The sequence below is a fragment of the Pezoporus wallicus genome, unplaced genomic scaffold (genome assembly GCF_028554395.1).
Source record: "Pezoporus wallicus isolate ANWC-B61680 ecotype Strahan unplaced genomic scaffold, APGP_CSIRO_Pwel_v1 contig_13859, whole genome shotgun sequence".
Classification (NCBI taxonomy): domain Eukaryota; kingdom Metazoa; phylum Chordata; class Aves; order Psittaciformes; family Psittacidae; genus Pezoporus; species Pezoporus wallicus.
In genome coordinates, this window is record NW_026637614.1 from 470,641 (window position 1) to 612,385 (window position 141,745).

Here is a 141,745-nt window from a genome sequence, read left to right on the forward strand (position 1 = left end):
TGGCAGGGGGGTTGGAACTGGATGATCTTAAGGTGCTTTCCAACCCAAACTATTCTACGGTTCTATGATTCTGTGATGGTTGGGAGGAGGAAGAAGAGGTGAGAGAGAAAAATCAGAACCCTCTCAGGATCCCCCCAAAAGAATTAATGGGTTGATTCTACTCCTGCTCAAGGAGGACACAACTGGCCACAACTGTGTCTGGGGAGAAATGATCCTCACAGGTTTATTCCAATGCCTAAAGGGGCTACAAGAAACCTGGAGAGGGGCTTTGGACAAGGGCCTGTAGGGACAGGCCAAGGGGAATGGCTTTAACCTGCCAGAGGGGAGACTGAGATGAGCTCTTAGGCAGAAGCTCTTCCCTGTGAGGGTGCTGAGGCGCTGGCACAGGGTGCCCAGAGAAGCTGGGGCTGCCCCATCCCTGGCAGTGTTCAAGGCCAGGTTGGACACAGGGGCTTGGAGCACCCTGCTCTAGTGGAAGGTGTCCAAGGGTATTGGAACTGGATGAGCTTCAAGGTTCCTTCAACCCAAACCATTCCATGATTTTATGACTCAAGTGTGCACTTACAACACAGCTCAATTGACAGTTCCCACATCTGTCATTGGTTTTTGTCCACGGTCCAACCCTCCTGATCCTCTTTCACTGTATGAGCAGTCAACATGCAGGCACTGAAGTGGGACACACTCTGCCACATGTTTATACTGGTCCTGATCTTCCTTTGGCAACCTCAGGCTGCGATAGGCATTTGAACTGTGCCAATACAAACGCTTATGAAAGAACAATTGAAAGCTTTTCCATGGAAGATTTTAGGCAGACTCTCCAGGAAAAGTAGGTGACAGCTCCCACATTTGTCTTCACAACTGCCTCTGTGATCACTGTGGGGTTGTTGTGTTTGCTTTGGGGGGTTTCCTTGGATTGAACTTTCAGATCCTGGAGTTACACAGTGTTGTACACAGAGAGCAATCATCCGGACCTGCCAGGCCAGTGATACGTGGGAGAAACTCATCCACAACACAACAGTGGGAGGAGCTGGTCTTGTGGGAGCCTCTGCATCTGTCTGCAGGGACATCAAGGAAACCTTAGTCTACTTATCCATTTTGCTTCAGTAAGAAATAACATGTTCCGTATCTACCCACTGTAATAGGTGAACATGCACACACTGCCCTGAGAGGCAACAGTCATGGTATTCCATGTTGCTCTTTTTGGCTTTAATTTGCTTTAGGTTCTTGACTCATATTTTGTATTTCAGGCCTGGAAGTGATTCTCTGTGCTGAAATCCAATAGGTTGGGTGAAAGCTGAGAGTGAAATGAGGAAAGTACCTTTCTTTGTGTGTGGAGAAGCTGTGATGAGCTCCGTAAGCAACCCCTCTACTCTTCATTTATTTTAGGGGCTCTGGGTCTGACGTTTCACAAGAGGGTCCCAACTGAGCGTGGAAAAACTGAGCACATGCATGGGAAGATCAGGATTATAGAAACATAGAATGGTTTGGGTTGGAAAGGGCCTCAAGATCATCCAGTTCCAACCCCTGCCATGGGCAGGGACACCTCACACTAGACCATGTCACCCAAGGCTCTGTCCAACCTGGCCTTGAACACTGACAGGGATGGAGAATTCACCACTTCTCTGGGCACCCTGTGCCAGTGCCTCAGCACCCTCACAGTAAAGAACTTCTTCCTTATCTCCAACCTGAACTTCCCCTGTTTCACTTTGAACCCATCACCCCTTGTCCTATCACTACAGTTCCCTCTCCAGCATCCTTGTAGCCCCCTTCAGACACTGGAAGCTGCTCTGGTTTCCCTTCTGACCCACTCCTGCTGACCCATCCAGGTACAGCATCAAAACCCCATTGCACGTTGAGAACGAGAGCTTGGGCCATCCCCTCATTACATCTAGAAACTCGTCACACCTCAGGTAATAGCCATGCTGAAACCTCCACAACTGTGTCCAAGGAGAGCAGGGCTGTCCTGAAGGAGATCCCATGGGAGGCGGAGGAGCTATAGATCAAGGCAATATCCTGGCTGAAACCATCCCAGCCCCATGGGTGTGTTCAGCAGGGCAGAGACACAAACAGGATGATGCAGATATCATCGTATTCCTCACTGGGTGAGCAGGAGGGTATTTTCCCAGGAGGGTTAGCAAAAAAGTCAAGGCTGTTGTGTCGTTTGGGGTTTATTAGTATTAGAATCATAGAATCATACAATAATAAGGGTTGGAGAGGATATTAAGATTGTCAAGTTCCACACCCTGTATTATTATTATTATTGTTATTATATTATTTCAAAAATGCTCAAAAAAACCATGTAGATGAGCCCCTCAGTGATATGGTTTACGGTGGTCTTGGCAGTGCTGGGGTGATGGTTGGACTTGATCTTAAAGGTCTTTTTCAACCTAGTTGATTATATATGATTCTATATAGAATTGTATATCTATATATCTATATCTATATATATATATATGATTCTCTATATGGAAAAGACAGGCATGGCTTTCCTAGGTGCATTTGGTGAGGGAGCAGAAGGAGGGGAGGGCCCTCATCAAGAGCATCCCTGCACCCTACAGCTCGGCTTTGGCTTCTCCCCCCGCCATCCCCATCACTAATGGGATATAGTGAGAGCAGCTCCCACACCATGATGGATCCCGTCCACCTCGGAGCACCTCACCAGCAACTCAGAGCAAACAAGGGCTTGTAAACCTCATGGATGACAGCCTGGGAGGGGCATGGGAACCAAAAGCCACCCACGCTGATCCAGGGAACACCAAGGTGGAAGAGCCAAGGAAAGGGCACGGTAGGAACAATGTGTCCCCTTTGGTTTCACACACCAGGTACCAGGCTTTGACCCATGCCCACCTTGTTATAATGTCAGGAAAAGGACAACTACATCTTGAAGGAACTTTGCAAAGACTTCCAGAGCCTCAAAACTGAGCCTGAGCAAGGAGAGGCATGCCCAAAGGCATGGGAGAGCAGTGACTTTTGCTCCTCAGCCTGATGCCACTGCAATCACTGCTCCAGCTGCTTTGCTTTACAAACTGATAACCTCTGCAGGAGCAAGGCAAGGAAACAGGATCTCCGCTGGGAAAAGAGGCCCACGAAGCTTTCCTTCCTCTGAAAGCAAAGCCCAGGGATGTGCCTTCCCATTTGTGGGCTGTAAACACATTACTTGGCATCAGGCCCTGGTTTTGCTCACAGCTGCCTCCCTGCGTGGAGGAAAACCCGGTTTTGTTCATGCTGAAAGGGAAATAGGCTGAAGCAAGCACCAAGATAAACAAATCTGGGGTGGGTTTAGCACCAGGAGACCTGGTCTGCACCCAAAAACTCACCCCTGTCCTCCAAGCATGGCTTTCACAGCGGATACACGGGGTATGCCCTCTCCTCTGACACATCCACAGCTCCAGACAATGCCTCTGGGGTCACTTCATCTCCAGTGCCCTCACTGGCACATGGTCCTGATGGTGGGATGCATCCTGCCCACCCACTCCGATCCCACCTCATTTCCCCAGGGAAGGGAAGGATGCAACTCACCATCCTGAGTAAGCAATCCCTGCATGGAGTCAGGCATTGCTTCCTTTGGGTTTCTCATCCCAGTTGTGGTGGGGACCTGGCCAGGCCAGTGAAGTGCTCTGATAACAAGAAGCGTTGTGAGCCTACTTCTACAGTAGGAAATAAGCCAAGGACAGGCACATTTGCTCACTATAAACACTGACCCACGCCAAGAAACACCTTCCAGACCATGCCAAGGAGACAGCACAGGGCCAATGGGCCCTTTGGATGTGACTACCCTGTTTTGGGGATGGAAAGGGTGCCACAAGCATGCCATAACATGTGGCTTCATGACTGGAGGACCCTGCCTTGTGCTGTTTACATGGATGGATGGATGGATGGGTGGATGGACCGCAGCATTTAACCTCAGGAGCTTGGTTTCACCCACTTCTTCTTGCCACTCCCCAGTGCATCCAGAGCAGCATTCAGCATGGAGGGTCTGCAGTGGGAGGTGAGGTTATCAGTGGGGATGCTGCTGTGACAGATCCCTCTTGCTCCAAGTAAGAGGAAAGGGCCATGGAGGCAGGACCATTTCAGTTATGGTCATTTCATTGCCTGGGAGATGCTGAACATCGCTCCTGCTGGTTTCCTTGGAAGCAGGAATGCATCCATGGGAAGCGTTGGGTTTCTGTCACCAAACCTTAGAGACTGGGGCTATTCTGGGATATGAAATATGGTCAGACCTAAAAATTCATCAAACTCTGCTTCCTCTGAACCCTTCACACCACAGCAGGCAGCAAAGTATGGGGAGAGCATCTGTGTCCGGATCCATCGGGAAGGTCCATATTCCCAGGGAAAGCTTTGTGCCACTCCAGTCATGAGGAAAAGGGACACAGAGCAGCCTGGGGATGTTGTTCTGGAGCGGGCAGAGCATCACCCTGCCTCTCAGCACTGCTGACATCCAGCTGGGAGCTGGGGGATGAGCAGACAAGTCAGTCTCCCAGCTTTTGCAGGGTGAGGCTCATCCCCAAGCCTCCTCCTTGCTCTCCTGTCTGCTGTAGCATGGGTTGTGCTGGGCCCAGCTCTCCTCCTTGCCATTGCCAGTGCTGCCTGCTGAAGGGTCAGACAGCATGTAGCCCTTCTGCTGCCTTTCAAGTCTTCCTGAGGACTCAGGGCTCTGCATCTTATCCTGGCACTGGGCTCATTGCAGGGTCCAAGTTCTGGCCCTGGAGCTCCTCTCTTGGCACTGTCAGTTGAACAAGGACCTGTGGAGCCTCAGCCCATCGTGAGACCTGTCATTGTGCTGATGATAAATCATAGAATCACAGAATGGTTTGGGTTGAAAAGGATCTTAAGCTCATCCAGTTCCAACCCCCTGCCATGGCAGGGACACCTTCCACTAGAGCAGGTTGCTCCAAGGCTCTGTCCAACCTAGCCTTGAGCTCAGGGATGGAGCATTCACCGTCCCTTTGGGCAGCCTGTGCCAGTGCCTCAACACCCTATCATGCAGTGATCAAGCAACCAACCGATGCCCCAAACAATGCACACACCCTTGCCTTTCCCTCTGTGCCTCCATCCATCTACTGGAAACGCTCCGTGTGATGGGGATGCTGGGGAGCGAAGCCTTTTTGTGCTGTTTGCATGCCCAGCTCCTAAGAAAGCTCCTAACAAAAGCTCCTTGGTACCACAATGAGTCAAGGAACAGCATTTCTGGAGGAGTGAGCAACGTGGGAGCAGCCCCAGCTTTGCCATGACAGGTTTCTGCATTGCATTACGGAGAGGATGAGTGTTCACGCTGGTTAGGGGAGCGCAGCACTGCAGGGACAAGCTCTGAATGCAGATGTATGTGATGGGTGGTCCCAATGTAAGGACATCCATGGGTGAAGCATCACCAAGATGCTGGATGCTGACATCCAAAGAGCCCTCTAGGTCAGGGTGAGAAGCCTTGTATTGTTATCTCCATCTTACGCACCTGAATCAGAGACACTGAATGACTCTCCCAAGGTCAATGGGGAAGCAGTGGTAAAGCTTGTTCTGAAGTCTCGCCTTCTTCCCGCAGTCCTTCATGGGCTTCCCCTCTCTACTTCCATACAATTGCTGGAGGCATCAGGCAGTGAGTTGAAGACAGGGTTAAAACCCATGGGTGAGGAGAAAGAAGGTGGAATTCCCATTGTGTTCGTGCATGGTGGGTTGCAGGTGCTATTGTTGTGTTTTGGCTGTGACCATTTATGAAAGGCATGGAGGGAGATAGGGATAGCTTAGTATCATAGAGATAGTTTAGTATCAAAGGGGCAGGAAGATGTTCAAGGAGTCATTGCAAAGAGGAGAATCAGAAAGAGGGGACAGAATGATCCATAATGGGACAGAAATGCACAGCTCCACCTGATTTGATCCCCTCTTTACTCATAGGTACCAAGAAAATCAGGTTCCCTTCGTGCTGCCCAGGCCCAGCCTATAGGCCACACAGCCATAGCAGAGGGTTGCATCCCACTTCCAAGCATCCCATGGACACAAGCTTGGTACCAGCTTTGGGGTTTGGATGCAAACCCTTCCTTGAGATGATATTAGATGGACAGAATTACCCTCCACGGTCAAACCAAGGCATATCCCTCATTGCCATCAGTGTGGGTGCAAGCAGACACTGGAGGGTAGCCAGAACCTGCTGGCTTTGGTGTCAGGGACCCACATCCATCCTTCCCTGGGCAACTTCCATCTCATCCCATGCACAGTCGATGGTTTTCCCCGTGGATATCGCTCCAGGAAATAGGCTTTCAACAGGCAAACACCACTTTGTGGCCTGTCCAGTGCTGCACAGAGGCACCAGCTCCCTCTCGTGGGCTTAGCCTGGCTCTCTGCACTGGAAACCATCCAGAATTCCCCTTTCGTGGCTATTCCCCCACTTCAGAACATTCCTCAGTGCACAGACATGGATGTTTCATGGAAAGGTGCCAAATTCCATCAAGATTCCTCTCGGAGGCAGGGTTTTTATAGCTTTGTCACCTTTTTCTCTTCCCTTTCTCACTGAGGCTGGGATTCAAAGCAACCAATTTAGGCATGTACGAGGTTGGTCTCTATGATTCACTTGCTTGAGGCTTCTGAAGAGATTTGGGGGTCTCCACTGAGCCCTTCAAGCATCACCTTTGATGCCTGCCCTACTAAGGGGAGATCACCCTAGAGGTGCAACTGAGGCATTCAGCACTTAGATAAGTCAATGAAAGCCATGGCACGACTCCCCAAAGGCCATTTCAGTTTGCAGGGCTTGAAATCGAGTTTCATGAAGTCAAAGCCAAGAAGTGGAAGGAAAATAAAGATTAAAACAAGATTAAAACAACTTTTTTTTTGATTCATACCACAAAAATGGGTTTAACCTCAAAAAACTGCCTGGGAAATGCTGTGATCTCAGCTTTTAACTTTGGTTGGAAAACTGTTTACCCCAAAGAGCTGGAATTTCCCCCAAATCTGAATTTCCTGCAGCATTTCCACCCAATGCTCAGTATGAAGAGTCCAGAGAGGGCTTTGTCCATCCTGCAGCACACCCTGGTACCTGCTGGGCACAGTCAGGTCACTTCTTCCCTCTCCCTCCTCCCTAGGTTGAGTGATCCATCAGGTCCCACCAGTGTCCTGATGATGCTGGACACCCCACAAACCAAATGGGGACCTCATGCCCTTGCTCTGAGTTAGGCAACACATCAGGGGCTTCAGTGCTTCAGGAAGGTGGTTTGGTGTTTTCCTGCCTGGCGTGATGCTCATCTCAATGGCATGAGTGGAAGTGGGACGTATGGGGTGGCTGCTGGCCATAGAAAGGCTTGGATGCCCTCATCTGATGTCCCCTGCCTGGGGTACCACTGCTTGCCTTTTTGCAAGGCTTTATAGCTCCATCCTGCTTCCAGCACTGCTCCAGCCTTGCCCACACACACAGCTTGGTGCAGGGCTATATTTAACGCATGGCTTTGGTTGTGTGAGGCTGTAAGCTGGAGCTCCAATAGCAGAGGGGAAGGGTGACAACCACATACAGCAAGTCCAACTGTCTTAGAGGCTGGACCCGAAGGAACCACACCACAGGTACCCCTGACAACCATCCCATGAGGCCCTTAGGTATTTAATCTGCTGGTTATTATCTGCAACCTGGCATTTATGATGACGTTTGTGTTTGTTGCTTCATTTCAATGCTGCTTGTGCCAGCTCCAGCCACTGAAAGGACTCTGTGTTTGCTTTGTGCTGCCCTTCCAAGTGCCACACTTGGGCACTTCTCTCTCCGAGGACCTTTCTCCATGCCTTGCACTGGGGTCTGTTAGCCCCTTTGGAGGACAACAGCCCTCTCTCTGTCTCCATGTCTGCCTGGTTGGGTATCCCCTCTCCTGATGCCTGTGCTAACGCTGTGCCAAGTCTCTGTAATATATTCCTCCCACATCCTGGAGCATCTCCAGCTCTGCTTTTGCAGCGTGGGATGCCCCAAACCACTTGGATGTTGCACCTGAGGGGATGTTCCACTTGTGCTGGGGAGAGCAGAAGGGTTCCTTCATCTCTATCCTACCTCTCCCATCACCATCACATCTTTGAAGAGGGTCAGTGAAGCTCAGTGCAGTCTATGGTGATGGTAACAACTAGTTCCTTTCCACACAGTGCACAGCCCCTCACTGTTTAGGGTCCTCCAAGCAACTTTCAAACCCAAGGGGTGGATTCTGCCTTGCACAATAATGCAGCAAGGGGCACAGGTGATTTTCTGGACAGCCTCATCCATGTGTCAATGGCTTCCATTTCTCCATGGTTCCAATTTGCCCTGATTTCTGGTAAAAATCAGTAGTTAAGAATCACACCCACCTCTTCTTCCTCCCTGAGCATCTCGGATGTGTTGGAGAGGAGGAATGGCCACCAGAGCAGGGGAGGATGGCAGATTTCAATGCCCTTGTGCTGCAGTGCAAGGGGAATAGCTCTTCAACTATGCTCATGATGACTTACTTCCCCTTACATTAGCTATGACAAGAATGCTTTTCTGCAGCAAACCAAACCAAGCTAAAATAAAGCCATTTTTGCTTTAAAGTGGGAAAAATATACCCATTCCCAATTGTGTTTTCCTGCAGACTGTAGGGGGATTATGTCTCTGCTACAGCAGGACGTGTAAATCCAACACAATGAAATATTAATTATTAGAGTCTATCCAACTGGGATTCCTAACTGCTTTCATGAGCTGAATAATTCTGGCACACAGGAACCAAACCACACAAGTCCCCTTGGTTCTTTATATGAGGAAATATTGTGTGAGGAGTAAATGAGGGCTGAAGGAGAAGAGGGGGCTTGGATGGCTCCGGGGTGAAGAAGAGGGTATGGAAGAGATGGTGCTCTAATGAAGAGGTAAAGGGAGGTGCATCACCCATCGCGGCTCCTTCGGCATGGAGATGTGCCCTCGCAGCGTGGTGTAACTGTGAGAAGGAGGGTAAAGGAGAGTAGAAGTCGATTAATAAGTGAGCACACACATCTCTGAAGAGCCTTGTTATGCAGCACTTCAGAAGGAAGCATTCATCCAGCACAGCCCCGGGCACCAGCCCAAGGCAGACACGCTCAGCACAGCTCAAAGCCCCTTTTGTCCCCTCTCCTTGTTTACCAGCGTTGGGTTTGAAGCACAGCATAGAGTGTCATCCCGTGGCTAAGCAGATCTGGGAACTCAGGGTAACCCCAGTTTAAGCTTTTCCATGCTTTTTCTAGGGGAAAGTGCTGCTTGGGAGGAGGGAGAAGCATCCAGCAATGAGAATTCTCTGCATTCTCATCACCTTTTCATCTTCCTTTTACCCTGATTTCTCTGCAGCCTCTGGAAACTTGGACATGAAATATTTGGCCTCTCTGAAATCTGTATTCTTCTCTTATAAACGCCTCCACTGTTCCTCAGCAGCTCGACCCAAATGCTGCAAATGCTTCTCATCGTCCTTTGGGAGATGTTGGAGGAACAGGTAAATGGAGGGTTGGCTGGAAGACACGATTCCAAGTGGTAGGTCCAGGGCAAGTTCTGGCCCTGGGTAAGGTCACCTGGCTTGGAAAGAGTCACAGGCAAGCAAGGGGTGATGAAGGACAGCTGCTGGAAGTGGAGGTGGGGAGAAAGACTGCAGATGTGCACAGCTGTGCAGATGAGCACCAAGAGGAAGTGGTACATGGCTGATGTGGCTGACTCTTAGTGGGGCAGAGGGGGATGTCGCTGTCCCTAGTTGGGGCTGGGAAAAGGGAGGGATGGAGGGGGTAAGGGGTGCAAGGGAAGAGATTTGTGGTTAGCGCCCATTATAGGTGAGATATATAGACAGATATAGATACAGATATAGATGATATAGATATAAATGAGATGTAGATGTAGATGTAGATACAGATATAGATAGATAGATGATATAGATATAGATACAGAGATCTAGATATGTAAAAGCTCAAGTTTCTATATACAGGACAGCCTTTTCCCCTTCCCCAGCAGCAACCCTGTGAGTTTGCAGTTTCCCTTCTGAGCTGGTGCAGCAGGGTTGTTATTTTTGCCCACTTCTCTGTGTGACTCCCAAATGCACCCAAGATAAGGAAGATTCCAGGAGAAACCCCTACAGGGATCTGCAGGACAAGCAGAAGCAGCATCTCTCTCCCCCAGGCTGCAGGACATAGCATGGTCACTTCTCCATCAAGCTGCCAGGGCGACAGAGCTCAAGCATGAGAAGCAAGTGAGAAGCTACAGGTTGGGAAGCAGCACAGGGAAGAGGTGGTGACCATAATACTTTATCTATTCTGCAGTGTGTTTGATGTCCATACCCTCCTGGGGGGATCTGACCATGCTCTTCAAGCCTTCAGGAGCCACTTCGTTCCACCATCACTGAGCAGGTGAAGAAGGACACCCGCATGGGACACCAAACCACCTCAGTCCTTAGCTAGCCTGGGTCCTGGGCACGCACTCAGGTTGCACAAGAAGGACTGGCAGCAATAGGAGGTGTAGGTAGCCAGGCCCAGCTGGAAGTTGTGGCGTGGGCAGGTCTCGGAGCACTTCTTGGTGATCCTCTTCCATAGGGACAAAAAGCCTTGTCCAAAGAAAGGAGAGAGCAGTCTTAGCAACAAGAGTTTGTTGAGTGCTCCTCAATCTTGTACAAGAGGGAGATGGGGAGATGAGTCCCACTGTCCTCCCACAGCCCCAAGGACCAGCATGGCCAGTGAGACCCACCCCAATCCCACTGCAGCCCAGTAATTGCTGGTGCCCAGCTACACAAGGCATAGAATCATAGAATGGTTTGGGTTGGAAAGGACCTTATGATCATCCAGTTCCAACCCCCTGCCATGGGCAGGGACACTTTCTACTAGATCAGGTTACTCCAAGCCCTGGCCTTGAACACTGCCAGGGATGGGACATTCACCACTAAATATCCCTGCTCCGTTCAGTATCTCTGTTGGGCATCTTTCACCTCACAGCATGGACCCTCATGTCAAGGCTTTTTTAGTGTTATGATGGTACCCATGAGACAATGTCCATGCCTGGACTGAAAGCACATCTCAAGGCCCCTCTGCTTGAAGGAACTAATTTAATTCCCCTTTACATCTCTCTAGATAGATCTTCTTATCCTGGCTCCCTGCTTCTTTTCATCTCCTTGTCTAATCAAGATTCAAATTCATTCATTCTTCCTCTGGAGGATCCTCTCTTAGCCCTTCCTCTTCTCTCAATGTCCTCTGCCTTTCCATGCCATCATGAAATCAAAGCTAAAGAGAAGCTGTGATTGGGAGAAGGACTTCAAACAGTCCAAACTTCATCACTGTAAGCCTGGGCTAGCAAACGTTCCACCTCTGGCATGTGCTTCCCCATGACTCCTCCACCCCATCCATCACAAAAGGCAATCATCACAAACCCAGTCAACGCCCCACATCCCATTCCTGAGACCCCATCAGAGGATACATGCCCAGCACATACCAACTCCTACAGAGGCAACATTGGTCACACAGTACTCATCCTTGTCTGAGCACTTATTGGCCTTCAGACAGCTCCAGTTGCTTTGCTCCCACTCGCAGGTGTAGCAATACAGGCCAGTTGCTGCAGGAGGAGACACAAGGTACGAAAGATGGAGACAAAATGCAACCAGTCCCGGCAGCAAAAATTGCCTCCTTCTTTCTGTCAACTCTCAAATTCATGAGGTGCAGGTTTGCTGAAGGTGATGGGACTGCAAGAGCCCAGACCAAACCCACTCCCTCATCCACACACTTGAATTTTACACCCAACACATGCATTCAAGCACACATATCTGTGCAGACAGGCATTGATGATGCAAGTCTGTCCTTCCTGGCCTGCACTCAATAGCACAATCATAGAATCATAGAATCATGGAATGGTTCGGGTTGGAAAGGACCTTAAGATCATCCAGTTCCAACCCCCTGCCATGGGCAGGGACACCTCACACTAGACCATGGCACCCAAGGCTCTGTCCAACCTGGCCTTGAACACTGCCAGGGATGGAGCATTCACAACCTCCCTGAGCAGCCCATTCCAGTGCCTCACCACCCTCAGAGTAAAGAACTTCTTCCTTATCTCCAACCTGAACTTCCCCTGTTTCACTTTGAACCCATCACCCCTTGTCCTATCGCTACAGTCCCTGATGAAGAGTCCCTCTCCAGCATCCTTACAGCCCCCTTCAGACACTGGAAGCTGCTCTGAGGTCTCCACACAGCTTCTCTTCTCCAGGCTGCACAGCCCCAATGTTCTCAGCCTGGCTCCATACAGGAGGTGCTCCAGCCCCTGAGCATCCTCATGACCTCCTCTGGACATGTTCCAACAGCTCCACGTCCTTCTGATGTTGAGGACACCAGAACTGCACACAGTGCTGCAAGTGGGGTCTCACCAGAGCAGAGGGGCAGGATCACTTCCTCCAACACAATGGGCCAAGGGCACCTGGTTTGTTGTGATGCAGGAAGTGGGGAAGAGCAGGGTCTTTTGTAGGAGTCTATAAAGATGTCACGAGGGTAGATGTCCCCTTTCTAGCTGTTAGAGACTATTAGACTACTGCCTACTTGAGAAGTAAGAATTGGCAGTTGAATAGGGTTAATTGGGACCTCTACAGCCTAAGGAAGTCAGTCTCCCATGCCCACATCTTTGAGGGGGACTCCAATGCCCTCAAACATATATTCAGTACCTGGGTTAAAAGACCACAAAGGTGAGGAGAAGGGCTTTTAGGGTGTGAATTCAGCCCTAAGACACAAGGAGTCTAACCCTTCATTTCTACTGCTAGGTTACCTAATGCAAATTAGGGCAATCCTCATTTTGGCACTGAAGACAACCCCTCTGTCCCCTGGGTCTTGTTAACACTTGGGAATTGCTACTCTGGTAAGTGAGCCAAGCCAAAGAGCAGCAAGGTTTTCTTAGGCCACAATGAGGCAGAAATGACTATTCCAAGAATTCATTTTCCTGCACCAGACAATGTGGCAGATCTCTAAGTGCTGGCAAACCCTGTTTCTCTTTCCAAAATGAGGATAACATTCAGTTATGAACTGCCTTTCCTACAGAGACTACAAGAACATACATTTAGAAGGCTCTGATTTCATTTGCATTCTCTCTGTGAAATAAAAGACATAATCTATAATGCAAATAAGACGCAAATATACATCTTCACCCAATCTCCCATCATAAGGCTGCTTAACCCACTCAGTCCACAACCCAAATTATCCCAAATTCTCCAACTTTGACCCAAAATCTCTGAAATCAGGAAGTCGGGACTTTGAGTTGGGCAGAAATCAGGGATGATCAGTAGGGAGCTGTGCAAAGGGCAGATGCTATAGGTCTGGCCCTGTCCTATGGCTGCTGCTAGAAATGGACTGTGGTAGGAAGCAGATGCATAGAGTTGCTGATGCCTTGTGCTTTCATGGGCTGAAGCACTTCTGCATCAAGATTTAGAAACAGCCACAGTCTTGCATCACCTCAACAGACAAAAGCACTGGGAAGCAACTTCCTCCTTTTTGATTCCTTGTTTTCACAAAACCCAGTAATACATGTGTCCATAGGGAAATTTCCCTGCATAAAATAAACCTTTTACACATCCAGGCTGAGAACACAGATTAGAAACCCCAAAATGGAGCACCGTGTCCTTCATCTGCACCATTGCAAGAGCTAAGACGCCCTCTCCCATGCTTCATTCCGTGTCTACAAAGCCTCCCTGACTCTAAAACACACAATTATTCTTTATCTAATAGCAAACCATGATACCTCACCTTGACCTGCACATAGGATCAAAGCCAGCACAGCAAGGAGAGAGGCCTTCATCTTCTCTGAGTAGTGTCCAGAGCTCGGGAAAAGCACCCTCACCTGAGGACAGGATATTTATCTTCCCTGCCTTTGGATGGAGTGATGATGAAGACAATGATTTGGAAACAGTGGGCAGGGATCCCGCATTATTGAGAGGCGAGGAATGCACGCGGGTTGTTTTCTCACCATGGTATTGCCTTCAGGCTGCTCTGATGGGTCCAAAGAGGAGTGAAAGCACTAAAGCGATTCATTCCATTTATTGCTTTTAATACTTTAATTTACCTATGGTCAGGCTAGCAGTGCTCCTGATGTCTGAGTGGGGTTTTTGTACTGTTCAGCTCCAATCTGATCATCGCATCTGTGGCCAGGTAGTTCAGTGAAGGCAGCTATGCAAAGCAAAATGGTACCGAGTAAATTAATGGCTTCATCTATGTGGATTACTGCCAGGGTTAGACCTGGAGAAGTCCCAGTATCTACAGTCAGGTTAGATCTCGTTGTATATTCGTGGCTGGCAAGATAAACAGGAAATGCCTTAGAAATTCCTGATAGCCTATAAAAGCTGCTGGTTACCTACAAAGTCCTAAATGCTCCCTGTCCTGGTTTTCAGAGGTGCTGCTGCATGAGGGCAATGGCTTTAGTGTTCAAATGCAGAGGCTGGGACACTGGAGGTTGGTTTCTAGCTATGCAACAGCTTTTCTTTGCTCTATCTGAGGAAAGGATAGAAATGACTTTCTGCACGGAGCATCTGATTCCAAGTCCAATCAGATATAATGTTCTAAGCCTGTGTGATTTCTCTGCATGCTTATAGTTTAGGTGGAGCTGGAGCTGGCAATTTCAGCCCTTCTGGGGCCCCCGTTTAAGTGCCTGTCCTGCTTCTGCTTCCAAGGAAAGAGCTAGGAGGAGGTTTGGTGCTGGATATCAGCAGTCATCTCCATGACTCACCACTCAACAAGCCACCAAGGAGTGGAGAGGATGAAGTAGGATCAGCTTGGGCAATCAACTCTCTGCTTGCCCCTTCCTTCTCCACCCCGTACGACTTGGTCTGCTGGAAGAGAAGAGAGACCCAACTATAGCTACACTGCTTGGGGTTTAGAAGATGGAGAAGCAGAAGAAGAGGCAGAGGCTGGGAAAACATGTGGAAGAAAGAGATTAGATGGATGAGGGAAGGGCTAAAATGACTCGGGGACAACATTAGTTTTTAGGCAGGAGAACAGTCAGATGAGTAAGCAACCCTGAAGCAGGGGTCATGCTCCTAAAAGACATCTAAAGCATGTGATGGGACTGATTATTACACATCACAATGATGGCATACACAGAGAGAGGAAGTTCAAAGGGACACCGAAACCCAAAGCATCTTGCTTTTCAAGACAAAAAGAAGAGGGGGGAGATTATTTAAGTGAGCTTTTTTGGCTGATTTGCAGCTATTTTTGAGGTTCCCGACACCAGAATAGGTCTCCCAATACAGGTGACATAAAGCAGGATCAACCGGACAGTGAAGTCAGCCCTGATAACCCCACGAGCACTCACCATTCCTCTCCAACAGACATACAACTTCAGGGTGTGGAGAGGATAAGCCACATCTCTTGCCCAAGAGATGAAATCCTGCCAGAGCCAGGGACTGCATGCCACTGGGGATGCTGGAGAAGGTGTGTCAGTGCTCCCAGAAGTCACGAGGCAGGGGATGAAGATAGATCTATTCCAGAGAATAAGGATTGCCCGGTGTGATTCACTGCGTGGTGTCCTCCTGGAGGGGTGACACTTTGGGAATCAGCCTGGGAAGCCAAGGCTCAGTGTCCAGGAGCAGCCTGGCAAAGATTGTGCTGATAAAGCAGTTTGGCTTTAACCAGATTTGACTGCTTTTGGAGGAAGAATCATAGAATTATGGAATGGTTTGGGTTGGAAGGGACCTTAAAGCTCATCCAGCTCCAGCTCCCTGCCATGGGCAGGGACACCTTCCACTAGAGCAGGGTGCTCCAGGCCCCTGTGTCCAACCTGGCCTTGAACACTGCCAGGGATGGGGCAGCCACAGCTTCTCTGGGCACCCTGTGCCAGCACCTCAGCACCCTCACAGGGAAGAGCTTCTGCCTAAGAGCTCATCTCAGTCTCCCCTCTGGCAGGTTAAAGCCATTCTCCTTGGCCTGTCCCTACCTGCCCTTGTAAAAAGAAGGGGAAAACAATTGTGTTACTCTTCAGTATGATTATCAAGGTGCATTTTTTACTTCATTCCTTATTATTTAAACAAAGAAATGTGCCTGACTCACTTCACCCCTCACTTCCAAGGACTGATGGTGTGAACATCTCTCTGACATGGAGCTGAAGAGAAGTCACCTGGTCCAGGGATCCAAACCTCCTCACTGACAGCAGGAAGATGACCTGCAAGGCCACAGGATGTGGTCCCCCACTGGCAGGAGTGGTTTGATGGACAAGTGTGATGATGGATAAGGGTGCACAATGGGCTGCTTGGCATTTAGAGGGTTGCCGGTGGCCCATTGAGGCAGATAGTTGGGAAGTTACCATCCTGGCCTCAGGTATGGCTGATGCAGATGTGTGAGGTGTAGGACTGCCATGGCTGGCATTTCCTCAGAGGCATAGATGGGAGACTGAGGATGGTGGGGTCACCCTGGATGGCCAACACATGGAAGCAACATGACTGCAGCATGGAAAGCAGTGCTTGGGTAGGGCAAGGTGGAAAACGGCAGTAAAGGAGTCAAGTATCCAGCATTACAGAGTAGAAATGAAGCTACATCCATATCAGTATACTAAATGTGTCCAGCATTGTGTCCAGGACCATGTCCAGCATGGAGGCCACGAGGTGGACATCAACAGTGCCTGTTGTGAGTCCTTCCATTGTGCTATCTCCTCCGTTTTTCTTCCAGACATTGCATGGGGCAATGGTGGTTGCTCCATGTTAAAGCCTTGCCAGGTAACAGGCTAACAATGATTAGTGAAACGTGGATGACAGCATTCCAGACCAGGAATGTTCCCAGGAACTGTTTATTTCCCTAGGTTAGCTTCAGCCTTGGAGATAGAGCCTTGCAGGAACATGAATCACATCCTTCAGGATGACAGCTTGGTCCCTGATTTTACTCTTGGCTGTGCCATCCATACTGCATATACATACATACATAGTGTACTGCACAACTGTGTTGGAGCTGGAGAGTAAACACAGCTCTATTTGGTTGCCCTCTGCAGTGTTATGGCCATTGAGTCTTCCTGGATGTAGAACAGAGATCAGAAGTCAAAGAACAGGAGTAAGCCAAGGCTCTGCTCATCTTCTGAGAGCCTCATACTGAGCTCTTCTTACAGGGCAAGTGACCACATATGGAACCACAGCAGCAAAAAGGGACAAGCACTACAACTGGGTCTCATGGGGTCTTTTCCTTTTATATGCCCTGATGTTTTAAACTGTTCAGCTTCCTGTGGTCAGAGCATGATGTCTGCCTCATCACTTCTTAGGTGGCATCTCAGAAGGTTCCCAAATATTGCCATTTATCCCACTATCACCCCAATCTGTATGTATTCCCATTTCCCACCCACCTCCTAGTACACCAGGGTCTGCAGGACAGAACTGGTCCTCAGTACCATGCATGATTGCACCACCAGGGCTTTTCCAGCCTTAAGTAAAACCTATTGAAGCAATTGCAGAATGAAATCCGGTCTTGTTCCACATCCTTCATTTTGGATGGGGTTGGAGAGCAGGAAGATGCCAGGTTAACACGATAGAACTTGTTTTTGGCAGGGAAGACAACAGTCTGAAGCCTGCATTGCCCTGGGAGGAGAAGAGGCAGATCTGTGTGATGAGCAACCCCTGGTAAAGGCAAGATCCAGCTCTTCCCATCCTTGAGTCCAATGACAGTGGCTGAATAGTGATTTCCTTCTGGCTCTTTCTCTCCATCTTTCTCCTCCTCCCTTGGGCATTTACTTGTGCTTGGTCTAGCAAAGCCCATTCTTTGTATGGTTGTGACCTCCCCAAAAGCAGGACAAGTTGGGTTGACACCATCCTCCCCCTGACTCAGATCTGTCCCCATCTCAGACCTTCACAGATGTCCCAGTGCTTAACTCCCCATGAAAAGGGGAGCTTGGATCTAACCCTACCCATGGGAATACTGCAAAGTAACACGGTCTTAAACCCTGTGGTTTCTCCTGCCCAACTTCCCATGCAGTGGCCAGGAACTCATCATGGAAGTCCTGCTGTGGAACAGGAATACTCAGGTGCAAGAGCACAGCGCAGGCAGCCTGGGGCTAGGTTACACCGAGGTGTTGAAATGCTGATGAGAACCTGCCCCTTGGCTTCTTCTCTTTCAAGCAAGGCAGGGATATGATGCCCCAGGGCCATCCTAAATCTAATTACCAGTATTACTTGGTTTTATGGCATCTCTGGGACTCCTCTATTGCCCAAATCCCAGCTTAGTCTTGGTTGTTACATACAGGATCATACCTGTACGTGGGGCCATTAATAGGGATATCCAGCAGTGGTGTCCAGGTATACCAAGCTCCAGAGGAGGTCATCACCCTCCCAGCTGCCCTGGGGGTGGAACCACACTGCAACATAGCTGTAACAGAGGCAGCTAAGTCTATACAAGTAATACATGGAGAGCCCATGGACTTTCAAGGGCTGCCCCATGGCTGTCCACACTATTTAGCTGTTAGCATGGGTTTGGCCTGACCAACTAGGACCACCCCTGACAACGCCAGATCTGCTTTCCAATGTGTGTTTTGGATTCAGCCATCTTATTTTAGAGGGAGAGAGCTCAGTTATACACATGGGCACTAACTGAACCCAGGACCAGAAACCAACACAGGACATTTCATTTCCTTTATGCCTTCCCAACACTGTCCCAGACCTTGTCAAGACCAGAGTTTAGACAGGATACCAAAACAACACCATTGGAGGTGCAGATTCATTGTTCTTCCAGACCTTTCCCTATAAGCCTTTAGAAATATCTGCCTGGATGGAACAGTAAGAGACACAATCTGATCTGAGGCTGTGCTGATCAGGATTGTATCCTCCTCCTCCTCACCTCCATCTCTGTGTATCTGCACAAACCTGACCACATTGCTTGCAAACCCCAGCCCTGCTGTTATAAATAACTGAATAAAAAAGAATAAATAATAAACATCTTGGAAAGTTCTTGTTTCATGTTATTAATGGTGGCTGCAGAGCGCTGTTGCATGAGAAGCTATAAAAGAATAACTATAAAGCTATAAGAAGCTACAGAAGAGGGATCTCTATCAAGTCAAGCTAGCTTCAGACTGATCTTTCCATGCCTGAACATCAGATGCTCAGAAGACATTCACAGGAGCAGATGGGTAAAATGACTGCAGGTGTTGGAGGACCAAGATGGGTCAAGCAGCTTCAATAGGGACCTCATCAAAACTCCAGCCCAGAGAAGGGCCTTGGTAACACTGCTCAGAACTGCAGCCCCCAGCACTATTGCAGGAGGTCCCATCCCAGATGCCTCATTGCGATTGCAGTTGTCCTGACTGCAGCATTCAAAAGCGTTTTGAGACTCGCTGCAAGCTCAAGTGCAGGTTTTGTGGATCAGCTTCTGCTGGTGAGCACTCCAATAAAACCAACCCATGAACACTCCCAAGAGCAAATCCTGACCCTACTCCGCAAGCAGCACACGAGATCATAGAATGGTTTGGGTTGGAAAAGACCATAAGCTCATCCAGTTCCAACCCCCTGCCATGGGCAGGGACACCTCACACTAAACCATGGTACCCAAGGCTCTGTTCAACCTGGCCTTGAACACTGCCAGGGATGGGGCAGCCACAGCTTCTCTGGGCACCCTGTGCCAGCACCTCAGCACCCTCACAGTAAAGAACTTCTTCCTTATCTCCAACCTGAACTTCCCCTGTTTCAGTCTGAACCCATCACCCCTTGTCCTGTCACTCCAGTCCCTGATGAAGAGTCCCTCTCCAGCATCCTTGTAGCCCCCTTTACACACTGGAAGCTGCTCTGAGGTCTCCACACAGCTTCTCTTCTCCAGGCTCAACAGCCCCAATGTTCTCAGCCTGTCTCCATACAGGAGGTGCTCCAGCCCCTGAGCATCCTCGTGGCCTCCTCTGGACTTGTTCCAACAGCTCCATGTCCTTCTATATGGGTTATGGTGTTCATTTAACTACCCCTTACCTTACCTGATGTTCAATCAAAGAAATAATCAGGCTTGATCTTTAAGGTAACACTTTTCAAGTTCTCCCAAAGTCCTATGGAAGGAGAAGGTTCACTAACCCATGCAGTTCATGGCAGTGGGACTCGCCAGCACCTATCTTCTTCACTACAGTCTCACAGGCTGTCTCATTCTCAACACATGGGGAAGTCATCAGGCACTGCTCATCACTGGTCTGCTTGGTCCAGGTGTAGCACAACAGTGAGTTGGCTACAGAGGAGGAACTTCAGTGATTTTCATGAGCTCAAAGCAAGAATCCCCTTCCCAGTTGGACTTGTTCCCACCCTCATGCAGGCCACAGAATAACACATAGAGGATTTAGTTGAGATAGTTCTACCCTTCCCACACCCAAAGTTGCAGAGCACACACTTCCCTATAGAAAACCCCTCTTTCCAGCTGGGTGGGAAGCAGGAACTTCATGCAGACATTGATGTTTGACTACCCCGTTACAGCACTTAGCAACTGGTCACAGAGCCACAAAAGCACTGAAGGCTGCACTCAACTTTCAGCTCAAAAGCTGAATTTCACACCCATCCAAAGAACGTGGCATCATCTGCAGATCTCAAGATGCGGGTGGGTTTGCAGAGTAAACCCAAAGGGCCCTTTCTGGTGGCACATTGTGAGAACATAGAGACAGGGAAAGGGAAATCTAATCTATCGCTATCTTCTGGCTTCTGAAAGAGCACTGCAGCTGGCCTTTAAGACCAAAACACCAGCTCTTTTCCATCCCACCCCAAGGTTTGCCATACTCCGAGCAACTCATGACATCCATGCAGAAGACAGCAGCCACACACGCCATCAGGAGAGCCCTCATTCCTGTTTTCTCTGCCCAAATAGCCCTCGGGGGAAGCAGGTCGCAACCTTCTGTAGGGTCCTAGCTGGAAGGGTGGTCAATGCAAAGGCTGATACGGGTCAGCTCGTGTTGCACAAGCCAGACCTGCGGGCTGACATGGACTTGCAGAGCAGGACAGCAGCGGTTCCTCGTTGAAAGAGGGCAGGAGATGAAAGGTGGGTAGGATGTGGAGACCAGCTCAGGAGGAAGCAGGGCCAGATACGGGGCATGAGGAGTCAACTTGCACACTAGGCATTGGTGCTAGAGTAATGGGGATACACATGCTGGATCCAGGAAGGAGAAGACACTCTTTGAGAACAGATAAAGTTCAGGTTGCATGTACAGAAGAAATTCTTTACTGTGAGGGTGCTGAGACACTGGCACAGGGTGCCCAGAGAAGTGGTGAATGCTCCATCCCTGGCAGTGTTCAAGGCCAGGTTGGACAGAGCCTTGGGTGACATGGTCTAGTGTGAGGTGTCCCTGCCCATGGCAGGGGGTTGGAACTGGATGATCTTAAGGTCCTTTACAACCCAAACCATTCTATGATTCTATGACCTGGACCCCCATCTTTGGTTGGCCATTCAGGGTCAAGCCTGGAGCTTTGGGTTAGCACTGCACTGGGGGGCCCTTCTTCCCCCTGCATTTATGCCTACTTCTATCTCATGACTTAGTGCTGCTCTACCAGGTCTGTTATTCCAACCCTAAGCTTGGTGTGGTATCTGACAGATCAGGGAAGATTAAGAGACGCAGAGGAAGACAGGGATAAAGACGCAGTGCTACTGCTACAACCTCAAAAGCTCATATTATGGGTAAAGAACAAGCACCCCATGGATGTGAGCATATATATTATTAGCATCATTGTAGTCTTAACAGTCTGATCCAGGAATCATTGTTGGTCTAGATTTAACCACTATGAGAAACCAAAGAATAATCCTATATATAGAATATACATATATGTATATATAATACATATAATTATTATTAATATTACTATTACACACACAGTGGTTTCTACCCCTTTCCTTGGTGTTATGCTCTCCCTTCCCACTCTTGGGGGTTTCATGCTGGTGACATTATATCGAGTCGGCAGCATCTGGAGCCCTGCACCAGGAAAAAAACCATGTTAATGTTATGTTTGGTGGCTCCTTCTTCCTCTCCCCAGGTTCCAATCACTCATTTCAACGATGTTTGGTAACATTATTTCTTTTTACCTGCCTTTTTTCCTTGGCCTGCAGCCACATGCTACATCCCAATTTACTACAGGCAGTGCAGGGCCTGGAGCACAAGTGTGATGGGGAAGGGCTGAGGGACCTGGGGGGGTTCAGTGTGGAGAAGAGAAGGCTCAGGAGGGGACCTGATTGCTCCCTACAACTGCCTGAGAGGAGGATGGAGCCAGGAGGGGCTGGGCTCTGCTCCCAAGGAACAAGGGATGGGACAAGAGGAACCGGCCTCAAGCTGCACCAGGGCAGGTTTAGATGGAGCTGAGGAACAATTCCTTCCCCAGAGGGTGCTCAGGCATTGGAACAGGCTGCCCAGGGCAGGGCTGCAGTCACCAACCCTGCAAGTGTTCACACACTGTGTAGGTAAGGCCCTCAGTACCATGGGTTAGTGGTGGCCTTGGCAGTGCTGGGGACCGGTTGGACTGGATGAGCTTAAAGGGTTCTTCCAACCTGGTCGATTCCACGCTTCATCACCCTGTACCTGCACTCCTCTGCAGCACATCCCACATCTCCACTTCCCAAGATCTTTGCTGTCGTACCAAGCCTGCACTTCTCTACACTGTGCCCTTGGGTCAGAGTCATTAATACCTCATTCTGCACAGAATAATGGCTTATTGCTGCAGTCTATAGAAACCTACAGCCGCGCTATACAAAATACACAGGGAAGGAAAACAAATCAGTTGTAGCCACTTGATCAATGAGAAAAATTGCTCTTATCACTCAGCCAAGTTAATAAAGAAAAGCCTCAGGCAGGGCAAGACAAGCTCAGGCAGAGCCAACCTCACCAGCTCAACGCAGAGGTCTTGCAACCTCAGTACAAAGCTCCTGGCCCCATACTAGCAATGGCAACACCAAATGAAAGTGCTGAGGGATAACAAACCATCTTCTCTTAGAATCTCAATGGGGACAAACTGGACTGAGTTGTTCTCTGGTTTATTTATAGGATTGTATCTCCTGGGTTTGTGTTTTGGGGGTGGTAGTGGTTGTTTTTTCCCAGCACACGGGAAGGAACTATGAGAATAACCCAGCTCAGCCCCTTGGAGAAGCTCTTTCAAAGGTGACAATATAGGGAAAGGGGGGAAAGAAAGGAAGGGAAAAGGGGAAAGCAGAAGAAGGGAAAAGGGGAAAGCAAGAGAAGGAGAAACGGAAGGAAAGGAAAAGGAAACTTAGGGGCTCTGAAGCCACAGTCCAGGCACTTTGCTTGCTTAAGGGCCCACACTGCCAAGCCTGCCCAGCTGGCTGTAGGGAAAGTGGAACTAAGTCCATCACCACCAAGAGCAGTAAAAGACATCATGGAAGGAGTCCTGAGTGAATCACAGTCTCCCACAGCGCAGACCACACACCAGTTGTGGAGATGCTCAGCACTTTGCCAGCATGTCCAAGACCCCATTGTGTGCTCATGTAGCTGCAGTTCGTGATCCCCCTTGAATGACATGGGGATGAAGCAGAAAGGTGGATGATAGAGGAGGCTGTAGCTATCCAATACAGGATCCCACAGGAGAAGGAAGAGAAGCACAATACAAAGATAAAAGGGGATTGTGCCACTATCCTGGGCCAGGAAGAGCCACCAGAGGTGCTGGGTCCAGCTCTTCATCTCCCCCTCACCACCTCCAAATGTCATCCCCAGAAAGGCAGTATCAGAATTCACTTTTGCAGGCACTCTGATTCATCCCACGCCTAATTTTGTTGGGAATCATAGAATGGTTTGGGTTGGAAAGGACCTTAAGATCATCCAGTTCCAGCCCTCTGTCATGGGCAGGGACACCTCACACTAGACCATGGTACCCAAGGCTCTGTCCAACCTGGCCTTGAACACTGACAGAGATGGAGCATTCACAGCTTCCCTGGGCACCCTGTGACAGTGCCTCAGCACCCTCACAGTAAAGAACTTCTTCCTTATCTCCAACCTGAACTTCCCGTTTCACTTTGAACCCATCACCCCTTGTCCTATCACTCCAGTCCCTAATGAAGAGTCCCTCTCCAGCATCCTTGCAGCCCCCTTCAGACACTGGAAGCTGCTCTGAGGTCTCCACGCAGCTTCTCTTCTCCAGGCTGAACAGCCCCAATGTTCCACACAGGAGGTGCTCCAGCCCCTGATCAGCCCTTCCTGCATAAAGAAATGGGGACAGTGCTGGGTCCAAGAATGCCCAGGAGGAATGGACATTTAAACCCTTCGTGTCTTCCCTCTCATAGAAATGGTGTTTGCAGGACCAAGAATGAACTTTGGCAAGCCCGAGATCTGTTTCTGCCTTGGGGGACTACTAAGAATGAAACATGAGGCCCTAATTAAAAGCAGTTGTGATAATTGCCACCCTATTGTCTTCCACTTGGGCAAACTAAGCCTTCAGGAGTCAAAGAGTCCCGCTAGAGCTTGAGAAATAGATGGAAGAGATTACACAGAACAGCTCTAGAACAAGAAAAAACAAAGCCAAATTGCTCATCCAAGTACAGACAAGCTGTAGGAAAGGATCAGAGACTTCCTTGTCTGTCCCACCTTGGCAGGTAACTCATCAGCCCTGTTTACAAGGGAAAGGGCAGTCTGTATGCAACCCACCAAGCCCAAATCACAGCGTTCTTTTGAAAGGCATCAGCTCCCTGCCTCACCATCCCTCCTGCACCACAGGGCAATACCAGGACAATAGAAGGGAACTTCTGGAAGCTACCTGAGGCTGCAGAGGGCTCACATCAAGCTCTTCTCTGGCTCACAACAGAAGGAACTCATGAGCACTCGTGGAGCTGTGAAAGCAGTTATTCAAAGGCTTATTTCTGACTCGAGACAATCACCTTTAATTGCAGCTTAATCCAGACTCGAATGAAGACTATGAATAAAGCAATTTGTTGGAATTCCTCATGCCCCAGCTTGCAGGGGCTCAGGATTAAGGGCTTGAGAATCTGTTCTCAAAGCTTGGGGCAACCTCAGCTGAAATGAGGTTCTTTATTTCCCTTTTGAATAACACATCTGGCTGAAAACATCACTACTATAGCTAAAAAGAATGCATAGGAAGAACCAGCCTATGTCTTACCCATTTATTCCCTGTGGGACATCCACAATGGGCAGTCATCCCCCTTCTGCAGCTGCATAGAGTAAGTGCCAGTTCTCCTTCATCAGGGCATAAACCTGATATCCTCGAGTTTCACCCTTGCTTTTGAAGCCTTTCCTCTATTAAACTGCCCTTCATTTTATCACAGGGATCCCATTTCTCACAGGTCAAGGGTTTGCTTTCCTTGGCATCAGCAGTGCTGCGTTACAAACACATGGCAGAGGTTAATTTTGGTCCCATTTGAGCTTATTTTACAGCAGCCTGAGCTTGGCTGACTGCTGATGAACACAGAGTACACCTGTAAACCCAGGGAACTCCTTGAGCATGGTTTATTTATGCCAAACCACAGATGTGATCTCTCTCCTGTGTTGGAATGGGAAATGCCTCCATCCATTCCATTCGGAGAGAGAGGGGCCGAAGCACAGCAGCAACAGCCTCAAGTTAAATACTGCTCTACCCCTTTCTTCTTATACTGACAAAACATTCCCCTTTGAAGTTTCTGTTCCATTTTTCACCATTTTTTCCCCATTTTACATCAGACCTCAAGGGAAGAAGGAAAAGGAGGAAAAACCCTCTGGAAACCCTTCGCATCTTCTCACATCCCCACAGGGGTTTCCCACCTATCAGACTACAGCTCTTCTGTTTTCTCCTTAATCCGATCACTCACCAGGGAGAAGATGCAAAGCATAAGCAGCAGCTCAACAGCACGTGCTCCTTGCTGAAGGGTTTTCATCACACCCACCTCCCTCTTTGCACTGATTAAGATGAATCAGCCCAAAGCCCATCTCTCCAACCACCTACAGGTGAGCAAAGGCACCATCGTTAAGCAAATGAAAGAGCAACTAAAGCAGCTTCCATATCTGCTCATCCTCAAAGTGGTTGAGTCACCATCCCTGGAGGTGTTTAGATGACATGGAGATGTGCTTAGGGACATGGTTTAGTGGTGGACTTGGCAGTGCTGGGTTAATGGTTGGACTCTTGGAGCTTAAAGGTCTTTTCCAACCTAAAGTATTCTAGGATTCAAATAATGTGCCAGGACCCCCATTCCATCCCATGGGCTGCGAATCACAAATGCTATGGAAAGCAGCTTTGGGAAACAGGAGGTTGATGCGATTTTAAGGATCAAGAGGATCCCCATCAAGATGGGCACTCATCCTGAGCTTGACTCATTCCCAGGAGAAAGCATGTGGGAAGGTTTCCGATGAGCATAGCTTGGTCTAAGGACTTTAGAATCATAGAATAGTTAGGATTGGGAAAGACCTTAAACTCAATCCAGTTCAGTGCCATTGTGCCAGCTTTACGTTTCCATCCCTTTAGGATGCTGATGCAGAAGCAACAGGCAAGGACAGGGCTCTGTTGCAGCCTCTAACTTCTTATGCAGGAAGAGGTATTGCTTGTGCAACTTCAAGCTATAGATTTGAGCTGGTCCTACCTCCTTCTGCCACGTCCCCAACATGCTCATGAAGTTCGGTGAAGTCCCATACGTGGGGCTGAATGACCCCATGCAACACAGCAGGTTAGAGGAGAGCAGGCTAAGGTGAGGCAAAGTTGCTGCCTTCAGCTATTCAATGGAGGAAGTAGCTATAGAGACACCCCAGCTCAAAGGCACACAGAGAGAAGACAAGAAGATGGTTATGAGATGCATCAAGGGGAATTCAAACCAGGTATAAGCAAGGAAGAAGAGTTTTCCTCAATAACCTCAATATTTCTTGGAAGAGACTGAATACGGGCAGCAGATGCCAAAACAAGACAAGAGGAACTTCTCACCACCTCCTATCACCCAGAGGTGCCATCACATAACACAGGATGGCCCCACCACATAGGCAGGGAGACAAACCCCATCTCCCAGAAGGCTCTTTTAAAGCATCATTGTGTAACTAGAGCAGCCCTAAGCCCATCCCAGCATGAGCAGGCAGCTCTGTTTGTGGTGAATTCATCTTGAGGTCTCCTCCCAACCAATATGAACAACAGGCTTTTATGAAAAGCACATTAGTAACCCAAGGCGCTCTAGGGGAAGGTCCCACTTCTGGTTTTGCCTGAAACCAGATCTTCCCTTTTTGGATTCTTTTAAACTGAAAAGAGAAGGAAGCAATTGCAAAGGAAAAAAAAAAAAAGCTAATTTTTTGACTTATTTCACCAGTCAAATACTGGCAGAAATGGTAGTATCTTGACTTCAGGCTACCAAGTGTCTTAAGCATCAAAGCAGAGGCTTTTCTATGCCTATAGAAAGCACTTCTTTAGAGAAGCCAAGCTGGAAACAGCACTGGAAGAGCCAAGGCAGACAGGGTTCATCAGAATCATGGAATGGTTTGGGTTGGAAAGGACCTTAAGGTCATCCAGTTCCAACCCCCAGCCATGGGCAGGGACACTTCACACTAGACCAAAGCTCTGTCCAACCTGGCCTTGGACACTGCCAGGAATGGAGCATTCACCACTTCCCTGGGCAACCCATTCCAGTGCCTCAGCACCCTCGCAGGGAAGAGCTTCTTCCTTGTATTCAACCTGAACTTCCCCTGTTTCAGTTTGAACCCATCACCCCCTTGTCCTATCACTACAACCCTTGATGAAGGGTCCCTCTCCAGCATCCCTGTAGCCCCCTTCAGATACTATCAGTTGCTTGGAGTCACTGAATAAGCCCAAACTGTTGGGCTGGGAGAGGGATTCTACCCTCAGAGATGTCTGACTGGGGTGGGGGGGATGCTCTTCAGGGACCTGAGCAGTGCAAAACCTGTGTCATATGAGGCACCAGGCTACTGCTGCTTTGTGCCACTGTGATGTCAAGGATGAGCAGCTCAACTTCTCCAACCTGTATCTCACTTGCTTATGGCAAAAGGCCAGGAGGACACTGCCCAGACTTACCAGCCTCAAGCTTAGTTGTTCCAAGCACATTGTGTTACTCACCCCAGCATGAGCTCTTTGATACCTGGCACACACATGAACTCTCCACCTTGCTTTACTTCATACCTCCCACGCATTTAGGCTTCCAATCTTGATGCCACTGAGCTCTCTGACAGAAGTGATCAAGCCCCATAGGGAGATACAAGCCAGGGTGACACCCTTCTGGGGAAGGGACGCTTCATTTAAGCTCCTAATGAACAACCAACAGTTAGTGTTCTGCTGACACTGGCAGATCTTTGCAGCCCTGACATCCAGAGCATCCAAGCGTGGCCAAGCAGCCCTACAGTGCTGCACAGAGCCCATCTGCCAGCCTGGACCTCCTTGTCTGCTGCAGGACAAGAAGCAAACACAAGGCTCCTTAGCTGAGCTCTCATTGGAGTTGAACCATCTCAGTTTTGCTCCAAGCATGGCCTCTTGGAGGGAAGCGGGATGCTTCGATACAGACAAGGGAGATGTGGAGGAAAGAACAGCCACCTAGAGAGTCACAGAACAGTAAAGGTTGGAAAGAGCCTTAAGATCACCCCATTCCAACCCCCTGCCATGAGCAGGGACACCTTCCACTAGAGCAGCTTGCTCCAAGCCCCTGTGTCCAACCTGCCCTGGAACACTGCCAGGGATGGGGCAGCCACAGCTTCTCTGGGCACCCTGTGCCAGCGCCTCAGCACCCTCACAGTAAAGAACTTCTTCCTTATCTCCAACCTGAACTTCCCCTGTTTCAGTCTGAACCCATCACCCCTTGTCCCATCACCCCAGTCCCTGATGAAGAGTCCCTCTCCAGCATCCTTGTAGCCCCCTTTACACACTGGAAGCTGCTCTGAGGTCTCCACGCAGCTTCTCTTCTCTAGGCTCAACAGCCCCAGTGTTCTCAGTCTGACTTCATACAGGAGCTGCTCCAGCCCCTGATCATCCTCTTGGCCTCCTCTGGACTTGCTCCAGCAGCTCCATGTCCTCCTTATGTCGAGGACACCAGAAAGCATGAAGCACTGCATGCACCCCCTTTGTGGATCCACTGCCCCATCAACGACAGGGTGAGGAGGAACAGGGCTACGTGCTATGGCAATTACCCAGCTTTTCCACCCCATTAACTCAGCAGAGGATCACAGCACTGATGGGAACCTGCTGGAGGAGAGGCCAAGGACCATGTTATTCATTTCCCTTTCCTATGGTTCAATAGAAACACCAATAATGCTCATCCAATTGCATCTGACTCCTTTTTCCTGCTACTAGTAGTGAGGAGGACTCTTTCATTAGGGTCTTGGCTACAATTCCTCCTTTATTTGGGATGCAACAAACTTCCTACCACAGTTTGTGGCAAAATATTCACTTTAACCTCTTTCTGAAGGCCAGAAAGCATTTAAACAGGCTGGGCAGAAAACCATCTCCATCCATTCGGACCACACCGGTTACCTCTGTTACACCCAACACAGGTCAAGGCATCCTTGGCAGCTCCTGCCTGTTGCTTGTGCAGCTGGTAATTAGTCTATCTTTGCCAGAAACAGACCTTGCCAACATTCAGATTGATTTAGATCCCTGATTCAGGAGTCAATTGCCTGCATGAGCTCTTGAGGCTTGGGGAGACAATCATAGAATCATGTTAAGTCCAGTTAGGAGTGTCACAAGCTGTCACCCCTCAGCCAAGCAGAGGAACACATCCTGGTGCAGATGTTAGGACAGCACTGGCTTCACCCCTGCATCACCCCTTGTGTTTGCCACTCTGCTATCATGCAGCAGCTCAATTCTGGTAGCTCAGTTCTGTGCATGGGCCCTTAGGAACGAAGCACAACTGGGGTTTGAGACCTGCAAGCAAGCTCTTTGCTCGAGGACAAAGGATTTCCTATCAAGCCTCATCCCCTGTAGACAACTGAGCATACACAGACCCCAACAGAGAGGCTGGCTCGAATCTCTGCACATCAGCTCAGAGCAGAACCACATCTTGGCTGAGCTGCACAAAGCCTCCACTCACTGATACCCAGGGAAAGCAACACTTCCAGTTTTAATGAAATGCATTTCCAGGACCTGACTTCCAACCAAACCAGCAGGAGTTGAAACCCAAGAACAAGAGGCTTTAAATGAGTGCATGGGAAGCACCAAGAGCTTTGGATTAGAGTGACCTGAGAATCAGCCCCGAGACGCCAGAGAAGGCTGTGCTGCCAATGCAACAGGTTGCTTAACCTGGGATTCACTGGCTTGCAGGCTCACTGCTGCCAGGTACCTGCTGATATCCCTTATTGCTTTCCCCTTGAAAAGCAGCCAATTGAGCAGCAAGAACCAGTAGTTTGTGTATCAGACCCTGCCTGCTCCATGCCCATGGGGAGGATGCAGCCTGATGACAAAGCTCTCACCTCCAGCACGTTGGTACCACCCCCCAAGCTCATCCCATCAGAGCCTGGTCCAGCCCCACAACCAGCATCATCTTTTCCTCACTGTGGAAAGACAATTTAGTTTCTGCTATGGATACAATGAGCCGAACCAGAGCATCCTGAAGCAAGCAGGGGAAAGAATAGCCCCAAATGCAACATCTTCTCCCAGACCAAGGCTGAACTACACAGAGGTGGTTAAAGTGCACTTTGCTCTTGTCAAGGTGCATTTCATCCCTTCAACGTGAAACCTGCTTCTTAATCCATCATCTTCCCCTCCCTCTTCCTCCTCCTCCCTGACATTCACTCCCTCCCACAGCATTTTTCCCTTTTAATTCTGTTTGTGCAATGGCACCATTTTCTCCTGGAGGAGAAAAGTCACGAACCACCCTCGCATGTAAAACCCTTCTTCCCTTCTTCCCATTGCATCCCTGACCCAAGCCCAGGTCCTGTACTTGGTGCTGTCGTTGCCTTATATTTCCCCATTGAACTGATTCAGAGAGTCTGAAAAGGGCAGCACAGCTCCACTACATCAAGGAGATAGGATTAGATCTAATCTTGTTTATAAGCACAATTAAAGCTCTCATTCAAACTTCTTCCCATACTCTGGAGAAGGGAAAGAAAAGATCCAAAGCACTTGGCTACTCTGAAGAGGGATTAAAAGTTCACATCAAAGTCACTACAGGCGGGATGAGCGTCACAATGCAGCAATACCTGGTTCAACCAGAAACCTGGTGTTTGCTTTTGTATCCAAAGAAAGGCACAAAATACCCATCTCAAACTCCTTCATTAGGCAAACCCCAGCCCCATTGCCTGCAATGACCACGCAGAACATACAAAACCAACTTTCCAATAGCACCAAAGGAGCACGAGGTAACAGGAAGGGCATCATCTCAGAATTCAAAGTCCTCAGTGGTCATGTCGATCGCCCAGGCAAACTTTTCCCTCTGTGTCTTGTTGTAGATCTTCTCAATGGGCACACCAAACTTCTTACACCTATACAAAACATGGGATCACAGACTGGTTTGGGTTGGAAAGGACCTTAAGATCATCCAGTTTCAACCTCTGCCATGGGGAAGGACACCTCACACTAAACCACGTCACCCAAGGCTCTGTCCAACCTGTCCTTGAACACTGCCAGGGATGGAGCATTCACAACCTCCCTGGGCAACCCATTCCAGTGCCTCACCACTCTCACAGTAAAGAACTTCTTATCTCCAACCTGAACTTCCCCTGTTTCAGCCTGAACCCAAACGCATCAGTTGGAATGTGCTGCCCTCATCCCACCCTGCTCCCACCACAGTGGTCCTCGGCTCAGGGTGCAGCATCTTTCACCCAAACTCCTTCAGCCCCAAGCTCCTCAAGGAATTAGCTTTGTGTCAATGCCAATGAAGACATGCAAAGGGACCTCTTCTTGCCCTAAACCCAGAAGGAACATCCTGCAACCAGTTACTTGCAGCAAGGGAAGCCTTAGCTTTGGAATGCCCTATCCCTGGCAGTGTTCAAGGCAGGCTGGACACAGCCTGGGGCGACATGGTCTAGTGTGAGACATCCCTGCCCACTGGAACTGGATGATCTTAAGGTCCTTTCCAACCCAAATCATTCCATGATTGTATCTGCACATCCCTGAAGGAATGTTTACCCCATGGGATGCCCAACACTTACCAAGCTATACTAATCCTGGGGTCCAGGTAATTCAGCTTGGACGTGCCCAGAGCTATCTGCTTGTTCTCCTCTTTATCTGTGGCCTGGACATTCAACTTGGCGAGCTGCTCTTCCAGCTGCTTCAACTTCTTCTTCTTCTTCTCCACATTGCTAAGGGCAAAGGAAGAACACCACAGACAGCGTGGTAAAGGGGAAAAGAAACAGAGGTGAAACACAGAGTTCTCCTGGTCTGGTGCTGTGTGAACACATGATGGGAAGCCAATGAGCTTCAGTTTAGTCTCTACATTGACGTTATGTGCTGTAAGACCCGAACCTAGAAACACTCCAGAATGGCAGTTAAAGATGCCATTCAACACTAATCTGTTTCTCAAGTACTTTGACCTGATAAGACACCTTAATAAAGGCTATCACAATCAAGGCTGGGCAAGCACAAAGACCAGCATGCAAAGACCATCTTCCTCAAATCCAGGCTCCATGAGCAAGAGTTGCCTCTGATAACCTGCTCTGCAACTCACTAACACAGGGAAACAGGAAACCCCAACAGCAGAAGTCAACATACAAGCCTTGTTTCTCTCCTCCAGCCTCCTCCTATCTTCAGGAATTAAGTCACAGTTGGGTTTTGGAAGGTTGGGAGCAAATCTGGACAGACCCCATGCAATGAGCCAAAGAAGTGGTGAATGCTCCATCCCTGGCAGTGTACAAGGCCAGGCTGGACAGAGCCTTGGGTGACATGGTCTAGTGTGAGGTGTCCCTGCCCATGGCAGGGGGTTGGAACTGGATGATCTTAAGGTCCCTTCCGACCCAAACCATTCTGTGATTCCTGCAGAGATCAGGCTACAATCTCCCACTCAAGCATCCCTCAAGAAAACATGCATCAAGGCCAGTCTGCATATCCCCGGCTCCAATCTCATGCACCATGGCATTTGTAGGATAAGCCCAAGCCACTAACTTGGGTTGAAGTCACAGTATTCAGTGAGGTTGCCCTATCACAAAGGAATTCTCCTTGAAGAAGCTCTATACAATCCTATTGTTGAATCATCCACAAGACCTTGACCCATCTACCAGGCTGCCATGGGACAAGAGGTACCCAAGCTGCACATCGGGTGTATGACCACACCATCTCCATCTGAACTGAGATCCCTCTGCACAAGAGGGCTGTAAGGAAGAGTCACTCACGCTTCTGCTTTGGGATCTTTTGTGTCATTGAACTCATCTTCAGCTTTCTTCAGCTCTTCTTGGGCTTCCTCCACTTGCTGTTTCTTGGCATCGATCTGTGCAGGTAAACACAGTCAGCCCATGGTCTTCTCCCCCTCTTCTTTCGTTTGACACACAACTCCTCGCTTATGAGCCCTACTCTATCCCCAACAACTCACCCCTGCAGCACTTGGAGCTCAAGCATTTCTTAGCATCTTGCAAAACAGGGACAGAAAAAGAGGTGATGGGTTTAAACTGAAACAGGAGCAGTTCAGGTTGGATATAAGGAAGAAGCTCTTCCCTGTGAGGGTGCTGAGGCGCTGGCACAGGGTGCCCAGAGAAGCTGGGGCTGCCCCATCCCGGGCAGTGTTCAAGGCCAGGTTGGATGAGGCTTGGAACAACCTGCTCTAGTGGAAGGTGTCCCTGCCCATGGCAGGGGCTGGGACTGGATAAGCTTTAAGGTCCCTTTGCACCCAAACCATTCTATGATTCTATGAAAAACCACCCAAACCCTGTCCCAGGTTGCTTCATCCAGCACTTGAACTTACCCTACCCCTCTCTACCCCTGTGTTGCTGCTGTCTCTGCACTGATTAAAAAGGCCTCTATTCCTGGTTCATCCTCTGTCATGCTTGATAAATGTGATCTCCTTAGGCATCAGGTTATTCTCCCTCCCTCTCTCCATCCCCTGCCTCCTCTAACCCCCAAAAAGAACACATCAGAGGGAAGATCATGTTTGGGGCTCTTGTTTGGTCTGTCTCACCTTGGTCTGGAGGATTTGCATTGATTTCTCATAGGTTTTTGGTGTAGACCTCTGATGGTTGCACAGGATGGCCACCGCTCGGTTAGCTCGGTTGTAGGCGAGGAGCTTTGCTGCAACGCTGTCTTCAGCTGGAAGGAAATGGAAGCATCACCATGTCTCTGGGATATAGTTGGGAAGTCAGGAAAGGCAGGGAATAAACCAATAGCCAGTTGTTTGCCTTTCCCAAGGGAGAACAATACTGGCTGTGGAAAAGGACACTTGAGCATCACCGAGTGATGCATGAGAGATGAAGCACAATATCCAAGGCAGGCAAAGATAATGCCACCAACCAGCAATGCAAGGAAAGGGGGAAGGATCGTGGCTATCATGACCCTCCACGACTCCCATCGTGGCTATCATGACCCTCCACGACTCCCATCGTGGCTATCATGACCCTCCACGACTCCCATCGTGGCTATCATGACCCTCCACGACTCCCATCGTGGCTATCATGACCCTCCACGACTCCCATCGTGGCTATCATGACCCTCCACGACTCCCATCGTGGCTATCATGACCCTCCACGACTCCCATCGTGGCTATCATGACCCTCCACGACTCCCATCGTGGCTATCATGACCCTCCACGACTCCCATCGTGGCTATCATGACCCTCCACGACTCCCATCCCTATCATGACCCTCCACGACTCCCATCGTGGCTATCATGACCCTCCACGACTCCCATCGTGGCTATCATGACCCTCCACGACTCCCATCGTGGCTATCATGACCCTCCACGACTCCCATCGTGGCTATCATGACCCTCCACGACTCCCATCGTGGCTATCATGACCCTCCACGACTCCCATCGTGGCTATCATGACCCTCCACGACTCCCATCGTGGCTATCATGACCCTCCACGACTCCCATCGTGGCTATCATGACCCTCCACGACTCCCATCGTGGCTATCATGACCCTCCACGACTCCCATCGTGGCTATCATGACCCTCCACGACTCCCATCGTGGCTATCATGACCCTCCACGACTCCCATCGTGGCTATCATGACCCTCCACGACTCCCATCGTGGCTATCATGACCCTCCACGACTCCCATCGTGACTATCATGACCCTCCACGACTCCCATCGTGACTATTAGTCAGAGAAAGTAGCTATTTCTCACTTAGCACAGTTGCCAACCTTCTGTATGCTCCCTTAAGTTTTGTGGTACATAACTTACAATGCACCCTACAACGTGGAGCATCACCTACCAAGGAGAGGACCTAGGGACCCAAAGGGATGGACAGACATGGCTGAGCCCATTGGTCACACAAAGCAGTTGGTGATACCACACACACTGTTAGTAACTCACAGTTAGTAAGGGCCTTGAGCTGCTCCTGCAGGGTGATGGAGGCGTTGTAGGTCCTGAACACTTTGGCAGTCAAACCATCCATCAGATTCTGGAGGTGTTTGTTCAGGATGGATGTCTGGAGGGAGGAAAACAAGACAAGTGTGGGGGAAAGGAAGGAAGAGAACAAACAGAAGTTGTGACAATAAAACCTTCAGACCCCTTCAGACACTGGAAGCTGCTCTGAGGTCTCCACACAGCTTCTCTTCTCCAGGCTCAACAGCCCCAATGTTCTCAGCCTGGCTCCATACAGGAGGTGCTCCAGCCCCTGAGCATCCTCGTGGCCTCCTCTGGACCTGCTTCAACAGCTCCATGTCCTTCTGATGTTGAGGACACCAGAACTGCACACAATGCTTCAAGTGGGGTCTCACCAGAGTAGAGAGTCAACAATTTCTGCTCATCCATGTCCAAAAGGACACATCTCACATCTGACATACATCATATCTGATCTCTGTTCTATGGAGCACATGGGGCTGCATTAGGACTGGAAACAGGAGATGCTAAGTTATCTGTGGTTTGAATTACACCTTATTTGTACCAAGAAAGCCTGTCCCACATAAATGCTACGTAACCAGACAAGAGCAGGCTCTTCACTAGCAAGATGGGCAAGTAGCTTTGTAGGTGATGCAGGCAGAGTGATGGGTGGCAGCTTTCTATTTCCCATACTGAGGAAGAGGAGGGAGGAGGGTTTTGGAGGGGTGCAGCTTGTGCAGGAAGGCTGCAGCACCTCTCCCCAGCATCCCTGTGCTCCCGCAGCCTCTCACACTTCTGCTGAGCCCCAGCGAGGTGTAAAAGCAAAGAGCTGAGGTTTGACACCTCCAGCAATGCCCCGAGCAACGTATGTGTGGGCAAGTGCTCCCAGGGTAAAAATAGAGCCCAAGCAGATGAGTTAGAGGAGGGAAGGAGCAGAAAGCCACCTCCTCAGCAGGGACACAGGTAACTCGTGGGTGCAGAGAACCAGAGATGCTACCAGTGCAGAAAGAGGATGGAGAAAGATATCACAGCATCCCAACAGCCTGTTCCAACAGTTACAGTGATGCCTCTGGAGGGGAGATAGTTAAAACCAGGGTAAGGGGTGCCAGTGATGCAACACCACAGGCTGGACAAGGGCGTCATGGGTTTGTTTCTACTCCCTCTGGGCCATCAGTGCTGCTTTAAAAGCTTCCAACCCCAACTGTTCTATGATTCTATGTACCAACTCACTTTGAGCCTGTCAAAGAGCTCATCTGCAGGGCTCTTGTTCTTCATAAACAGCTTCAGGTTCTTGAACACCTAAAAGAAGAGGAAAGGATGGCTCTGGTCAGGGACAAGAGCAAACTACTCCCAGACATCTCATCTCCATCAGTGTCCTCATTCAGATAGTCCCTTATTCAGACTCATAATACACATCCTACCACACCTCCAACCTTCCCAACTTCATAGACCCCCAAAGTCACTGGTTTCACAGGCTGTTTTCCCCCATCTCTGCTATCCCTGGCACTCCAGTTGCCCCACAAACACCATTAAAGTCATCTACCCCAAGGGCAAAGCAAAAGAGCAAGATACCAATGAGGACAGTTCAAGTCCTAATGCCCACCAGTCAACTGAGGATGCTCCAGGAGGAGACAGGACTTCTCTGATGGTTTATGGGCTAGAAACCTTCAGCACCGTGAAAGCTGTACCCCTATGCTTGTCCAGGACAGGGTTAACAACTGTGTGTCCTCATCTTCAGGACAGGGTTAGTACCTGTGTGGCATCACCCAGCCCTGTTGCATGTCAAGCACACGCTGCCATCACGGTGTTAAGAGCCAGGAGGCATCTTTGGAAGAGGTTTCAATGCAGATTTGGGGCTGGTGATCCCTGAATGAACTGAGCCACCCATCTAACACTGCACTAAGTTGTGATGTTGGTCACTGCCTCCACTTCTGCCCCCCTCACCGGCTTCTCCACGGACACTTTGTTGTAGTAACGGATGGAGTCTTTCCCAAGGAAGTCGAACTCCACCACATGCTTCTGCCCATCCAGCTCGGGGTGCAGCCTGATGTGCTCCACACGCAGGGAGCAGCAGCCAACTGTGTCTGCGGTCTCACCTTCCTCCTTCTCATTGCCAGCTCGCAGGGCCAACTGGAAGGAGACCACAGGTTACCCAGCCCAGTTCCCCTTTCTGAGGTTATCTGGGGCTGGAGAAGAGAAGCTGCGTGGAGACCTCAGAGCAGCTTCCAGTGTCTGAAGGGGGCTGCAAGGATGCTGGAGAGGGACTCTTCATCAGGGACTGGAGCAATGGGGACCTGGAAGCCAGGTGAGACCATGGATACCTTATCAATGAAGTAAAGGGCCACTGCTCTTTGCCGCTCCTTCATCTCCTTGGACTTCCAATCGATTTGGTACTGAGCACGGATCTTGTGGACAACATCCTTTAAGCGCCGAGCTAACTCATACTTCTGCCAGTCCTTCTGCCCCTGGAAACACAGGCAGAGACTCCTTCACCAGTGCCCCATCTTCCTTCCACCCCAACCAGTCAAGCCCTGCTCTGGGAACACCTCCAAAACCTAAATACCGCCCAAATCCCATTGTGTTCCTAAGACCCATGAAGTGGCAAAATCAGAGCAGAAACAATTCCCATTGGGTTTCTGTGCCCTCTGCTGACTGGTTGGGTTTGGGATCCTGGACAAGTCTGAGCTGCTCATAGTCTGGTGTCCTCCATCAGCTAGCACAGAGCCAAATGGTCAAGCACTGCATGGCAATGACCACTGCTGCTTGGATACCACCATGGACTGACACAATGCACTTCAGCTGTGCTCAACTTCCATGCAGTGTCCTTGATTGCTTTGAGGACTGGAAATTGCTTTAAATCACCTTTCCCTCCCCAAAAAGCATTCACTCACTTCCATGGCACTATAGACTGATCCCACCTCCCCTACCACCCATTTAATAGCAGAAATGAATTCAACCCCATTGACTCTGGTCCTCTCAGCCCTTGTCTGGCCTTCAACATCCTTCCCTGGACACACAAGCAGTATGGCACAGGGATGGCTCTGCAAGTAGCAAGCCATCTCACTGAATAGGATTGATGCTTAACAGGCATCTCTGCCCTTTCCCCCCATCACCCAATGGCACACCAGTTTAGCTTAGCCCTTTTTGGGGTGGAAAAGTATGTTTTTGGTGACGTAGAACCCACTTCTCCACTTTCCCCTGATCTTTCCCCCTGACTAAAAGCCAGTGGTCCAAAAGGCACCAGCTCTGCCTGAACAGCAGCATCCCTCCAACCTTCAGCTTGGAGCTGGGGTTCAGCATGATGTACTTCAGTGTGTGCTGGATGTTCTCTGTCCACGAGGCCAGCCAGGTAACGGTGTTATCGCAGCGCACCTCCTTCCACTTGTGTCCTTGTGGGGGCTCAGGGATCTTGGAGTCCCTGTGGGCAGAGCAGGGTTACAGCCCTCAGACCAGGAAGAAACAGGTCATCAGCTCAACCCTTTCTTCACAGTCAGCCAAGGATGATCAAGATGTTGTAATACTGCTTACAGTAAACACACAGCCCAACCAGAACTGCTCCACAACATGAACTGGATGATCTTGAGGTCCTTTCCAACCCAAACCATTCTATGATCAGGTCTTTCTCATTTGGGTGCTGAGGAAGACAGGAGGACTTGCTGGGCTGGTGGGGAGGTGTTTTAAATCAAGGTCACAATGCCTTCATATGGATGGTTTAAGACCAAACCAACTCCAGTAACTTAGAGGGCAAACCCTCTTAAATCAGTCACTGCTGTCCCTCCCTCCAGTGAGTATCATGGTGCTTCCAGCCACCAAAAGGGACTCTTGTTTAGGAGGAAAGCCATTCCCAACGTGCTTCATCTGGGAGAGGAGCACAGAAGGAATACGCAGTTGTCCCTTCTTCAGAGAGACCACAGGAGCACTGCAGTGCTCGCAGTTAATGTTGGGTGAACAGTGTGGGCACCAGGGAGATGGGAGCTGCGCTAGCAGCTTCCTGCCCACCGTACACTGATAAAGAAACCAAAAGTCAGACCTAATTGCAAAGCACACCTGTGGAGGTGATAATAAGAGCACCATCGAGCACCAAGTTCAAACCTCAGGGTGTGCAAAGGAGTGACTGTAGGAGGTAGCAAAACCCCACGGGAGCCGTAGGTAGAGGTGCGGTGCTCACCCCGGTCCCAAAAGCAGCCCCACAGCTCTTCCCATAGCAACTCACTTGCTGCAGTTGATGACAACATCTTCTGGCATGATCCTTTTCTTCAGCATCCCCATCTTGGGGTGGTCACCACGGCCACGGAAGAGCCCCGGTGGCTCGGTTTTGAAGTTGCCTATCTTCTCCCGGTGCCCATCCAGGATGCAATACCCATATTCCTCCTGGATCTTATCCGCCTCCTCCTTCAGCTTCTGGAATGAGCATCACACCACAATCATCCTATGGGATGATGCCAAAACCCCATAACTTGCGACTACCTATCAGCATCCCTAGGGATGCTCGAAAGGCACAGAGCTCAAAGGGTTAGAGGAAACATGGGTCCAAATCCAATCCCCCAGCACAGCTCATCTCCACTTACTTTGCAAACACTCACAATGATGCCTTCCCAGTGCAATATGGTGATGGAACAAGCCTACGTGCCACCACCCTGTTAGCAAGTTCCACCATCTCTAGACCAAGCAGGACCCCAAACCATCGTCCAAGGATGAGGGGAACCCTACAAAACTACAGGACACTCAGGATCTACAGATGCAGTTTAATGAAGAGGGTGATGGTCATGGGGACAGAGAGAGTCCAAAGGGCAAACAGGACAGGGCGTAACACGAAGAAAGGAGAGAAGCAGGAGCCAAAATACCCCAGGCTGGTCCCAAACCTTATCAGCCAGTCCCAGATGCCATAGGAAACAGTGCTCACCTGCTTCTCCTCTTTGGGGAGCGCTTTCCGTGCCTCATTTTTGTCCACGAAGTACTTGTGGATCTCACTGAAGTCGCATTTGTCCAGGTCCTTGATGATCTTCTGCTCCGCTGAGGTCATCTCCTGAGCAAGAGGTGAGAGGGGATGGGCAAAGCCAGGAGGCAAAAGGGACTCCACACACAGCTGCTGCCTATGAGTCTCCTTCACACATAAGGAAGGAGACCTACATGGAACAGTCTGGGTTGGAAAGGACCTTAAGATCATCCAGTTCCAACCCCTGCCATGAGCAGGGACGCCTTCCACTAGAGCAGGGTGCTCCAAGCCCCTGTGTCCAACCTGGCCTTGAACACTGCCAGGGATGGAGCATTTACTGCTTCTTTGGAGACCCTGTGCCAGTGCCTCAGCATCCTCACTGAAGTGAGAACTTCTTCCTTATCTCCAACCTGAACTTCCCCTGTTTCAGTTTGAACCCATCATCCCTTGTCCTATCACTGCAGTCCCTGATGAAGAGTCCCTCTCCAGCATCCTTGTACCCCCCTTCACACACTGGAAGCTGCTCTGAGGTCTCCACACAGCTTCTCTTCTCCAGGCTCAACAGCCCCAGTGTTCTCAGCCTGGCTCCATACAGGAGGTGCTCCAGCCCCTGTTCAACCTCGTAGCCTCCTTTGGACTTGCTCCAACAGCTCCATGTCCTTCTTATGCTGAGGACACCAGAACTGCACACAGTGCTGCAAGTAGGGTCTCACAAGAGCAGAGCAGAGGGGCAGGATCACCTCCTTCAACCAGCTTTTGATGCAGCCCAGGACACAGGTTATCTCTGGGTTGTTAGAACGTGCCAGTTCCTCAGGAAGCCCAGCAGGAAGCAGCTATCACATCTATCCCACTCCATCCACCCTAAGGGCACACAGAGCTGCCATGGCAGGAGGGCAGGCTGCATGTGGACACTTGAGCTTGCACCCAGAGCAGCAGAACACAGCCAGGTCTGGAGCAGAGCAAACTCTAACCTCTGCTGTGGACACAGGTGGTCCCTAAGCATGACAGCAAGCAGCACCGAAGGTGTCTGGGGACATAAACTGGCCCTAGTAAGGTCCTGCTTTTATTTGGGGACTGAGCTTTGGGACCACGAGGTTAATCCTTTAGAGGAACATAGGGATGCTGGGGATGGACTCTTCATTAGGGACTGTAGTGACAGGACAAGGGGTAACGGGTTCAAACTGAAACAAGGGAAGTTTAGATTGGATATAAGGAAGAAATTCTTTCCTGTTAGGGTGGTGAGGCACTGGAATGGGTTGCCCAGGGAGGTTGTGAATGCTCCATCCCTGATGGTGTTCAAGGCCAAGTTGGACGAGGCCTTGGGTGATACGGTTTAGTGTGAGGTGTCCCTGCCCATGGCAGGGGGTTGGAACTGGATGATCTTAAGGTCCTTTCCAATCCAAACTATTCTATGATACTATGATTTGTGATGTTATCTGCAAGTCCCAGCAACAACTTTCTTATGTAGCATCACTAAACCTCAGAGGGAACACAGTGTGAAGCCCTCAAGGATGCTGCAGGCAGCAAGCCCTGGTCCAAACCCATAAGGAAATAAACCGTATCATTTAGAATCTTACCATTATAAGCCACAAAACTCATCCCCTCCATCCCACACTGTATTCTAAGATCTACCTGGGGACAACAGGTTTAATGCTGAGTGTTTAATGCAGAGGATAGACATTAAGGAGGGTAGGTACCTTCCTCCAGTCATTGAAGAAGTTGGTCTGGAAGATCTCTTTGGTTGTATATTCGTGATCAAGCATTTTGGCATAGAAAGTGGCAATTTCCTCCGTGGCCAGGCTCAGCTTCAGGGGTTTCCCTGGGAAGGGAGAGGACCTTTAGCATCAGTGATGGGGACAGCTCAACCCCACAGCTCCTCCAAGCAATTGGTTGATGAACCCTCATGCTCAACAGTGCCCAAACAGGGATGAGGGGTGAGAACAGACACTGGCAGGACTTCAGCATCCCCTGTGGGATGCTGCTGCAGCAAACCTGCAAACACACCCTTCATCTTCTCCAGAGGAGTGGAAATCATAGAATAGAATCATGGAATGGTTTGGGTTGGAAGGGACCTTAAGAGCATCCAGTTCCAACCCCTGCCATGGGCACGGACACCTTCCACTAGACCAGGTTGCTCCAAGCCCTGTCCAACCTGGCCTTGAACACTGCCAGGGATGGGGCAGCCCATTTGTTCCCCTGCAGAGCTCCAGGGAGTGGTTCCATTCTCTCCTGCACCACACACTGTGGGGTTTGGGGTTCCTGACCTCCACCTCAACTGCAGTGCACACTGGCTCACAGCCTTACAGGAGCCTCACAACTACCTCCATACACCAGCCCAGCCATGGTGCCTTCCTACTTTGCGTTGTTGCCTGTCCGCAACCAACCTTTTCCATCCAGGAATGGTGACACCTTTGGTGACCCATCACCACCCAATATCCCAGGCCAAAGCCACCAGCCTGCATGCACACAACACACAGATGGGTCTCCAGCAGCTCAGAATAAAGCGCAAACCCCATGCAAGGACCACACAGAGCTGCCGGGGTTCCTCTTCATAGAGCCAAGTTCGACAACCACATCGATGTCCCAGCAGTGCCCTCTGGTGACAGCATTACCAGACGCTTAATTTTCCCAAATTGGCCTTTTTTTTCTTCCTTTTTCTGCTCTACAAAGTCCATAATGCACAGGAAGCCCATTGAGGGGGCTTAGGAGGACCAAGATCCTACGGGACTGAGGTTCCCTCCCATTTCTGGCATCCCTTGGTCAAGTCCTTTAGTCCTTTATGTGTTTTTCCCCTCCATTTGTTAGAAAACAGCTGAGGGATGAAGCTGAGAGAGGGAAGGAGAAAACAGCCCACGAGGAAACCAAGCACCTGTCCTGTTGATCTCAGCCCCTCACTGATGCACTAAGGTGCTGCAGTGTGATGCACAGGGACGTCAGGAACCATGACCAGGAGCTTGGAGCAGCCCAGCCAAACCCTGCAGCCTCTTGGTGGGCAAGTGATGCATTATCAGTCACTAAGGCCATGGGACAGGCAAACTGCATCTCAAAAGCTAAATCCCATTTTCCTGGCTTGTAGGGAAACCATCAGGAGCTGCCTTTAAGCTCAAACCCAAAAGGCATCTTAATGAGGAAATAAATGTGGTCTGGAGGAAATAAACATCTTCACAGCAGGTACATAAGGATTTCAAACAACAGCATCAAGATGCATTGCTTCTCCTCAGGCAACTTGGGGTCTAGACCCCCCATTGCATGTTCTGCATCCAGGAGAGGCTGTGAACAGAGGTGCACGTCCCAGATTCACACATGGCTGCATTACAACACCATAAAACCAGCTGCAAACAGCTGCATAGGAGCCCTCACCCTGCTTGGGGTGCTCTGCATGGGCTGGCATGCATGAAGCACCCTGCAGCCATCAGGGCTCATTAGCTCCCTGGTAACCCTATAACTGCTACTGTGTGCAAACCCCTCCAGCTTCAAGCCAGGGTTCTGGCTTTAAAGGGCCTAAATATCCCATTGGATAACAGTGTGTGGTCTGCAATACTTCCCCCCTTACAGAAGAGAAGACAGTGGCTCTTTGGGCAGGCAGAGGACAACTCCACATGCCCAGGTCCCATTAGAAGGTGGACGTACCATTATAATAGAACTGCACATCCTCAGGCAGCGGCTCATAGAGGGGGGCAAAGTAGGGTCCTCGGTGCTCCAGCTGGATCCATTTTATCCCATCTTCTTTCTTCTCCTCTTCCCACCTGGGACAAGTGCACAGGGACCCATGAGAGCATCCCAACCATGGAGTCTGGGATCTTCTCCCAAGAGAAGATGCTCTGAGCAGCGATGGTTGCCATAAAACCCGGGTAAAATGCTGTTGTCTCTGCTCCTGCCTCAGTTTCCCCATTCTTTCAAACAAGGAAGACTGCAATAGAACCTAGGGGAAGGGGTCTTGAAGGAGGAGACATACTTGGTGTGGTGACATAAAGGGATACATAGGGAGAATGAAGGGATGGCTCAGTCAACCAAACACTGGGCATAGGCAGAGACCCCATTGCTGACCACAAAGGCTGCTTAGTTTGCATAGGAGCTGCAAGCACTAAATCATACCTTCTCTTCCCTCCCTAACCCTCACTGCCTCCTTTTCTTATTAAGGAGCACCCAGACCCAGATAAAACAAGGTTCAGAGGTTCATGTGCATAGGCCAGAGATGAGCCACACACAAATTTAACATTATACCCATGATCTTAAAGCAAGTAAGATGTTCTTGCATCTCCCCCATCCAGAACAAGCAGGATTTTAATGTCACTGCAAACATTAGCTGCGAGATTAGGCTTTAAAAGGCATTTAAAATAACAAACATATAGTATATATATGTAACATATATATATGTACTATATATAACATGTAACACCCACTCTCAAGATCAGAATAGCATTAAAAGAGATAACCAGAGGTTAAAGTGCTGCTGACACCAGTGCACAGGATCCCTATCCTGGGGCTCTGCACCAGCCCCTTAACCCCAACATCCCTGGAAAAACACAAGGATTTCTGGGGAAAAAACACAAGGATTTCTGGAAAAAACAACACAAGGATTTCTGGAAAAACACCACAAGGCTTTCTGGAAAAAAACACAAGGATTTCTGGAAAAACACCACAAGGATTTCTGGAAAAAACAACACAAGGATTTCTGGAAAAACAACACAAGGATTTCTGGAAAAACAACACAAGGATTTCTGGAAAAAAAAAAACACAAGGATTTCTGGAAAAAAAAAAAACACAAGGATTTCACCCCAGGGAAGGAAACGCTCCCTGTTGGTGGCTGGACTTGACGATATCAAAGGTCTTTCCCAACTTATTTAAGGCCGAGTTTGCGTTTCTTGCTCAGCAGCGCCCCGGAAGCGCTTCTGACCGCTCTCCTCCCCATTAGGAACCGCGGAGGAATACACCGACTGCATCATCAAACAATGAAACGTGCCAGGAAAGCATAGGGAAAGATAAAGAAAACCCAACAAGCTACAGAAAATTTGGCTAAAAGCATCGTGGAGGCAGGCAGCCACAAAGGGGATGAGCAGGACGCTGCAGCAGTGATTGCAGGACACAGAATGGCTTCATTTCTCCTCCCAAACCTATTCAAACGCCCATCCCATCAGAGCATCACCTTCACTCACCTACCACAGCCCCCCGAGCCCAACCGCAGGCAAACTGGGGTGATGGACCCCGCGGCCAAGCAGCAAGGAGGCGAGATGCCGGTACATGGCACCAGTCACGCACAGAGCATCCGATGCGGGCGGATGGATGCTCGGGTCATCGCAAGCATCCTGCTACCCACCCGGGCACGGCGGCGGTGGGACCACCGGAGGCATCGCTATGAGAGGGCACCAACGTGCTCGAGCAGCGCAGGTTGTGGCACTTCCCATGTGGCATGGCAGTGCATTATGGGAAGTGTAGTCCTTGCATGTGTTTTGGGGTAAAACTGCCCCAAATTGGGCTGATGCCATGTACCAGCCTCTTGCCTCTGTGCCAGCCCCTCCAAGCAAGGCATTATATAGGAAGAGAAGCTGCTTAGTCTCATTTTTCATGCCATCCTGTGCCCCCCAAGAGCCATCCCATAGGTCTAGGCATCCACAGACACCCCTGGGCGAGGTAACAACCTAAAAGCTCCCCGCAGGTCGGGTTTGCAACCGGCTCTAAATCATCCAGCTCCCTAAATGCTCCTTTATCTTTAGGTATTGGGGTGCTCTGGGCGACAGTGACACCATGTGGCTAAAGCCACTGCTCCCAGCCACCTACAAAGGCAAATACAGCCCTTCCCAGTGCTCTCCTATCAGGAAAGCTTGCCTGGATCATCCAAAAACTGCTGCAAAAGGAGGCAAAAAGGTAAATGAAGCCTCTCTACACCTCCCTGTTATAGGTCCCACTGTCTTAGAAGTGGTTTTATTACAGGGGTGTGTGTAAATCATCTCTTTCACCAGCCACGAGCATCTCCCTTCCCTGGGTGGGCATCAGCAAAACCACTTTCAGGAGGAAAACATATTGTATGTGCTGTTATAAGGCTGAAGCATACTATTATACAAGTATTATTGTGGATGCAAACCCTTGTGTTCCCTTACCCTCTTCCTCCTGCCAAAAGCGCTGAGTTAGAGGGTTAAAACACAGCAGAGAAGTTAAAATACAGTTATATAAACATAAATAATTTATATAAAATTAATTTATATAAATATATTGTTACCAAGATATAGTAAGAAAAAAGCTGAAGCTTTACCCTAAGAAATAAAGCTAAACCCCCAATTGCATTAGGGTCAGACCTGCCCACAGGCACAAGGCATGCAGGACACTTACCATTTCCACTTGTTTTCAGTGGCTTCTTTTTCTTCCTCTTTCTTCTTTTTAGCCTTTTTATTCCTCTTTCCCCCTCCTTCTTCCTTAGATTCCCTCTTTGGCTTCTTCCTCGGGGTTTCCTCCTCTTCACTCTTCTCCCCCTTCTCCTCCATCTCCTTCTCTGCCTTTTTCACCTTCCTTTTCCGTGGCACATCTCCCTTCCCTTCCTCACCCTCCTCGTCCTTCACCTCCTCCTTGATACCTGCACTCTGTGTCTCACCCCATCCTTCATCCCCTTTCTCATCCTCCTCCTTCACCCCTTCCCTATTTTCACTTCCCTTTCCCACCCCATCTTTCTCCTCCAGTTCATCTCCCACTCCATTTTCTCCTTCCTCTTCATTTGCCTTCTCCAGCTCTTGCTCCTCTTCCAGCTTTTCCTTCTTTATTGTCTTCTTCCCCATCTTTCGCACCTTTTTAACCTCCTTGCGCTTCCCCTCTTGTCCCTTTTGCTTTTTCTTCATGCCACCCTGTTTCCGGGTGTTTTTGCTGCTCCCTTGCTTGGCTCTTCCCCTTCGCCTTGTCTTACTGCTGTCCCCATCAGCACTTTCCTCCTTGATGCTTTCCATCACATTCCCAAGGCTTTTATCCAGTTTATCCTCCTTCCTCCCTCTTTTTCTTTCCTCCACTTTATCCTTCCTCCCTCTTTCTCCCAGCAATCCCTTTTCCTTCTGCTTCCTTCTCTCTTGCTTCTCTTTTCTTGTCAGGCCTTGGGCATCCTCTTGTTGCTGTAGGACAGGGAGGTCCAGCTCCTTCTCCTCACCCGTCATAGCAGTGAGCCCCACATCCATCTCCAAAGGCTCTTCAGAGAGGGATGGAGCCTCACCAGCAACACCATCACTTGGCTTTGGGACCTGCAGGAAGCAGCCATAAGGGAAGAAATCACGGAATGGTTTGAGTTGGAAGGGACCTTAAAGCTCATCCAGTTCCAACCCCTGCCACAGGCAGGGACACCTTCCACTAGAGCAGCTTGCTCCAAGCCCCTGTGTCCAGCCTGGCCTTGAACACTGCCAGGGATGGGGCAGCCACAGCTTCTCTGGGCCTCAACACCCTCACAGGGAAGAGCTTCTGCCTAAGAGCTCATCTCAGTCTCCCCTCGGGCAGGTTAAAGCCATTCCCCTTGGCCTGTCCCTCCATCCCTTGTCCAAAGCCCCTCTCCAGGTTTCCTGCAGCCCCTTTAGGCACTGGAGCTGCTCTCAGGTCTCCCCTTCAGGAGCCTTCTCTTGTCCAGGCTGCCCCAGCCCAGCTCTCTCAGCTTGGCTCCAGGGCAGAGTAGAAGGGAAGAATCCCCTCCCTTGACACTGGGAATGGAGAGAGATTATCCCAAAGACCAGGTGAAAGGAGGAGGTACCAAGGGATGTGCCCGGTGCAGCACTGGGTTTAGGGAGTGACAGTCCCCCTGCCCCGCTTTCCTTACCCCAACTCTAGCCTTGGTCTCCAAGAGCTGTTGTCCTGCTGCAGGTCCTGCTCTCCCAGGTTTGCACTGGGATCTACAACAGAAGCACGGACACTTCTCACTGCATTGGTGAGCAGCAGCATCCACCGCTTCCATGCAAAATTAGGGGATGCTCCCAGTAAAGTCCTCATTTCCCGTCAAGCATGGCAGCACCCTGGTGCTGCAGCAGGTGGAGATACCCCAAAGCAGCAGCGACTGGCCCCAGGTTGCAGCTTATCATAGAATGGTTTGTGTTGGAAAGGACCATAAAGCTCATCCAGTTCCAACCCCTGCCACGGGCAGGGACACCTTCCACTAGAGCAGGGTGCTCCAAGCCCCTGTGTCCAACCTGGCCTTGAACACTGCCAGGGATGGGGCAGCCACAGCTTCTCTGGGCACCCTGTGCCAGCGCCTCAGCACCCTCACAGGGAAGAGCTTCTGCCTAAGAGCTCATCTCAGTCTCTCCTCTGTCAAAAAGGGAGGTGGGAAACTCATCTTTGAGTCGCTCATGTTCCAAAAAGCAAAGCAAGACGTGAATGGCAAAGCAGCAAACACAGCCTAAACCAAGCTTATGTCCTGCAGGTTGAGCCTACATCTCCACAGGGTTGAGGTGACAATGTCCCCTTGCACACATGGAAGCTTGGCGTGTCCCTGACGGGTCATTACCACCTCCCAACAGAGCAAGATGCCTGCCGGGATGCAGAGCATCCCATCTCCAGCTTGTGATCAGCACTACCACCAAAGTAAAAGCCCAACAAGTCAGCTTATCCAGACCAACCACAGCCACATTCCTCCAATCCATGCCAGGCAAGCTTAGGGCTGAGCTCAGGCCCTTACATCAGTCCATAATGGACTGGCCAGACCCAGGACCCATCTTTCACCCCTCCTGGCATCCCTTAGCAGGGCCAGTTTGGAAGCATGGCCTGATGCTACCCAGGAATGAGGTGGAAAGCCAGGTTTCCTCTCCCAGAGAGGATGTCAATGGTTCTCCTTCACATCCAGGTGACCACAAAGACCCACAGTTTCTTCTTTTAGCCAAACCATCCCATAGACATGGTTCTACAACACCAAGTGAGATTTTGGGCTCCTTCATAAGAATCCATTTAGGCTGATGCTAAGTTACCAGCCTGTGGGACATCAGAGCAACACAGGGCTCCGGAAAGCCTTTGAGCCTGCTTAGGATGGAGGCAACAAGTCCTCATAACCAAACCAGGCCCTGGATGTCTCCCTGCAGCCAGAACACATCTTACACAATCCCCACTGAACTCATTAGGGTGAATGTCCCAGCAAAACACACTCAGCCCCTCCAATCTCATTAGCACATCCATGACTCAGAAGGTCCTGCCACCACTTGGGATCGGCTCCTTCCCCACAAGGTCTTATTAGAGGCCTCTCACTGGACATGAAAGCCCCTGTCTCTAAGAGGCAAAGAGGATTAGCCTGCTAAAGACCAGCTTTATGAGCTCAGCTTCCTATCTCTGCCCAGATCTAGCATGGAGCAAAGGGAAGAAACAGCCTTTTCCCAGGTTTTGGGAGGCTGGTTGTCCCCACCAGCTTTTCCCCACCGCCTACCTCTGTATTTATGTAGGTATGTGCACCTGAGCAATCACAGCCTGCTGACTCCAGCAGCCTTGGGGAGGTTGGATGGGGACAGGAGCCTCCATTTCCATCCTCAAAGAGCTGAGCTTAGGACATTGCACTAGTCCGTGGTGGACCGGTCAGAACCATTGCCCATCTTTCACCCCTCCTGTGGCATCCCTCAATAGGGGCAGTTGGGAAGCATGGCCTCATGCTGGGAAGCCAGGTTCCTCTTCCCAGAGAGAATGAGAATGGCCCTTCTTCACATCCAGGTAAGCACAAAGCACAATCTGTGGCCCCAAATTCCACTTGTGATGGTTTTTGGTGGGCTTTAAAGTCATTGAAGACACCAGGACATGGCCAAGCTGCCCAACGAAGGCGTCAGCAACAGGGATACAGAAGGGATACATCAGCTCAGTGGTACAGGAAGGAAAAACAGGGATGTACAACCCCACAGCAAAAAGAGAAAGGACAAATTTAAAGTTCTCTGGCCAAAAAAAGCATTCAGGAAGTGGCCCAACTCACCTTGAAGAGTCTTCTGGCCCCACTGATGGCCCTTGGTGCAGGGTTGAATCAGTCTCCTCCTGAAAGGTATTAAGTGTTGATATGGGAGAGGTTAGCTGGCATGGGTACCCCAACAGCAGCATCACCCCAAGCAACCACCCATCCCCTGTGATAGCCAGCAAGGCAACAATACCCATGTCCCATTGACATCCCCCCTTCCTCATCCATCTTGGTGAGGAACCAGGAGCCCAAACCACCTTTTTCCAAGTGTTTTTCCAAGCACAAGGAGAACTTCGATGCTTTATGGGCTTAGGAAATCCCCTTCCGACTTCCAACAGCATTGAATAGGTATTTTACAGAGCAAATACATGTGAAGTCTCACTGCTCCTCAGGCACCTGCTCACTGGACGTGTTGCTGCTATAAGGGACAGAAGGGATGGGAGGGCTCCAAAACAAAGATGCATGAAACAGCAGCTTATGTGCATCCACACCAGCTTGGTCCTTAGAAGATTAAATGACCCTTACAGCAGATGGCAAGAGGGAAGGAGAGATGAGGGCAAAGCCACAAGGTGGGAAATACAACAAGGGTGACCAGAAGGCAAGGAAAAGCAGAAAGGAAAAGGAAAACATAGAGGAAACGGAGACAGGACCCGAGGAAAATGAGCTCAGAGGGGACTCCAACCAGAAGGGTTTGCACACTTGTTTTCAAAGCTGAAGCCAGGTTGTTCTGCATCTGACCATGCAGCACCCTGAAACCCATCCCAGCTTCACCCAGCACATCAAGGCTCTTGTTCTAAATCCCAACTTCCCCAAGTTTCTCTTCCAAAGGCTTTCAAGGGAGGCCAAAACCACACAGGGATTTGTTTGAAAGCCGCTGCTGAGAAGCTGCTGGGTTAAAACTCATTAAAGGGGGGGGAAAAACCTGACTTAATTACAGGTTGGTTACAGCAGCATAACCTTCTGTTCCCTGGGAATACGCCTGCTCTCGACTTCACAATCCTTCAGTGCTGTCAGCAATCGGGTTGGGAAGTTGAGGAGCAGACAGCCACGGTCTTCCAAAACATATCCTACATGCAAATGCCTGGAGCTTGCACTGGGAACACCAGGACATGGACCACAGGCACCCCTGAGGGGTTTCAATGCTGCAGCATTGATAGCATCCATGCAGGAGGGTTTGCTGACCTTACAGACCCTGTTTGCAAGAGGGATGGAGGCTCATGGTGGGCAGGAGAAAAAGCATCTCTGCTGGGTTTTGGGGTATAAGTGTAACATAGCGTGGGCAAAGCACAACGGAGAGGGAACTTGTGCTCCTAGCATCATCCAGGAGCAGCAGTGGAGACCAAATGCCTCAGAAAGGGGTGCTGTGAGGGTGAGTCTTATCCCAGCCTCATGCTTGGAAAGTGATATAGACACCCAGGTGCTCCCTATTAATGCCAGTTCATGCTCTTGTTCCAAGACTCCAATGACTGTTTCAACCCCAAAACCACCTGAATCTGAGCTTTGCTGTTTAACTTAGTCCAACATGCTCAAAGGATCCCTTTCAGATCCACAAGTCAGACAACACCATCCCCACAGCTCCCTTAACAGCAACCCACGAGTACTCCTTAACTCTTAGGCACAGAGACCACCACGTACCAACCCAGAAGCAGCTCCCTCCTCTGCTTGGATCCCATCCTGCAGGCTCAAACCGAGTCCTTCCCCTTCTTCAGCCTCTTGCGTTAGGGAGCTTCTTAGCCAAAAAAGGAGAAGAAGAACACAAGGTTTTCCCCAATTAAAAGCCACCTTTTTGATGCTCAAAGCAGACCAGGGAGAGCAGAGATGGACGCTGCACTCCCATGGATGGCTCTGGGGTGAACCCAGATGGGGAACCCTAGTATGGAGGAGGCAAACCCCTGCAGCTCCCACTTCCTCCTTGATTCCCACCATCCTAGCCCCATCCAACCAAGGAGTTACCTGCTGATGATGTTTTCCTGCAGCGGCTTCACCTTCATCTCTAGTGACTTCTTCTTCTTCCCTTTTACCACAGAGGGCTGTGCACCAGGATAATACAAAAGAGAAGGAAGCTCATGCACTGGGTTTGATGCCCACAAAACAATAAGGACAGACACAAGGGTCAGAGCATGGAAAGGACTGGCTAGTACCTCCACTGTGCATGGCATCTCCTCTGGTTCCTCCTTCATCACCTTTCTCCTGGGTGCCTTCAGCTCCCCGTCCTTATTCCCTGACTCTCTCTTTCGCTTCCTATGGACAAGGGCAAATATATCCCACTGAGGCCAAAGAGGCCATTCCTTCAGCAAACCCCTTGGGGGTGAGGATAAACCATGGTGTGATGCTACCTTATGTCCAAAAGCACCAAAATGGGCTCCCAAATGGAAGTTAAAGGGATTTCCCTGCTTATCACTTCAGGGCTGAGCTGCCCAACAGAGCCACCACCACTAAGTGTGGTAACATTATGGTGGCCCCCCAAAAATACCCTTCCATGCCCCATAGAACTCACCTGCTGCCGTTCTTTGCCCCACTGCCCCTTGAGACCCCCATGGCTCTGTCATCCACCAGCTCTTCAAGATGTGTTATGGGATTAAAGCAGCATCTCAAGGATGGTCACTGCAATGACACGAATCAACTCATGGCTGGTAGCACCCCAGTTCTGCTCTTGAAGTAAACCCCAACAGATGCTTACTCCACAGCTCAGTTTGCAACTATGGGATCAAGATCATTTTAACAAGGTTTTGGGGATCTCAGCATGGAGCAATGCCTTATTTTGCCCCCGAAATCCAACATTTTGGGGCACATTTTGCTGGGTATCATCCCCTTCCCCACAGCCTTATTCAAATGGAAAAGGCTCAAGTTCTGTCCCTGAGCTGCTGTTGGAGGTGGTAGAAGCAAAATTGCTGCTAAAACAGATAGCAAGTCCCCCCAGACTCACATATCCAGGTACAGGGGTGAATTTGCACCCTCAGAACTTGCTGGGTATCCAGCAAGAGTTATCCAGGCCTTAATTACACTCAGAAAGCAACCACGCTGGAACTATAATGAAACACAGCTGAAAGACAAGAGTAAAGATGAGATATTGAGTCCCCCACCAAAGCAGGCAGCTACCACCTCTCCTATCCTCACAGCTATAGCAACCAGATGCCCCCCCCCCCAAAATCACTGCTCCCCTAGAAGCTCAAGGCCTCAAAAAGCACAAAAGAAACTCAAACAGCACCAAGTTGGTCCCTATCTATGAAGGTTTCCCAGCAGTGGGGAGGAAAGGGGGCTTCTCAAAGAGAGAACAAGCTACAAAGCACCACGAGACATGCTGCAAGCTTCCCAAGGAGTAGAAAACACATTCAAACCCTCTATGTTTTACCACCTTTACCAAGCTGTGGGTACTTGGGGCTGCTGGTGGAACCACACTCACCCAGGACAAAGCATTGCTCCAACAAAGCATGGTACAAGATCTTACCCCAGCTGCCTCCCAAGGGAAATGCTCCCCCTACAAGTCTTATTTAAAGACTCCCTCAGCCCTGATTGGAGGCTCCCAGCTCAAGATGCACCCTGGGAAATGGAGTTTGAGCCCAAAAACTGGAACTGAGGGGAATCCCCTAACCAACATCTCAACAAGGAGAGCTGCTGGGAGGAGAGCGCATTGCACCACTCAGGTGTGGGATTGAGCCAAATGCTTTGCTTTAAAGCAGCTTAAGGAAAACCACCTTTCATGAGATAAACCCCTCTTCAATTAGTAAATTAGCCCCCAAATCCAGCCTTGCTCAGCTGCCTCTTACCCATTAAAGCCCCATGGTTGGGTTTAGAGAGGTCTTTGAGCCCAAACTTTGGAGGCAGAGATGCAGTCCTGCAGGGTACCATAAACTGGTACTTACAACCCTCATCCTGAAGCACTCACTCACCCATCCTGCCCCTCTCCAGCCCTGTTCATTGCTTTCACCTGCCCACTTTGCCATCAAGCAACTCATCGCAGCTGAGCTTCAATTGGCATCAGCCATTCCCAATCTGGTGCAAGCAGGGAAGAGAATGATGCAAAGGGACGTTGCATAGCAAAGGTTGCCCCAAAATTCTGGGTTTTGAGGGCAAAAAAAAGGCATTGCTCCATGCTGAGGTCCCCAACGAGGGCACGTAGCGGGGCCACGCGTTCCCCTGGGAAGGTGCCACCTGGTTCTTCCCAATGATGCTCCCGGTTTGTGGCTGGGAGCGGAAAAGCCCAGAGGCAGGGCTGGCTCCGGGAAAACCTCTTTGATCTCCATTGCGCCATCCCAGGAAAAAGCATCCAAGCCACCTTTCTTGCTGGATGAGTAAAAGTTGTCAAGGGATGGGAGCCAGCCCCGGGGTAGGGAGCAGGAGAGGACGACTTCGTGCTGGGGCTTGCTCCCTCTTGGCTGCTTTCTGCCAAGCCAGGGACTCGTGTGTGTTTCGTTTTCTTCCCTTTTCCCCCATGGATCCCATCTAGATTTACGGAGCAGGTTTATCCCAAGATCTCCATGCCATTTGGGATGTTCATAATGGGAAGCAATGGGGTTTGCAGAGTGGGTAAGCTGGAATAAACCACTCCTAACTTAGACCAGCTCCAGTTATAGGTCCTAACCAAGCACAACCTGGGTTAGACCTCTTAATGACTGAGTTTTATGCCATTTCCCTTTGCAGATGGCCTTCGGGATGGGGGAGATGGAAGTGGGATGGCTCCATCCAGGGCTCTGCAACGGGGAAATGTGGACCACAAAAGGAATGTGGTTTATCCTTGGGGAAAACCAGGCTGCAAATGGGGTCTCTGCATGGTCCAGTGACACCACAGCGAGCTGTTGAGGGATGTATAGGTGCTAATATCCCATGAGCTGTCAATCACAGCTCCTTCATTAGCTTTAGTAGAGGAATAAATACCTCTTCCTGCACACCCTCTGCTGTGTAGACAGTTGCAGTCACACAATTAAAGCACTTTTCTTTGCAAACCGCTGCAATATTCATCCAGAAAAGCATTGCTGCTATTCCAGATTAATCAGTAATTCCACTTTGTTGGTCCAGCAGCTCCTTTAGGATTGGGAAATCCAGAAGGGAGAGAGAAATCCTTCCTAACACACTCCCTTCTGTGGAATCGCACAATCCTTGAAGCCCCAACAAGGAAAAGCTGGCTGGAAAAGGTGGAAATGGTTTCATATATTTAGCCAGCTCTAGGTTTATTCAGTATAAAGGGGTTAATGTACGCTGGGATAATTTGTTTGCCCTTCTTAAACAGCACAGAGTTCCCTGTATCCTGTTGACATGAGTAAATTCATCACACACAAGCGTGGTCTCATTAACTTCATTATGAAAACGAAGCTAGATCCTGATAAAGACTTAAGGGACCTTTTGGTGGTGACACACACAGGTGACAACCAGCTCAGCATCCCCATGCTGGGCACTGTATCCGTTACAACCCTGTATGCATCTTGGGAATGGGATTTTCCCAACTCTTGGATATTTTTCCATAATATTTTATCGGATTTAATACTGTTGCTTAGTCTGACTCATGATCCCGATTGAGAGTAAAACCCTTCTATGGTTCAACCATATGGCTCAGAGGAGGGAAAATGGGGTAGGGTTTGCTTATATCTGCCTGGAAATAGCAAGAAATTGGGGTTTACTTTATTTCATCATATATTTTTCTGTTATATTTTGTATTATATTGTGTTTTGTACTAGAGCAGCATCTTATAGCCATAGCAGGGCAAGGGCACAGCAGTCCAGGTGTTGCTCCAGCAGCTGTGCGAGCTGCAGTGCCCCCATCCAGATGTTTTGGGGTTTATTTGGGGGGTGGGAAATGATGCAGCCAGGGGACCACACAGAGGAGAGCACCTGGAGCATAGCATTGGGGCAGAAGGCTGAATGGAGGCGCCTGTGGGTGCTCCCTTATTGCACCCCACACCACAGCAGCCCAGATGTTGCGGGGGGGGGGTGTGAAGAAGCCGAAGAGGGAAGAGCGGGGATTAAGGGGGGGGGGCATCCAGATGTGTCCAGGATGGGGGGGATGCCGGCTGGAGGTGGGATCATCCAGATGTGGATGGGGTGGGAGCGGTCACGCACCCAGATGTGGGGCGGGCCCCCTGAGGGACGAGGCGAAGCCCCGCCTCCCCCCGTGACGTCACCGGCGTTCTAATTCCCACCGTTGCCACGGGCGACGGGCCCTCCGCCCCTCCCCTCCCCTCTCCGTTGCTCCCCCCACCCCTCTCCTTTCTCTCCATTGGCTATCACAGCCGTCACTCAACTCCATTCCCCTCTTCCATTGGCTAAAGCTGCTCTTAGCCCCGCCCCACCACCCTCCTTATGCCCCGCGCGGCCCCCGGGGCCGGCGTCGCGTTCGCTCCCGGTCGGCAGCGCCCGGCGGTGGGGCCGTGAGGGGCACCGAGGGGTGAGCGGGGCTCAGGGCAGCCGTGGTGTGGGGTTGCACCCCCTAAGGGGGGCGGCTGTGGGGCTTCACCTTGTCTGGGCTAGCTCTGTGACGGGGGGGGACTGTAGGGTTTGCCCCCCCCCTTCGGCTGAGGTAACGCTGCACGGGGGGGGGGGTGTCTGAGGGGATTTACTCCCTTTACCCATATAGGGCGGCTCTATAAGGGAGTTCTGTGGGGGTTTGCCCCTATTCCCTAGCTGGGGTAGCTCTATAAGGGGGTTCTATAGGGGTTTCCCCGCTATTTGGGGCAGCTCTGTAAGAGGAGGGTCTGTGGGGCACCCCCGTTTTGGGGTATATGAAGGGGGGGTGTCTGTAAGCTTTGCCCCCCCCATCTTAGCTCTGCAGGGAGGGTTTATGGGGCTTTGCCTCCCATATGGGGTATCTTTGTAAGGGGGTCTATAGCGTTTTGCTTCTCTTTTACCCCCACCCCATTTGGGTACCTCTGTAACTTGGAGGGGGTGGGGGGCTGTGTAGTTTCTTCTCCTCTATAGTAACTCTTTAAGGGAGGTCTGTGGGGTTTGCCCCCCAATCTGGGTTAACTGCAAGAGGGGTCTGTGGGGTTTGCCCTCCTTTACCCAGCCCCCCCAGCTGGTGTAGCTCTGCAAGGGGGCCTGTGGGGTTTGCCTCCCCCCTTATAGAGGGGTTTGTGGGCTTCCCCCCCTTCATACTGGGTGTCTCTTCAAGAGGGAGCTCAGGCTGTGGGCTTAGATCTAAGTAACTGTTATATGTATGGGGACTTGTAGCATAAGTGAGCAAGGGCTAGTGGGGGTTTAAGCCCCCCATATAGGGCAGGGCTGGGCTCTGAACCCCCTTCAAGGGGTTAGCAGGGTGTGGGGCTAACCAAGGAGAGAGCCTCGAGCCACCCAGTGAGGCCAGGCAGGAGCCCCCTCATTCAGCCTGTGGATGCTGCGCTCCTGGAGATGATGCCCCCTGAAGAGGAGAGCCCTGATGGGGAAGGGGACAGGGACAATGCCCTTGTCCTCCTGCAAGGTCTGAAGAGCAGCAGCACCCGGAAGGTGAGGCACCGCGGCGGGGTGCCATGGTGGGGGGTGCAGGATGGCAAAGCACCCAACTGATGCTATATGCGGCTGGGTATCCCTGTTTGGTCTATGGGGATGGTGGTCCCCATGGGTGGGAGTTCATCCTGGCTATCAAACCATGCTGGGAGGGTCAGGGTACAGTTTGATAGGTGACATAAATGTGGCCATGTGCTCATCCATAAGCAGATTTACACAGCTGTCTCTTAGCTCATTGTCTCTTAAACTCCACTCCTTTACCTCTTCTTCCTCCACTAATTCCGAGCTTCCTACTGACTACTTTTAACCAAATTCTCCTTTAGTTTGGCGTTTTCTCCTTCTTGCCCATAGGAAGATGGTCCAGCCCAGCACTGCCTGTCCCTCTTGCTGTTCGAGATGTATGGGGCAGTGTATTGTTCATGGACAAACTTCTCCCTTGGGAAGTTTGCTATACATGTGAGATGGGGCTGATAGCCTGTTGCCGTCACTTGTTTAATCAGTAACAGCATGGTGAAGCCAGTAAGTGTTGTCCTCAGCCTGTGACCAACCCCACTGATTGGCTTCCCTGTTGTCCCTTGGGTGTCAGTGCATGCTCCTGGGGTTGAGGAGGCATTAGGGTGTGTTTCTTGCAAGAAAAGGTGGGTAAATGCTCTCTTTTGGGGTGGTTTAAGCAGTTTTCCCGTTAGGTCTGCGCCCTGGGAGCCAACTTTATAAACCTGCACTGGATTTTCCCTGTAATCTGATCTCTCCATGCAAGTCTGTAATTTTCAGAACCCGTTCTTCAGCAGAGACCTGCACTTCTGCAGCCCTTTGGCAAAGAACAGAGCCCAAAAAACAAATAAGCAGAACTACAACCAGGCTCTGTAGAGGTGGTTTATTTTGTGCCTCTTTCCTGAGTGAGGGTTGAGATTGCAGCCAGGGCTGAACAAGGATCAATCTGATCTTCAGTCACTTGAGCCTGGACTCTCCAGATGCAGCTAAAGAGGTTGCAACCTTAAACCAGGTTGGAGTTTATGTAGGGCTTGTCTAAATAGGTAAGGAGAGATTAAGAGGACTTTGTTTTAACAGTTTATTCTGTGTATGGACAGGGTTTCCTTTATATGAGCAATTGGTTTACCCTGTTTGGATGGAGAGTAACATAGGAAACTATTACAGCTCTTTGGGGGGGGAACTGGCAGGGGATCTACAGCGTCTGTCATAACATGATTGCTTTTCTCATTAAAAAAACAAAGCCCCTGATTAGATTTCCTGTTAAAGATACCAACTTTTTGTTTCAAAGAAATGATCAATACAACCTCCTGTAGTTGTTTGGTTGTTATGGGGCCATTGCACATTTGCTCACTTGCAGGGGATCCTGCCCACTGCTGTGCTGGTGATTATTTGCTTTCTCTGCTAGGGCTCATGTACTGAGGCTGAAGATTTAATACATCTGTTTCCTGCTGGCACCCTGCCCCAGCTCTCACGATGCCCTGAGCCTCCCCCAGCTCTCTAAAGCAGCTTCACCCTCCTAAACTGAAGCTGAATACAGGTTTTGCTGTTTAAAGCCCCCCAGTTCTCCCATATCTTTATTTTTCTCCCTTCACCACTTTATTTTTCCTTCCTCTTCTGAGTGCATTAGCCAAGAGCGAGGCACTTTGTTGGGCAATGTAAAACCTTAATCCTCTCCTCATTTGTTAAAAGGCTGTGGTGATGTAACCATATTCTCAATAAAAGGTTTTAGAGGTTTTAGCTGGTAATGTCTCCCACAGAAACCCAGCTTGTAGCCAGAGTGCTTCATGAGATTAGGGTAGTGATAGGGACTTTTCTATATAAATACATGTTCAGGGAGCAAAAACTGCTTGTTGTGACTTAACTGTTGCTTATAGTAATAGCTCATGTTCTTCTCTGAAATTGGAGAAGAAAGAAATCATTGATAATCTTTTAAAAAGGAGGATTTTAAAGCCTGCTTTTGTATGTGGAGTGTGGCTTTTGTTTTGCTCTCTAGCCTATGGGCTAACAAAGCTAAACCAGGGTCACTTGGCCACTTGTCCTGTGCAGGCCTGCCATAAACTTGTGGGTTGCAAAGGGGAATAATAATCCCACTTGACAGCTCTGGCTCTATCAAAATAACTTATAAACCATCATAGTTCTGGAAATAAAGAGGTGCTGAGAGCTTGATGATCCAGTTACCCTGTTTCTACTACATGTTTTCCAGCTGCTGGATCATCTGTGTTCTAGGAAACATCCCTTTTTGGGGGTCAAAACTGAGTGTCAGGGAATATTATTGCCCCTGAGAGAGGAGGAGAATAAGTAACTGCATGTTTTATATTGAGTGGGGGGTGTTGTAAGCATTTACTGGGTAAAACCTGCAGGTTTGGGGTTGTTCTTAGACACCATATGCTCATGACCACAGGGTTGAGGCTTGTGGATCAAGGATACCTCTGTTAATGACACAGTGACTTGTAGTAGTGCTTCCCAGAGCTGTAGCACTTGGTGTCATAGAACCATAGGCTATTTTGGGTTGGAAAGGACCTTAAAGCTCACCCTGTCATGGGCAGGGACACCTTCCACTAGAGCAGGTTGCTGCAAGCCCCATCCAACCTGGCCTTGAACACTGCCAGGGATGGGGCAGCCACAGCTTCACCAGGCACTCTGTGCTAGCACCTCACCACCCTCACAGGGAAGAACTTTTCTTGCATACAACCTAAACTTCCCCTGTTTCAGGGAAACCCTGAAACCCATCACCCCTTTTCCTATCACTCCAGTCCCTGATGAAGAGTCCCCCTCCAGCATCCTTGTAGCCCCCTTCAGACACTGGAAGCTGTTCTGAGGTCTCCACACAGCTTCTCTTCTCCAGGCTGAACAGACCCAACTTTCTTAGGCCGTCATCTTTGACTGTACCTTGTCTCTGCACAGATATTTTACTCTAGTTTTAACTACAGAGCAAATGTCGATATTCTGGAGTTTGCCTTGATGCAAGCTATGTGGAGAGCAAACACAGCTTAGACTTGACCAAATGTCATGGAGTTGGTCATCACTGCTTGAATTGCACTTGATGGTTGTTGCTTGACCTGCCATGCTCTGATCTTTGGCTCTTCAGTAATCATTTCTGCTTGGGTTGAAGGCTTCCCGGGTGCAAGCCAAGTGATTTCCTTGTTCTTTAGCACCTCTGTGCTGTTTTAATTCCATCGTGAGTGCAGACTGGTAGTGCTGGAAAGGTTGGTTGGTCACTCAGTTGGTGGTGGTGAACGCTGGAGGAGCTCACCCACTTAACAGCTTTGAAGCCTGGGGACCTTAAGGGTTAGTAGCAAACCATCCCCAGCACTGGCATAGTTTTTCATTGCCCATGAATCCTGGTCCTACCTAAAGGAATTCTCCTTTGGATGAAAGAGCAGTTTGCAGATGGGATGATGCTTGGAGTCCAGTGGTTGTGGTAGCTCTGTCTGAAGTGTAGCCCTCATGGGTATTGGGTGTTAAACTGAAATATCTCAGGCTTGTTGTAGCCCTGCTTGGGTTTACCTTCAGAGTTCTAGGGTTTATTTACTGTATCCTGTCTGCCTGTTCTCTCCCTGTGTGTGTAGAAGGAGCACCTGCGGTGGCTCTTGTGGGAACTACTGGGGTAGGGATGAAGTGGAGGTGAGATGTGGATCCAGGCTCCAGAAGAGCTGCTGCCATTTCATCTGAGGGGTGTATTTGTGCCCTGAGCAACCAACCTCACCTATTGCTTAGTGAAGAGGGAACAAGGGAGCACTGAAGAGGTTAAAAGAGTGTAATCCCAATGGGTTGTCCAACAGGAAAGATGAACTATGTCCTCTTCCTTCAATGGGGAAGGGCTGAATAGTAACTCTTATAAAATCATAGAGTAGTTAGGGTTGGAAAAGACCTTAAGATCATCTAGTTGCAGCTCCCCTTTTGACTCCCTTCCCTTAAATAAAGCAATAAGCTGTCTATTCCCTGGGAGGGATAATTTATACAGTTAATCCAGAATAATCCTCAAGGATTTAGGGAACATATGCAGCACTTTGGGATAATTGAAATGCTGAAGGCAGTTGAGGCTTCAGGAGATGCAGCAGTGGAGCATCACTGGTACCTTTCCCAAATGCAGCTGGGTTATGCTTAACATCCTCATGATAACCACAGTCTCCTGAGTTGGTCTCAACAACAGAAGCTGAGGTGGACCTTGTTCTGCCTTTGGTCCTCAGCTATGTCCCTAAACTCTGGTTGTCTGATTATCAAACACATCAGCTTTGCATTATGAGACTAGGGGTAAGCTCATGTTGCTGGCCATGGGGTACTCGGCCTGCAGCGCAGATGTACCCATATGCAGTGCATGATTTTAATGACAAATCTCAGTGCAGATAACTTGATTTCCATCAATGTTTCCATCCCATATTGAAAAAAAGGGGCAGAAATGCCTGACTCTGAAGCAGCAGCTCATCCCTTACATGTTGCATTGCCTGGCACCAGGGTTCACTTTATCACTGCCATGTGGGCATGCAAACATAAGGGGTTGGCTGCTGCTGTGCCCCCCTTGCAGCTTTCTCCTTGAACTTCCCTGTCCTTGGGGATGTGAAGGTTGTCCAGTTGGAGGTGATGTCTGTAGGGCCTGTGTCAGCACAAGGTAATGACTCATGTCTCGCCACTGACATATTATGGATGTCACCAGACTATGTGCAAATTAAACTTGAGCTTCTCCTCCTATTCTGTGGGTGCTCTTCAGCTGTTCCAGTTTTTAGAAGCCTTGATGGTGACTTTTGTGACTAAAGCTGGTCTTGGAGATCATAGAATCCCAGACTGGGTTGGGTTGGAAGGGAACTTTAAGCTCATCCAGCTCCAACCCCTGCCACAGTCAGGGACACCTTCCACTAGAGCAGGTTGCTCCAAGCCCCTGTATCCAACCTGGCCTTGGGCATTGCCAGGGATGGGGCAGCCACAGCTTCTCTGGGCCTCAGTACCCTCACAGGGAAGAGCTTCTGCCTAAGAGCTCATCTCGGTCTCCCCTCTGGCAGGTTAAAGCCATTCCCCTTGGCCTGTCCCTCCATCCCTTGTCCCAAGCCCCTCTCCAGCTTTCCTGCAGCCCCTTCAGGCACTGGAGCTGCTCTCAGGTCTCCCCTTCAGGAGCCTTCTCTTGTCCAGGCTGCCCCAGCCCAGCTCTCTCAGCTTGGCTCCAGAGCAGAGCTGCTTCAGCCCGCACAGCATCTCTGTGGCCCCCTCTGGGCTTGCTCCAACAGCTCCACGTCCTTATGTTTGGAGCCCCAGAGCTGGATGCATTAGTCCAGGTGGTGTAGAGGGGGAGAATCCCCTCCCTTGACCTTCTGGTGGTACAGCCCAGGATAAAGTTGACTTTCTGGACTGTGAATGGATCTTGTTCAGGTCCCATGGATTTATACACCTCCTCTTGTTTATAACTTTAACAGCATGTCCTAGGCTTGTGTCTTACCTTCTCACAGGTGTCACAGTAAGGGCTTGTGGTTCTCCTTTGATCATAGTTACCCTTTGATCACTTCACATGCTGTTTTCAGTTTTGCTTTTACTCATTTGCTTCCAGCAATTGAGCTCCTGTTTTTCTATCAGAAAATAAAGAGCAGAAATGAGTCCCTTTGTGCACAGCTTTGCCCTTTGGACTTGCTGGCATCCACCTCTTCCTCCAGGTGATTAGTTTTATCTGTTATTAGTGCTGGGAAAGCTCTGAGGCAGTGGCCTTGTTTTGGAACCAGGGTCACAGGTAAGTGCTGTAGGTGTGCCTCATCACTCAAGACATCCAGGCTCCATCTCCTTGTGTTTACTGGAGTTGTGAAGTGCAAAGGTGATCATCTCTAAACAAACATTGCCTAAGGACTTGCTTATAGAAGGAAACCTAACCACATAATTGCTCTATTTAACACCCTAGATGGGTGCTTTTGAGCTGGAAGAGGTGTTGTGGTTGTGCTTCCTGCAAATATAGGGTTTGAGTTGGCTGCAGGCTTGACATCCCTCAAAGGGGACCCGTTTGTCTTGGCCTCCTCTGGAAAAGAGGTCTTTTGGCCTCTTTCTTGCCTTTTCTTCCTCATATGAAGGCATTGGTTGAGTACTTTCTGTAACACCGATGTCTTCCCATGCTGAGGGTTGAACACAATGTCACTTGGCAGATGTCTCCTGAGCATCAAATTGGCCTTTCTACAATTATACTGCCTCTAATCCTGCTTTGTCAGAGGCAATAATCCTCAGAGCTGCACACGACTATATAACTTAATGACCCACATTCATTTCATGGCTCTCTTAACAGGCACTGTTCTCTGTGTACATACAAGCTATGCAGTTCTTTGGCTCCTGCACAGTCTATGGGCTCTTCCAGTACAAGTTATGTCCTTGCCTCTCCTTTGTGAGAGCTTTAAACTAGGAAGGCTGAGAAATCTCATATTCAACCTGGCTGTTTCTTAAGCACCCAACTTTACCCTTCTATTCATGTCCCTAGGTGCAACCTAAAGCCCATGAAACTGGTTCAACCTTAAAGGGTTGACCTCAAAAAAGAATTAAGCAAGGACAAAACCATTTTATAACCAAATAGCACATTTTGGTGGTGGTTTTTGATTTTTCCCTTATGTGAGGCATGATCAAAACCATCACTGCTTACTTTAGGAACTCTGCTGTAGTTTTTAGCTTGGAGAGTATGGGCACAGGCAAAGCTTTGGGTTCCTTTGAACACAAGCTGTTGGAGGATGGGCTTTCCTCTTGTGTCTCCATCTTCCCTATCTACCTTTTGATTTAAATACGGCCTGTTTTGCTCATGATGGTATTTCCTTTCATATATATATATGGTAACCTGGCCTAAGCATAATGTTCTGAAGCTGAGTTTCCTTCATGCTCCTGTATACGTGAAATAGCGCCACTTGTGCTGTGCTCCAGGAGCAGCTGCAGACTGGGCTTGATTGTTCCCCATGGTGGCCTTGGCATAATGCTTATATTAGTCCCTGCCAGCCAAGAGTGATGCTTTGGGACCAGCAGATCTTCTGGAGGTGAGATGTGCTGTAATCCCATGGGTTACTGCGCTTACTCAACCTCATAAAGGGTGAGGAGGAAAACAACGTGTTGGGAGATCACATGAAGTCCCTAAGGACAGCAAGTCTCAAGATCCTTACTCAACATCTTCACAAGGCTTTGGTGTTACATCAGGTGCTCCAATAATACCAGACTTTCCAGTATGGTTTTGCTGTTGGCTTAGAAGCCTGGATAATTATCTTAGGAAATCCATTTGAGAAGGCATAATTTGGATGGGAGTGAGGAGAATGGGACTTTGCAGCTCTATGGATGGCTTAGTGTCTCTCAGAAGAAGTCTAGGTAAATTGTAGAATGGAATATTGGATGTTCTGGATGTTGTTGTGCTGTGTTTGGTCCCCAGCTGCATCAGGGCTTACAAGTGTTCCTGGAGGGCAGCTCCTTTGTGTTCTTGTGGAAAGATGAAGACATTAATGATCATCAGCTCTGATTATGCTTGAGGGGGTTCTTGTTCATCAGCTGTGACACTTTGACTTGAATTTTGCCTCTTGGTGTTCTCAGGCTGGGCATGGGAGAACTGGGGAGCTGCCTAGTCATTTAGTTAAACACCTTAATGCTTTTGCAGTGAAGAGGTTTTAACACTGTCATTCTACATCTTGTAGAGCCATCCTAGTGTCTTCTGATGCCCCTTTTCTTCTTTATTTTCTTCTTTCCTTGCCTCCAGACAAGGAGCTGTTCATGGACCTTCTCTGTGGTTTCAGATAGTCCTTCCACTTGTACCTTTTCCATCATATCTCACCTGCAGTTCCTCTGGCCTCCTGCCTATGTATTCAGGAGGTCTTTGCTCCTCCCTTAAAAACCCTTTAAAATTCTTTGACCACTTCTGAGCAAAGCTTTGCAAGAAGTGGAGATGCCTCAAAGGTGAATGAAAGCTCCTGTAGGTATTGCTGAAGGCAAAGAGATGCTTCCCACCTCCACCAATTGCTACTGGGGCTGTTGAGTTTTGGATGAGGCTTTCTGGCTCTGGAGGCAGGGAGAGTCCTGGTTCCTGCTCAGTTCCATGTATTTGTATATGTTTGTGTTTGTGGCTCTGGGAATGACAAGTGCCCCCCTGTAAACCTGAGGGGCTGCTGAAGTTTTAATATGCACCAACTTTTGTTTCTCCTTTTCCTTTCCCTTAAGCTTTAACTTTCATTTCTGGTTAATGTCTGTGAAGAAACATCATTGAAGGCACAATGCTTGTAATCACCCTTTAATAGAAGGAGTACTTGTGCAACATCCTGGCCTATGTCTGCATGAGAAGCTTCTTTCTAGAGAGGAGTTTGATGTCTCTTTTACTTTGAGGGCCTCTAGGGTGCTCAGTTTTGAGAAGTCCCTGTGTGGTTGGCTTCTAGTTTTCAAGGGCCATGTTTAATAACGACTCAAGCTTCTTGCTGGAGAGAACATGGTATTGTCCATTCTTGGGCTTCATGGTGTCTAATTCCTCATCCTTCCCTTTTCAATTTATGGATTTTTCCCAATGGAGCCAACAGTGTGTGCAGGATGTGTGAGTACCCCCAGGGCACTTTGAGATCAGCCTTTCATGTTATTTGCACCTGGTTGTCTCAGACCCAAGATTTGTACAGCTATGGGGGTGTTTTCCTTAACATCCCACTTAATTACTTTTGTAGAGTAATCCTGCTCCCCTGCTCCCAGCTTGTTCCATCAGTAATTTCAATGGATTACTGTAAAGCACTAAGCCTGCAGATTTATGGACCAGATGGAATGGCTCTGATTCCTCAGTTTCCAATTAGGAGCTCGAATCTTCCACTTCAATGAAAATGCCCATGTTAATCCAGCCTCTTTTCAAAGGGGACACCACTTAATGGCCTTCAAACACAAGAAACTAATGTTCAGAAGCTGAAGTCCATGAAAATGCCAAGTTTTCCATTCCCTACTTCATCAAAACTGGTCTCATACCTTTTTGAGCAAGAATTTCTCTTTTTTTCCTTTCCTATTTCTCTTAGGAAGATAATTTTAGAAGCAAATTCTCCCAGAGTAACATTTGGACCTACAATGTTTGTTGGAGGGATAACCAAGCATTGACCTGGCTTGTTGGATCTGAGACTGTTGTGACCCATCCTGGAGGATAAGACTTGAAGCCCAGAGACATGTCTACATGGAAGAAATTAGATGAGAAGGTGTATTGGGCTGGATGAGTGGGCACTCTTGGAGCTCTGTAGAGTCTTTTAAGTGGCAAAACCCCTTCATATGGAGACAAGGGGTCCACCAGCTCTGGTGGAAGAAGAGCAATGAGGAGCAGTGTAAGACTGATGTGCACAGCAAATAGAGATTTTATAAAGTAAGGCAGTTGGGGCTGTTCAGCCTGGAGAAGAGAAGCTGTGTGGAGACCTCAGAGCAGCTTCCAGTGTCTGAAGGGGGCTACAAGGATGCTGGAGAGGGACTCCTCATCAGGGACTGGAGTGATAGGACAAGGGGACATGGCTTCAAACTGAAACAGGGGAAGTTCAGGCTAGATTAAGGCAGAAGCTCTTCCCTGTGAGGGTGCTGAGGCACTGGCACAGGGTGCCCAGAGAAGTGGTGAATGCTCCATCCCTGGAAGTGTTCAAGGCCAGGTTGGATGGGGCTTGCAGCAACCTGGTCTAGTGCAAAGTGCCCCTGCCCATGGAGGGGGCTAGAACTGAATGATCTTAAGGTCCTTTCCAACCCAAGCCAGTCTGATTCTATGAAATAATGCCTTTGAGGAATTTATTTCAGTGCCTCAGTGGATCTTCATATGTTCTTGGAGGGATCTGCCCATGTTTTGCACTGATGTATGAAAAGCAGGAGGTCTCCATCCTCTCCTCTCCATCTCAACTGACCAACTATGTGCTCTCCCAAACAAGGTTGTTTTCCTGGGGGTTTTTGGTTGTTTGGGTGTATTTTGGGTTTGTTTTATCCAGGGGTCTTTTAGAGCCTCACTTCATCCATCTGAACTTCTCCTCAGACAATGGAAATCATTCGCTTGGGTAGAGCTTTTTGTGGCCGCTGGATTCAGAGACCCTCCTTGTTTCAACTGCACTGCCTGGGGCATCCCATAATAAACTTTTCCCTCCTGTGAGACAGAGGGATATTGCTGTCTGTCATTTCCTGAAGTCAGAGATTAAATGTGTTTCCCTGTCTGCAGAAAGAGCCAAAGCCAAGGAAGGAGGAAGGGATGGAATTCGTTTACTGCTTTGTGCAATTCATTTCTCCACCCCTGTGAACTCTTGACTTGCCATCTGCACTTGATCCCCTATAGCTGGAAGGAGATGAAAGCACTTATAGGCATGGGGTCACATCTGTTACAGAGCTTGAGGGTTATATAGAGCTCATCTGCAGCCCCCTGGGTCTTGTCTCATGTCTGGATGATAGGACATTAGGAAAGAGATGCTTAGTTCCTGTTCATGGTTGCATTTGGGAAGCATTTTGAGTAGCCTAGGAAATAAAACCCAACACATGGTGTTAAAGACTAAACCTTTTATTTCAAGTGCAATCCCAGGCTATCAAAGTGCCATTTCTAACCATAAAGTGGTGCTGGTTTTCTGGTGAGACCCTGCCCTTCTCTCTCAGCAGGGCTGTGACCCATTTGCGCAGACCCAACGCAGCAAACTGCAGCATCGCCGGGCCCGGATTAACCAGCAGATCAACAAGGAGATGAGGATGCGAGCGGGGGCAGAAAACCTCTTCAGGTGAGTGCTGGTCCCCAGAGCATCCCTCTGGCCCAGGAGGGATTTGCCAAGAGATAGAAATCCGTTATGTAGTGATGGTGGAATCCATAATTTCAGCATTAACTGCTTCCCTTGACGGTGGCTGATGCTGAAGCTGTGGCTGCCCCATCCCTGACAGTGTTCAAGGCTAGGTTGGATGGAGCTTGGAGCAGCCTGATGTAGTGGAGAGTATCACTGCCTGTGGCAGTGGGTTGTAACAGGATGAGCTTTCCAACCCAAACCATTTTATGATGCTGGCCCTTCCATGGCTATGGTTGAGGTTTGTTCAGTGTTCCCCAGGCCTTGCAGCATTCATCCTGGATATAGCTGCTTCATTCAATGCTAATGCTATGAATTTTAACAAAAGCGTCTAGTTTTAATGTCCTGCCAGACTGGTACAAAGCAGGGTGTGAGCAGATGGAATAATGGGAATAAAAGTTTAACTGGGTTTGAGCTTGGACTGCAGAGCTCCTGCCTGATAACCCCAGGGAGTGAGTCACATCCAGCTTGATTTCCAGAAAACCCATCCCAGTGCTTCCAGCAGAGCAGAACCTGAAAATTCAGGGATGTCTTTACATATGGGCATGGCCTTCACCTTCAACAGGCTCTTCACCCTGTCAGAAGATGCATTTATGGGATGGTGCAGCAGTTGGCACCTTTACATGGCTTTCAGATTGCAGCTGGACCAGCACAAGGAGAGCCTGTGCGTTACTGCCTTCTGCTGTATAATGTTCATGATACAAAGACACAAATTTTGCTGCTATTTTACCTTATTTTAACCCAAGGATGACCTTTTTTGTAGGTCTTCTGTATATCTCATGTTCCTGTAGGATATTGGACCACATGGAGGATGGTCATGTCCTTAAATATAAGGAAATATCATAAGGCTGCCCTATAATAGCCTTTTGGGGCATATTTTGCCAGTTTATTTTCTCCAATTAAATAACTGTTATATATGAGTATATATGACTATTCAGTATATATGACTATATATTGAATGATTTAACATCAGTGGCCTGGAATTGAAGGGAATATTGAATTCCATACTGAACCTGGAACAAGGGAATAATAGTTTTTCCACCAAACCATAGGAAGAAATGGTGCTTTACTGGTGGCTGACACCACTGGTGCTTCTCAGGGGAGGTGTGGATACAGTCCTTGCACACTACTGCTTCAAGCATGCTGCTATGCCTCATCTAATTAAACTGAGGCCATGAAATCTCATCATGTGCCTCTTCATGTGCCTCTTTTTCATTATTAAAAGCAAATAATACGTAGGGGCAAATGTGCTGGCTCAGCAGAAATGTGCCTGGCTGCGGTTTGGGTGCAAACAGTGGGAATCATCACTACATGCAGGGGAGTGAGCAAGAATGTGATGCAAAACACATCTTAATTACTCAGCCAGGGCAATGCAGTGATGGGGCTGCCCTCTTTTTGCTGGATCAGCACTTTGAATGTCCTTTGGGAGCAGCCACTTCTCCCTCCCTCCCACACGTCCACTTTGCGGCTGAGTGATAATGGGGGTTTCTGGGTGATGTGATGCCCAGAGCTTAGAAAATAGGGGAAATCTAGGGGGAAGAAGAATCAAGCTTGGGCCTGAAATTAAAGGCTGAGATGGGGGATATTATATTGTAATGTTTATTGCTTAAAACCTATAGACTCGAGTTGCAGGGAGAAACTTCCTTTGCATGTAAGTGCTAAATGGAAATGGATTAAAGCTGTGGATTGCCCAGCCTGAGTTTGCAGCTGAAACAAACCTAAACCAACCCTCAAATCTCAATGCTTTAAAGAAAATAACTTCCTGAACTGTTCTCTTGAGCATATCAGCCTCCTTTCCTGGGGAGGTTGCTATGAGTGTAGTGTTGGAACTAAAAGGTACATGTGGTGTTTGCTCGGTGTGTGTTAAGAGGGGTTGTTTGCTGGATAAATAAAGGGGAAGAGGCAGCAGAAAGCTTTTCTTTTCATGTTCTGGGATTGAGAGAAGCAATGGGGGAGATAAAAGTGTGGCAAATAAACCATTTCCATAATGAAATAAAGAATGAATCAGAAATCTTTGATGTTGGTTAAGCAAACAATGATTGTCTCCATCAACCTCCTCTATGAAGTTACATAGGCTCTGTGTGCTCATATAGAGCTCAGTGCTTGCGCTGGATGGAGACCATGAGGTGCATCAGCGTGGGTTTGCACACAGAAAGATCAAGTGCTCCCCTAAATTCTCTCTCTGATAGGTAACTGTGCTCTTTCTGCTTCATGTGGCCCTTGCAGAATGCAGACTGAAGTGCTCCAAAGTGATATTGGGCTTTCAAACCTGGTGCCAAGTCTTGGAAGAACTTGCATGTACATGTAAAATACTGCAGAGCAAAATTGGGCTTTGGAGGGTGGTGTGTCCTTTCTGCTTCAGAACAGGGGTGAAAGCACTGGTCAGAAATATATCATGGATATGTGTAAATGTTACTCTGGTGCTGCAAATCAGCTATTAGTAATGTAAGAAATGAATATATAGAGATATATAAAATGGGAAGTTCAGGTTGGAGATAAGGAAGAAGTTCTTTACTCTGGTGAGGTGCTGGCACAGGGTGCCCGGAGCAGCTGTAGCTGCCCCATCCATGGCAGTGTTCAAGGCCATGTTGGATGGAGCCATGGGCAACATGGTCTGGTGTGAGGCATCCCTGCCTATGGCAGGGGTTGGAACTGGAGGATCTTAAGGTCCTTTCCAACCCAAACCGTTCTATGGAATGCTGAAGGATGTTTAAATAGAAGTGGCCACAGAGATATTTGGACCTGTTATGATTTTGCTTGGTTTAGAATAAAGCAAATGCATTGATCTTGGGAAAATCCCAGCAAAGAGGAGTCAGGGGAGGAGACACTAAAGGACCAGCATCTTAAAACCAGCTTAATACCAAGTCAAATGCACCGTGTTCTGTAAAAGCTGGGGGAAAGCAGAGCTAGTGTTGTTTTTCCTGGAGCATGGTTTAGCACTAGCAGCCAGAGCCCCTCTGGGCTGAGGACTGCAGCTGTCAGCTCTGGCTTATCTCTCCCCACTTTCCTTTGGAGCAGATAAGGAAGGTGTAATCAGCCTGGGAGCAGGCAGCTGAAATCAGTCCTTGCTGTTTACATCTCCTAATGGGCACAAGTGGGGAAGGGAGAGCAGGGTCCAGCTCTGCTAATGGGTGAGTACTTTTCTTATAAAGAAGGGGGTTTTGCACCCAAAACTGAAATTTTTCTCCTCAAACCTCACGTTAATCACTATTATTTGATGTGGATGAGCAGCTTGAATGCTCATAGCCAAAGCTGAAGCTGCACTGGAGGTGGCAGTGTAGATGGGCAAGGGGAAGGTTGCAGAAAGAGCAGGTTCTCCCCCTGTGCTGGGCACTGGTGAGGCCGCACCTTGAATCCTGTGTGCAGTTCTGGGCACCTCACTACAAGAGAGACATTGAGGTGCTGGAGCGGGGCCAGAGAAGGGCAGCGGAGCTGGTGCAGGGCCTGGAGCACAAATGTGATGGGGAATGGCTGAGGGACCTGGGGGGGACCTGATCACTGCCTACAACTGCCTGAGAGGAGGATGGAGCCAGGAGGGGCTGGGCTCTGCTCCCAAGGAACAAGGGATGGGACAAGAGGAACCGGCCTCAAGCTGCACCAGGGCAGGTTTAGATGGAGCTGAGGAACAATTCCTTGCCCAGAGGGTGCTCAGGCATTGGAACAGGCTGCCCAGGGCAGGGCTGCAGTCACCGTCCCTGCCAAGTGTTCACACACTGTGGAGAGGAGGCCTCAGTGCCATGGGTTAGTGGTGGCCTTGGGAGTGCTGGGGCATGGTTGTACTGGATGAGCTTAAAGGTCTTTTCCAACCTGGTTAATTCCATGATTCATCTGAGCAGGGTGCAACAGTGTAAGGAATTTTGCCTGGCCTCAGAAATTCTTTATGCTGAGGTGGTGAGGCACTGGCACTGTTTGCCCAGAGAAGCTGTGGCTGCCCCATCCCTGGCAGTGTTCAAGACCAGGTTGGACACAGGGGCTTGGAGCAACCTGCTCTAGTGGAAGGTGTCCCTGCTCGTGGCATGGGATGTGGGACTAGATGAGCTTTACGGTTCCTTCCAGCCCAAACCATTCCATGATCATATGCAAGGCAAGAGGTTCTTCAGGTAGGTTTGGATGGATGCACTTGGAATCACACAATTGGATAACTTCATCTCTATTTCTGAGTGCAACCAAACGTTGACAAATAGAATCATAGAATAGTTAGGGTTGGAAAGAACCTTAACATCATCAAGTTCCAACTCCCTGCCACCGCCAGGGACACCTCACACTAAACCATGTCACCCAAGGCTCTGTCCAACCTAGCCTTGAGCACTGCCAAGGATGGAACATTCACAACTTCCTGGGCAAACCCATTCCAGTGCCTCACCACCCTTACAATAAAGAACTTCTTACTTATATCTTCCTCTGTTTAAGTTTTAACCCGTTGCTCCTTGTCCTATCACTACAGTCTCTAATGAAGAGTCCCTCTCCAGCATCCTTGTAGTCCCCTTCAGACACTGGAAGCTGCTCTGAGGTCTCCACGCAGCTTCTCTTCTCCAGGCTGAACAGCCCCAGTGTTCTCAGCCTGTCTTCATACGGGAGGTGCTCCAGCCCCTGAGCATCCTCATGGCCTCCTCTGGACTTGTTCCAACAGTTCCATGTCCTTTTTATGTTGAGGACACCAGAACTGCACGCAATGCTCCAGGTGAGGTCTCACAAGAGCAGAGTAGAGGGGCAGGATCACCTCCTTCGACCTGCTGGTCACGCTGCTTTTGATGCAGCCCAGGATACAGTTGCTTTCTGGTCTGTGAGCTCACACTGAAGCTGGCTCATGTTCATCAACCAACACCCCCAAGTCCTTCTCCATAGGGCTGCTCTGAATCTCTTCTCTGCCCAACCTGTAGCTGTGCCTGGGATTGCTCCGACCCAGGTTTAGGACCTTGCACTTGGCATGGTTAAACTCCATGAGGTTGGCATCAGCCCACCTCACAAGCCTGTTGAGGTCCCTCTGGATGGCATTCCTTCCCTCCAGGGTATCAACTGAACCACACAGCTTGGTGTCATCACGCGCACTCAATCCCACTGTCCATGTCAGTGACAAAGATGTTAAACAAGACCGGTCCCAACACCGATCCCTGAGGGACACCACTCATCACTGGTCTCCAGCCGGACATTGAGCCATTGACCACAGCTCTTTGTGTGCAGCCATCCAGCCAGTTCTTTATCCACCGAGTGGTCCATCCATCAAATTGATGTCTCTCCAATTTAGAGACAAGGATGTCATGCAGGACAGTGTCGAACGCTTTGCACAAGTCCAGGTAGATGACATCAACTGCTCTACCCCTGTCCATCAGTTCTGTAGCCCCATCATAGAGGGCTACCAAATTGGTCAGGCAGGATTTCCCCTTAGTGAAGCCATGCTGGCTGTCGCTAACCAAATGGGTGCAAATAGAGGCACTGATGAAATGGGGGAGGTTTGATCCATGTTGTGTTATCTTGCAGGGCCACCAGTAACCACAAGGTCAAAGAAACAGTTGCCCTGGAGCTGAGCTACGTGAACTCCAACCTGCAGCTGCTGAAGGAGGAGCTGGAGGAGCTGAACAGCAGCATGGATGTGTACCAGAATGACAGGTACAGAGCCTATGGAGTGCAAAGCGCAGCTTTTTCAGCTGGCATTGTATTATTACTGCTACTAGTAGCTGATTTTTGCTTTTCCTGGGAGCAGGTCAGCATCTTTCGTGTACCTATTGCTCTGCCTCCTGCTCTGTACAGGGTTTGGCCCTCTGGTAATGACCACTAAGTAGTGGCTGAAGGATAGGGGAGGACTTGGACATGAGCCTGGAAGCAGTTTTTTGTCCTGGGAACATCAGTGTTTCATTTATAGAGCTGTAAGGAGACCCAATTCAACCTCTTTTGCTAGTAGATACTTAGATGTTTGGGGATGTATGGTGCATAGAATCATAGAATGGTTTGGGTTGGAAAGGACCTTAAGATCATCCAGTTACAAACCCCTGTGGCAGGGACACCTCACACTAGACCACATCACTCAAGTCTCTGTCCAACCTGTCCTTGAACACTGCCAGGGATAGGACACACTGGTGTCCCAAAGCAGGAGGAATAGGTTAGAAATGACCATCTTTACTTGTATCATCCACTTTCCTGAGCAAGAGATTTTTCCACCATGTGAAATAAGGTTTTTAGCGGACGAAACTCCACCTGAGGCACTGGAATGGGTTGCCCAAGGAAGTTGTGAATGGTGAAACACTGGCACAGATTGCCCAGAGAGGCTGCAGATGCCCCATCCCTGGAGACACTCAGGGTGAGCTTGAGCAGGGCTCTAAGCAACCTGGTCTAGTTGAAGTTGTCCCTCCTTATTGCAGGGGGCTAAACTAGATGACTTTCAAAAGTCCCTTCCAACCCGAACCATTCAGTGGTTTTATGACTTTATGTCCATCCACATGCTTTTCCCAATGCTTGCTCCTTTCTCATGGGAGGATGGTTGTGGTAGTGGGAATAGAAAGAGGTGCAAAGACCAGGAGAGCATCAGTGACTTCATCTTGTAGGTTACTGCAATGACATTAAATGTGGGACCAGGATGATCTTGGGGCAGAAATGAGTTAGGTTCATGGGATCTCCTATGGGGAATAAAGCCAAGTGAGCCCCATACGTCTGCCACCCTTGGGTGTTTGTAGTCAGAGGGTCTGTAGCCTCTGAATGGAATCCTGGATGTTGATGCTTCTTCTGCACTAGAAGCAGGGATGCAACATCTGTGTTGCATGCATCCTCCCAGAGTTCTTCCTTATCAGGGCTCAGCTTTTCTTACCTGCCTCTGGTTTGCCCTGGTTTAAATAGAAACCAGCAACAGCAGCAACCCCAAACCCCTGCCCAGGCCGAACAAACACTCCTTTGTTTGCTGCAGGCATTGGATTCGAGCGGAAATCTTGGTAGGGACAAACAATAATGGCTTTTCTGCTCTAATTATAGCTCTTGAAGCTGTTTATTCAGTAGGAAGGGATGAGAATGTGGGTGCAGCCTCCCTGCCCTGCTCCCCTGGTTTCTACAGCTTTCTTTGCCTCTTTTCCTCCCTGGATTAATGAGTGATGTGCTCACAAGTTAGCAGCAGTTTCTGGAGGGAAGGAGAAAGAGTTGTGCAAATCTGGGTTGGGAAGAGCTTGATCCTGCCTGACCCAGCTCCCATCTCACCCTGTGCCAGACTTCCTTGTCTCTTTAAATTAGGCCAAGTGGCCAAGGATTCAGTAACGTGGCTCAGTGATAGTATTGGGGGCATCCCCAAGGGATAAATGGGTATGAGGGAAAGCATTTGTGGAGCAAATTTGAGCTGCAGGTGCCATGTTCTCTGTCTTTGTGTACAGGAATTGGGTGATGGGTCCAGCTTGTAGTGATAGGACAAGTGGTGATGGATTCAAACTGAAACAGGTTGGTGATAAGGAAGAAGTTCTTTACTGTGAGAGTGGTGAGGCACTGGAACAGGCCGTCCAAAGCAGTAGTAAGTGCTGCATCCCTGGCAGTGTTCAAGGCCAGGTTGGATGGGTCTTGGAGCAACCTGGTCGAGTGTGAAGCATCCCTGCCCATGGCAGGGGGTTGGAACTGGGTGATCTTAAGGTCCTTTCCAACCCAAACCATTCTATGATTCTTTGAAGGGCTGTGAATTGCATGCTGCAGGCTCTGCTCTTCATACACACAATTTCTTTACCTGTTGGCAGCAGAGAATCAGAATAGCTGCTAAATCCCCTGTCAGGGAGAAGATGGTCCTTTCTGGCTGTGGTTCTGCAGCTCTTCTTCCTCAGTGCTGTACACCTGCCCCGTTTTCATGCTGAAATACAAACCACTCCCTAACTGGGTGTTCCCAACGTCATCATCATCTTCAGGGCTTTACAATATCAACTGAGCTCTGTAATAAGAGCTATTAATAGACAATTTCTTTTAATAGAGGTAGAACATGTCAATATCAGGCACAGTGTGCAGCCTGAGCAAGGCTTTATCAGCACCAGAGCCCAGATTAGCACACAGGAGTGGGTGAGTCCATGACCTGTGCCTGGTTACCAAGGTATTAAAGCAGCTTCATTGCTGGAGCTGATTTTGTGGCTGTTACCTTTGTTAGGGAGTGACAAGGAGAAGCTGGAGGAATAAGGGTGGTAGGTTCAGGTTCTATTCTTCTCTTGTGCTGCCATTTCCATTGGGAAGAGCATCCTTCTGCTGTGCAGAATTGAGTCCTCTTCTAGTTTTAGCACAAACCCAGGGCAAAGAGCTGCTTTATTTTAGTCCCTGACACAAAAGGTCTCTCTAAGGCTTTTAAACCAACCACCAAATATGTTGCTGACTTCTTCCAGTGAGTCCATCAGCGTCCCCATGATCCCTTTGGGTCTGAAGGAGACGAAGGAGCTGGATTTGCTGACACCACTGAAGGTGAGCATCAGGGTTCCACACTCTTGACGTGATGGAAGATGATGGAAGGGAATGACTGTGCACTTTGGGAGATATTTCAGTACATGGGGATTGTTGGGTGCTGTAGAGGAGATGCTGCAGCAGCTCCAAAACAGTTTCTGTCTTGGAAGAGCTGCAAAACCCCAAGTTTATGTAGAGGAGCTGGACTTACAAAATGGGAAAATGGGAGGTGAGGGTCTAGAGATATTGAACACCAAGAGCCAAGCAGGGAGGAGTTGTTTTTCACTTGCGGGGAGAGCTGGCAAGTTGCTTATACAGAACAGCCCCAAATCAGCCTTTAAATCATGCAAATCTGTTTTAAAGGGTGACTCAAGGTTTTCTCTTCTCTTGTTTCCCCATCCAGGATTTCATCAGTGAACACTATGGAGAAGAGGGCATCTTGTTTGAGAAAGAAATCAAAGAGTTCATGGAGCTGAGACAGGTTGGTATCTTCAATTACAAAGTCTTGCTTTGACTTGTCCAGAAACACTTGTTGAAGGTGCCACATTTTGCTCCAGGGGTCTCCTCATCCTCTCTCCAAGCTGCATCCTTATCCTTCTGTCTTAGGGTACAGGATTCCTACACTAAGCACCAGTAATCATTTGTGACTGTTCACCCCAGTAAGGCCAAACAACTGCTCTCTCCCCAGTTAGCATCTGGAGAAGGGGAAATGTAAAGCAATCCAGTAAAGGTGGATTTGCTCCTCTCCTATATAACAGCTTTTGTAGGTTATTTCATGTTTTGCCTTTGGTTCAGGAGACTGGAAATAAAGAGACTGGATCAAGCCCTTATGAATGGGCCTGATCCTGCCTTTAGCCTGTGGGAGGGGAACCCTGCAAAGCCAGAAAATGGCAAAAGGCCTGTCTTTAACATTAGTTGTTAGGAGAGCTCTGACCCTCCTCGCCATGCCAGGTCAAAAGCTCAAGGGCTTTTATTAAAAGCATAAATCCTATTTCTTCCATGGCATTTATTTCATGAGACTTTGTATGACTTTCTTTTGAAAACAATAATAATCCCAGCCTGATTTAGATGAGCATCACATCCAGCACAGCTCTCAGGCTGCTGGCTCCAGGTTTGGGCGCCCCATCACCAAACTGGTACCTCCCCAAACTTTCTTGCAGCTGAATCTGTGCCGTGGGGCTGCCTCCCCCTGCTGCACAGCATCTTCACTGCATTTCCCCCTGTGCTGGGCACTGGTGAGGCCGCACCTTGAATCCTGTGTCCAGTTGTGGGCCCCTCACTACAAGAGAGACATTGAGGTGCTGAAGTGGGACCAGGGAAGGGCAGTGGAGCTGATGCAGAGCCTGGAGCACAAGTGTGATGGGGAACAGCTGAGGGACCTGGGGGGTTCAGTCTGGAGAAGAAAAGGCTCGGGGAGGAGCCTTATTGCTCCCTACAAGTGCCTGAGAAGAGGATGGAGCCAGGAGGGGCTGGGCTCTGCTCTCAAGGAACAAGGGATGGGACAAGAGGAACCGGCCTCAAGCTGCACCAGGGCAGGTTTAGATGGAGCTGAGGAACAATTCCTTCCCCAGAGGGTGCTCAGGCATTGAAACAGGCTGCCCAGGGCAGGCTGGAGTCACCATCCCTGCAAGTGTTCACACACCATGTAGCCAAGGCCTTCAGTGCCATGGGTTAGTGGTGGCCTTGGGAGTGCTGGGGAACGGTTGGACTGGATGAGCTTAAAGGTCTTTTCCCACCTGGTTGATTCCGTTGATCTAATCCTATTGATTGTATTGATCTGATCCATTTGATCGAATAACTCAGGTGGAGTTTTCCCCTCCCTGGCCTGACCAGCATGTGCAGCTCCATAAATCCATCATTTCCTTTCCCATTTTTCTCTCTCCCTTTCCCACCCTCATGTCTCCTCTCCCATCGTTGCAGGCGATGCGCACCCCAAGCCGCAATGAAGCTGGGCTCGAGCTCTTGATGGAGTATTACAACCAGCTCTACTTCCTTGACAGCCGTTTCTTCCCTCCCACCAAAAGCCTGGGTGTCTACTTCCACTGGTTGGTGCAGTTTTCCCCATCCCCCTTAGTGAACTGAGTGGGGGGGGGGAGCTGGGATCAAGCCTCCACGGTGGGATTGCAGCCTCTGCAGCAAAGCCAGGGCTGGTGGACATAAGGAGGTGGGTTTGCTGTTGCCATGGGTGAGTTGATTAGGGGATGCAGGGGAAAGAACACACCCTATGGGGATGAGCTGTGATGGGAACAGTGGCTTTGGGCCCATAAAGAACACTGAAAACCTTCCAGCCTCCTTCTCCGTGTGTAGTAATGGGCATCCAACTCTTCCCTTCCCCAGGTACGACTCCCTGACTGGGGTCCCATCCCACCAGCGAGCACTGGCCTTCGAGAAGGGCAGTGTGCTCTTCAACATTGGAGCTCTGCACACCCAGATTGGAGCACGGCAGGACCGTGCCTCCCTGCCAGGGCTCAACCAGGCCATCGATGCCTTCCAGAAGGCAGCAGGTACGTGGGTTCCCCCCTTTCCTGGCTCTCTGAGGGCAGCATTTCCCTGGGCTGGGAGTATTCCACACGTGTGCAAAGAGGGATGAGGACAGGGCATCTCCAAGGGACCACAAATCAAGTACAAGTTGGTACCATGCTGCTTCTGTGGGTGATGAAGAGAAGCTGGGATGACCCAAGAGCCACTCAATGTGGCTTCCACACAGCAGTAGGGATGTTCCAGCTGGGAACAGGAGAGATGCTGATTTGTCTGCAAGCAGCTGGGAATAAAAGAGGCCCAACAACTGTGGTTACCCAGGCCTTTGGAGAAGAAAGATGTGGGCACAAGGATGGTTTAGATAGCAAGGGAGGGACGCCCCATCTTTTTACCCACTGGTTATAGTGAGATGTTTCTTGGTTACTGGCTCTTCTCCTCCTGTGCTGCTGGTGGGGAAACCTCCGTGGTCCAATAGCCTGACCCTCCTGCTTATAAGCCCCGTGGCTACCAGGAGCTTCTCCTTTGTGCAGGTGCCTTTAACTACTTGAAGGAGAACTTCTCCAACGCTCCCAGCTTGGATATGAGCGCTGCCTCTCTGAACATGCTGGTGCGGCTGATGGTTGCCCAGGTCCAGGAGTGTGTCTTTGAGAAGATGACGCTGCTGCGTGCCCAGCACGACTTCCTCACACAGCTCCAGCTCGCCCAGGAGGCAGCAAGGGTGAGCACCATGGGGAGGAGAGGACTTGGTGGGGATGTTACCACTGGAGAGGTTCCTTCTGTGGCCTGCTGTCACTGTCTTTTGATGGATGTCCTACGTCTCAGCCCATGTTGTCCCTTCTACCCACAGGTAGAAGATGTCTACTCTCTGGTTCACCAGACGATGACGCAGGCCCACGTGAAGGATTATGTTCCCTTCTCTTGGACCACCATGGTCCATGTCAAATCGGAGCATTTCAAAGCCCTCTCTCACTACTTTGCTGCCATTGCCCTCTGTGACTGCCCTGGTGAGTGTTACATCTCAGAGGCAGCTGCCTGCTCAGCCAAGTGCTGGCTCCACGTGATAGCCTCTTGTTTAGGAGGAGGGGTTGCAAATAAAGAGGTGGAGACATGCACAGGGTAGATGGATACAAAACCTAAAGTTTTTGGGATGCTCTGCGCTGTTGATCTTGCCTATTGACTCAGGGATTCATGCATATGGCAGATTTCCCCCATACTTCTGGTTTGCACAATGCTTGCTAAGTCTTCCTAAGAAGGTGAGCAAAAGAGGTGCTGTCGAGATGTCATTTGCTGTCCCCTTTGGGACTGGGTGGGTAAATAGGGGGTCAGCTACCTGTTGACCATGTGTGTGCCCATGTTCTCAGCTGGGTATCCTCTGGGGCACCCATTACTTGTGCCAGGACAGCTGAGGGCTTCAGAAATGAAGATAAACCCAGAAGAACCTTGAATTTAATGGCTGGTTGTTCTGGGAATCCCATGGTGGTGAGTACTGGCAGTGGGGTACATGTGGCTGTGATGGAGCCAGGCTGATATGGCTTCATGGAGCCAGCTGGAGCATGGATATAGGATCCAACCCATGCTCTCCATTGCACGATCACCAACACCCTTACAAGCAATTTTGGGTCAGGCAGAGGATCTGGGGGCAAGCAGGTGATGCACACACTGTGACATGTGGAGCTGACCCATCACTTGATGAGGTGGCTGAGGCCGGGCTGGAGGGTTCTTGGGGGATGGCTGCCAAAGCAGAGCTGTGCCAGTCATGGGGAGAGCTGCCAGTGATGGTGACTGCTGCCAGACTTTCCCTGCATCCTCCCCCATTCCAGAGCCTGTCCAAACCTTGCTGCAAGGCTTGTGTCATGTGGGTGTTGCAGAAGCAGAATTGAGCTGCTGGGGCAGAGCTGGCAGACAGTGAGGTGCAACTTAAAGACAGAAATGGCAGAGAATGGTGATGGAGCTGGGTTTGATGTGGGGTTACAAGGGACAGGGCAAACCTCTCCCCTAACATTTGGAGGCTCCTGGTAACCTTAATGGTGAAGGAAACACAAATCTGGTGGAGATGCAGAATTTGTGTGTCTAGGGATTGCTTATTGCTGCATCCAGAGCAATGATGTTGAGATCTCAGCTGCTTCCTCACTGCCTTTCCCTGACCCCTTGTTCAGAATAACAGATCTTTAGCTCCCATAACCAGCTGGCAAGAAACTCCTTAAGCTGCAGTTTAATCCCCCAGGGGTGCTGCACAGGGAGAACCAGTTCCCAAGCTTTGTGCTCTTCCTTTTGGACCAGGAGATCCACAAAGGTCCTTGGGAGCCTTTTGAATGCACTTTGTGCCTGGGGAAGGAGGCTGCCATCCAACCCTGAGCTCCCTGTGAACCAAAGGGGATTAGGAACAGGTTTGGCTGGAAATAAGAGTGTAAAAAGGACACATACAGAGCCCAACATGGTGCTCAGAGCTCTGAATCCATCTCAGTTTCTCCATTGAAGGACCCCTTTGGTTGTACTGCAAGCTTTGTGCTCATGCAGGGGTCCCAGGTACAGCAAGGAGGGCTCAGCTCCCAGGTTATGCTTTGGTCTACCCTGCTGTTGTGCTTTAGTTGTTGCTTCCATGTCGCTAGCCTCCAGATGAGGAAAACCCAGGGCTCTTTATTTCCAATCCTGCTTCCAGATTGGAGCAAAGAAGGGAAGGGGTCAAAAGAACCAGATACTTGTGCTATGCCTTAAGTGTGATAACTCTTCCCTCTCCCCGTCAGTGATGCTGTGGCTGTCGCAGGCTGTGGTTGGAAGTTTGGCTGCTGCTGAAGTTTGGGGCCATGTGAACATGGATGTGGCTTCATTGTCCTCCTGTCCCCACTGTCTCAGGGGTCTGGGTGGTCAAGCGGTGCCTTGACCTCTCCAAACTCATCCCCTCCCATCTGTTTCACACAGTGGCATCTGATGCTGAACTGCCAGAGCAGGAGAAGGCTTTTATCCAGTTCCATGTCACCATGCCAGAGGGACCATCACTCCGTGTCCTGCTGCAGGACCCTGAGGAGAGGAGGAAGCTGGGTAAGCACATTGATGGGGGCAAAGCCCCCAGGGCTTGCAATGAAACCTTGATGTATGAGCAGTGAGCCCCACAGTAACCCTATTCATGGATGCATGGTCTTCACAAAGGTGTGTGATGAGCTGTTGTGGGGGGTTTCTCCATGAAAGTACATAATGTTGAGGCTTTCTTTGGGAAGAGCCTTTCCTGGGAAGGCAGGAAAGCATCATGGATCTCTATTAGGGTGCTGAGGACCAACTCACATTGCTTGCACCAACTTTTCCAGCCAAGTTTAACAGTAAAACCTCAGGCACAAAGATGTTCTAAGCAAGGTAACATCACCCAACACAGTGTGGAGAAATCCACAGGGACACAGAGATCCTGGAAGCTCCTTGCTGCTGACTTGGCTGGATTACAAGAAGACACAGCAGATGCCAGGGGGTGGCTTTTTTAGCTGCATCAAAAGGTTTGGGAAACAAAAACTTCCTCCCATGTGGATTTTCAGCTTGAGGGACAAAACCAGAGTGTTGCTTATTCAGCTTAAGTCATGATTTGGCAGCTCCTCCCCAAGGAGGCTGAAAGGAGAGCAAAGCTCAGCACCCTGGTTTTTGGGTATCATCTGTTTGCCTCCCCCATGAGCTGCCTCCTGGTGCTCTTTCCACTCATTGCACGTGTGTGAAAGGAGACAGGTCCCACCAGGAAGGAGTTTTTATCACATCACCAACCCTGGCTGCTTGGCCAGATTTACTGCTGGGGATCAGAGGTGAAGGACATACAACGAGAGACTCTTTATACCCCCAAACCAGAGTGTTATGGTAACACCACCCCAACACCCTCAGCTGCTGTCATCTGGTGTCTAGAATCATAGAAGGGTTTGGGTTGGAAAGGAACTTAAGATCATCCAGTTCCAAACCCCTCCCATGGGCAGGGATGTCTCACACCAGACTATGTCGCCCAAGCTCCGTCCAGCCTGGCCTTGAACACTGCCAGGGATGGGGCAGCCACAGCTTCTCTGGGCACCCTGTGCTAGCCCCTCAGCACCCTCACAGGGAAGAGCTTGTTCTTTATATCCAACCTGAACTTTCCCTGTGTCAGTTTAAACCCATCACCCCTTGTCCTATCACTACAATCCCTGATGTAGCCCCCTTCAGACACTGGAAACTGCTCTGAGGTCTCCATGCAGCTTCTCTTCTCCAGGCTGAACAGCCCCAGTGTTCTCAGCCTCTCTTCATGTATGATATACATCAGCCCAGCTTCAAGCTCTACCTGTGTTCTTGTTGAATGGAGCTCATTCCCCACATCTGCTGGTGAAAAATGAGCATGCAGCCACCAGCCTCAGCTCTGGGTTTGGTTTATAGTAAAGGAAGAAGCTTGTGGCACTAAAATCATCTCTCTGGAAGGATATTTCCCTCCCTCTTCCCTTGTCTCCTGGTCTTACAACATTATGTTTTCTCAAACATAATATATTCCCACATCTTAAGCAGGGTGGAGCCATGGACTTCCATGCCCAACCTCCGTTCCCTGTAATCTCTTGGAAATCCCAGGACAGTCACTAGATAGTCGTTAAAACCTAGTTGCTTTCTTGCTGGCAGTGGATGCTTTGATAAAATAGGATTGATGGATATGATACAGTTTTAGGGGGAATCTTCCTCTCTATGTTCTATTTAGCCTCAAAATGCTTCCTCGAATGCGACTTATGGAGAAAAGTGAAGGTCTTGAAGCCACTGCCTTTGGTCCACATAAACCTGGAGCAAACCCCATCATCTCCCTGGAGAAGAGAAGCTGCGTGGAGAACTCATAGCAGCCTTCCAGTATCTGAAGGGGGCCTATAGGGATGCTGGGGAGGGACTCTTCATTAGGGACTGTAGTGACAGGACAAGGGGTAACGGGTTAAAACTTAAACAGGGGAAGTTTAGATTGGATATAAGGAGGAAATTCTTTCCTGTTAGGGTGGTGAGGCCCTGGAATGGGTTGCCCAGGGAATTTGTGAATGGTCCATCCCTGGCAGTGTTCAAGACCAGGTTGGACGAGGCCTTGGGTGATATGGTTTAGTGTGAGGTGTCCCTTCCCATGGCAGGGGGGTTGTAACCGGATGATCTTAAGGTCTTTTCCAGCCCTAACTATTCTGTGATTCTATGTTGCCACCGTGTGTCCTAACCGAGAAACGCAACAGGCACCCGGGTTTCTATGATACGAGTGCGTAGACAGAGCTTTTTTGGTAGTTTAGCTTATATAGCTGTTTTCGTGGCTGCTTCGTTTCCATGAGGATAGAAAACGCATTGAAGGCAACTTAAGAGGAGCAAAGCAAGAGCAGATGCCGAAGAGGATGGCAAGCAGGACCTGTGGGGCAATGAGAAGGCTTTCCTTAGCCTAGAAAAGAGGGAGACGTGTTGCATCTTCCCGAAGCTGTCACCAGGAGGACAAGGCTTGATTGTCCTTCGTGTATTTGCCCTCCCGTGGGATGCAAGGTGCCGGAGAGAAGTTAATTTGCAGAGGAGATTGAGGTTAAAGCATTAGGAGGGACTTTGGGGGTGGCACAATGTGGTGGCAGCTCCTTTGCTGCTTGCTTTTTGGGAACATCTGCCAGCTCCGGCGCCGGGGGAGTGAAGTAGGTCACCCTTCAAGGTCCCTTCCCAGCCCTACATTGGGGGCTCGAGCTGACGGCTGGGACCTACTCCATTTAGCAGCACGTTGAACGCCTGGCAGGCTGCAAACGTGACTGGGCTGTCCCTGAGTCACGTCGGGGTGGCACAGCCCTGGGAGCTGCTGTCATCCGTAGGCAGCCGAGAGGGAACAGCTCCGCTCCGCTTGGGCTTAGATCTCTCTGCTCCTTTGCAGGCAAAGCGCATCTGAAGAAAGCCATCATGAAGCACGAGGAAGCCATGAGGATTCACGGCTTGTGTAAGATCCTCAGGAAGATGGATATCCTGCAGGAGGTCCTCTCCTTTGCCCACAAGCGTTCGTTGAGCAAATACTCTGAAATCGACCATGAGGAGGACTTCTTTGAAACTGGAGATGCTCCAGATATTCACCGTAAGTGAAGCTGAGGTTGCATGGGGTGGGCAAACTCCCATGGCGAGTTTGGGGCATGTTGCTGGGGACCAGAGCTCCCTGTCATCACAGGTAGGAGCCTGGCTCTGGGTTGCATGTCTGGCAGCTGCCTGAGCACGTTGCAGCTCTTATGAGTTGTAAAATCCCTCTTCAGGGAGCACAGTGTAGAGGCAGAAGCTGCCACAACTGCCTGACCACAGTGTATGTGCTTTCCTCTCCCTTCTGCCAGCCAAAACGCACCAGAAACCAGAGATCAAACCCCCCAACTTCTCCCAGGTGAAGGTGACCGACCTCTTCCACAGGCTGGTACGTACAGCTATGGGATGAAGGGTGCCTCATGGGAGCAGACATCTCCTCCTCCCCTGCATGCTCCGCTTGCCTGGTTTCCTTCCTCCCCTTTCTTTCTGTCTCTTCTCCCTCTCTGGTGCAGCCGTTGCACCCATGGGCAGCTTTCCAAGGAGGAAAAGAAGGCAGGGGCATGTGCAAGAGGAGGGTTAGGGTGCATGGATCTGTCTTTGTAAGACCTAAATGGGTCACAAAGCTCCACCAGTGCCCAGTGGAGCAGCACAGGCATTTAGGGTGGGTTTTGCCTGAGAAAGGACCAAAGGGACCCTTTAGAGGAAGCTTTCTGGGGGCAGGATGATGCCAGCTGAAAGGCACTAGGAATATCCCACTGGACCTTTATATCCCTCCCCTCTTTAGGTTTACAGGGTCCTGGGGAGCAGAGCTGAGCTTTGCGGCTGCTATGGGACCTGATTGTGCTGTCCCTGTGCCCCATGCACCCCAAGGGCTGTGCAGCACCCCAGGGAAAGGTTGGTTGAACAGCCCCAAGACAGGCAGGTATATCCTGCTCCTGTGGGAATAAAAAAGTGGGGGAAAGACAGGAAGATAGGATGGATTTGGCCGGATTTGACCACTACCTCACACCCTGCCACTGGTCCACCCTAGTTAGGCTGCATCCCCCAGAGCCAGGCAGCAGGGACAATCCTCACCACCCATCATGCCTCCTTGGGTACTGTTGTTTGTTCCTAAATAGGGGAGTTAATAAGCCAGGGAATTAAGCTCTTCCCATCAGAGCTTTATGTTTTCTTTGCTCCAGGATTATAGTGTCTAGATAGATACCAGCTCACTGCTATGCCTTGCAGGAGTGGGGCAGTGCTGGGAGAGATGTCCAGACCTTATCTCTGGGCAGAAACCTCTTAAGCTCCTTCCCAACCTGCACAAAGCTACTGCTGCTCGTAAAACCAACATCTGGCATGGGCTTTTAAGCACCTCTAGCTTTATAGTGCATAAATCTACCTTTTGGGTGTGCAGGAAGTGTAAAACTCCGGCCAGGGTCCAAATCACATCCTTTAAGAAAAGCAAAAGATGCGCTTTCTTGCTCTGCCTCCTCCCCATCAGTGGGTGTTTTGCAAGGTTGCACGTCCCCAGGGTGTTGTTCTTGCACCAAAATGTTCTTTCCATCTTTCCACCTCATCCCAGGGGCCCCTTTCAGTTTTCTCAGCCAAAAACAAGTGGTACCCAGTGCGGAGAGTCCATCTGATGAGAGGAGAGAATGGGTTTGGATTCACACTCCGAGGAGACTCCCCTGTCCTCATTGCTGGGGTTATCCCAGGGGGCTGTGCTTCTGTGAGTACCCCAGGATCTTCTTGTCCCCATGGGGATGCTGGGATTGAGATGTCAAAGGATACCTTGAGGGGTATTGGGGTGGTTTTAGGTCTTAACACTCAGTTGATAACTGCATTGGTGTGCTGAGGTGGAGACTCATCCCTGTCAGATCTCAGCCTGGGGCTTGCAGGTGGGTGTCAGGAAATAATTGAGTTGTTTTTAATTCCTTAGGAGACAGCTAAGGAAAAAAAACACAGAGATTAGCTCAGTTTGTAACTGCTGGCAGCTTCTCTTTGGCAAGCACCCAGCTCCCTTCTCCCCCATTTTGGGACGTGACAGTGGATGGAACAAGATGGCAAGTCTGAAACATGAGTTAGAGCAGTGAAAACTTATTTCTGGGCTTTCTGATGTATCAGGGGACGCTTTGTGTTCCAGCAGAAGCTTTCAGGAGCAGGCTGGTGGGATGTGCAAAAGGTCTCCCTCTTCCCTCAGCACTGTTCAGCATCAAGTCTGCCATCCAGAGCCCGGCATCTCTGTAACAACATGCTCTTGGCAGCAGGATTTCCCTTTTTCGGGAGACTAAATCTTCTCAAAGACCATATGTGGTCCATATCTTGTCTCATGGGCTTTATTGCACTTAGCTGGGGTGGGATTGGACTCCAGATAGACATCAAAATGTGGTTGTCCTGCATGGATAAGCTTCTAAACCTCCACTGCAGCTGGCCTGACATGTGCTGGCTAAGTTGCTTCTTGCTCTGATGCTGTCCCCACAGCCCTGAGCTGCCACGTCAAGAGCCTTGTTGATGCATTGATAGATGAAGGGTGTGCAGAACCTTGCTGAACCTGCTGTTTTCTGAAGGATCAAGGCTTGCAGGCAATATTTTTTTATATATATGTAATTTTTTCTGTCGACCTGCAGCATTTAACCTTTATGAGAGTCAGAGCTGGATGCTTTTTTTTGCAAGGCTGGATGTTGATTGTGGTCGTCTCCAGCAGCAGCAAAAGAGGTGCTTAGTCTCTAGAGCATCCCACACGCTGCAGAGCAGATGTAAAAGCTTTAGGATGATGAAGGCATTGTGTGTTTTATGCTGTAGGTGGAGGATGGACCCCAGCCCTCCTTGTGGTCCATATCTCTGTAGGACTGGCACCCATGGAATGGGGTGGATGTCAAGCAGACCACATGCAGTGACATCCATGAGCTCAAACATGTGCATCTTCTCTCTTTCCCTACAGGAAGCTGGGTTGAAGGAAGGAGACTACATCATCTCAGTGAATGGCAAGGATTGCAAGTGGTCCAAGCATGCTGAGGTGGTGCAGCTGCTAAAGAGCACTGGGGAGGAGGGAGTGGAGATCGGTGTGATAACCCTGCAGGGCTCGGAGGGACCGAAAGCTGTAAGTCACATCCCAAGCCTTAGGTGGGAAACACAAGAGGTTCCCCAGGCTCCTGCTGGCATCTTGTCTGCAGCTCATGTGCTGTGCTGTCTTCATATCCCTCTCTGCTTCCCAAACAGGCAGACAAGAAGGCAGCAGCAATGTCCTCGGGCAGTGGGGTGCTGAAGAGCAACAAGGAGAACAGCCGGAAGAGCCTGATGAACAGCAAGAGCGCCAGCACGCTGCTGGTGTGGAGCAAGAAGAGCAAGCGGAGCAAGAAGAGCACCTACGGCATCCCCTTCACCACGGTGGGAGACAACGAGGTCATGTACTGAAGCAGCTACAGGGTTAGTTTGTGTCCTACCACTCCAGGGCTAGCTGCCCATGAACCCTTGCAAGCACTGGGTGGCCTCCAGGCTGTGCTGGTGTCGGTGCTGCAAGGAACCCCCCTGTCCCAGGGATGTGCCGCTGGTCGGATCCTCTCCAAAGAGGCGAGTGATGCACAGCACCAGCTCCTCCATCTCCCTTCTCCTGTGTTAAACCATCCTCAGCCTAAACAATACGGGGAAACACTGATTTATCCTGGATTTTTAACTTTCATTTTGCTCTTAGGGGGGACCTGGGGGGGAGCTGTGCTTCAATATAAAGCAGGGACTGGTTTGTGTCTTCTGCTTGGTGCGAGGAGCAGCCAAACCAAGCCCCAGCCATTAAAGCAAAAGCTGTAACCTTCTTTAGCATCTCCTAGGCTTTCTCTGCAAGGTAGAAGGTGGCATCACTGCTCACCAGGAGCTGCTGGCAGAGCTGAATCCAGTTCCACCTTCAACTCCCCTTTTTCAGGAGAGAGGATAGTGTGGGACTTGTGATCCCATTGTGGGGTCCAGCACAGGCAGCAGCGGGCTGCGAATCTCTGCCATGATACCAGTTAGGGGACGTCCCAGTGGCATGGGTTGAAATTAGAATGGTTTTGACCATATTTTTAGTGCTTTTTTTGTTTGTGTTTTATTAATAACCACCCAGGTTGGTGCAGCAAATGCAGCTCAGCTGCTTCTTTGGAAGAAAAGGGAAAGACTTAAGGTGCATTTGTCTCGCTTCTTTTAATCAGTAGACGTGGATTGCCCTAAATATGTGAGTAGATTAATAGCTAAGAGTCTTGCTGGGTTTTTTTTTTTTTGCTTGGTATGAGATTAAAATTCCAGGAAGATAGCTCCTCCAGATTATTAAACTACTAAATTTGTGCTAGTATTGGATCTTGCACACGTTGCTAATACCCTAACACTGTGCTGTCAGCATTCATACCGGAGCTGGGCTGATGGATACATGCATCTTGGTAATTGTACTGGAAACGCTGGGAGACTCCGAATACGCTCTTAGATATATTGGCACCATTTTCTCCATCCCATTTCTGCCTCGTGCATTATTTTTCTGAAGGCTAAAGAGCTGTCTGCTCTTCAGTGCTTGGATGATCTTGGTAGGTATAAAATACCCTTCAGAGATGCAATTGTATTTTTGTACTTTTTAAGTGGTGACACATTTAGTTTAAAGGAGTGAACGTGCAAGGGATATCATCACGAGTGCATCCCCATGGGGTTGTATCATGACTTCTTGGTGGCACAATGCCCGAGTGCTGAGCTTTCAGCCCTGGTTTTAGTTAGGGAGAACTGAATAACGGAATCATGGAATGGTTTGGGTTGGAAAGGACCTTAAGATCATCTAGATCCAGCCTCCCTGCCGTGGGCAGGGATGCCTTACACTAGAGCAGGTTGCTCCAAGCTCTGTCCAGCCTGGCCTTGGAGCTTTCACCACTTCTTTGGGCAACCTGTTCCAGTGCCTCACCGCCCTCCCAGTAAAGAACTTCTTCCACAGGGCTTCTAGCTCTGTATTAACAACCAAGAAGCCTCTCTATAGACTGAGACATCATCAAACCGGATTAGAGATCCGGCTGCCACCATCTGGTGCAGGCAGATTTCCTGCGTCATCTTCCCAGCTGCTTGAGTGCCAAGGAAGGCGGTGGGTTCACAGGAAAGGCCACCTTCCTGCTAAAGCATCCCAGCAGCATCTTCCCTCTCATTCTAAATGTGTTGCCAACAGGGACATCTTGGAGCTGGGGATGTATTTATTTAGAAGCCTGCACGTCGCGTTTCCACCCGCATCACCCAACTCCTCCATTGGCATCAGCGGAGGGGTCGCGTGTTGTGTGAGTTGGATGATTTCCCTAACACCAGTGGTTTTGTTTTGGTTGATTTTGTACATGGACTCTCACCTTTTATGGATTAAAAAGCACTGATTCCAAAACACTTTGTAGTGTGCATCTCTGTTGTGAATTACTACGCAGGTGGGGATCGAGGTTGGGCTTCCAAATGGGTCATTTTTTCACCCATTTTCATTTGGATCACTTAAATCTGAAGCTGTTGAGGTTTGGTGAGATCATTTGGATCTCATACAGCCTGACCCAAAGCAAACCAAAGTCCTAAACACCCAGATTAACCCTTGGTGAGACATCGTCTTCATCTCCAGCATGGTGAAATGGGAGCTGGGGCTTTGTCCCGTGAGTTATTCCATGGAAGTAATGTGGAAGGTGAGAAGGCTGGGTCCACTGGGGGCTTTTCTCCTGGATAAAAGGAAGGAAACTGTTCAAGAAAGTCATGTTTGCTTCTCACAGCGGGGTTGTGTGAAGCAAACTTGGTGGGATTTGGGGTTTCTTTTGGTTTTGGGTTGCCAAAAAGGGTTTCCAAACCTCTTGTTTTTGGAAGAGCACATCAATGGGAACAAAGGCATCAATGGAAACAAAGGCATCACTGGTGCTGGAGGAGCTCATGGGTAGCTGACAAAGAGCAATGCCTTGACATGGGAGACCCCCCCACACCTTTTCCCTTTGGAGTCAAGTGTTTCAATGGAGCCCAACTCTCCACCATCCAGGGAGGATGACCAAGCCCATGGGGCTGTACCATGGGTCCTGGCAGCACACAAGTCCTTGGCTCAGCAATCATGCACCCCATGGGAGATAAAAGGACAGAGTAATTCCTCTTTGGAGGCACAGAGGTGCATTTAACCCCCCTTAGATGGGACTGAACCAGGGTGAGTGCTTTCAACATTGGGTTAATACACAAAAGGGTGGTGGGAGCCTCTTTCTCCTGTCTACCAAACCAGAGTTAAAGCATTATCTGCCTCTTTTATCACATCATCTTGTAACTGAAGGTGTTTTCCCTTCCACCAGCCCTCCTGTACCCAGCTCCAACCTCAAAGCCACCCACAGGGAGTCGTTCTGCTGCAGAACATCCTTTTCCCACCTACGCTCAGTGGCTGTGGGAAACCCGTGACTCCAGCGCCGGGATCACCTCCTCCTCTGGTGACGTATTTCAGATGAGATCTGTGTTCCATCAACAAGAGCCTGGTGTCTCCCTCCCTCTGTGCTGAGAGGGCACGGAGCTGGATCATTCCATGCTTTGTCTTCTTTTCCATCTTGATCAGGAGGTGAAAGGGTCCTGTAGGATCCTGGTGCTGGGGGTCAACAAGAACCACTGCAGAAATAGCTTTATTTAACCAGGGGGCTGTAGTGATAGGACAAGGGGTAATGGGTTAAAACTTAAACAGGGGAAGTTCAGATTGGATATAAGGAAGAACTTTACTGTAAGGGTGGTGAAGCACTGGAATGGGTTGCCCAGGGAGGTTGTGAATGCTCCATCCCTGGCAGTGTTCAAGACCAGGTTGGACAGAGCCTTGGGTGACATGGTCTAGTGTGAGGTATCCCTGCCCATGGCAGGGGGGTTGGAACTGGATGATCTTTTGGTCCTTTCCAACCCAAACCATTCCATGATTCTATGATTCTATGAATTTGAGGTTTCTCCAACCTCTGTCCATGCAGAGGGGAGCTCCAGGTAGGCTCAGGAGCTGAGGCAATGTGTAATGCTCCTCAGTCTGAGCATAGCATCATAGAATGGTTTGGGTTGGAGCGGACCTTAAGATCATCCAGTTCCATCCCCCTGCCATGGGCAGGGACACATTCTACTAGGCCAGGTTGCTCCAAGTCCCGTCAAGCCTGGCCCTGAACACTGCCAGGGATGGAGCATTTACCAGTTCTTTGGGCAGCCTGTGCCAGTGCCTCAGCATCCTTACAATGAAGAGCTTTTTCCTTATATCTGACTGGAGCTTCCCCTGGTCTGGGACCAATTAAAACAGCTTTTAGGAGCATCCTATGACCAGTTAAAGAAGCTTTTAGGGGCATCCTATGACCAGACAGGAGATGCAAAGAGGGGTTTGGGTTGTCTTTGTTATCCCTTGTTGATTTCTAGGGTCCTTGACACAGAGAACATTGGTTCCCACCATCCTGAAAACCCCATCACGAAGACCCCAGAAAATCCACAAGGTTTGAGCCGAGTTTCCTGCCTTTGAGGTTGAATTTTCCTCCTCTCAGAGCTTCACACTCAATGCTAGGAATCTCCCAGCCCATACATCAGCGTGGTGGGAAGGTGGTTTGATTTTCCCCTCCATTAAGTGCACAACATCTCTCTTAATAGTGGAGGAGAAGGTACCTGTGGTAGTGTCACGATGGCCTTGTGCCTGCTTCTTGCTTCATGGCTCGTTGGCCCCGTAACCCATAATGGCTCTTGTGGAGCTGTCACTGGCTGTGAATTAATGCTCCTACCTGGCCCTGGGGACAACAGTAGGGAAGCAGCTACTGAGTGGGATGTTAGTGGGATCAGGCCCTTCAGCAGCTGCAGGTGCTGCTTTCAAACAGGCCTGGGCCAGGAGCACATCACAGATCATCGCAGAAGAATGAGGCAGAGCAGGTTTGGTCCAGTAACCAGAAGGAGGAGTGATGCTGTGACCGCTTGGTCCCTTCCCAGTGCTCACTCCATCCCATGGAGGGTGTTATCCTCAGCCCCATCTCCCACCTTGGCCCTCTGAAGCACCCATGTGCTCAGTGCAGAGTGGGGTACCACTGCCGCATCCTTTCCAGCCTGAGCCCACTGGAGGGCAGCAGTACCTTGTCCAATGCAATTCCCGCAGTACAGGGACCCCACATCTGCCCAGAGCAGTGGCATCCCTTGACTTCCACCCAAGGGTGAATAGAGGTGTCCCTGGGATGCTTTGGAGACCAGTGCATTGTAAAACGTGGCAGAAAAAGTGTTTTTTTTAAGCCATGTATCACGGATTCATGCAGTGGTTTGGGTTGGAAAGGACCATAAAGCTCATCAGTTCCAAACCCTTTCCACTAGAGCAGCTTGCTCCAAGCCCCTGTGCCCAACCTGGTCTTGAACACTGCCAGGGATGGGGCAGCCACAGCTTGTCTGGGCACCCTGTGCCAGTGCCTCAGCACCCTCACAGGGAAGAGCTTCTGCCTAAGAGCTCATCTCAGTCTCCCCTCTGGCAGGTTAAAGCCATTCCCCTCGGTCTGTCCCTCCATCCCTTGTCCCAAGCCCCTCTCCAGTTTTCCTGCAGCCCCTTTAGGCACTGGAGCTGCTCTCAGGTCTCCCCTTCAGGAGCCTTCTCTTCTCCAAGCTGACCCAGCCCAGCTCTCTCAGCCTGGCTCCAGAGCAGAGCTGCTCCAGCCCTTGGATACATCCTGCAAAATCCTTATGGGGGAAGAGAGCAAGAAGCCGTGCACGGCAGAGCAGCGTCCTCCGGGATAGAGCTCCCTGAGCTCATGGCAAGCTCCATCCAGCCTCTAAAAGGAGGGGTGAAGTTCTCCTGAGAGCACCCATTCTGCTCCTTCAAGCTGTCCCTTGACTACACTGGGGCTGCAATAGGGGACTTCTCCCCTGGGCTGGTCCTAAAAGCTTTGCCAAGGTGCAGTCTGAGACTTCCCAGCAGCTTGGAGAAGCCAAAGCCCCCCTGCGTGGCCTTGCAGAGCAGCAAACAGCACTGGGAGGCTCATCAGCCGTAAGGCCACAAGAGAGGGGCTGTGCCGGAGGGATGGGTGGCCACCAGGGCAGCGGATCGTGGTGGGTCAAGGCTGGGCTTCACTGGGGCTACAGGGGCGAGATGAGGAGGAGCTGGTGGAGATGTGAGCTGCAGCGTGGCACTAGAGGGCAGAGTCGGAACATGCTCAACCGGAGAAGCACAGAATAACGGACCCATGGAATGGTTTGTGTTGAAGGGATGTTAAAGCTCATGCAGTTCCAACCCCTGCCATGGGCAGGGACACCTTCCACTAGAGCAGGGTGCTCCGACCCCCTGTGTCCAACCTGGCCTTGAACACTGCCAGGGATGGGGCAGCCACAGCTTCTCTGGGCACCCTGTGCCAGCGCCTCAGCACCCTCACAGGGAAGAGCTTCTGCCTAAGAGCTCATCTCAGTCTCCCCTCTGGCAGCTTAAAGCCATTCCCCTTGGCCTGTCCCTACAGGCCCTTGTCCAAAGCCCCTCTCCAGGTTTCCTGCAGCCCCTTTGGGCACTGGAGCTGCTCTCAGGTCTCCCCTTAAGGAGCCTTCTCTTCTCCAGGCTGCCCCAGCTCCAGAGCAGAGCTGCTCCAGCCCTCGCAGCAGCTCCGTAGCCTCCTCTGGAACTCTGCACCCCACAGCCCAGACACCCTTATCCACCCGGATACCAGGTGGAATGGTGCTGGAGTCCTGTATCGTCACATGCCCCCATGCATGTAGCTCCATGCACATGACTCTATACAAACCAATCTGCATCCCTCACACCAAGTCAGCTCCTGCTCTGGAAACTGCCTTCATGCTGCCCAGCAGCGAGTCCTCTTGCATCTGTGCAGCGAGCAAAGGAGAGGATGGAGGCCTAGCCACCATGAGCAGTGTTCTACCAGGCTCTTGCCTGTCCCTATACCCTACCACCCTCATTTGCTTCCTACCAGGGACATAAGCATTGGATGGGGATACCCCCCCATTGCTTTGTGGTCCCTGGGGAGTGCTCAACCACCTTGCATTGGAGCAAGTCAGACCTGGCCTAGGTGGTCCTGACAACGGTCAGGGAGGGAGAAGGGACCTCCTTTGGTCCTTTGTGCCCTGTTGTGTGTGAGATATGAGTGTTTGTGGAGGGTCTGTGCTCTGCAGTCCATAAGGATGAGGAAGATGCTGATCCTCTACTGGGTTTGTCCCCAGAACTTGTCCTCTACTGGCACAGGAGACAGGCAGACCAGAGATGTGGGACTTTCAGGATGCACTGGGATGAACTGGGATGCTGTCCTGCTCTTGGCTGGGATAGGGTTAAACCACCACAGGTGCACTGGGAGAACAGTCTCCGTCTATACCAAGCAATGAGGGCAAGAGGGCCACACTGTGGGGCAAGGAGATCATGGTGGGATGAAGGAAGGTCATGTTATGGAGCAAGGTGGACATGGTACAGGGCGTGGAGGTGATGTGTGATGGATTACATCATGCTGTGGAGGAGGGACATGGTGTGGAGCAAGAGAATCATGCTAAGAGGCGAGTGTGTCAGGGTATGGAGCGACAGGGCCATGCTCTTCGCCAAGAACATCATGCTACATCACAATGGGGTTATGCTATGGAGCAAGAGGGCCATGCTATGGGTCAAGGGGGTTGAACTATGGAGTGAGGTCGTGCTATGGAGCAAGGTAGACATGCCTCAGGGCAAGAGGGTCATGCAATGGGGGTCATGCTGTTTGCAAAGGGGGCTTCCAAGGTGCTGATACTCCATGGGGATCCCTCATGGCTTGGAGCATGTCTCACCTCACTCTGAACGGTTGGATTTGCCCCTGCGTGGAGCTGAACCAGCAGCATCCCTATGGGATCTGTGGGTCCTGCTTCTAGGAACCAAGGGCAAATAAACCCTGGAGAGGCCCCAGCATCACCCATGGCCAATAATGCAAAGCAAAGCAGTGCTGTGGAGCGCATCCCCTTGCCCTGCCTCTTCCCTCCTTCCCTCTCACCATGTCCCAGGGCTCTCCCAACAAACCCATCCCATCTTTTCCCTGTCTTTGGAGCATCCCTCCCCTTTTCCCCCTGCAGTCACGAGGAGCCTCCTTCAGCAGGGTCCAGTCTTTAATGGGAAGGCCAGAACTGAGCCGTTCGGAAATGGCTCCTGAATCTTTAATAAAGCAAACATTTCCTGGGCCATAAACATCTGATGACAGCAACAGAGGCTCTCAAGCTTATTGCCTGGCCGCTAGTTCTTTACTTAACTCTGCCATAATGGCTTTAATAGCCCGGGAGGGAGCTGAGGTGAAAGTCCTATTAAAAAATGTATTTCCGAATTTAATTGAGGCTCCATCTGTGGGGAAAGGCAGAGGAGAGGTCGCTCCACAGGAGAGCTATGAAAGGGAAGAAGAGCTCGCTTCGCCTTCCCCCATTCCTGCCTTGCAGTGCCCAGCAGCAAATCCCACCTCGACCAGTGGGACCTTCAGTGTTCCCTCCATGGGGACACCCCTGGGATTGTCCCTTGTATGAGAAGCGATGCATCTGGCTTTGCAAGGGTGTTCCTTTTATAGGGTCCACAAAGCCCATCGGCAAGTGCCCACAGCATCCCTGTCCATACTGGGATGCGCTGGTTGCCCATGCTCCATGGTGGCCTCATTGGAGGTATGGCCTGGGTTGTTTCCCCATCTATCTGACCTGTATGTGGCCCCTCAGTGATCTGTCAGTCTATTGCTATAGGTCCCATAGGCACCTGGTCCCATACATATACATGCACATGCATGTTGGTGTCATCAATCTATTTCCTTTTGCCCCATCAGTATCCATTCACCCGTTCATCCATCCATCAATTCCTTTACTTCTATCATTCTATCTAGCCACCTATCAACCTGTTTATCCATCTATCTATCCATCCATCTATCCATTCATCTATCCACCAGTCCACCTATCTACCCATCCACCTATCCATCTCTCCACCTATCAGTCTATCTATCCATATATCTAGCCACCTCTATCCTTCCATTGATCCATCTGCCCATCCATCTTTCTCCATCTATCCTGTCACCCAGCACTGAGCTTTTCTCCAGCCAGGTAAGCTTTGTACATTGAGACTTTAAAGAAGTTACCAGGGATAAGCTCAATGCCCCAGGCTGGGAGACATCCCCGTCTCCTGGATCACCACTATTTGGGGTTAGACACCTTGAGATAGGGTCATTTCTTCCCTGAGATGTGCCTGTGGGAAGATGGATGGGTGATGGAACAAATAGGCAGGAAGGTATCAGATAGGGAAAGGAGGAATCATGGAATGAGCCAGGTTGGAAAAGCCCTTTAAGCTCATCCAGTCCAACCATTCCCCAGCCCTGCCAAGGCCACCACTAACCCATGGCACTGAGGCCTCGTCTCCACGCTGTGTGAACACTTGCAGGGACGGTGACTGCAGCCCTGCCCTGGGCAGCCTGTTCCAATGCCTGAGCACCCTCTGGGGAAGGAATTGTTCCTCAGCTCCATCTAAACCTGCCCTGGTGCAGCTTGAGGCCGGTTCCTCTTGTCCCATCCCTTGTTCCTTGGGAGCAGAGCCCAGCCCCTCCTGGCTCCATCCTCCTCTCAGGCACTTGTAGGGAGCCATCAGGTCCCCCCTGAGCCTTCTCTTCTCCACACTGAACTCTCAGGTCCCTCAGCCCTTCCCCATCACACTTGTGCTCCAGGCCCTGCACCAGCTCCACTGCCCTTCTCTGGCCCCACTCCAGCACCTCAATGTCTCTCTTGGAGTGAGGAACCAGTTGGGATCAGGCTGGAACTCACCCCCGTGTGCTCAGTGCAGGCTCACAAACAGTGATGAAGAAGAGGGGTTGAGGAGAGGAGGAACTGGCTCCTTCCCACCTCCCCTCCTGGCGAGCATCACCCTGAGTCAGCAGATCTGCCGAGGTCGCACCACCCGCTCTATTAATTGGATTAATAAAGACGTACGTCACTGAGGTAATTACCCGCTAATTGGGGGTGACAAGGTTGTCAGGCTCTGTCCCTCCAAGGGACAATTTCCCGTCCCCGGCCCTCCCCTTTCCCAACGCGCACCGAGTCAATCGCATTAATTCAAACTCCCAGAGTCCATAACCTTGTGCTGCCGAGCCCTGGGGGAATCCAGGGAGTCACGGAATCAGGGAATGGTTTGGGTGGAAAAGGACCTTAAAGCTCATCCAGCTCCAACCCCTGCCACGGGGACCCCTTCCACTAGAGCAAGGTGCTCTAAGCCCCTGTGTCCAACCTGGCCTTGAACACTGCCAGGGATGGGGCAGCCACAGCTTCTCTGGGCACCCTGTGCCAGCACCTCAGCACCCTCCCAGTAAAGAACTTCTTCCTTATCTCCAACCTGAACTTCCCCTGTTTCAGTCTGAACCCATCACCCCTTGTCCTATCACTCCAGTCCCTGATGAAGCAAGAGTCCCTCTCCAGCATCCTTGTAGCCCCCTTCATACCTGGGGAGCATGGTCCAGGCTGCCAGCATCCAGGCAGCAAGTTGGTGGGGTCTCAAAGGTCCCTTCTGCCTCCCCTGTATCCCTTGATGATGCTGCAAGGTACCAAGAGGAGACGCACGGATGCTGCAACCAATGTTAATGAATACACTGATGTGTAGCACCTCTCGTGCACTAATATCATAGAATCAGAGAATGGTTTGGGATGGAAAGCACCTTAAGATCATCCAGTTCCAACCCCCTGCCATGGGCAGGGACACCTCACCTTAGACCATGTCACCCAAGGCTCTGGCCTTGAACACTGCCAGGGATGGGGCACTGCAGGTAACTCTTTCCTCACTGGAAAGAGGAAAGGCTCACTGGAAATGCCTTGTTAACAACACGTTCCCCGAGGAAAGCTCTCAGCCTGATGATAACTCCGTGATGAAACGTCTCCATTCTGCCAAAACAGTCCCTGCCCTTTCCCTGGAGCAAGCCCCCGCTGTCATCGCCTGGCTGTGAATTGTCTCTGCCTCTCCCTGGACTCCTCCCGCAGTGGAGATGTCCAATGTGTGTCCAAGCCCATTCCCACCATGGCCAGGATTCCCCAGGTGCTGAGCCCTGCACAGCTGGATGCTGGTCCTGCAAGCTCCGTGCAGTGCCCTGATGCTCTGCACAGCTGGATGCTGCACAGCTGGATGCTGAGCTGTGCTAGGGTAGTGATACAGGGATGAGGTGATCCAGCTGGATATGGCTCTGACATAGCTGGATGCTGAGGTCTGCACATCTGGATACGATGAGGCCTGATTCTGAGCTGAGTATGAGATGGTGCTGGGTCACAAGGAGCCTGGCCCAGCTGGATAGTGAATCTGGCACAGCTGGATGCTGAGCCTTGCACATCTGGTTGCTGCTCAGTCTGGTACTGAGCCCTGTGTGGGCTGGTGCTGAGTCTCGCACAGGCATGAGGAGCCTGGCACAGCTAGATAGTGAATCTAGCACATCTGGATACTGAGCCCTTCACATCTGGATGCTGCTCAGTCTGGTGCTGAGCCCTGTGTGGGCTGGTGCTGAGTCTCACACAGGCATGAGGAGCCTGGCACAGCTAGATAGTGAATCTAGCACATCTGGATACTGAGCCCTTCACATCTGGATGCTGCTCAGTCTGGTGCTGAGCCCTGTGTGGGCTGGTGCTGAGTCTCACACAGGCATGAGGAGCCTGGCACAGCTAGATAGTGAATCTAGCACATCTGGATACTGAGCCCTTCACATCTGGATGCTGCTCAGTCTGGTCCTGAGCTCTGCATGGGCTGGTACTGAGCCTCGGGTGGGGATGAGAAGCCTGGTACATCTGGATATCGAATCCACAACATCTGGGTGCTGAGCTCTTCACATCTGGAAGCTGCTAGGCTTGGTGCTGAGCTCTGCATGGGCTGGTGCTGAGTCTTACACTGGCATGAGGAGGCTGATGCAGCTGGATAGTGAGCTCAGCACAGCTGGATACTGAGCCCTGCACATCCATTTGGCCTGGTGCTGAGTCTTGCACAGGCATGGACAGCCTGGCACAGCTGGATAACAAACCCAGCACATCTGGATACTGAGCCCAGCACACCTGGATGCAAGGAAATCCAATGCAATGAGATTGTGGGGTCTCAGCACAGCTGCAGCCTCAAAGTGCTGAGCTTTGGGGATGGGATAATGACTGTGGGTTAACAGCGAGGTGGGGGGGCTGTTCCTATGGAACCAGCAACCAGGACAGCCGAGGGTCTCCACAAGGGATCAATCCTGCCAATCCCAACGTGTTTGCCACAGTTTCATGTTTACTGTTAGGACAGCAACAGGCTCAGCACCAGAGATCTAGTGGGATGTGAGTGAAACCTGTGAATCACTGCTTGGCAAAGCCCAAGAATGAATAGGATGCGGTGGGACTGGGAGGGTTGTGGGGTCCAGAGTCTGTCCCCACAGTGGGCATGGCTGGTTGGGATGGGAGGATGCTTCTGACCTCCATGAAAAACAAGAAGCAGCGTTATGTGGCTTCCAAAGGCTTGGGGCTGGGGGGGTGCTGCTTGGATTCAGTTCATCCCTATGTGAAAATATGGCTTTTCCTGTATGTAGTTGGCTTCATCCTTCAGTCAAGGCCCCCAAATCTCTCCTTCTGTTCCTTCCTTGGAGCAGCAAGTTCTACAGAGAGGGGAAACTGAGGCACATGTGGCCAGCTGGTTGGTCTGGATCTGCTGCTCCCCCTTATCTTCTCTAATCACCAGGTTGAGGGATGGGAGGTGGCATTTCCTCAGCTGCTTATGTGATATAACCAAAGCATTTAATCCTTGCTGAGCCCAAATCAGCCTCCCTGCCCAGGCCCTGTCTTGTGGAGAGCACAGATAATATTAAAGTGCTTGAACAGCCATTAAAAACTGCCATATATGTGTAATGCTTCTAAGCTAATGTCTCTACAGGGACTTGAGCATCTCAGTTACCCGTTTTGGGGCATGTTTGCTTCCTCCTGGCTTTATTTTTGTTCTTACATTTGAATCAAACTGAAGCCAAGGTGTTTCTTTCTGTATTTAGGAGCCAGCTGTAGCTGGAGGTGGCATCTTCACTATGGCTTTTCCCCTCCCATATCCACAGTGAAAGGCTGCAGGTGTTGGGATGCGCTGATGCTGTCTCCATCAAAACTCAACAGAAAGGGAAAGGAGAATGGGAAAGTCAATGAGCTCTATTTCTACCCTGGTACCAGGACAGGTAGAACACATAGAATCATAGAATGGCTTGGGTTGGAAAGGACCTTAAGATCATCCAGTTCCAACCCCCCTGCCATGGGCAGGGATGCCTCACACTAGACCATGCCACCCAAGGCTCTGTCCTACCTGATGTCCAACATGATGCATCAGAAGATGTGGAAGAAGGTTTTTGATCTGTCTGTCCAAAGGGAATCGGGTTTTTCTTTCTGTTTTCCTCCATGGAAAGAAAGACAGCAGCCTCAGGCAGCCGTTAAGGGAAGGCTCATCCCCAAACGGTACCCTGGAATAGTGAAGCACCAGCAGCACTGTGTTCCCCAAATCAAATCCCTTTGGGGGCACTTGCAGAGGACAAGGAGGTCGAAGAGATGTCACATAACGGCCTAAGACATGAAGACAGGCTGAGAACACTGGGGCTGTTGAGCCTGGAGAAGAGAAGCTGTGTGGAGACCTCAGAGCAGCTTCCAGTGTGTGAAGGGGGCTACAAGGATGCTGGAGAGGGACTCTTCATCAGGGACTGCAGTGATAGGACAAGGGGTGATGGGTTCAAACTGAAACAGGGGAAGTTCAGGTTGGAGATAAGGAAGAAGTTCTTTACTGTGAGGGTGCTGAGGCGCTGGAATGGGTTACCCAGGGAAGTTGTGAATGCTCCATCCCTGGCAGTGTTCAAGACCAGGTTGCACAGAGCCCTGAGTGACATGGTCTAGTGTGAGGCGTCCCTGCCCATGACAGAGGGCTGGAACTGGATGATCTTTTGGTCCTTTCCAACCCAAACCATTCCATGATTCTATGAGACTCTCCTTTTTAACCCAAAAGCTGCTTTTTTGAGAGCCCTGGTGTGAGTGAGGCAGGAGACACTGAGCTGAGGCCATTGGGTGAGGAAGGAGAGTGATTACCCAAGCAATAAATCACAGCATGGGGCTGATGATATAATAATGGTGATATGATGTCATCTCAATCTTGAACATCGATTTTTCCTTTTTTTCCCCTGTTTTTCCCTCTCAGTGAACTGGCTTTTCCCATCCATTATCCTGCCCACGCCGATGCTGCAGCTACTGCAGCTCTTCACATCCACAGCTATTGACTGAGCCCCGACACTATGGTGGCAAACAGAGATGCTGGTATGGATGCAGCACCTTGGGGGTCCCCTCACCAGCATGAGGCACTAGGATGCTCCTGGTGAGCTGTCAGAGCAGCTCAACTGGTCTCTTAAACCTCACCCATAGGGAGCAGGAGAGCCTTTGCTCACAGACAGGAACTTGTGCAACCCTTGGTCCATGAGCTGGAATCTTCCTTTTGTCCTATCCTTGCTCTTCCTTCTCTTCTGCTGCTGCAAGTGGGGTAGAAACAGCTCCCAGTCCTCTCAGGCAGCATCTGGATACAGGTATAGGGTGAAAGGAACTGATGGAAGTGAATCAGTGGATCCTCTTGGTGGAGGCATTTACAACCTCCTCAAGGCCTGGATTGGGGTCTGAGCATCCACACTTCAGCAGAACCTCACTTATTTCACATTGCTCTTAGCTGTGGCTGCAGGTTCTAACCTGCTGTCAACCCTCCCCATCCCTGTGAGCAACCATCCCCATCCAAATCCAGGTCAACATCCGCACTGCACTGGCATCCGTAGCTGCTGCCCCATGCATGGAGCCCCACCGCTTTCTCCATCGCCTTGCAGCATCCTCCAAGGGAGACTTCTCAATGTCCCAGCATCCAGGTTTCAGCAGGAAGAGGACCAGCAAGCAGCTGCTCCAGAGCAGACAGGTTTCCATCCGGAATGCAAGGACAAGCATTAATCCTCCACCTCTTTGGAATCTGGCTTTTCCAAGCACAAGCTTAAGGCAGGGAGCAGCAACCCCAGCATTATCCCCAGCCCCACTGTCCCTCTCTGCCACCCCATAGTCTGTCTCCCCTCTCCTTGCCATCCTGAGCTGACCCCCAACTCAGATCAGGCTCTCCAAGGGGACAAGACCCGTCACACAACCAGGTTGGTACCCAGTTAAGTCTCCGATTAAACATCTGGAATTCAAAATACAGATGTGAAGATGCCTTCTGCCTGGTTTTAAGCACTGAAATCCCATCCCAAGCCTTATGGAGTGAACCCCATGAGGATGATCCTGCTCTCTGGGACCCCAGCTCCTCCTGCCCTTATCCCCATCCCCATCCCAGGCTTTCTGAGCCTCGGGGACAGGCTCTGGCTCCCAGGCTCACCTGGGGGACTCCACAGCGGTGAGCAAGGGGCAGCTGATGGATCGTCCGAGCTGCTGCCAGCAATTTCATGCAGGATAAACCCATTTATCACCCCGGCCCGAGGAGAGGAGCCACCGGCAGCACGAGCCGCCGGCAGATGAACACATCTGTCACCAGCGGGCAGGGAGGAATCCAGGGCCTCCTCTGCATCAGAAAACCCTGGGAATTATCCTGATTCCCAGGAAGAGGTGTCTGTTTGGGAACGGAGATGCTAAGAAGGACGTGGGGGTGGTGGTTGATGAGGAGCTGAACATGAACTGGCTTCAGTGTGCGCTTGAGTCCAAAAAACAGCTCTGTCCTGGGCTGCATCTAAAGGAGCGTGAGCAGCAGGTTGAAGGAGATGGTCCTGCCCCTCTACTCTGCTCTGGTGAGACCTCACCTGGAGCATTGTGTGCAGTTCTGGTGTCCTCAGGACATGGAGCTGTTGGAGCAAGTCCAGAGGAGGCCACGAGGATGCTCAGGAGCTGGAGCACCTCCTGTATGGAGACGGGATGAGAACACTGGGGCTGTTCAGCCTGGAGAAGAGAAGCTGCATGGAGAGCTCAGAGCAGCTTCCAGTGTGTGAAGGGGGCTACAAGGATGCTGGAGAGGGACTCTTCATCAGGGACTGGAGCGATAGGACAAGGGGTGATGGGTTCAGACTGAAACAGGGGATGTTCAGATTGGATATAAGGAGGAAATTCTTCACTGTGAGGGTGTTGGGCACTGGCACAGGGTGCACAGAGAAGCTGTGGCTGCCCCATCCCTGTCAGTGCTCAAGGCCAGGTTAGATGGGGCTCGGAGCAAGCTGCTCTAGTGGAAGCCTCCAAGGGACACGTTCAGAGCCGGATGGGCACAGAATGAGCACATTGGAGCCCCCATCCAGGCAGCATCTGAGCAGCTCCATGTGTGTGCACGCATGCTGTAATGCCATGCTTCAGGCATGCAAGCGGGGCTGCCATCCATCTCCAAGCATACACAGGCACTCTATTTACACACAGGAAGATGCTGTGTGTGCAAACCCACATTCAGGTGCTCCTGTGGGCCTCTGGTGGGGTGTTTTGGGGGATGCCCCATGCGCTGGTGGGGCACAGGCTGTTCTGTTCTGTGGTGCTTTAAGAAGCAGCCGTGTTTCGCGGCGTTAGCACTTTGTAGCTGTAATGTTAAGGCTGCGGTGGGAATTGCTCTCTGATATTGAACAGGTAAATAAAGCAGGGCTTGGAAATGGGCTGCGTGCGAGGCAGCCTTCCCTAGGGTGTCCTTAACCCGCAGCCCTCCTCGCCACCCTGAGACCACGGTGAGGGGCTGCCAGCCCCACTGCAGGGAGCCCTGAGCGGCCTTCAATCCTATTAACCCTTTCCTCATCCCTCTGCATCCTGAGAACAGAAAATGCACTACGCACAGTCTTGCATAGACTCAGATGAGAAAGGGCAAAATGAGACAGGTTCAGCTCTATAGGGTGGTGATGACCAGGAATGGTCCCAGAGACCTGCACCCCGTGGGGATGCCTTGCTTTGGGAACAGCTTCCATGGGGGAAAATTCAGGATTATAGAGACAAGTGGCATCTGCAGAGCACTTCCAGAACAGTTCTGTGTCCTACAGCACTGCATCCACATGCCAGTGGCCTGAACCCCTTTCTTTAACCAGGGTGGGGATGAGCCCCATTTCCCAGAGCATCCATACCCAGAAAAGAGTCTTTTTCAGGGGTTTCCTGCTGGGAAATGAACCCTGGAATCCTGCCCTCTTCCCATCATCAGCCCCACTCACATTATCCCCCATCTGACCCTTCTTTATGGGGTCTTTACCTTGTCCTATCCATGCTTAAAGCAGGGCTCATTAGCGATAACCAGGAAGGATTTTAATGGCATGACCAAATTCGCATGGATTTAAGCCAGAAAGGGACTGGATGATGCTCCCCAACATCACCATGCAATTGCCATCTCTATATTCCTGCAACCCCAACATCCCATATCCTGGGCACCAGCCCCAGTCCTATATTGATGGAGTGGCCACACGCTCATCCCTTTCCTGTGTGATTCCCCCTTTCTCCACAGTCCTACTGGTTGTAAACGGTTACGTCTGCACTGAAAGGGATTCGCTGCCGATAGCACATCAGGATTTTCACCTCCCCTCAGGGATCCATTTGTGGCATTATTGCTGGAAGGTAGATGGCTGTTACCGCGCACCGAGCGGCCCTTACCGCTGCCGTTTGGACAGATTAACTGTAGTTTTCCTTCAGAAATATGAAATGAAAAGATTATTGTATTTTTTAAAAGAAAAAAAGAGGAAAAAGAAAGAAAAAAAACAAGATTCACATCCCTGAGAGCCTGCATAAACCTCCACCTGAAGGAGGAGGAGTTGGGAAGCGGAGTTTATTACTTACGAATGGATTCATAGACTCATAGAATGGTTTGGGGTGGAAGGGGCCTTAAGATCACCCGGTTCCAACCCCAGCCATGGATGGGAGGAAACAGCACTTGCAGTCAAAACACATGTTTTCAGGCCCTTATTACTGAACTACTTCACTAATGCACTGAAAGTGGCAGATCTGACCCACACTGGGCTTTGATGGGGTTAAAATCAACATGTTTTCCCTGTTTATGGTTGCACAGAGGGTGGGAGACACACTATACATGTGAGTGCATGTGTGTATTCACCCTGACAGAGCTGAGGGCTCGTATAGGTGGCTGTGGAAGTGATGGGTATCCAAAGAGTGAAGGGAATTCACTGTGGGTTTTTCCAGCCTAAACCCAAGGGAAGTGATGCACTCTTGTGTCTGAGCAGCGCGAGCACCTCCTGCTCATGTGAGCCTGCTGCTGTCCCTGCCAACACGCAGCTGCAAGTGCAACCAGCTCAGCAGAACAGGCACAAGCCCCACAGGGATGCTGGTGGTGGCAAGGAAGTGGGGGCACAGAGGGAGTGATGTCTCCAGGTTGCTCCAAGCCCCTGTGTCCAACCTGGCCTTGAACACTGCCAGGGATGGGGCAGCCACAGCTTCTCTGGGCACCCTGTGCCAGCGCCTCAGCACCCTCACAGGGAAGAGCTTCTGCCTAAGAGCTCATCTCAGTCTCCCCTCGGGCAGGTTAAAGCCATTCCCCTTGGCCTGTCCCTATATCCCTTGTCCAAAGCCCCTCTGCAGGTTTCCTGCAGCCCCTTTAGGCACTGGAGCTGCTCTCAGGTCTCCCCTTCAGGAGCCTTCTCTTCTCCAAGCTGCCCCAGCCCAGCTCTCTCAGCCTGGCTCCAGAGCAGAGCTCCAGCCCCATGTGTGTTTGCAGATGCCATAGGTGCATGGGTAGCTCTCAGGAAGGTTGCTGCTTCCTGAATCCTTGGGACCAGAGCAGTGGATATCTTGTCCTCAGATAGAAAACCCACTTACATAGTGGTCCAAGCTCCTCCATTTGGCACACCATGACCCTTACTAACTGTTCTCTATCACCCCACCTCCTGACTTGGTTGCGGCTGAACAGCTTCACAGCAAAGCTCATCCCAGACCCTCCAATCCCAAAGAGATGCAGGTTCAACCCATCCTCAGGGTTGGCGATGGAAAAGCAGCAGCTCCACGTCCTAAAACAGCCCTTTTTGAGAGCAAAAAAAGGCAACTTCTGTCCCTGGGGTGATGCACACGGAGGTGGGGTTACCGTAAAGGGCTGGAGTGATGGGGAGAGTTGGCTCTGGGCTTGGCCTCAGCGATCCATTGCTTAGTGGAGTCGGAGGAGGACTCGACGCGCACCGGGGCTGGTCAATACTCCTCGCTGCGATCAATGGGCAAGCAGCAGTAATTACATTTCCAAGATCAAATGGGCACATAAATGTTTCATCTGAGTAAACGTTTTGTTGGGTGTGTTTGGGTTTGTTGTTTGGTTGGTTTTATCTTTTGTTTCTCCTTTCAGCACATGCTGTGGGCACCGGAGTGGATCCCATTGACTCAAACACGGCCTCTCCGCTAAGGAAAGCTTTGCCTTGACATTTAGGGACTCCCACCCCAAAATCCCACTGCTCTTCACATGCTGTGGGGGGCAATCAGCTGCAATATACAGCAGAGAAGTGATCCAACAGGCAAGCGAAGGGCACGTCTACCCTGATGTATCTGCCAGCATTGCAGCATCACTCCGGTGTGCCTGGGCTGGCTCTAACCTTGCACAATTTCCTTCCTACCATCTCCCACCCCTCTAAAGGTGCTGGTAATGGGGCTGTGCCTATTTTTGCACCAGTCCAGGGCTGCTGGGCACTGCCTACACCGATACATCCCAAAGGGCCTAATGCATCTCAGCCTCTGACCATGATACCCACTCCTGCAGCTCCGTCGTGCCCCATGGGATGCTGGTGCCTCAAAGTCCCAGCGTGATGGGTTGGTTACTTCTGTCTCCATCCTGAAGGTCACATCTCTCTCTGCCTTTGCAAGAGCACCACTCTGAAACACGGGCTACCCTTTCTTATAGCCCCTTTAGGCGCTGGAGCTGCTCTAAGGGCTCTCCTTAAGGAACCTTCTCTTCTCCAGGCTGACCCAACCCAGCTCTCTCAGCCTGTCTTTAGAGGAGAAGTGCTCCAGCCCCATGTGTGTTTGCAGATGCCATTCATGCATGGATCATGCAGGGCTGATACAAGAACTCCTGCTTCAGAGACATCATAAAGGGTGTCCTGAACCACTCATTCCCTGACTAAGGCGGTCCTCAGCAGGAAGGCAAATGGTCTGATGGATCGATAACCCTGAAACACTTGCAGAGGGGATGTTTACACAGTGCCCACCTATCCCAGGTGTGCTCCTACACCAGCTTTGGGTTTGAGTCCCCCTTGAACTCCTTGCTTGCTTGTTTGTGGTGCAACCTGCCACGCACTGCTTACACCACCCTGCATGTGGCATCCCGGTGTCCTATCCCCATGTGGCCTCTGCAGGAGCATCGCCCTTGAGACGTCCTCCAGAAGCTGCTGAGGAGCCAGTTCCCGAGGTGCTGACTTGGTGCCTTGGCTGCGCTCACACACGGAGGCACTTTGGGGCCAGCTTCCCCACCTGGGCCCTGGAGCTGAAATCCAACACCAGGATGACCCTTGGAAGGAGGACAGGACCGTCCTGTCCCTGCCAGGGATGCTGCAGAGAGCAGGGATGCTGCTCCCAGAGCTCCGGTCTATAGAGTGATAGGAGCAGGCTTTCAAACCTTCCCACCTATTTTTCAGACCCAAGGAAGAGCAGAATAAGCCTCATTTGTATGAAAACCTTTTGGTTTTGATGCAGTGTAATTGACACTGCCCTCAGTGCATCTGCCAAGAGCATCTCCTTGTCCAATCACTAGAACAAGAAGATGTGTAAGGCCAGTAGAGATGGGCAAAGGCTTTACTCTGTTCTTTGGCCAAGGTGAGTCAATCATTTCACACACAGGGCTGAGAATGGTCCTCTCACTGCATGTAACTGATTCCAGAACATTCATGCCCAGGAGCAGCCTGCACACTCCATATAGGGCTGCTGCACAAGCAAGGAAGGGGACGTGTTATGGCAAGTGGTAGGATTCACGCAGTGAAGTAAAGCAAAGCTCCCACATGCTCCTCCATGAGACATCTTCTTGTAGCATCTCTAGGCTTAAAAGTGGGATAAGGAGAGAGGAGGATTCAGAATCTGCTGTATTGCACCTGACCCCATCAGCACATCCATCCCCTTTGGGCTGCTGGCCATGTTAGACCATCAAAAGCACTCAACTGCAGCACCCCTTCCCATGCCTTGTTCTTCTTCTCTCTGTCCTGTAGGTTTCCTTAAACACCATGAACCTACTATTTGCCTAATTTAGCCATATCTTCCTGAACAGGCCTACTAATTATGTTTCCTCCTCCTTCATGTAGGCATTTCATGCTTGCTCCAGTGACTTCTCTCTGTGGAGGAACCGACTGAAAGTGGAGCCTTTCCAGCTCTCATCCCCACCATCCTGCCACATGCTGGCATGAAGATCTCGTACAGAAAACTTTAAATGTCTTCATGACAAAAAACACATCAACTTTTGGGTTCCTTTTGTAGGAAACATCTCCAGTGACAGCTCCTTCTGGAGACCTGGAAACCTTCATCAAAAGCAGGCAGTTGCCAGCAATAGGATCTAGATGGCATTTTTCTGACCATCTCTGCTTGAAGGGAGCTTGGCACCATCCCTTATTTCTCTCTTTGCCATGTCAAAAAGCCCCCAGTGAAGTGGGATGCTAAGGAGGGATGCAGTAACAGACAAGCTCGATGGAGCTCATAAACCCACCAGCATTGCAGATGGTGCCAAGTCTCGGCAGCAGCATCTCCCATGTACCACCAAGTCCAGCGCATTTCACATCCCCAGCTCCCAATCTATTGACCTAATTGCAAGGGTTCTCTTTGCCAGTGAGAGGTGGAGAGTGGGAGACAGGGCTCCACAATCACCATCATTATAATGCAGAGCATCGTGCCAGCTCCTTCGCTCAAAACCCAGTTGCCATCACCCTATCCCCGTTAAAAGGACCATTTTAAAGGGCTTACCCAAACCAGGACCATCACCACATCTCAGAGCTGACGGACAGGATGCTGCTGCCTCTATCTATCCAAGACAGAAGAAATAAGTAGCCCTAACTCACAGCCTAATGGGGACAAGCAGGAAACGACCAAGTAAGAATGAAACCCCAGCAGCTGGCTTGATAACTTCCCCACTTACAAGGGAGTAAAAATTGCTCCCACCCTCCAGGCCCTTTCCCCACTTTCCTGCATTGAAATAATTAGTTTTTACTTCAAAATGATTTTTTTTTTTTATTTCCAAGGCTCAGAAGGTCAAAATTTGGTCCCTCCAAAAATAAAAAATAAAAATAATACCAGTGAGGAAAAAAAAAAAAAATCCTTTCTTTGCTTTGCTGGCAGAAAACAGCAGGGGCTGAGGGGTAGGGAAAGAAATCAATTTGAGCTTGGGTCAGCGGTGTGTGCGCGCCAGAGACCTTTGGAGCAATGGAGATTAATTTAGTAGGAGAGAGAAGGCAAAGTGGAAAAGGAAGGAGGGGGGAAGAGGAGAGGAGAGAGCCCAGCCCTGCTCCAGGGGAGTCAGGGACAGGTTCGGGATGTGCTTGCTCTCTCTTTGGTACGATCCCAGCGTGGCCTGGTGAAATTAATCACTGCTTCGTTAGGGCACAGATGTGAAAGTGCCACGTCAGTTGCTGCACTAGAGGAAAAATCCGAGTTGCTGCTGGCCTGATGCTGTATCTCAAAGCCACTGTCCCCAGGGATGGGGGATGCAGGTGCCTAGGTACTGATATACACATATATAGACCTAGATATGGTCCCTCCTGCTTGTCTCTGCTGGAAACCTTCCAGTCACACTAGAGACCCTTTCACAGGTATCAAAGGGGCTTCTTATCTCCAACTGAACATTAGGGAGATGCTCCAGCGGCTACAGGAGTGAAAAAAACCTTGAGGACCTCACCATAAGAAAGCTAAATCTAGGGCAGTGTTTGGGCAGCTGATGGTTATATCCCTGATGGATAATGGGGGGTCTGGACAGCTACGGAGCCATTGGAAGCGCCTTAGTGTCAGAAGGGATGGGTCCAGTCACTCATCTCCGCCTGTCAAAAGCATCATCCCTAGATTATGTGTTGCTATAACTGGGGGAGGATAATAAGCACCTAATCCAACGTCTGCCCAAGCCTCGGAGCATCCCAGTGGAAGATGAGCTCCTCTGAAAATCTGTCCTGCTCACCTCTTCGATCAGCGGTGGCTTCTGTGACGTGGGCATGGCCAGAGCTGCTTAAGAGCTTATGGAGCCCAGCTGGCTCGTTTAGAGGCACCTTCCAAGGTTTGGGATGGGGAATATGAATGTTTGAAGGGGAGGGGGTGAGGGGGATTGAGATAGGGATGAGGTGAGGCAAGAAAAAGGCAGAATTAATGTACCTACAACCTCACATGGCCATAGGATGCAGAAGGCCCAACTCACGCTTGTTGGGAATGAGTCATTCGCAGATTGATTTTTGCCTGTAATAACCACTGTAAATGATTCTGGGGTGAATTCTGACAATATTGACCCTGCCATCAAAACAGTATTGACAATGATGAGTATTGCTATGGGCAGCATCCTGGGCTGGCCGGGATGGAGTGGAGGTGGTGGAGGGGGAAAAAGCAAGCTTTGCTTTTCCTAAAGATGCTCCAAAAGTGCCAGAAGTGCAAGAAATGAGCCCGAGTGTGGAATACGATGCTGTGGAGAGGAAGTGAAGGTGAACTCAGGGCATCACCCCACCTCTTGGCAGTTGCTCAGTGACTGACCTACCCCAAGATGGGATGGAGCAACCTCACAGATTGGCAGGGATCTGGGGATACTTTCCCTTCCTATCCAGCCAAGGAGATGACTGGGCAGTCAAGAACCTCTTGGCTGCTGTGAGGACCTCAGCAGCACAAGCCATCACATAGAGCATCCCTTTACCTTCTTCAGTTTTGGGTTTGCATCAAGCCAAATGTTCAGCACATAGCGAAATACACATGATGCTGCAGGTGAGGACTGAACAGCCTGGAAGGAAAAGTGAAGCAGCCACTTGAAAGACCCATATTCAGCTACTGGAAGAGCCCTGACCATCTTTAGGGCTTTTAACTTCCCCTCTGCCATTAAGCAACATCTAAGACTTGTCCAAATCTGTCTTGTTTTCCCAAACAAGAGATGGAAACAGTGCTTGAAAAGAGAGCAAAATGCCCAGCAAGGAGAAACTGCTGTCACAACACCCTTGTGTGCCTTAGCTCTGTGCTGCTTCTCACAGGGAGAGATAAAGATATGCCTGACTTGATGTTGTGCTGATGACCTTAATGCTTGCTGCCCCAGCTTGAGACCAAAGGTGGGTCTGACTCCACCCGGCTCTCGGTGACAGCCAGATCTCACCCAGCTGGAGCAGAAAATACTGCTAACAAAGCTGATGTCCAGCAGGATTAATGGCTCACCGAATGACCCCAGGCTTTCAGCATCCTCGCTCTGCCAATCACACTGCGGGAAATGAATAAAGACTTTCTTATTGGTATTTAAAAGGCTTTTAGGAAACAAAGAAAAACAACCCAAAACGCAGCAACTCCCCCAAACCTTTTAATTGAGTCTGCAAAGTGTTTAAATGCTTGACTGGTCGGCAGCAAATTGCTTCAGGAGCCACAGGGACCTCCCTGCCTGGGGCCAGTGTCATTGAGTGGTTCTACCTCCTGACGCTCCCCAGATGTACTTTGTCATTGGAGGATGCTTGTCCTGTCTTGGAGACCAAGGTGCAAGGTGCGGAGCCAAGGTGCAAGGCAATGAGCTGAGCCATCAGGATCCCTCGTCATCGTAGAATCATAGGTTGGTTCAGGTTGGAAAGGACCTTAAGATCATCCCGTTCCAACCCCTTGCCATAGACAGGGATGCCTCCTCATAATGTGGGCATGGTTGGCGTGCCTCAGTTTCCCCATCTCTAAAGCAGATCAAAGGAATATTAAGATGGACACTAGAGGTGGGTCAGCTTAAATATTAATATCTGAACAAAGAAAAGCACTCTCTTAAGTATCTCTTTGCTCACACACATGCACGTAGATATATGTATGTATATGTATTTCCTCCTCATATTTGAGCACAGCATGAAAGCAGCCAAGGAGGAGCTCACTTTGCACTGGAGGACTTTGTTCATGGCTTCACTTTATGAGAACACCAAAATGCATTAAAATCTAAAGGGGAAAATCATCTTTAAGGGGAAGAAAAGGAAGAAAAAGGCCCAACTCCATTTGACTTTCATGAGACACCAGTTAGGTTTTCTTTATGCTTCCCCACAAAATGGCAAATCGTCTAAAATTAGATCTAGGGAATTATTTCATCTGCATGGGGAAAAGGGCTGTGTGATGATACCCGGTGGGTAATAGGGGACTTCAGCTTCCCGAACGCGCGAGGAAGATGCTTTTGATTTTTCCCCCTTTTCTCCTCTCCTCTTGTCTTGGCAAGCGCTCAAGTTGTTATTTAAAGGAGAATTAAGAGGTGTTCTCAGGCCTGGCTGAGCTCAACGTATGGATTTTGGTTTCAAATGGAAGGTTGGACTCGGTTTCATGTGTGCTTTAACACAGCAGAGGAGCGCTGTAAAAGCAATCCCATCAGTGATGCTGTTCCCAGTGCTGGTGCTCCCTGTCCACCTCTCCCAGCACAGCCGAGGGCAAGATGGTCAAAACTTGGCAATCAGCGAGTCCTTGGGTTCATAAAGAGCAGGAGAGGGAAACACCATAAAATAAAGAGGATCCTATGTCTGTTTGATGGGAAGGGAAGGGGAAAGGGAAGGAGAGGAGAGGAAAGGAGAGGAAAGGAAAGGAAAGGAAAGGAAAGGAAAGGAAAGGAAAGGAAAGGAAAGGAAAGGAAAGGAAAGGAAAGGAAAGGAAAGGAAAGGAAAGGAAAGGAAAGGAAAGGAAAGGAAAGGAAAGGAAAGGAAAGGAAAGGAAAGGAAAGGAAAGGAAAGGAAAGGAAAGGAAAGGAAAGGAAAGGAAAGGAAAGGAAAGGAAAAGGGAAGGGAAAAGGGAAGGGAAAAGGGAAGGGAAAAGGGAAGGGAAAAGGGAAGGGAAAAGGGAAGGGAAAAGGGAAGGGAAAAGGGAAGGGAAAAGGGAAGGGAAAAGGGAAGGGAAAAGGGAAGGGAAAAGGGAAGGGAAGGAGATTGGCCACTGTATGTGGGACAAGGCTGGGGGAGCTGCTGTAGGTAGCTCCACGTCACTGCAGATCCACTGCACGTAGCTCTGCAGGAGCCAGATCCCTGCCAGCCCCCTCAGGTCTGTGTCACCATGCATGGGACAGCTTGCGAGGCCAGGGCCTGGGCTTTGTGCAACATCAGGCACAGCTGGTGCCTGATTGTAGCAGGGGACTTGCATGAAGCAAGAAATAATGCTGACGGGGTAATAGGTTTTGAGGACACACAAAGTCTCCCCTGACCTTCTGCACAGCACTGGGGGGGTAAGGATGGCACAGAGGGACCAGAAATGCCCATCTACTGAGCTCCTTCATGCTTCCAGAGGGCTTCTTATATAGATAAAGATGGAAAAGGCAATGGAGTGAATAATGGCAACCCTTCCATCTTGTGTGACTGACACTGGGTGGACCAATGGCATAGAATCATAGTGTCATGGCATAATTTGGGTTGGAAAGGAACTTAAGATCATTCAGTTCCAAACTTTTCCATGGGCAGGAACACCTCACACTAGACCATGTCCCCCAAGGCCATGTCACTCAAGTCTAACCTGGACTTGAACACTGCCAAGAATGGGGTATTTACCACTGCTTTGGGCACCCTGTACCAGCACCTCAGCACCCTCACAGTAAAGAACTTCTTCCTTATATTCAGCCTGAACTTCCCCTGTTTCAGTCTGAACCCATCACCCCTTGTCCTAACACTCCAGCCCCTGATGAAGAGTCCTTCCTTTGGGGAGTCTGATTTTAACGGCAGTTTTTAACCCAACCTTTTAAACACAGCTCTGAAAGCAGGGAAATTAGGGAAGAAAGTGAGAAAGGGCAGTTCTGTCTTTCTTTTTTTATCTTTATTTTATTTTCCTTTGGAAGCTGCCGGGGGAATTAAGATCCACAGGATATACTCACCCACGATGCTGGACCTAAGCTCCTTACCTGTCAGCACTTCTAAATTAGAACCTGAGCCACATCCGCTTGTACCCCATGGAACTGACCTGCAAGTGGCCACGGTTGTGTTACGTGTGATGGATCGGAGTGTGAGGACCTGGCTGAGTCCCAGCCAGGCAGGAGGAGAGAGCATCACACCCAGCTCAGGCTGAAGGTCGGACATTGAGGCTGCAGCTGCAACCACCCAGCTGCATCATTGCCATCTCCTGGAAAAGGCCACCTCTGTGTTCACCTTGACAAGATCCCTGGCATCCGGTAACACCAGCAAGAACAAACTGGCTTCACCACTCATCTCTATGGAGGTTATTCTTGCTCGCTGGCAGGGAGGCACAGGGAACAGGTAGAATCACAGAGTCATAGAATGGTTTGGGTTGGGAAGGACCTTAACATCATCCAGTGCCCACCCCCTGCCATGTGCAGGGATGCCTCACACTAGACCAGGTTGCCCAAGGCTCTGTCCAACCTGGCCTTCAACACTGCCAGGAATGGGGCATTCACCACTTCTTTGGGCAGCCCATTCCAGTGCCTCACCACCCTCACAGTAAAGAACTTCTTCCTTATATCTAACCTGAACTTCCCCTCTTTCAGTTTAAACCCATCACCCTTTGTCCTATCACTACAGTCCCTGATGAAGAGGAAGCATCCTCTGCAGCCAGTTGTGTCATATTAATGGGAGCAGGATCATTTAAGCTTGGCTAAAACCCACAACTTAATCCATTTGTTTTTTGCCTTTTTGGTGGTGGCGGCGCTTGTCAGGGCTGCCTGTTCCAGATGATGAATGGTTCTGTTTCAGGCCGATCCGCTTCTTTGAGCACTGTGGTGGTTTCAAGTCTTCATGCAAAAGAGGAGCCTTGGCCATTTTTCACTCCGAGGGATGAGCGACACAGGAATAAATTTTCCTGCTTAAAATGTGCTGGGCCCAGGGTTTCTTGGTGAGGCAGCGTTGACAGCCGTCACTTTGCTGGATGTTTGGTGCTCGGAGTGTTCGGGGTCCTTTTATTGCTTTGTGAAAGATTTCAAGGAAACAAAACCCTGGTGCATTATGACACGGAGCGGGGTCGGTACGACTCTATGCAAGCATCACACCGGAACATGCTGGGTCCTGAGCCCACCCTTGCTCAACCCAGTGTAAAGCAGCAGTGGATCGGGTATAGGGATCCCTACAGCAAAGCGAGGTGAGATCAGAGCAGCACCAGATGCACAAGTCACCTCTGGCTCATAGACAAGCCAAGATTTAACACCCCGTGACAGTGGGAGGAAGAGATTTTTCCATGCCTGATAAAGAACTGCAACACACACGCGATACATACCCAGTGCATAGAGCTGGCTCTGGTATGCCAGCACACAACTAGAGCTGGAGGCATTTAATCCACTGACCTCTGAGGAGCCTCGTAACATGAGCAAAAGGTAAAATACAAGTGAGACCTCTCTCAAGGGAAATGGCTTCGTTTAGAGGCTGTAGATTCAGAGTCCCTCTTGCCTGACTTCATTTTGCCTAACTCTTGGATCCTCGGCTGCTCCGTGGTTCAGCTTTATGGGAAAAGCAGCATTCCCACTCCATTCCAGCCTGTTTTAAGGACATGCTGGCTAGTGGGGGCTGTTCATCCAACCCCCCCTCATGCTAAGCAATGGTCTCCTTACACAAGTTGTCTACTCAGGCACTTTGCAGAAGGAAGACATCTTCTCTTCCATCTCTGAGACTACTCAACACCCTGAAGCTACCATGACACACCACAGTGCTATGTATTGGCCCATTCCATGGACTTTCAATAATGGAGGAATGTTGTGAACCATTCTGTCAAGATGTATACTGCTCTCTGTTAAGGTCTCTTGAATATATAAAGGGGGAGTGTCACGAGGACGGAGCCAGGCTCTACTCAGTGGCAAACAATGATAGGACAAGGGGTAATGGGTACAAACTGGAACACAAGAGGTTCCACTTAAACTTGAGAAGAAACTTCTTCTCAGTGAGGGTGACGGAACACTGGAACAGGCTGCCCAGGGAGGTTGTGGAGTCTCCTTCCCTGGAGACATTCAAAACCCGCCTGGACGCATTCCTGTGTAACATTATCTAGGTGTTCCTGCTCCGGCAGGGGGATTGGACTAGATGATCTTTCGAGGTCCCTTCCAATCTCTAACATACTGTGATACTGTGATACTGTGATACTGTGTAACACCAGCTTCATGACGACTGGACTAACTGGGGTAGATAGAGGTAGACAGAGGTGTGGAACAGAGCAGGACAAAGAGTACACAACAACCCCCATATGCAGAAGCAAGGGGGAAAAAGGTAGAGGATGCTCTCCAAGAGATGTTGACCCATCAAACCAGATGTCACGTTGCTCATCTGGCTGAGAGCATGTACCTCATAAAGCTGAGAGATGGGGGACCCAGGCAGGAGATAACTGCACCTCCCCAGAGACATCCCCTCTCTCCATGGCTGGATGATGGTGGGCTGGGAGCAGGGTTAGTGTGAAGCATCCCTGCCCATGGCAGGGGGTTGGAACTGGATGATCCTAAGGTCCTTTCCAACCCAAACCATTCTGTGATATATGATTCTATAAGCAGTATTGCTACCGCTGGCACAGCTGGAGGGAGAGATTAAGTCAAGCACTAAGCCAAGACCTGGAAAGTGAAGAGGAGACACACTCAGCTGCAGGTCGGACCTCAAGAGAGCTATAAAGGGTGAAAGCCAGAGCTTAGGGAAGGATGGAAACCATCAGCTGTAAGCAGGGAGTCAGACCAATCCTCAACAGGGATTGTCCCATGGAGGGGGAGAAAAGGGAATGGAGGATCAATTCCTTCAGCCCAGAGGCCTGGCTGGCCCCGAGATGAGCACTGGGGGAACGTGGCTTATAAATGCTGCATGGAGTCCTGCAGGGACCGAGCTTGGTGTCACTTTAAAAAGTAAACATAGGCAGCCTAATGAATGAGTTATATCCCAGACACTCCATTCCAGGAGAGGTATTTAACAGGCACTATTGGATTCTGCGGTATCTCTCTATCTGTAACCAGTGCATTATGACCATTAATGGATTTTTGAGGCTGGATTGATTTTTCATTAATTTGGTAAAAATCTTTTCCCTCTCCCATATAATTCTGTCTTAAAACGCTCCCCCTGACAGACGGATAAGTCACTCACCTCATAATGCAAGTCTGGCTCATAAATCTCAGTGATCTGGTGAGGTGGGGTGTGGGGGAACAGACTGGGCTGGGGGAAGGAGGGAGGAAAGGGGGAACATCCATGGGTCTGGATGGAGCTGCCAGGCAGCTTTCATTGCATGTGGAATAGGGATGGTCCATCAGTGATGGAGTGAGGACAGAGGGTAGGGATACATGGATGTGGACATGCTGCGCTGTGGGAGCTGGTGGTCATCCAAGCATGGGCTCCAGAGCCCACCTTGTCTCCCCAAGCCCTGATCTTGTGTTTTCACTTAAACAGGGGAAGTTCAGGTTAGATATAAGGAAGAAGTTATTTATTATGAGGATGCTGAGGCGCTGGCACAGGGTGCCAAGAGGAGTGGTTCACAGAGCCTTGGGTGATATGGTCTAATTTGAGGTGTCCCTGTCCACGGCAGGGGGTTGAAACTGGATGATCTTAAGTTTCTTTCCCAACCATTCTATGATTTGTGTGTAGGACAGTGCTGTGATGCACTGTGTACTGGGACCCCCTCAGGGACGCCATGTGCCTAGAACAAGCAGTGAGCATGACCCACCTTGTCCCCAAACTTTACACCCTGTGGAAGGGGCTGTACAAAGCACATGGCACTACATTGTGTTTAGCCCAGGGCACCCTGGTTAAAGCCTCTATATGGCTGAGGGTCAAGGACTCGTTACTTTTCCCAGTGTGGTTTCAACTGCTTTGCAGAGGGGCAGCCTTCATCCAAGGTTTATTCCTTCCAAAAGTTGTATCCTACCCCCAGGCAGTCAGCCAAGCAGAGAAGCAGCAGCAGACCAGTTTCCCTTGAGGGTGTCTGGAAAACCATAGGACTCTGGGAGAGCCTGGATCCAGCCTGTGACAGATTCCAGGGTGCCCCAAAGTGAGGGCAGGATGGATTTGTTTCTATCCTGGTACACCCAGAAAGATGCCTTCTCTAGAAAGTGAATCACATCCTCCCACTAGACCCATGGACCACTTTGCTGTTGGGTTAGAGGAGCAAAGCCTTGCAGAACAAACACCCCTGAGGGATCTTCACCCAAGCAAGCAAAGATCTCTTCTCTGCACCACCAGGGAGGAAGATGGGGCAGAGAACAGCCTGATTGTGAGCACTAAGTAGCCATCAAGATGTCTCTGCTCTCATAGAAACAGCCATGACAAGGAGGAGTAAGGAGCAAAGACAGAGTTAGTAACCTTTGCTGTGCAGAGTGAGGGTGTTTTTGGAGCTAACTGGGGGTGGGAATCCCAGACCTGCCTCTGCTGAAGGACATCACCCACATCAGCGTTACACAGATGTGCACATGGACTCTCTTCCACCAAATGCATGCGCGCAACGGCATCATGCACTGGGGCAAGGAGGGAGCTGGCATCAGAGGCTACAGTGGGAAGCCAGGAGGTCTCAGAAGGAAGCAAAGCAGCTGATGCGCTCTTCTGAATCCACTGCCCCCTTCATGATCCCCCACAAATTACCATGGCTGCAGGAAGGTGTGAGAGGCCCGCTTGAACTCGTGCTATTGGATTTCGCTGCAGCTCTCGCTCCTGCTACGTAACCAGTGCATTATCACCATTAATGGATTTTTTGAGGCCGGATTGATTTCACATTAATTTGGCCCAAAAAAAGGGAAAATCTTTTCTTTCTCCCCCGCCCCTTCATAATTCTGTCTTTAAAAGCAGATTGAGACATCCCTCCTTACCTCTTCCAGGTAGAAAACCCTGCACAGCAATGCCCTGATGGGGGGGCCACAGCTCTGCTTGTAGCAGAATATTGTCAGTCATAGAATGGTTTGGGTTGAAGGGACCTTAAAGCTCACCCAGCTCCAACCCCTGCCACGGACAGGGACCCTTTCCACTAGAGCAGGGTGCTCCAAGCCCCTGTGTCCAACCTGGCATTGAGCACTGCCAGGGATGGGGCAGCCATGGATCTAACACGTGGTGCCCCATGTTTCTAAGCTAGGCCCAGAACACAAGAATCCAGGGCAGAAAAGGAAAGAGAGTTGCTGTGGAGAGGAAAGGCAGACCCAGGAGCTGAGTTCACCTCTCCCGAGCAACATCCAGCATCATCATTGCCTCTCTGTCCTGCAGGTTGAGGATGTGCTAGTCCAATCCCACCATCTGGTGACCAAGACAAGGGACAGAGGAGCTCTCTTGTTCTCCCAGGGCAGAGTTTTTTCTACATCCACTATGCCTACAACAACATCCTTGGAACAAAGGGCCTTGTTAGCACCAATAGCCTCTTAATCCTGGAGCAGAACTTGTTAGACACAGGGCGTCAGTGACTTTTGGTCACATCCAGCCTATCAGGGTCATGGATCACACTGAAAATGAGTTGTATTTTCTAAGAGGCTGCAAACTGTGATTCAGGTACCATTTCTGAGGATGTTTCCTCATTGGGAAACACTGTTGTAGGACACCCTAAAGCAGAAATAAGCCTGGGTGATAAAAAAGTCAGGAAATCAGGTGCAGGCTTCAGTTTTTCTCCCTTACAGAACTGCAAATGAACATGATTCTTTATTCAAATGGCCCATCTGAAGTAGGTGTGTGATGTTTCCCAAGAAAAGCTTTGGCTTGCTTCTTGATTATCTTCCAATTGCTTATTAAAACCCATACTTAATGAAAACCAACAAGCAAATAATCAATACCCAACGCAGGTCACCTAGGAATAGATAAGCCTCAAGAAGCCCTTGGGGACCAGTGTATTTACTAAGCAGACAATTACAGGGGTAATGACTATGGGGGCAATTTAACATTAATAAGATGCGATTGCATGCTGAGGAAGTGCAAAGTGATGAGCAGAATAACACACTGAGATGGGCAGGCATTTGGGAAACATGTTTTAGCCTGGGGTATACCCATGAAAGGCCAGTAATGAAGATCTTCATCAATGTGACAATTAAAAGATCACTTTGAATTTTCAGGGGGTTTGTTTGGAATCATAGAATCCAAAGATATGGGAAGCTGGAAGGGAACATCTGACAACCTCCTGTCCAAATCTCTGCTTAAAGCATGTTCAAGGCCAGTCTTGGGTGACATTGTCTAGTGGAAGGTGTCCCTGTCCATGGCAGGGTGTTGGAACTGGCTGATCTTAAGGTCCTTTCCAACCCAAACCATTCTATAATTCTGTATCAATGTTGAAGGGAGATTCATTTTCAGTGTTAGAGGAGGATCCTCAGGACTTTCTCCAGTTGAGGTCTGGATAGCTCCAAGGATGGAGATCCCACACCTTATCCAACTCCCTACGATAACATCCGATCATCCTCGTGCACAACTTTATCCCAGTATCCAGTTAAAATCTCCTCTACTGTAATGTCCACCTCTTGCCTCTCACCCTATCACTGTGCATCTCCAAGAAGAACCTGAATCCAGCTTCTCTGTAACCTCTCTTGACGGTTTATATTCATTTCTTTATGTTACTTGCAATGTTCAGTCCAAACCATTCTTTAGCTTTCCTTGTGTTTTACCTTGGCACGTTTATAGAAACCAGACGTAACTTCTGTTACATCACCCTTTGCTGACCAACCAAACCAAAATCTTCTTGCTTACTCCTTACAGTTGTGTTGCTCATTCCCCTGGCCCTGCCTCATCCGTCTGTCGCAGTTCTGTATCAGCACTGCCATAGATCTCAGCCAAAAGCATTCTTTATTGACTAATTCTAAGAAATATCCCTGCCATGGTATATATTACAGTCACGTTCACCTTTCTTCATGGTCACATGTAGTGAGATCTCATAGCATCAAGTGACTCATTCCAGCTTTCACTTTTTCCCTTTCTTTTCCCCAGGTTATAACAAAGAATCTTGTTATAAGCACATACATGCATCACCTTGTGCTTTGCATAACTACATTTCATCCTATTTCTCTTATTCCAATCTCTCAAGGTCATCCAGCACTTTCCTGGGCATGGGTTTTGCTTCCTAAACTCGTATTATCAGCAGATTTCACCGGTGGACTCTTCCTCTTTGGAATGGGGTCATGCATGAAATGATGAAATAAAGGTGGTTCCAAAGAAATCTTTAAGAATCTCTACTGGTTCACTTCCCTCCAGCCTGATACATCCTCTCTCAGCCACTGTTCTTTCACTGTCTGCAAGTTCTTTACCCATCTCGCGGTTCTCATACAGATCTTATCTCCCCTAGCTTCATCTCTAATTATCCATGAGGTGCCATATCACATGCTTTGCTAAATCCAGACAGATGAGACCTGCTTTCCCTGGAAAATCCGTTATCCAAGGAAGATCTCCAGAGAGAAGGACACTACCTGTCTTTAATAAATGTATTTCCTTTCATTTATCATTTGACTCAGGTCTTCAATAAGTGGCTCCTCACATGCCCCTGAGACCAGGCTAACAGCCCTGTAATTGCCCAATTTAGTGTATTCTTAAGCCAGCAACTACATCTGCCAGTCTCCAATCAAATGGTTCCACTCAGGCTCACAATCTTGCTACTCAGCTTGTGCTGTTTCCTATTTTCAGCTCTTCTAGGATTCTGGCTGGAGCGTAGTCGATCCCAATATGCTTTTGGTGTATAGGTGGAGTTTCACGTGGTATACCCTGGGTGGGTTTCTGGGAGTGGTGTCTCTCCTGGACTTAATGGAAGACACGACCTCAACTCCCAAACATATCTCCGTCCTTCCTGGACAGGGATTGGAATAGGAACTCTGGGTCCTGGGCTGGAAATCACTGTAAATATTGACGGATCTATGTACGTAGAGAGGCATATGGCATCTGCACGGATTGCTGCCACATCAGAGGAGAGATCTAGGCACGTTGTGGAGGAAACAGCCTTGGGACCTGCGGGCTGCCCCATCTGGAGAAGACCAGTGTAAGTAGAGAAGCTCCTTTTCGGTAGCTCTGCTATAATTGGCTGTGATGGTTGATGTCACCATCTCTGAGCATTTCTGCCTTCTCTGCCAGCCCTGCCATTGCTATTCATCTTCAGTGCCACCTGCCTGCGCTGAATGGAGGTGGATGGGTTGCAGACAAGGCCTTCTCGAGTGGGCTTCCTGCTGCATTTATCCTTGCTTCTTTGCTGGTGTGGCTTTGCATGGTTTCTGCTTCCATAGGGTGATACCGGTTGCTGTCACCGTGTCAAAGACTGATAATGATGAGGGGCAGGAAACACAAACCCCAAACAAACCCAGCTTCCCTGCAGCACATCCCCCAAGTAAGAGGCCATCAAAGGAGGCATCGGTGACATGTTTGTGTCACCTCAGTATGGCAGAGCACCTTCATGTCTCCCTTTTCCTCCTCACAGACAGCTCATTAAAGCTGAAAGCATTGAAGAGTGATCAGCCATGGAGTCAGTAAGCTCTCAATCAGTCCTCTGAGTCTGGCTTTGATCAGGAGAAACCAAAGGTCTGACTGTGTGAAGGCTGTTTTCTAGCTGGGTTCTGGTTACTTGGGAAAATAGCCTATAAACCCCAGAAAACAGGGCTGGGATGGGCACGATAAGGTCCTCAGGGTAGGAGTAGCAAGACCCATGTTGCTCTTGAGAGGTGTTTCGCCTGACCTGGTCCTGAACTCTTCCAGTGCTTGAGATCCTTCTCATACCCAGACATTGCTTCACTCTTCCCAGTTAGGGAGCTCTGCCTAATGTCTAAATCTTGCTGCTTCATCTTCTGAACCTGCCCACCAGGGACACAGGGAGTGAACTATTCCCTGCCTCTTGCTGCTTTGTTTGTTTGATTTGAACGCAGTCTTTCTTAGCAAGAAACAGCCCTAATTCTTGCAGTCTTTCCCTTTGGTTCCTGCCCTGGAACTCCCTGATCATCTTCTCTGCTCGTCCCCAAACTTAACTACTTTTGCCCCAAACTGGACACTCCGTCAGCATCCTCAGCAGTTGGGCATTTCCTACCAGTGTACCTACGTTATCAGAGAGGTGTTGGTTGATACTTGAGATACGGAGGCTTGTACCTGTGTGAGAGAGGTAAACTCGTATGTGGAGATATTAATCTAAAGCAGAAACACTTCTGCTTTATAGACTTTTCTTATCTCAGGTATAAATGTGCAGTTTCAACCTCCGTTCAGCAGATTTCATCCACTGCATCTCCTGATTAGCAGCTTTCCTTGGCATATGACAAGGATATGTTAGGTTTTGGGCTCCTGCTGCAAGACTGGGGTTAGAGAGTTCACTTTCTTCTACCCTGGATCTGCTGTCCTCAGATAGATTCAAAACCAGCTGTGAAAAACAGGGAAAACAAAACCCTTGGAAGAGAAGGGAGGAGATGTCTGCAACACTTGAAGTGGCCTGACAGCCAGGAAACCCACCCCATTGCTAGGAGGTGAAGTCACTGGGATACAAGCATGGAAGAGAAGGCCAAGAGCTAGTCATTTGGGAGCTGCACATTTCTTGAACACAAGAACAACCCACGTTTGGGAAACCAGCTGTGACCTGAGTCATCTCCTTATTCCATTTGTGGGTTACACTAAGTGATGCAAACGCTGGTCCATAACAAATGGAAATCGATAAATATGTCAGGTCTTATCTAGCAGAGGGATGAGAGAAATGCTTTCCAAAAACTTTCTATGTCCTTCCTTACACCTGCCCACCTCAGCTGGGTTCTTCAATAAGCAGCATTAGCATTGTGAGTGAAGATAACTGTGCTGGATGCAAAGCCAAGAGTCATCCTGACTCCAAAAACAAATGTTTGGAGATCTACCAGATTTGGTCCCTAAGCCTCACTGCAGTGCATTTATTGGAATATGAAGACAGTGACTGTGTTCATAGAATCACAGAATAGTTAAGGTTGGAAAGGACCTTAAGATCATCCAGTTCCAACCCCTGCCATGGGCAGGGGCACCTCACACTAGACCATGTCACCCAAGGCTCTGTCCAACCTGGCCTTGAACACTGCCAGGGATGGAGCATTCACAGCTTCCCTGGGCAAGCCATTCCAGTGCCTCACCACCCTCACAGTAAAGAACTTCTTCCTTATCTCCAACCTAAACTTCCCCTGTTTAAGTTTTAACCCATTACACCCTTGTCCTGCCACTCCAGTCCCTGATGAAGAGTCCCTCTCCAGCAGCCTTGTAGCCCCCTTCAGGCACTGGAAGCTGCTCTGAGGTCTCCACGCGGCTTCTCTTCTCCAGGCTCAACAGCCCCAATGTTCTCAGCCTGGCTCCATACAGGAGGTGCTCCAGCCCCTGATCATCCTCGTGGCCTCCTCTGGACTTGCTCCAACAGTTCCATGTCCTTTTTATGTTGAGGACACCAGAACTGCACACAGTGCTGCAAGTAGGGTCTCACCAGAGCAGAGGGGCAGGATCACCTTCTCCGACCTGCTGGTCATGCTCCTTTTGATGCAGCTCAGCATACGGTTGGCATATATACCGTTCAGGCCACCTTTCTAGCTGCCTCAACTAGACATTGATTGCAGAGCATACAAAGAGTTGTTAACTCTCAGCAATTAACTCTTAGACCTGGTAATTCTCATTTTCTCTCCCTGCTGTTCTTAATCTCTCAGCTATATAGCCCCAGGAGGCACTAGAATACAGCCCTGAGAGTCTGACCAACATTGCTGTGATTTTCCAAGTCCTCTTTTCCAACTGTTTGGAGTAAAATCCTGCTAGTCAGATGGGAAATAAACATGAAGACTCTCTTCACGCCAAGCTAGTATCAGCAAAACAGTTCTTATCCCTGGTTCAGTCATTAATAGTCAATTGTGGACTTGGGGGCAGAAAAAGAGAACCATAAAACTGAACTGCTACCCAGTGAATATGCATTTCATCTCTTCAGAAACGTCTGGAAGCTCTCTCTCTTTGCATCCAGTTGTGAGGATTATAACTCACAGCTCTCCTGGCAGCTGGTGCTGTAGCTCCCCATTCATTTTATGGCTGTGAGCATTAACATTCCTGCAGAACATCATGGTAATTTTCTGAAGAGAATGATCATTTTTTTAGTGACTTACAACAATTCATTATCTGCCTCTTAACAGTTTGCTGGGATGAATGATCACCAGGGAAAGGCTGTGGGGCTCTTAGGGAAGCTGAAGCTCTAATGGCTGGAGTGGCAAGGGTGAACAAAGCATATTCTGAGCAGTTCTTCATGACACTGCTCTGGTAGCAATGGATTTGGGTTATTACATGCATTGAAAACCACCCATACCATACCTAAGTGAAGGCACGGTGAGGAAATCTGCATGTAGGTGACGGGAGAGCCAAGTCCATGTTCCTCACTGGTGGGAGATCAGCTCCACGTGGTGGCTTACAAAGACAATGGTTTTACTTTCAGTTGATGCCAGGCACCTGTGAGGAGAACTGAATGGATGGAGCCTTTTCCATGCATATTAACTCTTGTTTGGAACACATGTCAATGGTGTCCTGCACCTTACCTGGTAGATACCAACTGCAGAGATTTCCACACGTCTGAGATGCGGTGCCATTGTCAAGAATCACAGCATAAGAACTAGTAAGAGTGTCCTCCTTTCAGATCATAGAATCATGGGATGGTTTGGGTTGGAAGGGACCTTAAAGCTCCTCCAGTTCCAACCCCTGCCACGGGCAGGGACACCTTCCACTAGAGCAGCTTGCTCCAAGCCCCTGTGTCCAAACTGGCCTTGTACACTGCTAGGATGAATTCACATTAAACACCTCAGGCACCTCATGGCATTCAGGTTATCCATAAGAAAGGCCATTCCAGCTCAGACCAAGAGCCCATCACCCAGCAGGACCTCACAGAGAGTATAAGCACAGGATGGTCCTAATGAAATCTCCCCAGAATACATCCCAGCTTTTAAAACCACACAGCTTGCAACTCCTGAGTCAAAGGCACTCTTGTATTTCATAGAATCATAGAATAGTTAGGGTTGGAAAAGACCTTACAATCATCTAGTTCCAATCCTCCTACCATGAGCAGCCCTTTAAGTCTTTTTCCCAGCTTAATCTATCCAGTTTTAGTTTTTACTGTGGTTTTTTTAACCCTTGTGAAGGTGCAGCACCCACAGCATCCCATGACACAGCTTAACTGTTTGCTGCCTGAAATACCACCTCCACTTTCCTGTTTCATTTCAACCCTGCCATCTCATTTCATGCAATGTCCCATAGTCCCTCCGCTGGAAAAGGCCATGGGCATGGGTGGTTAATCCTGAGCCACCAAGAGAGAACATTGCTGTGAGCTCACCTTTGTCACCTCATATTCTTGTTATATCAGAAGATATATATGCATCCCACCCATGCCTTGCACAAGGTACCTTTGCCATGTTGTTACCATAAAACCAGTCATCCCAGCTTCACCCACCAGCAAGCTACCAGAAGGCAACACCAAGAGTCCCCTCCTGCCAAGGACTGCAGAAACACACTGTCAAGGCCACCTCTGCCCTGAAAAGCTCTCCGTTCAAACTGCATGTGGGATTCATCTCCCCTAAGTGCCTACAGAAAGGGGATGTCCATCCATGCCAGTTGTCTTTTGAACCCATTACGGCTGATGGCAATCAAGTCAATGGGGCTCAGGTCATCATTCATCCAAGCAGTGCCGACATCGTGCTTCAGGATGACATGATCTCCACTGAGTCGCTGCCCTTTGACTACAGAGTGGTCCCAGAGTGAGGTCAGATATCCGTGCCTCCACCAGAGGATGTGCATTAGCCCCATTCTCTACCCTCTGGGTGGGAATAAGTGCTCATACCCCACATGGGCTGTTCCTGCAAGGCTCAGCAGCGCTGGCAGAAGTGGCCTTACGTGATTGCAAGCATCTAGAAGGAGAGCCCAGCAACCTGCCTCCTGAAACGGCTTGAGGGGGGGCAGCTCGGTGAGCCCAGCCCTGCTTACAGGCTCAATCTGCTGAAGCCAGCACGTTTCTGCAGACTAAGCAAGTTTACCAATAAAACCCTCTCATAATCTACCACTGTTAAGGGAAGAGAGAGAGAGCAACTGGGCCACAGTGTCCGTGTGTAATAAGCGCCGGAGATTTAAGTGGGAGAGAATTACCTTAAATATATATCTATATAGGGAGAGAATATACAGGTATACTTAACAAATATATCAAAATGCACTGCTGAAGAGGAGTAGAACCAATTTCCCAATTTCAATCTCCGGCACGCTGGGACTCAGCTTCTCAGATGTTGCTGCTTTGCTAAATTGGCTGGGCTGAGGGCTGCTCTGTTGCTTATTTCGGCTCATTGTGGTGCATTTATGAAGGGCTGTCACACAGGTCTGACAGGGTGATGAATTGACCGGGTTTGAGCAAGGTGGGGAGGGAGGAGGAGGTGAAAAGGGGGGGTTGACACAGGCTGCAAGAGGTGATGGGAGCCAGAAGAAAGGGTACGAGATGGGGGCAAAGGGAAGGGGGAGGAAACCATCCCGAAGGGTTTTGCTCTGTAATCGATTCCACTGGCAATAAGCAGCCAAGGCCAGGGGGAGGCTCATGTATATGGGGGCTGGGGTAGGATGGCGGGGAGAGGATGGAGTGAAAAGAGCAAGTTAAGCAATTTGTTGCAGAATTCCCTAGGGAATTACTTGGACTTTAACAGCAAGACTTGGTGGTGCGAGGGGTGAGAGTCCTGGCTAAAATACTGCTTCATTGATGGATCCCACCTTCTCCAATGTGGTATCCCGGGATCTGGGCATGTCTCTGCAGGTGGGACTTCATGGGTGTCAGCACCACTTTGACAGCAAAGAGTGATGGGGAGAACAGCAAACAGGAGAGAAGGTAAATGCATAACTTAAGGCTTCTGTAGCATCTGTCTCTTGGGTATCTGATTCTCACATGGTCCTTTGCATGTGTGTGGATGCGGGTAAAATGTTTCTTTCAGCCTGTAAAACAGATAGAGAATAAGTCAGGTCATCACCGATAGCAAACCAATGGGTGTAAAGGAGCTATGGATATATTAATCTTTATCCAAGACAGATAGTATCCATCCAAATCTATCTCCCAAGCATATTTATCAATTCTCAAGTCTCCCTCCAGTCATTTGCCTATCTCAACTATAGATGTCTATCAATTTCTCCATCAAATTTTATGTCAGTCCCCCTCCCTTCTACATGTCCCCAAGGCACATGAGACGGATCAGAAATACAATGGTATTAGCAATATGATATGGCAATAACAATAAAGTCTCTTTGCTATCCTGAATGGACTGGTACATGCTGCTTGAAAAGCCCCAGGTGGACCCCAAAGCCCAAGCAGAAACGCCAAGCCTGCCCTGAGCAATTGCATTGCCAACAACTGGGTGTAAAAGGGGAGGAAGGAGAAGCAGAAACATCCCTCAACATCCCCTTTTCAGTTGACCATGACAGGCAGCCTGCTGGCAAATACCTGGGTCAATTTGGGCCATTGTAAGCAAGTTCAAGGTCAGTCCACATCTGCTTGAAAGATTACAGCACGGAGGGTACCTCCATGCACTGTAGACATGAAGCATTTTTGTTGACCAAAATCAGAAGAGAGGTTGGAGAAAGCTGGACCTTACACCTGTCATGGTGAACATCTTTTGGTCTCAGCTCCAAGCCCTGTCACCTGTAGAAAAGGCCTTTTTGGTGTAAATTTGCCATTTTTCAGACAAAAGAAGAGTTTTCCTATGTTTCCATCATAGAATCATAGAATGGTTTGGGTTGGAAGGGACTTTAAGCTCATCAAGTTCCAACCCCCTGCCATTGGCAGGGACACCTCACACTAAACCATGTCATCTAAGGCTCTGTCCAACCTGGCCTTGAACACTGCCAGGGATGGAGCATTCACCACTTCTCTGGGCACCCTGTGCCAGCACCTCAGCACCCTCACAGTAAAGAACTTCCTCCCTATATCCAACCTGAACCTCCCCTGTTTCAGTTTGAACCCATTCCCCCTTGCACTTCCACTAGGCCAGGAACAACACAGGTAAAAATGCCTTTCTAAAACCTGATCTTAAATTGCAGCAATATTAATATTGACTACCTATAGCTGTAAGAGAGGAAATATACAGTTAATATAACCCCTTTCTCCACAACATATTCTAATAAATAATCACATAATCGAATAAATCTTCCCAGTGCACTAATAAGCATATATTTTTCCCCTACAGAAAAGCCAGTGCTTTCCAAGTGGCTTCATCAAATCCCCCACCTATCCCAGCAGATATATCCCTTTTCATAATTACACTTTTTGTCGATTTCAAATACAGTTAAAAATGTGCAAACCGAGTCAATTTTTACACCGTAAGTTTGGGTGATATAAGGCCCTTGTGTCTCAGACAGCCAGAACCCCCCCCCCTTTCCTTGGTGCTCCTCTCCTCCCTGATCCTCACATTAAACTACTCCACTTAGCCTGGGTACCTGGTGCCAGGCAGGCTGACCTCATTAAAACAGATTACTGCAGAAGTAAAATCTAAAAGGTAATAAAAAGTGCTAATATTTTTTACTAGGACACACATGATTTTCCTTCTTCCCCCCCCCTTCTCTGTATCTCAGTGGGAAAAAGCTCCTATTTAGTGACTAAATATCCTGCCTGCTGCTGAAAATCCACATTTTCAGTATTACCCTCCAGGCAAGATGTTAGGAGTGACCTGGACAAGTGAGAATGCATTTACTTTTACTTCTTTTGCAGTTCTAGTAATTTATACAGGCAATGTAGTGATATGACTGCAGCCGAGATGAGCTAAAGCTTATAAGCAACACTGGGTTCCTAGGGAGAGACTTCATGAACCTGAAAATGATCCCGTTTCTTCTAATCCTATCAAGTAGCACTATAAAATCTATTATCTCACCAAATAACTTGATGAAAGAGATGCAAGAATATTTAAGTTTCCACACTGTTTTTTTTTTCCCTGCTTTGCATGAGAAACGTGTCCTTTGGGGTTACCTCCAGGGCATCCAAGGAGCGTTGTTTGGTGGCTCGTAACTACATGTGCTTGGCCAGAAAAGAGACAAGCAGCATCAATACAGTGACCTGTGTTTGGAAGTGGTCTACTGCCTGAAAGAGCTGCCTGTGTGCCCAACCATCACATCCAGAGATGCCTGAAGACACCAGCAGGCAGGGGATCCACTACCTGGTCAATGCTGTATCAAGCCCAGGGAGGAGGATGGAGAAGCTCTCCCTCAATCACAGCAAGCAAATGCATTTGGAAGAATATTATTTAGCCCACCAGATTTTGCCCAGACACTTTCAGGTTTGGTTGGGATAACTTCTTGGTGAGCTCCCAGAGAACACTTCCTTAAGAAGGAAGAAGGCTCAGGTGGGAATGCACTTGCAGTGTGTCCCTACTATGTCTTTTCCACCCCAGAGGCCCTATGCTGGGTCTTGGATGTGGGGCAGCTGCCTAGAGGTGGCCTGTACATCCATGGAGTAGAAGAGCATCCCACCTTAAATGCTAGAAGGGGATGGGAGGTGAAGTCAGTTGAGACCAGGATCCTCTGGATGGGCTCAGGGAGGCTTTCCTGGACAGGAACATTATTATCATAGAATCCCAGACTGGTTTCTGTTGGAAGGGACCTTAAAGCTCATCCAGTTCAATGCACAGGGACACCTTCCACTAGAGCAGGGTGCTCCAAGCCCCTGTGTCCAACCTGGCCTTGAACACTGCCAGGGATGGGGCAGCCACAGCTTCTCTGGGCACCCTGTGCCAGCGCCTCAGCACCCTCACAGGGAAGAGCTTCTGCCTAAGAGCTCATCTCAGTCTCCCCTCTGGCAGGTTCAAGCCATTTCCCTTGGCCTGTCCCTCCATCCCTTGTCCCAAGCCCCTCTCCAGGTTTCCTGCAGCCCCTTTAGGCACTGGAGCTGCTCTCAGGTCTCCCCTTCAGGAGTCTTCTCTTGTCCAGGCTGCCCCAGCCCAGCTCTCTCAGCCTGGCTCTGGAACAGAGCTGCTCCAGCCCTCTGGAGTGGAGATAGGGATTGCCAGGGTGGCTGAAACCAGACATGCAGCCAGTGGTCCTGTCTCTGAAAATGGACAAAGCGTCCTGTGCCTGGAGGAATGGAAACCACTAAGAGATATTGTGCTCCCCACGGCAGGCACCTGGAGGGAGGAGGATTTTCATCCCAGCTGGAATTCAGTTCTGCGTATCATTGCGTAGAGGAGGGCTGCAAATCACGGCCGAACCAAAAACGCATGAAGCTAAATGAGTGCGAGCAAGAGGCACTTCCCAGGCAGGGGCCAAGGAGGGAGCTCTTGATCCTCTTTCCAAGCCTTCCCCAGCGAGGGAATAAATGGGAGAGATGGGCTTCTGATGTTTCCCTAGAAAGGAGATCTGGCATTGATGGGCTGGGGGTGACCTGGCCACCAAGCCCCTGTACCCCCAGCCTCTCCTCGTTTACAGCTCCTTTGAAAGGAATTAGAGATAACAACCTCCCTTGCCCCCGGCGCTCTGGGAAGCACTGGGGAGTGATTTACTCTGCGCAGGGGAAAGATTTATCAGTTCTTGGAACCAGTGTTTATGAATATTCCTAAAGAGGAAAATCAATCAGTTCTATCATAACATTGCCATTTTTCTAAATGATAGAACAAGCATTTTTATACACCTCGCACTGGCTGCTTGAGAATCGATAGGAATTATGAGCTTCTCTCTGAATTTACTAATGTTCTGGCATCATCCCTTCCAGATCCTGAAGCTAAGACAGGGAGGATGCTCGGAGTGCTGGGGATGAGGAGGCTCCAACTTGCCTCTTCCATCGCTGTTCCCTGTACCTCTTCTACCTCTTCAACTTTCAACTCGCCCAATGAGCCCAACCTGCCTGTGTTGAGCTGGACCAGACCCAGCTGATGAGAAAAGACCCTGGGAAGCATAATGAGGTTAAAGCCAAGGGCTGACTTCACCTCTCATCAGTTGGGTGAGAGGCTTGGAGACAGGGATCACCTGGGAAAAGATGCCTGAGAGTTTTCTCTATTGTTTCTCTTACCAGTGAGTCCAATGCAAAATGAAATCCAGGGACCCCCAGAACTGACCTAATCCCTTAAAATTTGCATGAAAAGATCATACTTCTGGTAACCTTTCCATATTTCATAACATGGGGCCCTGGAGAAAGACATTGCCCATCCTCTGACCACTAAATGAAATAGTTCAGGGAGGCAAGCCATGGCAGTATCTCCACCAGGACTCTCTTCCTCCCCAGGGATGTGGAATCTCAAACCTTTTGCAGTATTTAGCTGAAAAGAGACCTCAGAAGCTGTTTTTCATGCTGACTTAGTTGCCTTGGTGGGAGGTGGCCACAATTCCCCTTCTTCCAGCCAATTCCAGACATGCCACTGGAAGTACAGCCCATATACATGTCGAATAAGAGCCAAAGCCTAAAGAAATATACCCACATGGGGTACAAGGCAGGACCAGCTCTTCAGCTGCAGCACAAAACACACTCAGAGCTATTCAATGTGCTGCTGAAATCCATCCTGGGGAGATTATTCCCTCTCCCGTGTATGTCTCTGTGTTTAGAAAGTTTTCCTACACCAACACCATGACACCAAGTGCCATGAAGCCTCTTCTTGCTCCTTTGACCTGGTTAACTGCTTGCTTTTCTTCCCTGTGGACTTATCATGTTGTGTCATGCATCCCACACAAATTTCACATCAGGAGATGTTTGATATAAAAGAAACTATCTGATGCAAGCAGGGATTAAGTCAGGAAACCTTTTACATTAGAAGAAGTGCTCCTAATCATCTCTATTTGATGTTCAGTCATTTTGAACCCATATCTCTACTTTGATCACCTCTGCAGCATCCTTCTCCCCATTCCTGAGCACTTCTGGTCACCACCTCTGGACCACCAGAGAGCCTACCTAAGGGATGCACCACATCTCTATTAGGATCAGACCCCACAAAGCCAGATCTACCACCTTCACTGTTTGCCCTTGCAAACTCAGACATCCCTTTGCATACACCCAAAGACACCTCCATGGGGAGGAGAGGAGAGGCCTCCAGGCTTGAGTTTAGCCACTCGGTCATTTTAACTTCTTGGCAGACATGAATCTTTGCAATAAGGGGCAGGCAGGCTAGCGATAAATCCCACTAAAGGTAAAAGTGATTGATTTTAGAAGACACTGTTTAAGAATTTGTTTTTCTAATGGATCCTAAAGTCCTGTCATCAATTTTGCCAAGCTCAGCGGTGCCAGGAGGCTGCTGTATCCTGTCCGGAGAGGAGGAGGGAGATGCAGGGAAGAAAGAGAGGTGAGGTGGGTGAGACAGGGATGGAGGAGGGGAGGGAGACTGGAAAAAAAGGAGTTCATCATATGTCCCTTCCAGATGCAGTATCCTAAAATGTGGATTATACTCGACCATAAATACTAATCCATTAGTTGCCCTTTCACACGCTGCTGGCTGGAATGCTACCTCCATTTGCCTGCATGATAATCTATTTGAATATCAATGTGGCTTCATGTTAAACTGCTTCCCTTGGAGTTTCAGATGAAGGGCAGGCGTGCAGGGCCTGCGCTTTGGGGATAGGGTACCGTATCGGGGGCAGAATCAGAAGGTAATTATTGAAATCCCTCTTCATTTCCTCACAGCCAACCAAAAAGCAAAAAAAAAAAAAAATCAACCCAAAATTAATAAAAAAGGAGCAATCCAGGCAGTATTTAATGTCTTTAATGGGACATTAAAAGAAAGTTCTCCTTTATTTTTAATTCTGCCAAAGGATTGCATTGATTTGCTTGTTTCCCAAATATGGGGAAAGGTGAACACAGACAAGTGATGCAGAATGGGGTTTGCACAGGGGAAATGCTGCTATGGGGGAAGTGAATGTCTCTAAATAAATCACAGAATCATGGAATGGTTTGGGTTGGAAAGGACTTTAAGCTCATCCAGTTCCAACCCCCTGCCATGGGCAGGGACGCTTCACACTAAACCACGTCACCCAAGGCTCTATCCAACCTGGCCTTGAACACTGCCAGGGATGGAGCATTCACCACTTCTTTGGGCAGCCTGCACCAGCGCCTCAGCACCCTCACAGTAAAGAACTTCATCCTTATATCCAACCTGAACTTACCCTAATAAGTTACCCCCAGGCTGTGGAGGAATCTGGAAGCTTCACCATAAGACTGCTGCAATCCCCAGCTCATCCCTTCCTCTTGTTTGTTACAGGGATCAGTTTTATTGTGTGAGCTCTGATAATAGAAACAGCCAAAAGTGACCAAATCCCAGAATCCGAACCAAAATTGTCATTGTTAATAAGGTCACAGAGGCTTTGTCTAGCCAAGCCAATCTATGAGCTCCTTAGAAATTAACATAAGACTGGGATCTGTGGCATGGCTCATTACCTCTGTTTTTGAGGGAGGTAGATCCAGCCTGGTCCACAGTGAAAAAGGCTCCACTTGGTGTTTGTCAGCAAGATGCTCTCCTTGCTACACCTAATTTTGCTTTGTTTTAATGCAGATGAGGAAATAACCCTGCTTCTTTCAAAAGGGAGCAGAATCTTTATAGTGGCTCCTGTTCCTGTGGCACTCCCAGATGGATCTCCTTTACATCATTTGTACTCTTGTCTTGAGAAGCCTGGATGGGACTTAGTTTGTCAGTACAGGATGAAGCTACCCTACCTGACTTGCAAGGCCTTCTGGCAGATTTTGTCCTCAAGAGAACCCCTCCAGCAGAGAGCCCCAAGGTACAGAGCTCAATGGCTTGAGGAAAAGGCCTTGGACATACTCGTCCCAGGAAGGTTTGGGTAGATGATCATAGGTATGGATGCATAAAACACAGCCTCCTCTTAACAGATATCACAAGCATACTTTAAGAGTCCTGAGCATTGTCTGAAACAAAGGCAAGTTTTAAGCATTTCATCCATGGGGATTGGAGCATGGCCAACAGAGCTACATTGACTTCTTGCTTTGTTTGACATAGCAATGAGAAGCCATTAAATGCCTCCTACTCAGGATGTTCATCCTTGCCGAGGGACTTCTGGAAGGTGGCCAGCTAAACCAGCCAGCACTCAAGCATTGAAGGGAAGGGTCAAAAGAGAAACTACAAATGCCTGAGAGAAAAGAAAGCCAACAGTAACACTGACCAAGTAAGAGTTGTGCTCCAGTAACAGCCTCAATCTTGTGGGTTTGTTATATCGGCATTAACTCCACACTCAAAGGCATCAGTAGGTGATGGCTGAAATCCCCATGATCTTTTGCAGACAGACCTATATATAATCATAGAATCACAGAATGGTTTGGGGTGGAAAGGACCTTAAGGTCATCCAGTTCCACCCTGGGTCAGTAGTTGAGTATCCAGGACCCTTGCAGCTATAGCCATGTCCCTTTTCCTCTCCTTCCTACTTTCTTTCAGGCGCTGGTCCCATGTCTGGCTTTGTGGATGAGTCCTCCTCGTTATCCAGTTTTAAGTCCTTGACACGAGGCCAGTGCCCCCTCTCTAGGTTATGTAGAATTTGAATGCCCAAGGTTTTTATGTGAGCGAGGGCTCTAAGCAGCTCAGAAGTAAAAGAGTGTGTTGGGAGGCTGGGTATTTAAGCAGTTCTGGGTTCAAATGGCAGCTGAGCACCTGCTGTGGAAAACCCTGAACAGGAGGAATATCCACAAAAGGCACAGAAGATTTAAGGACTTTTCCGGGTCTGGGATCTTGTGTTTTCCCCAGAATACGCAACACTTGGGAGGTTTAACATATATTTTACTGGGAATATCAAAAAATATATTAGCAAGAAAGGAATGTTGGTGGCTAAAGCATTCTAGGGTCCACTAAAGATGCAAGTAAAGCCCAGCTGCCTGGAAACAGGGAGTGAGGATGCTAATCCTGGCTCTATGAATGCTTCCATCTCAGACCTGTCTCTTCAAGAGATCTCCAGAAATGACAAGTACTTGATACCTGGCCTCAGTTTGCTCCCTGCACCAGCTGCTGCCTTCTCCAAGGAGGTGGTCAAGGAAGGAGAATGGCCACCCAATGCCAAGCACAACGTACTCCCCTCTGCATCAGTGCATCCCTCCCCCTGCTGCCTCCTGCCTCCCTCTTCTCCAAGGCCTAGCAGGGGCTCCTTCTCTCTCCATGCCTCATCCATCAAGCAGGATGATGTTGCTTTGCTCCCTCCCACCTTCCTGAGCCTGTCAGTGCCCAGAGAAAACAATGATAAATAAACTGGCACTGAAGAAACTGTCTCCTGCTGCTTGATTTATCTATTATTTGTGTTGTAATCCAAGCACCTTCTTCTCTACCCATGCACCCCAGTCATTAACTCTGCTTCATCTGCCTCAGGTTGCTTTCCTACCTGTAGCTCTCAGAACCAGCACGTAGATGTTTATAGGCTCAATATCAGCTTTGGCTTCTGTCTAAGGCTGAATTAAGCCCTCAAGGCTGAAGTGAATCAGATGGTGCCCACAGTATACATCAGCCCTGGTGCAAGGTTATGGAGCTGAGGTTGCAGGGCCTGGGATCGGTTTTATGCCATCCCTCAAAGTCTCTGAGGTGCCTTTTCATGTACAGAGCAGTCTCCAATACAGCTTTTGGAAGACGTTTGATATGAAAAGAACAAAAGTCCTTGTGCCAGGAATTGCACTGTACCAGACATAGTCATGCCCAGTGCATGTGCAACCAGGAAAGGGCTTCCCCAAATCTTGCATGAACTAATGATTTCTGTCACCTTGAAACCACTCATCCTTGATGCTGTGAGAAGATAAAGCATTTTGCCTGCTATTTGTTTGTTCCCTGTTTATGTTTCTGTAGAAAGAGAGATGAGTGGGACCCTTTGAGGAAACTGCTCCTGGGGATCTGCTGAACATGATTAGGGGAGAAGCAGAGAGGAAGAGCCACAACGCATGGCTTGGAGCCTGCAGCTTCTGCTAGAAGATGGGAAGACTGTAAAGAGCAGCAAGGAGCTGCCAGCCAGGCCATGGAACCCAGGAAAAGCTCCCTAGGGATCAGAGGAGACTCCTCATGATGGGGTGCTCATAGCAGAGGAGGACTGCAGGTTGAGGGGCAGAGCTGTTGGCTAAGCAACACTTTTCCATGCCTGCTGCAGCTTTGTATTCAAACATTAAAACCCATTTACACGAGCTAACAGTATATCCATGACCAATTGCCAGGACTGACACACAGCAAATTGTTTCATGTCAAAGCTCATAGCTGCAGCCTCCCTCTCCCACTTCTAGCACTATCCTTCACCAAATAACTTTGTAATGATTTCTTTTTCTAAGTCAGTGGAAGATTCTCCTCTTGAAGTCATTGGAAGTTGCTCCAATGCTTGAAAGGTCTGAGTAAAATCCTTGCAGAAATTGCATCTGTACTCTTCAAACCCCAGCCCTGCACTTGCCTGGCCTAGAAGAACTCTGTTTTCTAGAGACACACTAATTTCTATCGATGATGTTCTGCAGATAGTTCACATAATGCTTCAGGACAGGTCCAAGAATCCTTCAACCTTGATCAGTCTGCACTGCAGAGGTGCAAGCTTTTCTGTCATGTCTATTACCTTTTAGTGCTTCTTTACCTCCAATATTTAATACTCACTTTACCTCCAGTATATTGAATACTCACTGGCCAGTATTCAGTACTCATTGTCCAGTATTCATGGAACCTTATTTAGGACACTCTTCAGGACCTCTAACTCAGGACATCTAGCACTCGGGACTGGGGACACCACCTTTAGGAGCCAGGCATTGAAACGTTACCTGTGGTGTGTGACACAGCATCACATCCTGCTGTAGACTTCATTTTTCACAGCTTATCTGGGCTACAGAGTGATTTAAAATAATCCTCCTAATCACTCCTTTGACTGCCTTGCCAGCCTTGCACCCTGCTCACACAAGGGTACATCTGGCTCCATGAACTTGGCTGTTACGGCGATGCTTCTTTCCCACATGGTAAACCAGTGCAGGCAATTCCACAGCGCACAAAGTGATAAAAGGATATTGAATGTTTAATCAAACATTCCCCTCTTTTATTTGCCTCTCGATTGCTAGTTATTACATCATCCAGATCTTTTCCCTTCTCTTTAGGTGCCATAAAATTATCTCTGGCTCTTGCAGTCTACGAGTTTATGATTAATCAATTACTTAGAGAAGTTATCTATTAAAAATCAAAATGTGATGCTCGGTGCACTTCTAATAAAGCATCATACAGCAAGAGATTACTGGTGTAATCCTTTTCTTCATCAGTTGCTTATTACCAGTAATTGTGTTAAGGGGATCACAGGAGTCATTAAGTAAACAGGGTGCATTAAAAGTGTGTGCGGCGTAACAAGGAAAATTACTTACTTAGTGATAAATGATGCTGGAAGAGATTAATTGGAGAGCTCTTTCCACCAACTTTACTCAGCCTGATTCATGCCTTGCCTTGCAAACTTGGCCAGGGAAATCACTTTTTGGCTTGAGTAAGGTTGATTTCATGTTATACTGCTTCTCTCTAAAAGATGCAGGTGTAACAAAGCAGTTTCTAGTTGGAGCATCCCTCCACCAGCTCCCACAGGGACCTAAAGCACAGATCTTTAACTCAGCAAAGGTGACCTGGGATATAAGCAGCAGAGGACAGGGCCCGAACAAATCTCTGATATATGGGTGCGTAAGAGCTCAGATCCTCGGGACCAGTTTTAGGAGAGGAGCAGTTGTTTGTGCTCATTCTCCTGAGGAACCTTTCCTTCTTCAACATAATCATGTCCAGGAGAGGGCTCAAACTGTTCCAATGATGGCCTGCAAACACCAGCCCACAGAGTCATCTCCTTCAGGGTGGCAGCTGAGAGCGCTGTGATTTGGGTATCGTCACAACCCAACCCCATGGTGAACAAGCCTGTTGTCACCAGCACAGCAAGGAGCAGACAGGGGCTGGTGCCTTAATTAGCAAAGACGGGACCAAATAAACAAGGGGGTTGGAGTCCTCCCCCTCCTTGCCAGATGTTCCCCCATTTCAGGCGCCTTGACAGCACACAGCATGTGGGAAGGGATGGGGCTGCTCCCAGCCACCACATCCCCACCCCACCGCTTGTGCCTTCCTCGGAGTTGTCACTTTGCAGAGCTCATTTAAAGACACCAAGCAATTAACTACCCCGTCGGCTCCCCCGTCCCCCTCTGAGCCTGACATCTCCGGAGAGACAGGGACCGCAATGCAGGTCTCTTCCCCAGCAGCGTGAGTGGCTCATCTCTGTCTTGGCCCATGCAGGCAGCGCTCAGTGGGTCTCATTTGTTTGCATTTGCCTGGTGCCTTGACATGATGAAGTAAAAAGTTTTAATATTCGCCGACATGAATTTTTAATGCCTGGCTCCTGCTCCCGTGTCATTATTTGCCTGCGCTTCAGCAGTTTTGGAGCGCGTTTGTTTAGATAATGTTCTGTTAAAGGAAAAAAGGGGGGCGAGGGGGAAAGCCTGTACCTTTCTCCCCATAGTGACCATTAAATTACCTACCATGCTAGGCTGGTGTTCGACAGGTGCTGGCGAGGCAGCTTCCCCTCCCATGAACCAGGGAGCTGCAGCCACCCTGCTTAATGGGAGAAATCCGGTATTGAGGTCAGTGATGTGATTCCAAGGAGCTTTGGTGTGAGAGAAATGGGGCTTTTCCGCCTTCTTCTGCTATTCCTCAGCAGCTCTCACATTCCTCAGCATGGGAAAGGGGGAGGATGAGGGTGACAGGAGGAAAAAAGGGAGGGAAAGGAGGGGTTTGGTGCTCTGTAAGGATGAAGTAAGGTGAGGGGGAAATGGAACATCACTGGCAGAAGGTGGCACAGCAGCAAGGTATCTTTCTGCAGTCCCACTGGCTGAGTTTGAGGAGTGGGTAGAAATGGGTCACAACAGGGCTGATTACATGTAAGTAGGAATGGTTCTGTGCTGCATCAGATAGGCAGGAGAGTAGTGGGATGGGTACAGGAAGAATCTGGGTTTTGCGTGCAGTTTGTGTTACAGTACTCTACTGTAACACAAATAAACTCTACTGAGGCTGATTCCAGGGCTAATATGCCCTAAAATCAGCTGCTGCAAAGACAAGGTCAGGAGTTAATAAGGAATGGACCGAGAGAATATCAGGTGATGTGCAGTGATGGACGGATGGATGGATGGCTGGATGGGCAGAATCACAGTGAAGTTTAAACATGAAACCTCATCCTTTCTTTTAAAAATATGAGCTGATCCAAGTTGAACCTCCCACATCGGCACCCTACCCCCAGACTTCTCTCTTGGTGGTCACAGAGGCTTTCCACTTACCAACACCTTCCTATTCCCAGAGGAAACTGTTGATGAGAGAGGATGATGGCCCACCCTGCCTGTATTCCAAGGTCCAAACGCTTCTCACCAGCAGCCTTTGTAACACAGAAGAAGTTTGGGGGTCTCTGTTCTCACCCTCAACCCCACACTTGGCTTTTCACCCTGGAGCTGCTCCTGCCTCTGTCCGTGGTGCTGAGCACTGCTTCACTCCCCAGCCCCCCTGGGGGTCCCAGCCCTCTGAGTGCCTATAGACAGAGCCTGGGTTTGGATGGATCAAAGCATTACGTTGTGCACAGGTTCAGGAGAAGGCATCTCAGCTCTCTGTGCTTCCCGCTGGCCATGGTAAGAAGGGCAGAGCTGGGGATGGCAATGGTTTGTTCCGTGAAAGGCAGCCCCACTTCCACTGCTCATGGTTAATTAAGCTGCCCAGCACAGAGGCTGAGAAAACAGCCAAGAAGGTCAACTGGAAATGGACCACCTCATCTTCTACATGGATTTTCAGAGCCTCTCTCTGTCACAATGTAGGGATAGGACAAGGGAAATGGTTTTAAACTGACAGAGAGGAGATTTAGATTAGATATAAGGAAGTTATTCTCTACTATGACAGTGGTGAGATGCTGGCACAGGGTGCCCAGAGAAGCTGTGGCTGCCCCGTCCCTGGCAGTGTTCAAGACCAGGCTGA

At 49.6% G+C, this 141,745-nt stretch overlaps 3 protein-coding genes across 7 annotated transcripts; 1 reads left to right on the top strand and 2 right to left on the bottom strand.

Annotated features, from left to right (window-relative positions):
• Positions 1-8,537: 8,537 nt before the first annotated feature.
• On the bottom strand, positions 8,538-14,126 carry LOC130597803 (lymphocyte antigen 6E-like). Of its 2 annotated transcripts, none has more exons than XR_008971861.1 (3): positions 11,393-11,767; positions 10,252-10,514; positions 8,538-8,897 (listed from the first exon to the last, which is right to left on the bottom strand). XR_008971861.1 is itself a non-coding variant. In XM_057406681.1 (3 exons), the coding sequence occupies exons 1-3, from the start codon at positions 13,727-13,729 to the stop codon at positions 10,357-10,359; spliced, it is 330 nt and encodes a 109-aa protein (XP_057262664.1). In that variant the 5' UTR covers positions 13,730-14,126; the 3' UTR covers positions 9,915-10,356. The 2 variants fall into 2 exon arrangements, 1 of the variants encoding a protein (XP_057262664.1); XM_057406681.1 differs by lacking the exon at positions 8,538-8,897 and adding an exon at positions 13,678-14,126 and having other exon boundaries at positions 9,915-10,514; positions 11,393-11,512.
• Positions 14,127-30,773: 16,647 nt separating this feature from the next.
• TOP1MT (DNA topoisomerase I mitochondrial) lies at positions 30,774-52,583 on the bottom strand. 3 transcript variants are annotated; one of them, XM_057406665.1, is made up of 19 exons: positions 52,528-52,583; positions 52,172-52,271; positions 51,984-52,060; positions 51,666-51,756; positions 50,052-50,107; positions 47,931-48,003; positions 46,478-47,367; positions 43,781-43,896; positions 41,848-41,969; positions 40,118-40,240; positions 39,428-39,615; positions 38,488-38,632; positions 37,536-37,679; positions 37,159-37,344; positions 36,445-36,513; positions 35,206-35,320; positions 33,853-33,980; positions 33,074-33,168; positions 31,894-32,047 (listed from the first exon to the last, which is right to left on the bottom strand). In XM_057406665.1, exons 1-19 carry the CDS (start codon positions 52,566-52,568, stop codon positions 31,894-31,896), a joined length of 2,913 nt encoding a protein of 970 aa, XP_057262648.1. In that variant the 5' UTR covers positions 52,569-52,583. The 3 variants fall into 3 exon arrangements, with proteins under 3 accessions (XP_057262649.1, XP_057262650.1, XP_057262648.1); XM_057406666.1 differs by lacking the exons at positions 47,931-48,003; positions 50,052-50,107; positions 51,666-51,756; ... (1 more) ...; positions 52,172-52,271; positions 52,528-52,583 and adding an exon at positions 30,774-31,228 and having other exon boundaries at positions 31,898-32,047; positions 46,478-46,822; XM_057406667.1 differs by lacking the exons at positions 46,478-47,367; positions 47,931-48,003; positions 50,052-50,107; ... (2 more) ...; positions 52,172-52,271; positions 52,528-52,583 and adding exons at positions 30,774-31,228; positions 45,307-45,558 and having other exon boundaries at positions 31,898-32,047.
• A 4,503-nt stretch (positions 52,584-57,086) lies between these two features.
• RHPN1 (rhophilin Rho GTPase binding protein 1) lies at positions 57,087-90,384 on the top strand. Of its 2 annotated transcripts, none has more exons than XM_057406668.1 (15): positions 57,087-57,463; positions 68,009-68,127; positions 73,663-73,791; positions 76,512-76,587; positions 76,970-77,047; positions 78,487-78,611; positions 78,904-79,070; positions 79,575-79,762; positions 79,892-80,048; positions 81,964-82,083; positions 84,899-85,093; positions 85,341-85,417; positions 86,594-86,740; positions 87,953-88,111; positions 88,231-90,384. In XM_057406668.1, exons 1-15 carry the CDS (start codon positions 57,368-57,370, stop codon positions 88,423-88,425), a joined length of 2,028 nt encoding a protein of 675 aa, XP_057262651.1. In that variant the 5' UTR covers positions 57,087-57,367; the 3' UTR covers positions 88,426-90,384. The 2 variants fall into 2 exon arrangements, with proteins under 2 accessions (XP_057262651.1, XP_057262652.1); XM_057406669.1 differs by having other exon boundaries at positions 68,012-68,127.
• The last annotated feature ends 51,361 nt before the right edge of the window (positions 90,385-141,745 follow it).

Coding starts and splice junctions, on each gene's coding strand:
- LOC130597803 (XM_057406681.1), bottom strand. CDS start 13,729: ATGAAGGCCTCTCTCCTTGCTGTGCTGGCTTTGATCCTATGTGCAGGT. Junction 11,513..13,677: donor GATCCTATGTGCAGGTCAAG/GTGAGGTATCAT, acceptor CTCCTCCTGCAG/CAACTGGCCTGTATTGCTAC. Junction 10,515..11,392: donor TGTTGCCTCTGTAGGAGTTG/GTATGTGCTGGG, acceptor TCTTTGGACAAG/GCTTTTTGTCCCTATGGAAG.
- TOP1MT (XM_057406665.1), bottom strand. CDS start 52,568: ATGGGGGTCTCAAGGGGCAGTGGGGCAAAGAACGGCAGCAG. Junction 37,680..38,487: donor ACCCCAGCTCCAAGCTGAAG/GTTGGAGGGATG, acceptor CTGTGTTTCCAG/GGGCAGAAGGACTGGCAGAA. Junction 37,345..37,535: donor CCCTTTACTTCATTGATAAG/GTATCCATGGTC, acceptor GTCTCCTTCCAG/TTGGCCCTGCGAGCTGGCAA.
- RHPN1 (XM_057406668.1), top strand. CDS start 57,368: ATGATGCCCCCTGAAGAGGAGAGCCCTGATGGGGAAGGGGACAGGGAC. Junction 57,464..68,008: donor AGAGCAGCAGCACCCGGAAG/GTGAGGCACCGC, acceptor CTTCTCTCTCAG/CAGGGCTGTGACCCATTTGC. Junction 86,741..87,952: donor TCCCAGGGGGCTGTGCTTCT/GTGAGTACCCCA, acceptor CTTTCCCTACAG/GAAGCTGGGTTGAAGGAAGG.